Consider the following 127,312-nt stretch of genomic DNA (forward strand, 5'->3'; position numbering starts at 1 on the left):
TGCTACTTCAACAAATTTTTAAGTTTTTCAAGTTTTCCCAGTCTTGCAGACCTCCTAGTGCCAGCAGGAAACTCACCGTCTCCTAAACTTCCTTGTGTAATTGTTGACCATTGCAAACGGCTAGGCTTATCATCATTAAAGTCACTTAGAATTTGTTCAAAAACTCACTTTAGGTCTTGCATATGTTTTTTCATAATCCACTTTTTATTTTCATCCATGAAACTCATATTGTGCAACATGTTATTTGAAGTGTTAGTTATACCAAGCAATGCTAGTACTGATGAGAGGTCTTCAATAATATACTATTTTAGATACCCAAAGCCAAGTTTACTATGTTTGAAAAGTAGTATGTGAGACTCACCTATTGTAAAAAAATAACTGTCAAGAACTTGAAGTTTTTTGATAGCCAAAAATCATAACAAATACCATTAACTATTACCTTATTCCAATCGCCTAGCGGTGAAAGATAGTCCGGTTTAAGATAAGAGCATTTCATAGAGTTTGTTGGAAGGTGAGGGCAGCAATGCTAGAAGGGAGCTATAGATTGAGATCTAACTTACATTTTAGGCATCCAGATAAGTAAGATCCTTAGTTGTATAGATAGGAAAGCTACTTTTGTTTGAAGACATAGTAGTGAAAAGGGATGTCTATTGATGGTTTTTGGCTTTTAGTATTTTTTTGGCTTCTGTTAATAACTAGGTTGTTCATTTGTGGCATTTACTTAAAGATGCATAAAATTACTGATCAAAATCCTTAGTAGGAAGCTCAAGTGCCCCTTATTGCTACTCTTTTCAAAGCTGCACACTGGTGAAGGTCTTTGGTTTAAAACTCAGTTGCTCATTTTTAACAATTTTTTAGTGATATGCAGAGCCATCTTGACTAAGGAAAATGTCGACACATTTAGTGATGTAAATGAGTGGTAGCATCTTGAGGATGGAGACAATAAACAATACATCTACAAGCTTGAGAATATCCTTGGAGGGATTTTGTGATGTGAAATTTTTCGACAAGGCAACTTTAAATCAGCATAGAATCAGAGTGTAATTATAAGTTTTTTGTATGTTTTTTTCTTTCCAGTATTATTTTTTCTAGTTGAAAATGCAATGTTATAAATCAATTCTTCAGGTGCTTTACCATTTCCTATAAGGACAAGGATTTCAAAGTGGAATGAGAAAGATAAAAGGGAAATGCTAAAATTTGGAACTGGACATAGGAGGAAAAGGAAGCATGAATCCTCTTCCAAAAAATACTAGGTAAAGAATTTTTGTCCCTCAAAACCCACATTTAAAATTTTATGCAAATTTTTGTTATATAGACTTTAGAAGACTAGGGCCGCACAGATTGGAGAAGTTAAAACATTTGAACATGAAGTATAGCCATATTAAGACAAGACATTTGAAATATTAAAATCCTATAAAATCTAAAAATATAGAATATACACTACACCGATTTGATGTTGGAGAACGATAGAAAGAAATAGAATAGACTACATATTGCTCAACATGAGCAAGAATTAGTAATTATTGTTGTTGTCTGAAACTTTTTTATACTGTTGTTTTTGCAAAGAAAGAGGAAACATTGAGTAAAGAAGGAGTGAGAAGAATAGAAAAATAAGGATGGAGGACAAAGAAAAGATATAGTTTTATGTTTATTAAATTACTTATTTTTGGACAAGCTAAAGACTAATTACTATTTGTAGAGAGAGGAGCAAGAAAATGATGGAATAAAGAAGGATAAAAAAGATGAATAAAACAATGAAAAAAATAAGGACAACAAACGAGATGATGAATTTTTAGAAATCTAGAGCTAAAACAAGGTCAATATGTTTTCAATAGATTCTTATATTTGTATTTATGTCAAAGGGTAAGAATTTGAAATTTAAAATTTAAAATTTAATGTATTTTTTCTTTATTGGTTAGGAGTATGAAAAAATAAAGAAAAGGAAGAATCAATTGAATATTTTTGAAGAAAAGTGTCTATTATTGCCTATTTTCAAAGCATAAATTTCTTTTTTTGTTTTCATTCTTTGGTCTTTAAACTTAATATACACTATTTTTGAGATACCATTCGAGTTTGGTTGTCATTTCTATTAGGGCAGACCAAACTTCAATTTTTCACCTATATTCTATGCATCACATTAGATATAATAGTAATGAAACCTTCAAGATTTTCACAGAGTATTTGGAGAATTAATGGAGGTATTACAATGGTAGAAATTCTATGATCAAAGTTAGTATAAAGAAATTAAAAGTATGTTTTATGTTAGTCTTTAGTTTATTAGTTGAATTTGTGCAATTTTCCAAATTTTGCAGCAGAGCAATGCTATGGATTGTGGAGTCTACATAATGCACTCCATGAAGACATTCATAATAAAATCTCTTGACAATTTTATAATGGAGTTTGTAAAGAAAATGGTATGTTGATAATTTTATTTTAGTTTTTGTATTACTCTTTAAATTTGGGTTTTTTGTAGCTTTTCTCTAAGAAAATCATGCTTAGATGCTAAATACAATATGAAATTCTAAAAGCCATTACAAGTTCTACCAATAAGCCAAAGAAGGTGATTAAAGTGTATAGTAGGTATTAGCTCTAGTTTTTAATATCTATAATGTTAACCAAAACTTGGTGTAAAACGGAAAAACTAAGTTGATAAATATATTGTGTAGTATAAACATGAAGAAAAAGAAAAAGAAACTTTGGTGGAGAGAAAAGACCAAAAACAATAAAAAAGAGCTCATTTGTAGCAGGATGAAAATGTGGAGGACAAATAAAAGGTATAAATTTATATTAAAGTATTTATTTGTCTTCTGACAAATTAAAGACTAACCACTATTTGCAAAGAAATGTCCAAAAAGACAATGGAATAAGGAAGGATGAGGAGGAGAAGCAAGACATGATAATTTTATTATTGTCTAAATTAGTTCTTGTTTTTAGCTTTCTATATTGTGTAACACAGAGTATGAATAAAAAAGAAAGAAAAACTTTGGTAGAGGGAGAAGACCAAGAATAGCAAGAAAGAACTTGCATGCAATAAAATGAAAATACGAAGGATAAAGAAAATATAGTTTAATATTAAATTAGTTACTCATCTTTGGACAAGCTAAATACTAACCATTATTTGCAAAGAGATGTCTAGGAAGATGATGGAATAAAGAATGAAACTTTACTTAAAAAATTCTTCTAAAGGAGTAAAAACAAAATGTCAAGGGGAATGATAAGGAGGAGCAAGAAGTTGCTACTGCATGTGAGTAGGAAGAGAAGGATAAAAACATGCATAAACTTGCATATACCCAGACTTTCAAGTTTACAAAATTGCCGCATCTTCGTCCAAAGGATGAAAGGCTGGGGGCGGCAAATTGATGTGCGAATATTCTTCAGTGCAGTTAAAAATGGAGGATGAAGATACGGGTGACAAAGTGAATGACTAAGTAGTCTTTAAGCTAATGAAAAGCTAAATACTAATTGCTAAATGCAAGAAAACACAGAATGCAAAAGAGCAAATGTAACTCAAATGAGTCAAGACATTTTGATGTTCTATCCTAACTTGGATTTTTCCACCCACATGAGCATTTTGAGCTATGTTTGAAAAGTAGTTTGTGAGGCTCATTTGTTATAAAGAGATAACCATTAGGAACTGAGCGCAGACCATAGTTGAGCTCACGAGTTGAGCTCAATTTTCAATTGTAATTATGTACAAATATTATAAACTTTAAAATTTTAAAGTTATGGTGAACCTAATAATTTCATAACTCTCTATATATTAAATAAATAAAAATGTTCTAAAGGACACCTCTTGTTTTAATAATTTAAATATTTACTACATGCAATGATAGGGATGTTTGTTAAAACATAAAATAAAATGTTTGCAAAAAGAGTATTCTTGTGACTTCTTTAAATTTGTACTCTGTGCTTTCTGGCTAGTAAATGTCAAGTTTGTCAGAATTTTAAAATTATTAAATTGGAATTAAGATTCTACATAAGGACATATAACCATTTGAAAAGAAAAAAAAACAACTGTGATGGTCATATGCTCTCACAATACATTATAACATCACACACCGCGAAAGACTACCATGAAATATTTTTTGAGATGGTAAAGATAAAAATAGAGACTCATGAATACTATGGGCAGTATTGCAAAAAGAACCCTTGCACGTATATGAAATGAAAAGTGAAATAATAAAATATTTTTATTAATTATATAAGGTATAATTAGTTTATATTATTGATAGAGAATAAACATTGATAGTGCTGGAAAATTTAATTAGCTCCAAAAGTTTTCTGCAACTTGGCAATAGTAAAGCTTGCTTGGTGTATATGAATATCCACTTTAGGATCTTAGTGCAAGATGTTGATGAAGATGTAGTACATATGCTTGCAAGGAGTATATGCCTTCCCATGTTCCTCGCGTTTCGTAAAGTCTAGACATGTGCAAGAAGGAAAGTCTTGAATGGCAATTGTGTACTCTCCACCTTCTGTTTTGAACTATGTACTCCTTTGCGAACGCAGTGAAGTCCAAGTGCCCAGGCCAGGCCAGGCTAAGGCGATTGGGGGTGGGCTGGTTGCCAGCGAACCGGCCTGCTCCCAATCGCAAAGTCCAAGTGCCTAGGCCAGGCACTCCACGCGGGCTGGCAAAGGCGTTTGGGGGCGGGCCAGCGCCTGCACCAAGTCCTTGCGCCAAGTGCCCGTGCTGGGCATTTGGCGTGAGCCGGCCAAGGGGCTTGGGGGCAAGCCAGCGCCCACGCCAAATGCCAAGGCCAAGTGCCTGTGCCGGGTATTTGGCATGAGCTGGCCTTGGCACTTGGTGGCAGGCCGGTTTGCCGGTTCGCCAGCCCACCCCCAAGCGCCAAGGCCAAGTTCCCGAGCCGGGCACTTGGTGCGTGCCGGCCTTGGTGCTTTAGAGCGAACTAGTTCACTGGCGAATTGGCCCGCCTCCAAGTGCCAAGGCTGGCTCTGGCCAAATTTGGCACTTGGTGGTGGGCCGGTTTGCCGGTTCGCCAGTCCACCCCCAAGCGCCAAGGCCAAGTTCCCGGGCCGGGCACTTGGCGCATGCCAGTCTTGGTGCTTTGGGGCAAACCGGTTCGCCGGCAAACTGGCCCGCCTCCAAGTGTCAAGGCCGGCGTGTGCCAAGTGCCCGGCCCAGGCATTTGGCCCGAGCCAGCCTTGGCGCCAGCTCACCCCCAAGCGCCAAGGCCAAGCGCCCGCGCTGGGCATTTGGCACGCGCCGGCCTTGGTGCTTGGCGCCAGTGCCAAGTGCCAAGGCCAAGCGCCCGTGCCAAGCATTTGGCGCGAGCCAACCTTGGCACTTGGAGTGAACCGGCCCGCCCCCAAGTGCCAAGGCCAAGTTCTCGGGCTGGGCACTTGGCGCAAGCAGGCCAACCGGTGTCTGCACCAAACCCACACCCCAAAGTCCCTACTTCTTATGCATTTTTAATTTATAATGAGTTTTTTTTATTTTCAGAAACAGAAGCAATTACAAAAGGAGAGGGATGTTGGATCAAAGAGAAGACATGAGGAAGATGAGATCTAGGATGACAATCAAGTTGACCTTCAGATAGAGATTTCCACAGCAACAACTCTACCATCTTCGCAACCAAATAGCTCGAGTCCACATGCACCCCCACCACCACCATCGATGCCACCACCACCATCACCACTGCCACCACCTGCACCACCATTGCCACCTCTACCTTCATCACCACCATTACCACCACCGTCATCACCACCATTGCCACCTCTACCTTCATCACCACCATTACCACCACCGTCATCACCACCATTACCACCACCGTCATCACCACCATTGTCATCACCACCATTACCACCACTGTCGTCATCACCACCATTACCACCACCGTCATCACCACCATTACCACCATTGCCGCTATCACCACCATTACCACCACCACTGCCACCATCATCACCACCAACAGTGCAACCATTGTCATCACTACCATTGCTACCACAACCACAAATGCCAGTACTCTTAACATATTCACAAAATATGGCAGAAACTAACTACATTACAGAGCAGTGCTCAAGTGCGCCTAACAGGGGTGTTGGGCCTGAGCCAGGGGCTAGATCTGATAATGGTGCTACTAGAGGTGTAGTTGAAGTTGAAAGAGAAGTGGAGCTACCTAAACACATTATCGACAAGCGCTTCCAAGGGACAGTTTTGAGAACTAAAGAGAAGGCTATTCACATGACTCTAGAGTCTCTCAAGTGGGAAGGCCTGGTAGACATGATCTGAGAAATCCCACTATGTCAATTCACTCAGACAAGCATCGTTTGGTCTACTTCACCGCACTTTGTCAACATGGATATCTATAATCTGTACAAATAGAATGGCCTTGGGACAAACATAGACATGTTCCTTGTTTCAGTCTTCAAGCAAGGAATGACAAATACCCTCTTGGTGTCATTGGAAATTGAGAGGGTTTGGGATGATATTTGGAAAATGAAGTCCAGTGAATTTGATAACATGCTTATGAGCCATTTTGAGACTCAACAATTTGTGGGGAAAATGTTCTACATTATCGACGAGAATCATCGTTGGTGTGCGTGGGTGAAGTGCATCAATGAATGCTTCCAAGATGATTCTGTCTATCACATCAATGTTCCGGTTGGACATGTACACGTGAGAGGATCTCTAGATGTGGCAATGCTTGTGATAGCTTGCCATAAAATTAATGTGTAAGTACCTCTCCCTCTTCAATCACTTTTAACAATTTGTGTTTTACAGGCTGGGATAGTTTGCAATGCAGAAACAAAGCCTAGTACATGATATCGAGCAAATCCAGTTTCTTGCCAATCTTGACAAGGATGCAGTTTGCAGCCACTATAGTGATGATTTAGCATCACTAATTTGGCATCAATGAGGTCGTCAAGATGCCAATAGATGGTACAAGAATCCAGTGGCTTTTATGACAACTGTGTGGAGTAAAGTATGTTCTTCCAAGTATACTTCTTATTATAGAATGTTTGTGTTGTCTTCAGCCATCGGTGAAGGTTAAGCAAGATGCATATGCACAGTCACATCGAGCTGAAAATGATCAAGAACTCTCGGAGCATTTAGCTGCAATTGACAAGAAAATCAACAGCATAAAGAAGACAAAGATAAGGAAATTACTTAGTGTGGCTGACCCTCGACACCCAAAGGAGTGGTTTGATATTATAACAGAGATTGCTTGTCATGAAAGTAAGTATTGTTTGTGTTTACATGAAGGTTACTCACAAAAGTTACTTCTTAGTGGGCAAGACTCCAGATGAGATTATTTACAACATCTCAAAGTCAAAGCTTACATATGAAGAATAGATACATGTTCTGAACAACCTCAATAGCAAACTTAGGGAAGGAGAAAAAGGTTTGGATAGTATGATGGAGATTGTGATGAGGAGGACCATCTATATTTCACAAACTGTATATAAAGGGGAGATGTTTCTAGCGCCTTTCATAGGGGATGATCCTGAGCAACTTCCATTTAAGGACTTCATGACCACTGAGCTTACAAAACTCGGAGAGGACTGGCTGCCAAAGAAGGCCACAAGCACGACTCCATTTGATAAACAACTTGGCCAACCTTACTTCATGTGTCAAGTGGCTTTCAGGTAACATACAATTTCTCAACTATACTCAATTTGTTTATATTCTATCATAGGTATCTCCAATATAGAGGCGTTCCTCTCGAAACACCGGTATGCACACGACTCCTGAGGCATGGTGTGAGAGATGGAGGCATGTACCCAACAACAATGAAGTTTCCAGCAGCAATAAAACAAGCTTGTCTTTGGGAATTGGAGATGCCAGATTATGCACCAACCCACCAAAAGGCTGTAAGAGGCAACAATGAAGACGTGCCAGATGACGAAGATGATGGCCATGAGAATGTCGACACTGTTGGTGCCAATGGCGAGGAGAGTGAAGATGGCGGTGAGAACAAGATTCCTCGAGACGAAGCCGAGAAAGAGAACTAGAACGTCCAAGAAGTTCTACCTCGACGAAAGCATGCAAATCCACATATGGAGGAATTAGTCAATAGTGATGATGATTGTCCAAAACATCCCCATAACTAAGGAACTTCTCAAGGTATATTTCTTTTAATTCTCTAGTTCCTCAAAATGGTTGTAGCAAAAACTGTCGGGAGTAACTTCATTCCAGCTCATCTTGATGCTTGAGAAGAGGACCTGAAGGAACTTACATCTACCACACGCCACATGACGGTATGTAAATTTTTCTTAAGTTCACATCTTAGATTTGCCCTATTTCTCTAGTGGCATTCTGTGGTGAATTTGGGATCTTTATTGGCTCCTACAGTTCATTGATGGCATCTTTTGAGGAGGATGCTGAGAATATGGCTATCCGGCAAAAGTGGGAGCGCTTTTGTCAGAAGATCCATAGGCGACTTTATCCTCATATAGTTGAAGATGGTGCTCATAAATTTGAGACTAAATTTAATGACCGTGAGATGTCAAAGACGGATGAGGATATATGTCTTTAAATGGTAGCTGGAGCTATATTTAATAAAAGTTAAAATAACCTAGGGAATTGCGAGGTGTACTCAAAAGATGAATTGGTGTTCTCATCATATAGAAAAATAGTTTTAATGTGCAAAAGTATCCGACGTAGAACAAAGGATAATCAAATGTCAGAGTAATACTTACAAAGACGGTTCTTGTGAATAGGATCTGAATACAAAAAGTTGTATTCAAGTGTGGTGGCACCTCAAAGTAGCCAAAAAATTAGGACCTTACAAGACATCAGATTAACAAAGTTCAAAAATTGAATGATTTAGTAGAGTTAAGTGATGATCCCTAAAGCTTGGAGAAATTCTATTTAGATGGAAGTGTGTTGTGCCCTTCAAAGGATTAGAAGGATCATAAGATCTAAATATGAGAACAATAGGTATCTCATTGATGGCAAAACATGCCATACTAAAATCATGAAAAGATGTTTACAAAAAAAAGAAACTTTATTAAAGAGTTGTGTGTGAACACTATGTTGAAATAATAATCGATAGTTGGTATAAGAAACAAGTATGATTATTGTAGTGAGAACTTAGACACAAGTGGAAAGTGTCATAAGGGTAAACTTATAGAGCCAATAGTATAGAGACACCAAATGTCCTAGGGTGTTATGCCTTAAAGTCAAGTTGGTTGGTTCATAAAAACCCCTTACCAAAGGAATTCCAATAGAAATAAGATAGATATAGCCTAAGCACCTTTGGGTGTATGTTGTGGGATTGGACATATGGAGCACTTAGATTAAGTGTAAAGGCTGAGTGGCATAGATGTTATTCATGAGGCTAGCATATCCCAAATCTAGAATAAAACTTATAGAGGTTGTGAGCAAAATTCCTCCAAGTGGTTAAAAGTGTGGTTAAGTGGCTAAAATAGAATGGAAAATTTAATCGCTTACAATAGGTACATTCCCCAATGTCCCATAAGGACTAAAACAACATTGAGAGTGCACTCTCAGAGATACTAGCAAAACTACGAGTATGAATATCTTATGGGCTGTCTGCCTCTTAGATGACTCCACCATGTAACTTGAAGCCATTGCTATGCTCTGTGACATGCAAGACTACCATAAAGTGCTCCACCACCAACAGGCCTCCAGTGCCAAAATAACATTTGATTGCAATGTGACTCCAACTCGTAGATACAGGCAAGGTGTGAACGTCCTCTAACTTATAGTCAAAACATACTACCCTCTTTCCCACATGAGACAAGTGCACTAGCCCATCTTCAAAAGAATCTTAGCCCTACTATAAGGACTAGAGAAATGTTATGAACCTCCTCTAGATCTAGCATTGGAGAGGAAACGTGTGGATCCCCCATGCGTGCAACATTGAATCATCTTCAGCGGCCACTAGCCCTAAATGTGGTAGTAATCCCTACCACTAGATCCAAAAATCCTCCCTTGCCGATCATCCTCAAAGTGAGACACTATATATAGTCTTCCAAAGAGAATCTAGAAAGCTGAGAACTTTTCCAAGTCCTAACTACTCCAAGTCACCCTTAAGGTGACATCCAACTCCACCAATCCTTAACCATTACTATATCCATTGTGTGTCAAGTTTTCTAAGACCATAGTGACCCACCACTACGCCAAGGAACCCTAGCCCTAGAATAGGGGAACCCTAACCCTAGCTACTATCTAGGAACCCTAACCTTAGCCAGTACCCAAGAACCCTAATTCTAGAGCACAGACTAAGGTCATCCAAATCTCCCAGATCCTAGATTAGATTAAAGTGCTATTGCTAGAAGTGCGTCTTGCCACTCCTTAGATACCAACCGTGAAGTCAAATCTAGTAAAAGAGTGAAAACTAAGCCATGGGAGTGAAAAGAGAATGAAACAAGCCTGTTCTTTGCCATAACTGCTCTAGCGAAGCTAGTGGAGGCAAATGCAAAGCATTTGATCCTACATTGCTTGATGCAACAATCAAAAGATAAAAACAAAAAACTAATGGTTAAGAATATGCCCTAGAAATTGTTGGAATGAATCTAAATGATAAGTTAAGCAAGGAACCACTATGTAATGAATGCTAATAGATTGTGGGAAAGAAAATATGTGTAAGCTCCTAAATTTAGTCTTCCCAAAAAGTCACCCAACCTAATGCTATTCAAATCGAAGGATACTTAACCCTAAGTATCACAAAACCCTAAATCAATTGGAAAAACAAGTGCACACTTATTCATGGGCCCTTTCCCTTTATATTTAAACCTCTATGAATGTCATTTATGCTTCATTGCAAGTTCATGCCCTCATGAACAAACATTGAAAATTGCAGCTTTCTCGAGAGCCTTACTCTTGGGACACTCTACCCCTCAGGTTGAGCCCAGCCAAAGTAAATTGGACTTTCTAAATGTTAATTTCAACATTCGGTGTAATTCTTCTCAACAGAGTCAAACTTAAGACCTCTCTGATAAACAAACTAAACCTACCAAATGTCAATCTCAATATATAGTGTACTTCCCCTTAACAAAGTTAGACCTAAGACCTTTTTAATGCTTAACCCTAAGGATCCCGAGGGGGTAATAGTGGGTTAGGTATGGCCAACCACCTTGAGGCATAGTCTAGCTCCCACTTGCATGCCTATCTTTATTTTGCGTCTGGATTAGGTTTAATCTTAAGTTCCATACCATATTAACTGGTGTACCTATATCCTCGCATTATGCTACCGCTATATTGAAATAACACCAAATTCCATCTGGCTCTATTTTGCGTGTTGGTCCTAGTATTAAGAAGTTAGATACTCTAAAATAGTTCTAAGTCACTTCATACTTCTATCCCTTTATTTAAGGAATCAATCCATGCTTTATTTCCTTTACTCCTTACCTAGACTCTAGGATCTAGTTTGGCCAAGAAAGGTTAGTGTGACCCAGGAAGGTTACACCCACATGGTGAGTGATGATATAACCACTGAGGATTTTAAGGCTAAAGTGAATATGGACAGATAAATAGGGTAGCTTGGTGAAGTGTTCAAGAGCTAATTTTAATTCCCTCAAAAGATTGAATGATCAATGTTCCCAATCCAAATGTGGGTGGCACTACCTACTTGGATATTTGGCATGGCTCAATAGAACTTCGCTCTAGCCACATGGCTAGGGCATCTAAGGGCAAAAAGTGGGGGGAGTATCCACAAGGCTCATGTTCTTATGTAGTGACCAAAGATATGGTCATGTGGCAAGGAAGTCTCAAATGTCAATAGAACTTAGTGTTAAGCCTTTGAGCTTTGACCTAATGGTGGTATTGACAAGTATAGCCGTGGATAGAAAGGGAGTTAGTAGGGATTGTATAAGGGATATTGGGGAAGGGTGTTCTTCATATCTCTGGACATCCTAAGAATGCTAAAGTGTAGTTTTGGAATGACCACTTATGGATGTATAGCACAGTCTTTAGGAAATAAGACTATAGTATGGGTGGTCTTGGACTACCCACAAAGCAAAAGTGAATGGATATGGCCTTAGCATAATGGGTTGATATGTCAGTGGTACCTTTTGGTGTTTATCATGGGATTAGACATATAAAGCACTTGGACCAAGTGCAAAAATTGAATGGCATAAATGCTATTTATAGGGCTAACATATCCTAAATCTAGAATAAGACTTATAGAGGCTGTGAGCAAAACTCCTCCAAATAGTCAAAGGTGTGGTTAAGTGACTAAAGTAGAATGGAAAATTTAATCACTTACAATAAATACATTCCCCAATGTCCCATAAGGACTAAAACAATAGTGAGAGTGCACTCTCAAAGATACTAACAAAACTACGTGTATGAATATCTTGTGCTACCTATGGGCTATATGCCTCCTAGATGACTCCATCATGTAACTTGAAGCCATTGCTATGCTCTATGATATGCAAGACTGCCACAGAGCGCTCCACCACCAACAGGCCTCCAGTGCCAAAACAACATTTGATTGGAATGTGACTCCAACTCGTAGATACAAGCAAGGTGTGAATGTCCTCCAACTTATAATCAAAGCATGCTACCCTCCTTCCCACACGAGACAAGTGTGCTAGCCCATCTTCAAAAGAGTCTTAGCCCTACTATAAGGACTAGAGAAATGTTATGAACCTCCTCTAGACCTAGCATTGGAGAGGAAACGTGTGGATCCCCTATGCGTGCAACATTGAATCATCTCCAGCGGCCACTAGCCCTAAATGTGGTAGTAATCCCTACCACTAGATCTAAAAATCCTCCCTTGCCAATCATCCTCAAAGTGAGACACTATGTATAGTCTTTCAAAGAGAATCTAAAAAGTTGAGAACTTTTCTAAGTCCCAACTACTCCAAGTCACCCTTAAGGTGACATCCAGCTCCACCAATCCTTAACCATTACCATATCCATTGTGTGTCAAGCCTTGTGAGACCATGCGCCAAGGAACCCTAGCCCTAGAATAGGGGAACCCTAACCCTAGTTGCTAGCAACTAGGAACCCTAACCTTAGCCAATACCCAAGAACCCTAATTCCAAAGCTCGATCCCAGATTAGATTAAAGTGTTGCTGCTAGGAGTGTGTGTTGCCACTCCCTAATACCAACTGTGAAGTCAAATCTAATGAGAGTGAAAACCAAGCCGTGGGAGTAAAAAGAGAACAAAACAAGCCTATCCTTTGCCAAAACTGCTAGTGAACGACTAGTGATGTTGGCAACATCCCTCTTCCTTGCCTCAATCACTCCTAAAACTCAATCCCCCCTTAGAACCAAAAGCCCCAAATTTGCAAAACTTACAAACCCTAGTTATTGTTGCAATTAAAGTGAGTGAGATTTCCAAATATGTGGTAGATCTTGCTATGCCATTGTAGGAGGATGTGAAGCTCCACTCATGCAAGTCCTCTATCAAAGGAATTAAAGAAACTCCCAGCTGTTTTGGAGAAATTGAAATCCAAATGTATAAATGCTTTTTTCCAGAGAAGAGAGGAAGACAAGAAAGGAAGAGAGTCGTGTGTGATGTTGCTGTGACATGTGTGTTGCTGCTATTGTCCTCTGCACTCCCTCCCTCACTCCTCCTCACACTCTTTCTAATGCCTTTTTGCTCACTCTCAAAACTTAAAACTTTTAATCTATCTGTGTTTTAATACTTATATTCGAATCCCAACCTACTAGGGCATAGTGATGGTTTAGAATATGAAGACAATCATTTTTCGGTGATTATGAACTCTCAATGAGGACACTGACTTAGGCACATTGTTAAGTGGGGGATGCCTTAGAGTCATCATGCACAGTTGAAGTGTTTAGTGTGAAAACTCAACATATCTAACTAAAATATTTTGGTGCAAATGGCATTGAAAACATGGTGAATGAGATGAGAGCACCCAATCTCAATTGATATAGACCTTTGGCTGAATGTGGGGGATGCTCTTGGGGTTGTGGTCAACAACTTAAAGGTCTAATAAATTTAGTATATATTAGTATACATGTTAATATGTCAACATGAAATCACTAGGTGATCCTATGACTAAATAAGGATAAACTCTTTATTAGGCTAAAGAATAAAGTGTTGATTTGAATTGTTGGTAATGGTGTAACTTGGCCAAAATAACTAAATGGGAAAGACAACTAAGTGAAATGAGCTCAAGGGTATTATAAGTCCAAGAAAAATAATCTCTAAGGACCTAAAGGAGGGTTGTAATATTAGGTCGGGGATAAAGCTCATAATAGAAAATATTAAAGACACTTACTCAGGGTGAACACCCTTTGGATTTGGCAAAAGCAAAGCATTTATTATAGAACTGAAAGGATACCTTAAAAATGGAGGTAATGATCCTATATTGCTTGGTGTAACAATCAAAGGATAAAATAAAAAAACTAATGGTTGAGAATACACCCTAGAAATTGTTAGAATGAATCTAAATGATAAGTTAAGCAAAGAACCACCATGTAATGGATGCTAATAGATTGTGAGAAAGAAAATATGTGTAAGCTCCTAAATTTAATCTTCCCAGAAAGTCATCTAACCCAATATTATTCAAACCTAAGGATGCTTAACCCTAAATATCCCAAAACCCTAAATCAATTGGAAAAATAGGTGCACACTTATTCATGGTATTTAAACCCCTATAAATGTCATTTCCTTTGGTTACTTACAATCCATTATGTTTCATTGCAAATTCATGCCCTTACAAGTTTATGCCCTCATGAACAAAGTTAAAAGTTGTAGCTCTCCCGAGAGCCTTGCTCTCGGGACAGCCTATCCCTCAAGTTGAGCCCACCCAAAGCAAATTGGACTTACCAAATGTCAATCTTAACATGTGGTGTAATTCTTCTCAATAAAGTTGGACCTAAAACTTCTATGATAGGCAAATTAAACCTACTAAATGTCAATCTTCACATATAGTGTATCTCCCCTCAGCAGAGTCAGACTTGAGACCTCTTTATTGTTTAACCCCAAGGATCCCAAAACCCTTAACCAATTGAAAAAGGTGGTACATTGTTTTCATAGTTTATTTCTTTTTATATTTAAACCCCATAGATCATCTCTTAAGTTGTTCTCTTTGGTTGCTTACAAAATGCTCCAATTTAGCAAAGTTGAAAACTCCAAAAAATAAAGTGGCAAGATATCTAAATGATAGGGCCATTGACAGCCCTAGCACGAATTAGGGATAAGTGGAATTTAGTGTCTAGTGTGGCAAAAAATAAAAGAGAGAATGATAATGCCCTCAAGTAAAGAACTTCCTAAAATGAGGAAACACCTAGGAAATTGACTCAAAAAATCATTATTAAAGTTCCAAAGTATAATAGCTATATTGATAGAGGTTGAAACTCCTCTAGAATGAATAGTAAGATTGAGATAGAAAAGGTGTTTCTAATAGGTTTATTAAGAACTAAATGAACAAAGAGAAAAGACCACTATATATGATATAATATGAGACACAAATCCTTAAGCCCCAAAGTGGAGCAAAAAGGGTGCCATATGCTAGTGGTCGAAACAGAAGTCCACCCAAGAATACAAAATGTGACACAAGAATTGCAAGATGGGGCATTTGTAGCACTTTTCCTACTTGCCACCCCAGGGAACCTCAATGCAACAAAGTCCAAACTGGAGATTTCAACATGGCAGCAGGAGCGGCCATCAACTGGAACAAGTCAGTAGGAGTGAACTGGGGAAAGCCAGGCATCGAGGCCTGGGGGTAGGAGACAGGCTTCTAGTGGCTTTGCCCAAGCGAAGACACCCAGTACCTTGGCATCTAGGATGGGGTCCAATATAGTGCAGCCACACAAGATGATACGCTACTTAGGAGGATCTAGATTAGAAATGGGCCCCAAGGAAACTTGGGCTCCTAGCACGGATCATAGTAGTCAAGAGCGTGACCTCCCTAGCATCTAATACCACCTCTCGATCTAGCCAGTGCTGAAGACCACACTACAAAAGGTGAGACAGATGGTGCGAACCTATGTATGGCATGGAACATGGCTATAGGGTAGACCATGGCCTAGGTGGCTTGGTAGTCTACAGCACGGCCGTCTATCCTAGGGGGGCTGGGGATCATCAACCCTAGTGACATGGTGAAGGTGTTGAGATACAAGAATTTTCTCATGGGCCTGCAATTGTGGAGACAACCGTGGCGACTCATGTTCCGGCAGAGCCTCCTAGCAATGCCCCAAACACAATGCAGCCAAACCTTGGGAGGAGGACCTACGGTGGCTCTTTGTAGAAGGACCAACTTAGGTAGTGAAAAGGGGCAACCTCATCCAAAGCATGCATAGACTATGGAGAGCCTTTCCACTGGAGCAAACACTGCCAAGTAGGGCTGAGGAGTGGCTCAACCAGCCCCTATTTTTCAATGCACTGTTCCAAGTGGGAGGTGTGATATTGGGATGAGAGACACACCACACAATCTGGAGGAAAATGCATGCAAATGGCTTCCAAACCATGAAACAACTAGCGGGAATGATCGATAGGGATTGGTGGTAAACAGCAAGGAGGACACAAGTTTTTGGACTGTGGAAGCGGCACAACATCCTACTGGATGTTATGCAACTCTTTCGAGTTGTGACACAAAAGCAGGGACGAAGTGGCCAAGAAGATGCCTTAAGGCAGGAGACTTTGTGGCAATCCAACAGCAAACAGAGTGGGCGGAGCAGAATGCAGTGCGCTATCTATTGGGGACGTGGACTCGAGCATTCACTGCACCTACACCAGCATGGGAAGAAGGGGACGTCAAGGTGTGGTTCATTGCCTCACTAGAGCACAACATAAGATGGCCCTTTTGTGTCACAAGAGGAGATGCACTTCTCCCGATGGGTGAGAAGCAAGTGATGGTGGAGTCGGAGGGCCTGCTGGAGGGCAACGGATCACTAATATGGTGGTGATAGCAACTACTAGAATATCTGGATTGGGACCCTACTACATGGCAGCGAGGGGCAGGAAGATTTTTCTCCTATGAGGCCAAGGAAGCACGTAATGGACTATTGACATCTCGAGAGGAGGCAAGAGAGGAGATTCCAAAGTTGTGGTAGAAGTGGATAGCACAAGGGGTTGACGCATAACACGATTCACTTCTAGAAGCTGCTCGTGCAATAGAAAGTGAAAGTCACCTCATGGTTGGTAGCTAACAATGGGCTTCTAGTTGGACAGTGTTTTCAGGATGACGCAAGTCGCAGGTGTAGGGATTGTGGCGAAATCGAGACAGTTATGCATGCATTGTGGGAGTGTGATACTGCAAAGGAGGTGTGGCACTAGATCATCAAGGTAGAGAAGGAGTTGGGAGTTACACAAGACTTTGAGGCCTGAAATGGGGATGCGCTCCACTGATTCAAGGGAGCAAGGGGTCTTGCCCAGGGCTTAGCTCTGCAACACATCAGGTGCTGAGGACAACACGGCTGGGGGATTCAGGTCTATTGAGATGTGATTGGGGCAAAGATAGGAGTCCCGGTGTGAGAGGCTCTTGGCCATGCTCGATGGGCAGTATGGCGTGTGATGGGAGTCCAGGCCCTATGGGAAGCACGTAATCAGGCTCACTTTGACGGGACACAAGTCAGGGTATCATAGGTAATGGTAGAGTGGTGGAGACATACATTAGCAACAATATGACTTCACCATACTATCCTCCAAGATAGGGGGAAGCTAGAGAGGCTAGAAAAATGGCAAAAAGTATGGCTGGTATGTTTCAGTGAAGGCAACCACAAAGAAGTTCATTGGAGATGGTGCCCCCTAGAGTCGATCTTGCGGTCAGCATGAAGAGGGGACTTGGATCTGGACGTGATACGATGGAGGTGACTGCAGCCGCTTCTACTTCAGGTTTAGGGTCATTTTGGATAAGGGAGCTTTCCACTAGGTAGCGTGAGCTTCAAGCAGCATGCCCAATTTTTGTATTAGTCCCTATAGGACATTGGGGAATGTACATACATGTTTCATTGAAGCAGAAGCCCAACAAGCGTAACATGTTTGGACTAAAGGCTCTGATTTAGAAAGTCTAGAGTGAGAGTAGAACTTAGAATGAAGTGCTCAAGGGATAAGCATGAAGCAATCAGTAAATGGGTCTCTAAAAAGGGACACAAGAAGGATGGACACATTGTGAGTGTCATGACACATGAAATGTCATGAATGAGTTCAAGATGGACCCAAAATGGAGTCCAAGATGGACCTGAGATGGAGTCTGAGATGGACGCGAGATGGAGTCTAAGGTCGAGTTCAAGATGGACCTGAGATGGAGTCCAAGGTTGAGAAAGAGACTGAGATCGAAACTGAGACCAAGACCGAGACCGAGTCTAAGGGTGAAAGCCCAAAGTGATCATCTCCCAAACCCTAGAGGGTTTGGTGAGCTCTAAAAGTATAGTAGGCGAGAGACTTTAGTGGAGCCAGTTTGGCCAGGAAAAGCTAATGTGACCAAGGAAAGTTATACCCACGTTTTGACTAATGATAGAGTCTAAGGCTAGAGTGAATACGGACAGACAAGCGGGGTATTTTAGTGAAGTGTTCAAGAGCCGGCTCTAACTCCCCTGGGAGATTGAATAGTCGATACTCCCAATCCAAGTGTGGGTGGCACTACTTACTTGGATACCTATTAAAACCTCACTTTAGCCATATGGCTAGGGCACCCAAATGCAGAAGGTGGGGAGAGTACCCCATGAGGCTTGCATAAAGCTATGGTGTTTCGAAATGTCATCCCAAAGTCCCAAATTATGGAAAAGAAGACAAACAATCCTCTAGCGTAGTGAGCAAAGATACAGTCATATAATAAATAAGTCCTAAAGGACAATGGGACTTAGTGGTCAGGCCTTTGGGCCTTGACCCAGTGGCAGTGTTGGCAAGCACAGCTGTGGATGAAGAGGGACTTCGTAGGGACGGTGTAAGCAACCAAAGAGAATGATAGGTCCAGTTCTTGTTGGGTTTGAATAGTACTGAGTTGGGTAACCTCCCAGGAAGTCTAAATTCAGGAGTTTACATTTGGTATTAGAAGGGTTTCGGGAAGTCCAAATTCAGGAGCTTATATTTGGTATCAGAGGGGTCTCGGGTCTGACTCTGTTGGCTGGCTAGAGAATCACACCACATGTTGATTGACATCTGGCAGGTTTAGTGTGCTCTGGCTGGGCTCAATCCGAGGGGTAGGGTGTCAAGAGAGCAGGGCTCTCGGGAGAGATGCGGTTCTCAACTTCCATTCATGAGGGCGTGAACTTGTAAGGAAGCATAGTGAATTGTAAACAACCAAAGAGAATAATTTGAGAAACGATCCATAGGGTTTAAATATAAAGGGAAAGGGCCCATGAATAAGAGTGCACCCTCTTTTCCAATTGGTTAAGGGTTTTGGGATATTTAGGGTTAAGCATCCTTGGGTTTGAATACACCTCCCAAGAAGTCCAAATTCAAGAGTTTACATTTGGTATTAGAGAGGTTTTGGGAAGTCCAAGTTCAGGAGCTTACATTTAGTATCAGAGGGGTCTCGAGTTTGACTCTATTGGTTGGCTAGGGAATCACACCACATGTTGATTGACATCTGGCAGGTCCAGTGTGCTCCGGCTGGGCTTGATCCAAGGGGTAGGGTGTCAAAAGAGCAGGGCTCTCAGGAGAGCTGTAGCTCTCAGCTTCCATTCATGAGGGCGTGAACTTGTAGGAAAGCATAGTAGATTGTAAACAACCAAACAAAACAATTTGAGAAACGATCCATGGGGTTTAAATATAAAGGGAAAGGGCCCATGAATAAGATTGCACCCCCTTTTCCAATTGGTTAAGGGTCTTGGCATATTTGGGGTTAAGCGTCTTTGGGTTTGAATAGTACTGGGTTGGGTGACCTCCCAGGATGTTCAAATTCAGGAGTTTACATTTGGTATTAAAGGGATTTCGGGAAGTCTAAATTCAGGAGCTTACATTTAGTATTAGAGGGGTCTCAAGTTTAACTCTATTGGTTGGCTAGAGAATCACACCACATGTTGATTGACATCTGGCAGATTTAGTGTGCTTCAGCTGGGCTCGATCTGAGGGGTAGGGTGTCAAGAGAGCAGGGCTCTCGAGAGAGTTGCGGGTCTCAGCTTCCATTTATGAGGGTGTGAACTTGCAAAGAAGCATAGTGGATTGTAAACAACCAAACAGAACAATTTGAGAAACGATCCATGGGGTTTAAATATAAAGGGAAAGGGCCCATGAATAAGAGTGCACCCTCTTTTCCAATTGGTTAAGGGTTTTGGGATATTTGGGGTTAAGCATCGTAGGTTTAAATAGTATTGGGCTAGATGACTTCCCAAGAAGTCCAAAGTCAAGAGCTTACAGACGGAAGAAGGGATATTAGGAAGGGTGTTCCTCATGTTTCTAGGCATCCTAAAGGTGCTAAGGGGTAGTCAAAGGATGACCACTTATGGACAGATGGCCTAGTCTTTGAGAGATGGGATGATGATGCAGGTGGTCTTGGACTATCAATATAATAAGGGTGAATGAGCATGGTCTTAGTGTAACAGGCTGATATTTTGGTGGTACCTTTGGGTGTCGGTCATGGGATCAGACATGTGGAGCACTTGGACCAAGTCCAAAAATTAGTCATTTACACATAACTTGGACTCAGATTTGGTCTCGGATTCAAACTCAAACTCAGACTTGATGTTAGTCTAGGTCTCATTCTTGGCCTCAATCTTAGGCGTAATTTCAGTCTCCATCTCGAATTCAACCTTGGGCTCCATCTCAGACTCCATCTTGTACTCCTTCTTAGACTCTTTTTGAACTCCATTTAGACTCTATCTCGGACTTGGTTCTCACACTCTGTGTGTCATAACACTTATTATATATTAGTCCTTCTGGTGTCCCTTTCTAGAGAATCATTCATCAATCACTTTGTACTCATTCCTTAAGCACTTTGTTTAGAGTTCCACTCCAGCTCTCGACTTTCCAAGTTTAAACTTTTGATCCAAACTTGTTACACTCATTGGATTTCCGCTTTAACCACTATTATGTGGCACACTTTCAACTCCACTTTGGGGCTTAGGGATTTATGTTTCACAACTTTACCACCCATTAACAAAGTTTGATGTTCTCATAAAATAATAAACCATTCTATAAAGCAATCCTATCATGGATTACTATTTTCATCCTTAGTACCAAGCTAATATTCATCAATGGTTCAACACTAAAGACTCACCATGCTTTGCTTATCCTCTAAAGAACATAATTTTTAGCATAACAAGTTGATATGCCAATGGTACCTTTGAGGTGTCTATCATGAGACTGGACACATGAAGCACTTAAACCAAATGCAAAGATTGAGTGGTATATATGCCATTCACGGGGCTAGCATGTCCCCAAATTAGAAATAAAATTTATGAAGGTTGTGAGTGAGACTCTTCCAAGTGGTCAAAGATATAGTTAATTGACTAAAGTAGAATGAAAAAAATTAGTTATTTATACTTGAGAGTTTAGCTCCATCCATTCATTCAGTGGCCCAAGTCCCTGAAACTTGAATTCCACTCTATTGCCCATGGACACGTGATGTATGTTAGATAGAGGGTTAGGTTTCATAATTATCCTATAGTAAAACACTATAGGATAAAGGGTGAAAACCACATGCCTATATAGCATTTTATAAATAACAAGCTTTATAGAATATAAAATAAAACATTTCATATGATTGTGTATTACAATATAAATAAATAAATAAATAAACTGAATTAAATAGTAATTAACTACTAAAAAATGGCATATAGGCTCAATCCCATTTTACTGAATAAGTACTTTAATGAAATAAATCATGATTTATCTTTTTTTAGAGCAATTGCACTGATTTGTTTTCATCCATAATAATTCATGAGAGTTTTGTAGATGTAAATATGAGAACTATCACCTAAGATTAAAAAAATTCTTAATTTATCCCACTAGACACTACATGCAATTAATTTTACACCCGCAACACACTAGTAATAACCTTGGGTATTTATCACACATTAATTACTCCATTTTGATTTTTTTTACACTCAATGGATAGATCTATTTGTAACCTTCTTTCTTACTCCTTATATATGTGATTCAGCCAGGGATTAAGCAATTTTCATCAATTCTCTTTTTTGTGCTTATCTTGAGAGAAATTTATAAGTAGTCTTACACACATTTGGTTATAAGTAGTGGAAATGGATCTTTAGTTTCATTTTAATGGAGGAATTATTAAAATCTTTGTAATGCATTATGTATCAAGATATTATGCATTCCACACTATAAGATCTATATTTTTTTGACGAGAGTATATTGTTGTCACACTTTATGAATTTATGAATGACTTTCTTTGAGTTTTTCTTGAAATTTCTTTTGATAAAAGTGTTGTAGAGCTATTCAAGTTTCTTTTACATTTTATTTCATCTAATTCTATATTCTTTGTTAAGAGATTTGGTGACAGTTTTTGAGAGGTGTTTTACATTTCTTTCTTGTGTTAACATTTGTATTAATTAGGCCAAAAGTTCTTTATTTTATTTTTGTGATCACAACTTCCATCCATATTTCCATGAAGAAGTAGTGGCTCTTAAGCTTGTAGAGGGTGAATTCTAATCCACAAAGATCCAACCATGGCCACCAAACATTGTTCATGCATGGGAGGAAGTTCCAAGGCTATGGCAAAAATGGATGGCATAAGGAGTTGATGTAGAGCAAATGGTGGACAACATGATTCACTTCTGGAAGTTACATGTGCAAAAGAAAGTGAAGGTCACCTCATGGTTGGTAGCTAACAATAGTCTCTTGGTCAGACAATGCTTTCAGGATGATGTGAGTTGTAAGTGTAAGGAGTGTGGCAAGATCAAGATGGTCATGCATGCATTATGGGAGTGTGATATTGCAAAGGAAGTATAACAACAAATTGTTAAGGCAATGAAGGAATTGGGAGTTACATAGGAGTTTGAGGCCTACAATAGAGATATTCTCCACTGGTTTGAGAGAGTGAGAGGTCTTGCCTAGGGCCCAGCCCTACAACACATTATGTGCAGAGGACGACACAACTAAGGGTCCAAGTCTGCTAAGACATGATTGAGGTGGAGGAGTTCCTGTATGGGAAGCTCTTGGCCATGCTCAATGGGTGGTATGGCATATGGCAAAGGTCTAGGCCTTATGGAAAGCATGTAATCAAGCTTACTTTGATGGGATACAGTTAGGGTATCATAGGTGATGGTGGAATGGTGGAGAGTTACATTATCAGCAGTATGGCTCCACCATGTTATCTTCCAAAACAAGGGGAAGCCAAAGTGGATAGAGGAGTGGTAGAGAACATAACTACCATATTTCAGTAATGGTGCTTAGAAAGAGGTTTGGTGGAAATGGCACCCCCTAGAATTGATCTTGCAGTTTGCATGAAGGGCTTGGACCTAAATACGGTATGACGATAGCCACTTCTACTTTAAATTTAACTAAATACCATGAGTTTAAGGTGGCATATTTAGTTTTTGTATTAGTCCCTATGGGACATGAGGAATGTATATAACATTGTTCATGACCCTAAACTTTAAACTTTAAATTCAGCTTGGCTTTCCTCTTCATTATGACTTTTAGTGACTACAGTATTTTTTTATAATCTAAAACTGCATCCTCAACATGCATTCAAACCCAAGTTGAAATAATGCATGATCTCTAAAGGCATGCTACCAAAAACATAGAGTGGGCTGCTCCCCCAATTGATCAATATGAGGGAACAAAGATCTCAAGCTTGACAACAATGTCTCCACACTCCTCCACAAATGCAAGAAATCCAAATCACTCAATACATCCATGCTCACATCCTGGCCAGCAGCAAACGTTCCTAGGAAACCTCCTGGTCCAGATGTTGCTCCATTGCAAGAACGTCTTCTGGGCCGTCGGATTTGGCGCCTTAGTTGTGGATCGCCTTGCCCGCTTGGAAAGGCAACGCAATTCAGGCCTCACTCCCTCGAGAATCATGGCGTAATAGATCTGCCTATTGATGCCCACTATTGGCAAACTGCCCTGATCGTCGCCAACAATCTCGTCACCAAATGTGATCAGATCAACAAGGCTAGAGGCGTGTTTCACTGGATCAAGAACAAGAATCCAGTCTCTTGGAATGCGATGATCAGAGCATCCTATGCCTGACAAGATCATGCTCATTCTCGCAGCGAAAACGTGTGCTAACTTGGGTGATCTCGATCGAGGCCAGGAGATCATGCCAGAGCCGTGGAGCTGGGATTGGAATCGGAGCTCCTGAAAGCTCCTGGTGGCCAACAGTGTGATCGGTATGGTATCATTGGTATGTATGGGAAGTGCTACTGCGTGGGCGATGCCAAGCGCTTGTCCGCTTGTCTGATGGATTGGAGGGGACGTGATCTCCTGGAACTCGATCATCGCGGCTGCCGGCCCTAGGTAGGGTTTAAGATTTGGGTAGAAGGAGCGAGCGCGCGAGGAGCTGAAATGGTTGTGGGGGAGAGCAGACCGCCGAAGCTGGTGCGCGAGGGAGATCTTCGACCTTGCCAGGATCTAGTCTCCTGGAACGCCGTGATCGCGGCCTTTGTCCCCGGTGTCTGGCCAGCTAGATTCTCACCAGGATGAAGCTCGAGGGCAATCGATCCAGCAGCGGGCCGCTGGAAGAGGGGCGGGCCATGGCCGGGGATGATTGGATTAGATCCAGTCAGGGATGATCGAGACAATGCCTGCCGGCTGCTGGCGAGATCCATGGCGATGCCGAGCGCGCTGCTCGAGCAATGGAAAAGATCGTGGCTCCGCCATTGCTCCTCAAATGGAATATACTTTGATCGAAACTAGATACCATTTTATTTGAGTAGTAGGGTTCCAAGCCAGGTGAAAATTCCATGGGGAGCGATGATCGAGACGCCGATCGCCCGCCTCCACTCATCGATGATGCGGACGAGGAGGAGGATGCTACGGCGCCAGTGCCAGCGATTGATTGTAAGCTTGATGATGCTGGTGAAGATGATGGTGCTGATCGAGCGATTGGGAGCTGCGCATCGGTGGATTCCGCCGATCGTCCGCCCCCATTTCGCGAGGATGATGGGGAGGAGAAGATTCCATCGGGGTTTGAGATTGTGGAGGAGCTCTCTCCCTCTCCATCTCCACCTCCATCTCCACCGCCAGGGAAGATCGATGAGGGGTTTTCTTCTCCTCTAAGAGGGAAATTCAATGGTTTGGAAAGGAAGCGTTCCTGTTTCACCAAGTATGTCGCTCAAACCACAAGTCCATCCGATGGAGATGATGTGAGATGGTACTTCTGCAAGACACCTCTTGGTATTCATGGTACGTTCTTTCATCTCTTCGTGCTGTTCTTTTTTTGATCACTGCTCTTTCAATGCAGAGGCGGCTGCGTCAGTGCCATCGACTGAGATCGTCGGCAAGGGTGAATTTTTCCGGTTTAGTGTCCGCGATTCCTTGTCTCTGGAAGAAAGCTATCTCGAGGTGATTGTGTTTTTTCAGTCTAGTTCTTTGAGCTTAGTTTTCCTTCCGCTTTTGCCAGAGAGAAGAGGAGCTAGTGGCTTTGTGGTGGAAAGAATACGCCGAGTGTAGCGAAGGTCCATCGAAATCCAAGAGGCATGATCCAGAGGCTTTCCAAAGACACTCTTCGGATTTCTACGAGGAAGCTGTCGGCGTCCCTGTGAAAGGTGGACTCTACGAAGTAAGTGAAAACCATCCAGCGAGAATCTCAAAAGCTCTTGCTCTCTAACAGGTTGATCTGGATTCGAGGCGATGTTTCCCAGTCTACTGGGGTGGCGAGCATCGCCGAGTATTGCGAGGGCATTGGTTTGCTCAACGAGGGAGTCTCGACTGGCTTCCACTGCGGGAGGACATAGCTGAACAGTTGGAATTCGGGTATCGCAGTAAGGTCCGTTATTTCATTTCAAGCTGAGATGAGAAAGTTGCTGACATGTTTGATTCTCAGATATGGCTGAGACGCTCGTTTCAGCCTTCTGGCCAGTTTGCTGCTCGTTTGGATTTTCACGGTGCTACTCAGGTATCCGCTGTGCTTTCCGGCTTACGAGGTTTCGATGATGCCGCTGTTGCAGGGACTTCACGCACTTTTTACGGGCGAGGAGGACAGTTGGGAGGCCTGGTTGAACGTGGATGCGTCCGGAATCACGTCCGTGCTTGGCCTTAAAGGCACCGGATGCAAGCTGAGGCGAGGATTTATACTCTCGGGCTCACAGCTTTCCCAGGCAAGTCACTTTTCCGCAAGCCGCAAAACAGCGATGAGTCTCTAGTCTTCGGCTTTGGGCAGGATGAGCTTCGGCAGAAAAAAGAGGAGGAGATGGACGATTATTGCTCTGAGGTGACCAGTGGTTCTTTCTTTTTGGTTCTTTTCTGAGCTTCAATGCACAGGTTCCTGTACAACACCTTGTGTTCATGGTCCACGGAATAGGCCAAAGGCTGGAGAAGGCCAATTTGGTTGATGATGTTGGTACATTTCGACGCACAGCTGCGATGCTAGCCGAGAAGCATCTCACGAAATATCAGCGACACTCGCAGCGTGTTCTTTTCATCCCATGCCAGGTGCCATCACCGTAATTTCACAAGCTTTTTTTAATGTGCCTTTGCAGTGGAGAAGACATCTCAAGCTGGGAGGTGAAGCAGCTGTCGAAAATTGCACCTTAGAAGGTGTAAGAGCGCTACGTACGATGATCGGCGCCACTGTGCACGATGTGTTGTATTATATGAGCCCGATTTACTGCCAAGACATTATCGATTCGGTAAGTAGTATTTCCTTCACATCTTTTGTGGTGTTCTTACTAATGGATACTTTCAGGTGTCTTCCTCTCTAAACAGATTACACGAGAAGTTTATGCGACGTAATCCTGGATATAATGGCAAGGTGCGAGTCTTGATTTTTTTTTTTTTTTTGCGTGATGGTTTACATTGTATTTCTTGCTAGATATCGATCTATGGACACTCGCTTGGAAGCGTTCTTTCATATGATATTCTATGCCACCAGGAATCCCTGACGTCGATGTTTCCTATTCAAGAGATAAACTTGAGTGTTACTAATGCCGACGCAGAGAATGAACGTCCACCGGAGTCAGAGCAACCCAGTCACTCTTCGGATCATGATTCAAGAGACAGCAGCAAGGAAGGATCAGACGCTAGTACGACTACAGAAGCTGAGACTGAGAGTGACACGGAGACGGAGAGAGTCAAGGCGTTACGTTCAGAGGTATGATCTCCTGTGGCGTTTCTATATGATTTAGCTCGTGCTTGCAGGTTGAGATCTTGAGAAAGGAACTTAAGTCACTGGGAACAAACTCAGCATTGGGAACGAAACAAGGAGAGCGAGCTCCTTCTCGAAAATACCATACTCCTCAAATTCGATACACAAAACTTTTGTTTCAGGTACACCATGGTGGCTTGATTCTTCACTGTTGATAAGTTTCTTTCTCGCAGGTGGACACGTTTTTCGCTGTTGGATCGCCACTGGGATTGTTTCTCAGCCTCCGGAATGTACGCCTTGGATCGGGTATGTGTGTGATTTATGGAGTTTGCAACGTAGATTGAATGCGTTTGTGTAGGAACGGGTCATGAGTACTGGGAAGATGAAGGCATTGAAGAAGAAATGCCAGCATGCAGGCAAATGATGAACATATTTCACCCGTATGATCCTGTCGCTTACAGGTATCAATATACTTCTGTGTTAGCAGCGTTTACATCTATCCTTTCTTCGTGATTACAGAGTGGAACCTCTGATATCGAAGGATTTCGTCGACAAGAAGCCGGAGTTTATTCCATACCACAAAGGAGGCAAGCGTCTACATATTGGGATGCAGGTAATCATCGTGCTTTCTAAGTTTGAGCTCAAGGAAGTTCTTGGCAGGAATTTGGAGAAGACCTGGGCGCTCGCTCACGCGCTTTTGTGAGCTCCATTGCTTCGGTTGGGGTATGGTTTTGTGTCACAGCTTCTTTCGAGCGACACTAATATTGAGCGTTTCTTCAGAGTCGCGTCGCAAGTGCGTTTGTAAGCTCAGATAGAAAATGTATGCTTCTTGTGTCATTGGCGTTTGCTTAACGCAGTTATGAATGATCTTGCAGTAGACGAGGAGAGTCCCACTAAAGAGGAGAGAAGCTACGGTAGTATGGTGATGGAAAGGCTGTCTGGAAGTCCCAATGGTAGAGTCGACTTCATGCTACAGGTAAGTCTTACTCTCTACTATCACGTCATTGACAAAGGTCTTGCGTGGATAACAGGATTCAACATTCGAGCACCAGTACATATCAGCGATTAGTTCACACACGTAAGCTCCTTTTGATTTCTTGTCCTTCCTTGCTTTGCTTATAAGCATTGGCTTCTTCTCACAGGAACTACTGGCACGATCTAGACACCGCGCTCTTCATAGTCAGGCACCTGTATCAGCACATCCCCGAGGAGTCTCCAGCAGAAGAGGAAGCCAAGAACAGGCTTTTGAGTGACTTTGGTGGCTACATCGAGAACGACGATGTGTCCTTCACTTTCTCCAGCAAGGAAGGAATAGCTGCTGAAATGGCTGCCGCAGAGAAAGCTGCTAGGGTCTATCGTGTTGAGGTTTGATACTTAAACCTTGTAATTGGATCGTTTGTGATAGACTACTGCCATCTTAAGAGCTTAAAATTTGGAGAGGGCCGCGCGTACGCGAGCCCTCAACTTCCACAAATTACGACGTCCACTCCTCCACTTTGGGAAGATGGTAGGCCGGCCAAGCCGATGTGCAATGGGAAGGCCGAACCTAGGCCATTGGCCTTAATGATCACCAATAGACCCCGTCCAGGTAAGTATGGATCTCTTCCCCAGGCCCTACTTTATATACTGCTCTTGTGCTCTCATTCGACGCCCCGGCATGTGGGATAGGGCAAGGAATCGGTGCAGCATATCCTTTGGTCAAGGCTCGAATCCCAGCGACTCATTAAATAACGAAAGTACTAAAACTTTTTGTTTTAACTCATGAGAGTTTCTGGAATGGAAAAGCTCAAGAGCACTACAAGCGCATGCAGCATGAGAATGAGAGGGATTGAGACTCGAGACTACAAGCATTATCTAGAGATTTTGCTTCGCTTGGAAGTACTTGAGGAATGGATTTGTCTCGCTCCAATGTTGTCACAGTGTTTTCCTTGCGGCAGGAAGGTTACTTTTGTCGGCTTTTGTCTCGGGGAGCACACCATTAAACGCTCAGAGAACTCAGCCCGGATTTCTCGGCAAGATGAGCTTTGATCCAATCAGCTGCGAAGTTGCAAGAGTTGCTGGAGTTTAAGAGTGTTTTCTAGAAATTTGACAGATTGGAGATCACAAACAGCTGCCCAGTGATTGAGTACTTCTCTTCAATGCCTGAATCTAGGGTACTGACCTGTGCTGACAATGCAACCCTGGAGTTTTTGCAAGAGAGTAAATGCTCGATGATGATCTTTTTCCTTGTTATTGTTAGGAAACTTGGAGCTCTTCCTAAGAACACTTCGCAAGAAATTGGGTGCCTTGATGAGCAACTTCTGTACGGAAATTACTCTGTCCGTGAGCAGGGAACATTCCGCGCCATGCCCGCCCGCAATTCATGTGAAAATTAGAGATACGTTAAGAAGCTACTAATGATTGTTTTGCACGGGAATCTGTTGGCCGGATATCTGGCTAGAATAAAGAAATATATTGGCAAGGTCACAATGTTGGCAAGGCCCAGCTAAATTTTTCTTTTTCAGAGTGCGAAGAGCTCACAGATGGAGTCAAAGAAATCGATATCTATTTCGATCGATTGAACTGGGCCCAGTCTTCAGCACAGCCTGGATTCTCCCGAGACGTGGCATGTCCACGTGGTCATGAGTCATGTCCCTTGAGTCCTGTAAAAAGAGTCGAACACAATGAACGAGCTCGTGAGTGTTGTGTCCACCCCTTTTCACATCACAACATGGTATTGGATTATTAAATTTGGTATGCATTCTTGCCCAAATGTTCTGGGGACGATCCTACACTGCTTTCCTGCATAGCAAGTTTCCACGCCCTCCAGCTATGCCTCTGCCCAAAGCTCCTCCAGTGAGACCTGAAGAGCTGATGAACACTTACTTCAAGGGCGTGTGTGTAGGCAAAACAGCCAAAAATGTGGAGATGATCGTAACCAGTTGTGTGATCAGTCCAAAGCTCATAAGGAGTGGTCTTCCCAGGCAGGGCACGTGTCGGTGACCGGTTTCGAACATAAACAGCCATGTTAACTGCTCACTCCAGAAAGCAGCCGGCATTCCTAGCAGCATACAGTGCGCAGCTTCTGTGATGGTGCGATTCACCCTCTCGGCAACACCATTCTGGGCATGTGCATCAGGGACAGCAAACTAGTGCTGGATTCCTGCTTTAGCACAAAACGTCTCAAATTCTCCAAAGACGAATTCTCCTTCATGATCACAACAGAGCACATGAATCAAAAAACCATGAAGATTTTCTACCAAAGCCTTGTATTGGCAGAAGCAGAAGAACACCTCTGACTTGTGAGCCAGCAGGTACACGTTCAGGTACCACGTGTAATCATCTAGGAAGGTGACTCATTCTCGACTCTCATTCTCGAGCAAGTTCTGTTCTTGAGTTAGTACACTCCGAAGTTTGTTTGATTATGGTTGGAGGCAAACGTTACGTACTCACCTTCCTGATGATTACACAAGGTACCTGATTGTGTTCACAAGTCAAAGGTGTTCTCCTGCTTCTGCCATAACAAGGCTTTGGTAGAAAATCTTTACAGCTGTTTAGTTCATATGATCCACTGCAATCATGGAGGAGAATTCGTCTCTGGAGAATTCAAGACGTTTTGTGTTGAAGCTGGGATCCAGTGCCAGTTTGCTGTCCATGATGCACATGCCTAGAATGTGCTGCCGAGAGGGTGAATTGCACCATTATAGAAGCTGCGCGCTGTATGCTGCTTCATGAGGGAACGCCAGCTGCTTTCTGGGGTGAGGCAGTTAAGACGGCTGTTTATGTTCTAAACCGGTTGCCGATACGTGCCCTGCCTCCTTATAAGCTTTGGATTGGTCATGCACCTGGTTACGATCACCTCCGCATTTTTGGCTGTGTTGCCTAGGCGCACAAGCAACGCCGAAAGCTGGAGTCAAAGGCTGAGCCATCCATTTTTTGATGCTGGGAACGCGACCAGATCTCGTCTATGCTGTTGGGATGGTTTCCCAGTTCCTCGAGAACCCTGGACCTGCACATTGGCAAGCTGTGAAGCGGATTTTCCGCTACGTTCAAGGTACCTTGCATTTGCACTTCACTATGGCGACAGGAACTTCATGGGTTCTCGGATGCGGACTGGGCGGGCGACCAGGACTCAAGGCGCTCCACCTCCGGGTATGCATTCTTGCTCCATGGGGCTGCTGTGTCCTGGAGCAGTAAGCGCCAGCCGCTGGTGGTCGAGAGAGGCAGAGTACGTTGCCCTAACCGCTTGGTTGACCCAGAGATTCCTGCTTGCACCGGCCGGATAGCTCTTGCACTGGCCGCCAATCCTCGCTTCCATTCTCGGAACACATCGAGATTCGTTTCCACTACGTGTGGGAACAAGTCCAAAATGGAAAGTTGTCGCTGGAATATTGCCCCACCGAGGCAATGGTGGCTGATATACTCACGAAGGCTTTGGCTCGAGACTCCTTTGAAAGCCATCGCGCTGCACTGGGAGTCTGCTCTCCTCTTGTTTGGGCTGCGTGGGAGGGGTAGTCCATCCTCTCAGCTGATCGAGCCAGAATGGGAGTGTCTAGATGTCAGCTGAAGTGGCATGTCCACGTGGTCATAAGTCATGTCGGAACGAGCTCATGAGCGTTCTTTCCACCCACATCACAACACTCCTCGCCGCTGTACCTACATGCAAGAGCATGGAGCCGCTGCTGGATGTCATAGGGAGGGAGTGAGAAGCTCCAGCTGATCGATCGCAAAGTCCTTTTGAAGTAAGTCTTTGTTTCTTTACCTCTCTCATTCCTTTTCCTTTTGATCCTCATGTACCCAGTTCATTTCTAGGACAGAAAAATCGTAATGGTGGTGATGCGCTATGCCATGAATACAATGACGTGATCCAGTCTTCTTATCTAGCCTTCAAGAAATCCTTTTGAGCACCAATGCTGACCTCTTCAGCAACGACGTAAGTGAGTATGTTACCTGGGAAATATCACTACTCATACAAATTGCAGGTCAAGTACAGATAGTTGAGATTGCATCTGAGATGCTTCCTCTATCCATGCAGGTCAATGCATTTCCCAACTTCCTGAAAGCTTGTCTAAAATGGTTCCGTCCCAGGAATGTTGCTTCTAATTAACTCTTGCAAGAGTGGACAATGTATGTCAATCTTTTGTATTCCCGGTCGATTCTAGTGCTTTCAGCTTTGATCCTTTCTTCTTCTTTTGCCAGAGAGAAGAGGAGCTAGTCGCTTTATGGTGGAAAGAATATGCAGAGAGGCTTCCACTGATTGAGCTTTTGCGTGACAAGTGAGTTTCTAAGGTCGGGATGAAAATGTATGCTTCTTGTGTCCTTGGAGTTATGCAGTTCTTGCAGGGGAATCCCACTAAAGAGGAGAGAAGCTAGGATGATATGGTAGCAGAAAGGCTGTCTGGAAGTCCCGACGGTAGAGTTGACTTCATGCTACAGGTAAGTTCTACTCTTTGCTATTACGTCATTGACAAAGTTCTCCCGTGGATCAAAGGATTCAACACTCAGCACCAGTACATAACAGTGACACACGTAAACTCCTTGTTGTTCTTCCTTGATTTGCTTATAAGCATTGGCTTCTTCTCACAGGAACTACTGGCACGATCTAGACACCGCACTCTTCATAGTCAGGCACCTGTATCAGCAAATCCCTGAGGAGTCGCCAAGCAAAGTTGGAGCAGATAAGGGACTAAGAACAGGCTTTTGAGTGAATTCGGGGGCTATATCGAGAATGGCAATATGTCCCTCACTTTGTCCAGCACGTTACTTTAGGAAGGCCGATCCAAGTGAGATCTGATTGTGAGAATGTGGGCTTCTTTTAATAGAATAAGGATAATACCTTCTTTAAGCAAGAGTTTATGTAGTGGAAGACCAAAAGGAGTAATAGAATTTAGGAATTCAATAAAAAAATCAATATCAACAAAGTCAACACTTTCTAAGTATGTATGTTACCAGATAAAGAAGAGATTATAGCATTATTAATGGGATAAATATCATCATTAAGTAGGGTGAGTATGACTCTATTAAATGCAACATAGGGGTCTGAAATATCTTGTAAAGATGGAAAAACAAAATCAACAATAGAAGACATTATTACTTGTGTGTAAAGTAATATAATAGATTCTGAAAAATTGGGTAAATTCATGTAATTATTACCATTTCCAATTTGAAGAAGCCAATCAGCCCATATAGAATTGTTTTCAATTAGTCTCATATTCTTTTTTAGTGGAAGTGTTCTAAAACATTTTCATAACCTATTCATTTTTCTGAATTTGAAACAATTTGTACTTGATGACTATGTGGAATAATTGGTAGTGTTTGTCTAAAGTCACCGCTTGTAATAATAATAATTCTTCCAAAAAGTAAATCATTTTTTTAATATCTTGTAATGCTAAATTAATGGCAAAAAATGCACATTGTGAACCATACTAATTTCATCCCATATTAACACATGTGCGTTTTTAATTTTCTGGCCTACCTCACTATTAACTATAATAGCAAAAGTAGAAGTTTTATTTATTGGAACAAGAAGTTTAAAAGTTATATACAATGTCTAACCATTATGCAATAAAGTGTTTGCAATACCTATTTAGGCCATACTAATTACATTTTATTTAAAAGTTGACATAAGTGTTAAGGAGAAAAGTTTTACTAATACCACCAAGACCATTGATGAAAATATATCAATTTTTCTCGATTGGGTTGTTAATCATGCTGAGGATATCATTGTATATAATCTATTGTTCATCATTAAATTGAAGTAAATTTTGTTCTACAGAATGAATGAATTGTGTCAAATTAATATGATTATCTGTATCAAAATTTGTAAAACATAAAGACAATTTATAGTCTTGATTGGATTTTCCATATAGATTGAATTTCCTATTTATATCATATAAAGCACGCTCATAACAAACTAATGGATCTATTAGCACAAAATCTTCAAAATAAGAGTTTTTGAATGTTTCCCATAAGGAATAAGAATTTTTTGGACTACAAAAGACACATAAAAAAGTAAACTATTGTCTTAATTATGGTGGCATTTTGAAAGAGCAAACATCTTCTAAACATTTTTCCCATTTTGTATCGTCTGCTAAAAGTCCCATAGCAGATGTAGTCAATTGAAATGTTTTGAAATAAGTATTATGACTTATTTTTAGATCATTAAAAGAAGTAGCCCCTCTTTTATAAAACAATATAAAACGTAAATGATAAAGTTCAATAGTAGATGGGGAAACAGAATACACAAGTGAGATAACATTTTGTTGATATCTAATTTGCCACTGGTAAGTGCGTTTTTTAAATATATAATGTAGAGGAATTTCAAGATACATATACTGCCTTGCATTTATATCATATCTATTTAATTCAAACCATTTTGTTAATATAATACCATTTTGAGCAGCTCTTTGAAGTTCAATTTGCTCATTACCTTCAATGAAATAGACATTTCAAAAATTCTCTAAATGAACAGGAAGACAAGCTAAAAGTGTTGAACAGTTATGCATTTTAAATTGAAAAAGTCTCCATATAACATATAGAGTAGAAATATAATAGGTATTTAGAAAATTTGAAATTTCACCTCAGTTTAAACTATTATCATATTGTTGAGTTATTGAATGGATTTCAATCATAGCCTTTGTAAACATATTGAAATAAATATTTAATATGTTTTATAGTTGCACATATTTCAATATTTATATGAGATTTATATTTTTTATGAAAGTACTTGTTATAAGGTACAATCCATATGACAACCATTTTTAAAAACTGTACATTTATTGTTTGGTCTATAATAATCTGAATATCCATTAAATGAAAATGTTGTTTCATAATTAATTTTTTAATTAAGGACCATTACCCCTTAAAGTGTTAGTGTTAGCAGCCATTGATGCAAATGCAAAGGCACTATTATAGTGTCTAATATTAGTTCTAAAATTAGAGTTTTTGTTTTACTTGTAAAGCATAAGTAAAGTATTTGGCAAAGGTAATACAGGTGGCAATATCACTTGACCATGTTAACAACATATAACAATGTTCTCATCTTTAAAATGTGATGCATTACAAAAAACACAAGTAGATGATAAAAGACTAATTTCAAAAGTTGAAATTTTTGAATCTTTGTAAATAGTGTGACTTGCTAGTGTCATTTGTGAAGGTGGTGATGGTGTAGTGGATATTGCTTGATATATATGTATTTCATTTTGATCTGATGTTTATCAGAATTGTTGGTATCGAAATTCTTATCAAAATTATTGGCTTTTCTTATAGTTATAAGAAAATGACAAAGGCAAAGCATAATTTGAAATTTTCAAGTACAAAGCTAGAAAACTATAGCTTATACAAGTTTGTGTTTGTAAACAAACTCGAATTTGCAAGAGAAATATGTAACAGTGTTTAGTATGTGGTGGAGGCTAAGATATAAACAAACACGAAGTTGTTGTGTGCTTGGTTCTGTGTGCCTATCTAGGGTCTTTCAATTGCTTGCTAAAAAAGGGTGTGCTACAAACTAAGAAGAAAAATTTATTTTATGTTGAGTTGTTGTGATTCTTGGCAATGCCCTCAAGCCCAAAACCTAATCATGAGATTTAGGGTTATGTGAAACAAGAGCTAAAAAAGTGTGACGGATTGGATTTAACCCTTTTGGGCAATCGGCATCGCAAGGCATCGAAGTTTGTTGCTGCCTTAGCTACAGCAGTAGCGGTGTTAAATTGGTTGCCATAGCTCAAGAATCTCTAATGCCACTACAGAGTGACAGTAAGAAAGCTTGGCTATGAAAATTAAATGAAAATCAGTAAGCAGTGGTCAATCATAGTGGAGCTCTTGCAGTACAGTGTAAGCAATGAAATTTCATCTCTCCAAGTGCTAAGCTGATCTAAGGCATGGAAATCATGATCAGCAGCTATGGATTGACCACAAGAGTGCCATGGATTTCAATCCCCCTCTAGTTGCCAAGAGATCTCCGGTGACAAAAGTTTCCTTGTAGTCTATGCTAGATTTTCGAGAGCATCAAGCACTCCAGCAGCAGCAGCAGCACCAGCAGCATAGGATCAGGCCAGGCACACAGGTGAAGGGAAAATCTGAGTCGAAAGGGATGGATTTCTTGAGTTGATTTCTTCATGATGACAAAGAAATGAAGGATCTCATACTTTCACCAGGTTTGGGACTTTGCCGAAAAAGCATGGCTGCTTTCCTAGCTGTGTTCTCCAGTTCAAATGGTTTCCTAGCAAAAATTCCTTGTTCTCGATGGATTTCTTGATGATGGGCTCTCTGCATTGCTTCCTAAAAAGCTGGAGATGATTTTGAGAAGTATAACCTGGTTATAGTTTTTCTTTGGCTGCTTGATCCCTGATCTTTCTACAGCCCTCTTGTTCGAGCAATGTTGCTGCCGGCCCGAGCCTAGTACCTGGAGGAGTGCAAAATGCCCTTGCATTCATCACCAAAATGGTTAAAAAGAAAAAGAGAGAAAGATACCTGGTCACCACGTCTAGAACTCTTCCAAACTGGCACACTGTCACCTTCCAAACTGGCACACTATCACCTGACCGATCCTGCTCCAGTCACCAGATCTTCCTCGTGGCCTTGAGCTGCTGCTGCTGCTTGAGCAATCATGATGCCTAGATAGATGCAGCCATAGTCAACACATTTGCATGCAACATGTGTCACCAGGCCTTCCTCTCCTGCCACATGCAATTTGGCCACCTCCCATTGGCCAGGAGCAAACATCAGTGCAATTATTCACTAACACACCCTCCATTGGACAGACAGTTGCGATTGGCTGGATCTGGCGGCCTAAAAAGTTCGGCAACTCCTCCTTATTATGATAGATTCTTGTTAATTTTCTTATTGGCGCTCTTATTTTTCACCTTTTTTTATTTTTGAATTTTTCTGTGGGCCATATATAATTAATTATATATCTCTAACTCAATTCTCCCCTTCCTCATAAATTCCTTAGTTTCCCATGTAATGTCCTTTTAACTACTAAACCTTTAGTTGATGGAAACAGCTCCAGCCCTGGATCAGAGACAATCTCCAACCCATCATCACCACCCTTCTATGGCACCCAGAAAGATGCCACGACTATTCAACGGGCGAGTGTAACCATGGTCCTGAAATCCCTAAAGACCCCAACCTAATTATCTAGGATCTATGGCTTACACTGAGGAGCTCTTGGACTTGGCGCTATCTGAGAAGCTGCTTGGTATTGATTGGCATACAGGGTTGAAGATGGAAATATCAAACACCTCTGTCCCCAAGATAGGCATACCTTCATTACTTACTGCTCTTATCATCACAAGCTAGATTCTACAAATTGGGTTCTATGTGGTGGAATGCGCAGGAGTGGCCTTTCGTATCATTTTGTGATCTCGAGGTAAATGATATATTTTTTTGTATAACATTTTTTTTTTTTTTTCTTAGTATTAAGATATAAAATGGATCATAAAGGGCAAGGACTGGACTTTCAAGATTGCATCAATTGTAAAAAGTAAATCCTATTCACCATAACAGTGGTGAAAGGAGTTGTAGAGCGCCTTGATTGTCTTATGAAGAAGAACCGTAATCCATCCCTGCCAAAGAACAAAAAGAATTAAGCAAAAAGCATAGGTTGGTGTTTCCTTCAAAACGTTCGCCAGCATCACGTAAGGCAAGTGCTTCCCCAGACTTTTGGAGTGAGTCGTCTCCAAAACATTCTCCGCTCCCTCGACTCCGGAGCTAATGCCATCCGAGTGTGTGATGCAAGCTCCAACGAAGGATATCCAGCCGATAGCTCCAGGCCTGAGAGGCACCGAATTCAGCAACTCGTGAGCCTCCGTTAACTTCCCAACTCTTCCCAGGATGTCAGCCACGCAGCAGTAGTGCTCCCTTCCGGCGATAAGGAAGTTTAGGGCTCTTGGTTTGTCGTTGCAAAGGCTGCGATATTTCGAGCGATTGACCGCGCGTCTAGCGATTTCTGGGAGCTGCCGATGGCTTTGGAGGCTGTCTTTAGCAAATGCTTTTCTGGAGCTGGGATTTCTCATGGATGTGGAAATTTCTTTCTAGGAGCTGAGCTCGAGCTCCAGGTCGTGTTTCACAGGAAGGAAATTGGCAGTAACAGGTGTGTGAGACACGTTTTCGACAGCGACAGTGCTCATTCGTTCTAGCTTTGCATGTTTGCAGGCGCTCAATGTGGTACCTCCTCCAGTACGCAGGAGTACCCAAGAAATGCTGGTTCCTCTAAGATACGCTGCTCGTCAAATGATCCTCCCTCAGCTTGGCCAGGCAGAGCAATGGTGGATGGAGCTAGGAAAAAATCCTGGGATGGACCAAAGCCCATTTCACTTCTTGGATCCACGGGCTCCATCGGCACACAGGTTAGAATCCCTGTTTTCCTTCGTTTTCTATGCAAGCGATGAGGATGCTAACGTGGTGTTGTGCCAGACACTTGACATCGTCTTGGAAAACCCCGACAGATTCGAAGTTGTTGGCCTGGCTGCTGGCTCAAACGTTACACTTGTTGCTGATCAGGTAAACTACGAATTGGTCAGCCGTCGTATCTGTTTTATACGAGCTTACACTGCCAATCAACAGGTCAGGAGATTCAAACCAAGCATGGTTGGGATTCGAGACAGAATTGAAAGAAGCCATTGCTGATCTTGACGAAAAGCCAGAGATTGTCGTTGGGACGAAGGAATTGTACAGGTACTTCGATTTTCTCAGTTGTTCTTTCTCTTTCTTTTTTTTCTCTTGTGTTTGCTTTTTTTGCCCTTCAGATAGCGTGTCATCCAGAGGCAGTAGAAGTTGTGGCAGGAATCGTTGGTTGTGCTGGCCTCAAGGTAAGCGTACATCAAGCACTTAGGCATGTACAATAATATTCTTTGCAGCCTACAGTAGCAGCAATAGCAGCTGGAAAGGATATTGCTCTAGCCAACAAGGAAACTCTCATAGCCGGCGGTCCATATGTTCTACCTCTTGCAAAGAAACACGGAATCAACATCCTACCTGCGGACTCAGAACATTCCGCAATTTTCCAGGTGATGTATTTTCTTTCCTCCAACAGTGCTTGTTTCTAACATTCAACCATGCGTATTTCAGTGCATTCAGGGGCTTCCAGAGGGCGGAATGCGTAGGATTTCTCTCACAGCATCTGGTGGAGCGTTCAGGTTCGTTATACTTTACCAATCCAAACTGAACTTCTCTTTAAAAATCAGGGACTGGCCAGTGGAAAGGCTCAAGGACGTCAAACCAGCAGATGCGCTGAAGCATCCAAACTGGAGTATGGGAAAGAAAATTACAGTGGATTCGGCAACCTTGATGAACAAGGTATAAAAAACATTTTTATAAGCTGATATTTTGTCTGCTGAACTAACATCTTCTGCTGGCAGGGACTTGAGGTCATTGAAGCTCACTATTTGTTTGGAGCTGACTATGATGACATTGACATTGTTATCCATCCCCAATCGATTATACCCTCCATAATCAAGACACAGGTAATATTAGTTGAATGCTGCGTCAACACACAACTATTAAATACAGGATTCCTCCATTCTGGTGCAATTGGGGCGCCCTGACATGCGACTACCTATTCGTTACACGGCCGGATAGGATTCCATGCTCAGAAATCACCTGGCCAAGGCTTGATTTTGTCAAGTAAGCTTCAGATTTTATCACCTTGTCGTTTGGAAACATTTATTCACACCGGAGCTTTGAAACAGGACTGGATTGCTAACGTTCAAAGCTCCCGACCGAGCAAAGGATCCATCCATGGACATATCCTACACAGCTGGAAGAATGGGAGGAACCATGACAGGAGTCATGAGTGCGGCCAACGAGAAAGCAGTGGAGCTCTTCCTAGACGAGAAGTAAGCAAAATAGTTGGTTTCCAAGGATTCTTTTCTCATGATTGGTTATTTCGACATCATCAGATTGATCGAGAAGACTTGCAAAACGCACGAGTGAGTTTTGTCAAGGAGCCAAGCCTGGATGTTATCCTCGCATCCGACCGATGGGCCCGGATTTACGCTGTGGAAGTCGCAGCACAGGCCCCTCCGGTATGAGAATATATATACACTTCGGTTCTTTGAACTAAAAGCTCTTGTTGCTTGCGGTTCTCGATCGACTTCACTCGTAAAACGTTTCTTCCATCTTCGTAGTCAGGGACAGGGTCCAAGAATGTACGCTGGAGGTCTCAAAGTCGGTGGATCTTTCTCGTTATCACGCGAGGAAGAATGGTGAGTCGTAACCATGAGCACCAGCAGCAGCAGGATGATCGCAATGAGCGCGCACTTCCGGGAGCTCCTCTGGCATAATGGCTGCGAGTTCCCTGTCGACGTAGTTGGCCGCCATGTGATCATATCTCAATGAGCTTCCACCAGCACAGCCATGTCAAGGAAAATCTTCTTGATCTCCTTTCCCTCTCCCGGATCTCCTCATACTGGATCAAACACCGGTCTCGACTCTTGATGGTCTTGTGCTGCACCGTCCAATAGACAAGATCTGACAGACAAACTTGAACATGTCACTCGCCTCTCAAACTTGATCATCCACATCTACAGTAAATGTGGCATTCAGGAGAAAAACTCATGTATGCCCGAAGTTCATCCACATCTGCTTCATGCCCGTGCGACGCTTTCTCGTTAGCTGTCATTGAGCTGTGACTAGGAAGACCATGGATGTATTTCCTTAGCCATGCTCTCGAGGCCTGTGACAAAATAAACACCGTGCTCAGTGCACTTTCGTGAGTTGGATTTCAATTTAAACAACAAGCATTAACATGCTATTGCATCAAAAGTCATGCAGAAGAAATGGGCGGTAGCTGCAGAAGTACACGATCTTCAGCCCAAACTGCATTGAAGGTGGTAGCCTCCAAATCACCAAGCTCTGGAGCGCGGTTGCACACAACAACATTTGGAATACCAAATCCAGAATCAGCATGCATGGTGTGGTAATGCCACTGCCTCTCCTCCAAGTCGTAGACCACAATGAAGCGACCAGAGTCTACATCCGGATAGCTCATATTCCCCTGAGATATGCAAGCGTAGCGACCACCTGCCGTAAACCAAAACAAGTCACCACCTACTCTGTCAACCCCATCCTGGTATATGGGATGTGCAGCAACCTTTTGCCACCCTTCTTCCACCCTGCCAGCTGAAGACCTGAAACTCTTCAAAAGGTATGCAAGACATCATGTAGAAGCTGCCCTCGTGCCAGTGGACACCCTTAGGACGAACATTATCTGGCGCCGCCGGCAAGCGCTTGTATGATCGATTCTTGGGGTTGTACTAGACGGATGGAATGTACGTATTTCCAATCTCCCTCACCTCTTGAGCGTCCATTAACTCAAGCTCGACGTCTTTTTCCCCTCCAACATCTAACAGAGGCTGCCAGCTCCCGGTGGAGGAGACGTAGAGAAAGCAACCGTGGCTTCCTTCGTAACGTAGAGCTGATCATGATATCTGTCGAGCAGCAAAGAGAATGGACCCATTTCGTGGCAGGAAGGGGCCAAGCGTAGCCCATGGCTTCCAATTAACTGCTCCGGGATCATGAGACGCATCACACGGGCTCCATGCTAATGTGCAATCGTCTGTGCCATTGTCGCTGTGAACGAGGACCCAGGTCTTTGAATCATCCATCTCCTCTATCCACTTTAACCGCTGAACCTTTAGCCGATGGAAACAGCTCCAGCCCTGGATCAGAGACAATCTCCGACTCACCATCATCACCACCCTTCCCTGGCGCCCAGAAAGATGCAACTCGACGAGCCATGGAACCTAATTATCTAGGGTTCATCTGGATCTATGGCTTTACACTCTCACGCGCGAGGAGCTCTTGGACTTGGCGCAATCCGAGAAGCATACGCCCAGGGTTGAAGATGGAGATATCAAGCATCTCCGTCCCCAAGATAGGCGTACCTTCATCACTTACTGCTCTTGATTCAGAAGCCTTGTGGTACGAACTGGCCGCATATTGCAACCAGTATTGTGCACTTCACTTGTTGGTTGCAATGTGCCGCCAGTTCATTTTTCGTCTCTCACAGCTGCTTACAGCTACTATAGTAAAGGCTTTCAATTTTGACGATTGATACAAGGAGTGGTATATAGACCACAGATCCCAAGAGAACAATGTTCACGTGCTCGAAGCAATGGCTTTTCTCGCCGAATTTTTTCCAAATGGCATCCGGCCATACAAAGGTATGGCAGTTAGGACAACAGTGCAGCATTTTGCAGATGAAAGAATACACCACCCCTTGGCTGGTGTGGTTTACCACAAGGACGGCTGCTTTTGCTCTACCCACCATAGATGTTTGGTGGATGAGAAGATGATGAAGGCTCACAAAGCTAAGGAGATTCCAGGATACCATGTATATTACACTGCTACTTTGAGAGGTATGTTTTATGTTTTTTATTGCTCTCTATTTATTCAGCATTGAATTCCTGGGATATTTGGAAGGCATGAAAGGATATCGCCTTTATTCTCTCAAGCGCAAGACTTTGCTGGGAAGACGGGATGTGCTCTTTGATGAGAGCAAGCTGTACAAGGATCACGCAGAAGTTTCTGCTCCTACTTTCATGGAACTCCAGCTGGTGGACACAGTTCACATGACTACAGCTCCTTCTCAAGTCCCGTTGCTGCCTCTTGCTTCTGCTGGTGGTAACGTGGTGGTTCCTCCAGCACTGCCACCACGCCCTCTAGCTACACCTCTGCCAGAAACCACTTCTGTCTTCAAGAGCCTGGGGTGTGTTCCTCTTGCAGTGGAAGGAAACGTGTACCTGTACAAGTGTGGTGACGATTTTCTCCTGGTTGCTGTGTACGTTGACGACTGCATTCTCGGTGCAAAAACCCGCCACCTGCTGGACGAGATGAAAAAGAAGCTGAGTGAAGAATTTGAGATGTCTGACCCGGGCGAGCTTCGCCATTTCCTTGGCATCCAAATTATACGCAATCGAGGAGCACGCACCTTGAGCTTGACACAAGCTCACTATGCAAGGGAGATCTTGGAACGCTTCAATATGCTGGACCGCTCTCCCGTGGCCACACCTCTTGAGGTCAATCACAAACTCAGCCGTGACATGGCCCCTGTCACAGAGGAAGAACGAGAGTACATGGCCACGGTGCCATATCGTAAAGCTGTGGGGAGTATTGTTTATTTGATGCTGGGAACGTGACCAGATCTCGCCTATGCTGTTGGGATGGTCTCCCAGTTCCTCGAGCACCCCGGACTTGCACATTGCCAAGCTGTGAAGCGGATTTTCCGCTACGTTTGAGGTACCTTGCAATTGCAACTTCACTATGGGGCTGCTGTGTCACAGGAACTCCATAGCCGACCGTGTTTTTCTCTCTGTCTAGATTTAACTGGAAAGCATGAGCACAAACACCTTGGAATCATAGGTGGAGGAAGGTAGTGATTTTTACTCGCATTTTCCCAGAGACATTGCACTCTTGGTTGCTTTTCAACACTGTAGAGTGCTCAATAAGTTTAACATTTAAAAATTTTAACTTTTAAGTGAATAATTTTATATTTATAATTTGTAAATATGTCTATCCTCCTAGTATATTCTAATTATTCTACCATCTAAATTATATACATATTTATAATTATATATTTTTATTTGATTAATTAAATTCATAATTTAAGCAAACAAAGCGTTACGCAGCAAATTATTAACTAGGTAATAATGCTAGATACAAATTGACGGGTGAAGATCATTATAAATCGAACAAAAGCCGGCATTTGTTTCTTTGAAATTCTACTGCTACGCAACGTTCCAGAAGCCAAATCAAAGATGCAGCTCCACCTATAATGAAAGAGCAGTGTCACCTCCGTAGTGTGTTCATTTCCAGCAGCCACCATAAAGATTCTTCCGGGTTTTTTTATCAACTCGGGAATTTTAACAGTGCCCAAGCTCAAGGATGCCATTGCCCGCCAGCTGCAACTCTCCTCGTCCAGATACACAAAACAAACCCTGAGGGTTCTAACTTCTGTGTTTCTGTCATGTGTTTCGAGCATGCCAATCACTATCTTCCCTGCAAAATCAAAGTCGTCAGCATATACAAAACAACTCTTTTTCCTTACCTCCACTTGAGATGAGGGACATGTCCACCTCGTACCAAGGTTGCCGTTCAAATCCCAAGGGAAGATTATTCCAGGTTGCCAGAGTTCGAAGGGTGGCCTTAGGGTTCCACACGTTGAACGATTTAAGCCTTCTCACATTGCCCGGTGAAACAGTTAAAAAGTACAAGTGATCGTTCTGGAGCAGCATGCAGTTGTTGGAATAGTTGATGCAATTCATTCTGACACCGCATACGAGGTCTTCATCCTCCTGGACAGGGGTGAGTTCCGTAGAAGATATCCACGCCGCGGCCCTCGAATCGTACAGGTGGAACACCATGACTCCATAGCTGGTCTCTATGGTCACGACTACAACAAACCATGATCCAGAGGGTGGTGCCGATGAGAGAAACCGATGAGAGAAAGCGGCGAGGTTTTTATTAGAATGGAAGAGAGGTTATTTGAAATGACATGGGAGAGAGTGTTTAGGCTTGGCCACCACGGAGACGAAGGACGAGATGGAGGGTCGACTCTTTCTGGATGTTATAATCTGCCAGAGTACGCCCATCCTCGAGCTGCTTCCCGGCAAATATGAGACGCTGCTGGTCCGGAGGAATGCCTTCCTTGTCCTGGATCTTGGTCTTGACATTGTCGATCGTGTCCGAGCTCTCCACCTCCAGAGTGATCGTCTTGCCTGTCAAGGTCTTAACGAAGATCTGCATGCCTCCACGGAGCCGCAAAACAAGATGAAGCGTCGATTCCTTCTGGATGTTGTAGTCGGCTAATGTCCGGCCATCCTCGAGCTGCTTCCCGGCGAAGATAAGTCGCTGCTGGTCCGGTGGAATCCCCTCCTTGTCCTGGATCTTAGTCTTCACGTTGTCAATAGTGTCCGAGCTCTCCACCTCCAGAGTGATCGTCTTCCCTGTGAGTGTCTTGACAAAGATCTGCATCCCTCCACGAAGACGAAGCACAAGGTGGAGGGTCGACTCCTTCTGGATGTTGTAGTCCGCCAAGGTGCGTCCATCCTCGAGCTGCTTACCAGCGAAAATAAGTCGCTGCTGGTCCGGAGGAATTCCTTCCTTGTCCTGGATCTTCGTCTTGACGTTGTCAATAGTGTCCGAGCTCTCCACCTCCAGAGTGATGGTCTTGCCGGTGAGGGTCTTCACGAAGATTTGCATCCCGCCGCGCAGCCTCAGGACGAGATGGAGGGTCGACTCCTTCTGGATGTTGTAGTCCGCTAAGGTCCTGCCGTCCTCTAGCTGCTTACCAGCGAAGATGAGACGCTGCTGGTCCGGAGGAATTCCTTCCTTGTCCTGAATCTTCGTCTTAACATTGTCGATGGTGTCCGAGCTCTCCACCTCGAGGGTGATCGTCTTGCCGGTGAGGGTTTTCACAAAGATCTGCATCGTTGCTGCCGAAATAAGCCTACAGTCGCAAAAAGCCGTGAGAAACGTAGAAATCGAAAGAAAAGATCAGATCCAGCAAGGCAATCACGAAACCCTCGCACACCGACCGGAAATTTCTAGCAGGAAATCATCACCGCCATAGCCATAGCCACTCACCAAGAAACGCAACCACCGCCCACAAATTGTGGCAAACCCTTGCCCTATCCTTTGCTTTATACTCGAGAAGAACGATCATGGCCGTTGAACAGGCGCCCAGGATACAATCAATCGTGACCGTTGAATCTCAGATATTTCTTGTTGCCCGTTGGGGGTTTAGGGTTCTTGATGAGCCCAAAGCGCGCTCTTGCCAAGCTCCGCAATCTCGCGAAGTGGAACAGGTCCCTCGATCCATTCGATTACTACGGTGTCGTGCGCACATCATTCCCGGTGGAGGTCACGGACGAGGAATTGCTCGTGCATTTGCATCGCACGCTGATCGAGGCCAGGGTTGAGGCGGCGCAGCGTCCACGGCCGGAATCACAGTTCTTCTACATCTGGGACACCGCAGCGTACAAGAAGTTCCAGGAAATCCCATCCGAGAGGCATCCGCTCTTCCGCTGGGTGGAGGAGCGGCTAGAACAGGGCAGGATCTACACCACGGCCGAGGAAATGGATCAAGAACAGGGCTGGCTGCCGTGCTCGGTGCGTCCATCGCAGTACGAGGTACGTCGCGTGACCAGGAAATATCTGGGATTCGAGAGCACTCCAGAGGAGCTGGACGTCGGGCTGGCGGATTTGATCCAAGCGCGTGGCATGAAAGAAGATTTCGTGGAGCGGCAAGGCCTGTTCGTGACGGGATCGCGGGTTTTGATCCGAGAGGCTGTGGTCTTGCCCGAGATCTGGATGAGGCTCCTCAAATATTTCGAGGAGAGTTGCTTCTCCAACGAGAGAGTCTTTGATCTTCCACAGCTACGACAGGTTTACGAGTGTGAGGGGAAGCCGGCAGAGATGTCGATCAACGAGCACTTTGGGATGGATTTGAGGAAGGATGTGATGCTCTTCCAGCCCAGCTTCGAGGTCGCGATCGAGAAACTGCCTCACAGCATTCCAGATTGGTGTGACGAGTTTCCAGTGGAGAAGAAATTCTGGGAGCGTCTACCCGACGCGGAAGAACGTCCCTGGGACAGGAAACATGCGTGGTTTAAGCTCCACAAGCCGGACGAGAGGAGGCTGGTCTACTGCTGTGACTTTCGAGCTTACATGAATCTCAACAACGAGTTTGACGATCCGGAGAGCGAGCTGGGAAAATGGACGAGGAAGTGCCTCGAAGGTGGGAAGCTCTACGTGAGAGACTGGATGGTTCCGAGGAGAAAGGGATTGAAGGCCAGGAAGGAGGACGTGGTTGTGGTGAATTCCAGGGGCTGGAAGGTACTCCCTTGGCCGGAGTCATGTCCGGAGTTTGATAACGAGTATCCAGCGCTGTCCAGGGCTGGCTGGCCGGACCTCGACTACTGCTTCATCGTGGATAGATATTTCAAGGAGATTGTGTTCGTGACCGGGGATCCAGCCATTGCAAGCGAGGTGGCGAATCCAACATTGAGAAATTCGCTCTTGAGGAGGAGGAAGCATCACTTACTGCACGATATAAGGCAGGTCTATAGCTGTGGCAGCGAGCCCGCTCCGGTGGATCTCGGCTAGAGACTGGTGAGTAATTTTCGTTTGCTTTCTGCAAAGAAAAAGCTAATCGTCCTTTGACAGCTTGCTCAAAATTGACAGCGAAACAAGTAAGTCTCCTCTCGATATCTTAAGTTCGCTTGGCTAAGTGGTAAACGTGTCCATATGATCCATGCTTTAAGAAGGGAAAGATGTAGACCCGGGCAAGCCGCTGCTCTTTTGAGCTTGAGTAAGGATGACAAGCACGTTTGCCTGGACGATCGTCAAGTAAGCACCGCTGTCGACGAGCTCGACAGATCCGGCAGAAGCTGCTCCTACGACACTTACGCTAGCTTTCTACGGCAGTGTGGTGACAACAGGGCCTTGGAGCAGGGGAAAAAGGTCCACGCTCTCATTTCCCGGGAAAAAGGTCCACGCTCTCATTTCCGCGGGGACAGGTTTTTGGGAAACTTGCTGGTGCAAATGTATGGCAAGTGCCAGAGCTTGGATGATGCTGTCGCGGCTTTCGAGAGCATCGAGCGGAAGAATCTCTTCACGTGGACGATAATGTTCGCGGCGTTTGCCCACAATGGGTATGTTCTACAGGCAAGGGAGCTGTTCGACAAAATGCCGCAAAGAGATCTGGTTTCCTGGACCACGATGGTGGCTGCCTATGCCAGCAATGGTTGCAACGGTGAAGCTCTGGACGTGTTTAAAGCGATGGACTTGGAGGGTGTCCAGGTCGATGGCATTGCAGTTCTGAGTACGTTGGATGCTTGTACTGAACTCGCACACGGTCGGGTGATTCATCAGGCAGTTTCAGGGACGATCCTTGAAGACGACGTGAAAGTTGGAACAGCGCTGGTCACCATGTATGGCAGATGCCACTGCCTGGTAAGTGCTCGGATAGCCTTTTGCGAGATTTTCGAGAAGAACCTGATCTCCTGGAATGCCATGGTTGCAGCATACGCTCAGAATGGATCCCGTAAGCAAGCTCTGCTGGTGTTTCGCTTCATGGATCTGGAAGGAGTTGGGCCCGGCCCCGTGACGTTTACCAGCATTTTGGAGGTATGTGCGAGCTCTTCCGCTCTGGAAGACGGGAGATATATCCACTCCAAAGCAGTCGCATCAGGATGCCACAACGATGTTAAGGTGGCAAGCGCGCTCGTCAACATGTATGGAAAGTGTGGCAGCGTTAACGATGCAAAGCAGATTTTCGACAGCGTTCCTCACAAGAACGTGGTGACATGGTCGGCCATGGTTGCTGCTTATGCTCAGAACGACTGTGGGAAAGAAGCTCTCGAGCTGGGGATTTACATGGATCTGGAGGGCCTGCTACCGAACGAAGTTACTTTCGTCAGCATGGTGGATGCGTGCGCTTGCATCCCGGCGCTGAGACAGGGAAGGCTGCTTCACGAGGGCATCCGCGTGAACTTCAAGGCTCCATTGGTACTCGAGCTTGACAACGCTTTGATCCACATGTATGGACAGTGCGGGGCCCTTGAGGATTCCAGGAAAGTTTTCGACAGCATGGGCCTCCGGGACAGCATCACGTGGAACGCTTTGATAACAGCGTACGCTCAAAATGGAGTCCCTGAGGAGGCCTTGGTTCTGTTCCAGGATATGAAGCTAGATGGAACAAGTCCGTCCGAACTCACCTTCATGAGCGTTCTGTCGGCTTGCAGCCACTCTGGATTGCTCGGGTACGCAAGGCAGTGCTTTGTCTCTATCACCGGTGATTTTTTCATGGCTCCGGTGGCAGGTCACTTTCGGTGTCTGATCAATCTTCTGGGCCGAGCAGGGAGGCTGACCGACGCAGAAGAATTGATGAGCAGCATGCCGTTTGAAGCCAGTGGCTTGGAGCTGGCGAGCTTGCTTCATGGATGCAAGACACAGGGAAGTCTCAGAGGAGGAGCTCGAATCGCAAGAAAAGTCATGGAAGGCGGGGATCCGGTCGGGCCTTCCTCACCTTATGTGTTGCTATCAAGCATCTGGAGAGACAGCGACCAGGAGGAGGAAGAGTTACAGCAGCTATAGGCAGAAAAAGTGCTAGGACAACATCTTAGAGTTGACATTTGATTCAGAACGACGTGGCCGCGAGTTCTTCACAGAAACGAGATAAGTTCTGGAAGGACGAGCCACCGTTCGCGACAGCAGCTCTGGCGACGTCTTTCATCTGCTTGGCTTTTGCCCGAAGCTCGGCTGCAACTTCGTGATCTTCCATGATCTCCCGTATGATCTTCTGGATCTGGACAGATTTTATCACGCCGCCTCTCTTGGCGGCATTAACAGCAGCGGTGGTGTCGATGTCGGTGTCGGTGACTTGATGAAAACGGAGACCGAGCTTCCAGTCCTCGGCCATGAGCTTGCAGTTTAAGTTCTGCTCGGCAGCCCAAGGCCATCCGACCATTGGAACTCCGCTGGCTATGCTCTCCTGGATGGAGTTCCAACCGCAGTGGGTGACGAAGCATCCTACGGCAGCATGCGAGAGAACTTTGAGCTGCGGCGACCAGGCAGTGACGAAGCCGAAGTTTCTGGTTCTCTTCAGGAACGCTGCTTTCCTCTGCTCGACGCCGCTCTCGTCCAATCGTGGAAGAACATCCGGACGAGCGGCCGTGACGAGCTCTGGACGGATCACCCACAGGAACGGCTGCTTCATGGCTTCCAACGCCTCGGCGAGCTCCTCAAACTGATCCACGGACAGTACGGCATTACTTCCGAAAGAAATGTACACTACGGAAGCTGGAGCCTGGCCGTCCAGCCACTCGAGGCACTGCTCGTCTGCCGGTCGCAAAGCTATGGTGGAGCTGGAGCTGTGGAGCAGGGAGAGCGGTCCGACCGACACGAACTTGTGGCCGAGACGCTGCTGCATCGCCTCAAAGACCTGAGGCTCGAGCTCGCTGAAAGAGTCGACGAGGACCCAGGCAGCTTGACGTATCAACGGGGCTCTCTCGACAATCATCTGGATCCATCGCTCGCTGGCCGTGTGGAGATACGTGGGAATGTCAGCCGGGTGAAGTGGAGGGAGGCCGGGGATATAGTCGACGAGGAAGGAGGCTTGGTCGAGCTCTAAGACTGCAGGGAAACAGGACGAGAAAAAGCTTAGAAGTTCCGGAAAATGAATCGCGAGTGATCGATCACCTGGAACGTGGTTCCTGGAGACCATGTCTTGGATGTGGAACTCGAGCGAGGACCAGGCAGCGCAGCCACACCAGAGCGCCACTCTGGGGATTCCAAACTTGTCGGCGACTCGCTGCGTCCAGGGGAGGAAGTAGTCGGAGATGAGGCAGCAAAAGTTGGAGCTGGGGTGGAGCTCGCGGAGGAGCTTTTCGAGTTCGACGTTCATGCTCTCGGCGGCCTCCATGAAGGACACCATGTTTTGCATGCAGTACGCATCGAAGCCGTGCGGGATGGACCAGTGGAAGGGGATGGAAACGAAGCGAAGTTGATCGAAGGATGGAGATGGAGATGGAGAAGTTTGTGTTGCTGCGTGGAGCTTGCGGTGGATGCTATCAATGTTGACAATGGTCACCACAACGCTTGTGGAGCGCGAGATCAAGTGTTTGACGAGATTGAGCATTGGAGAGATGTGGCCTTGTCCTGGAAATGGCATCGCCAGGATGTGAACTTGGGACATTCTTTGGTGCCTCCAATTGCTTGTACGAGTGAATGTGTGAGTGTCTGTGGGTGTGAGGGTGTCCTTCATGCAATATATTCACTTTATTTGAGAACCTTACATGCTGGGTATTTGAGGGAAAACAAGTGTAGGATGAGGACATGATCAAATAGTTGGGCGATGTGAATAGTAGCTCTGTTGGATCGGCTAATAGAGAGTTTGCTCATATTACCATTATCAATTGCAATCTAGAGAGTTTCTCATTTGAGTTTATGGTGTATATTGGATGATATATTTGGGTGATCTATGGCAATTAATTTGTTGTTAGCAGTTAACACCATATGGCACCAGGTACAGGTACAGCAGGATTGGTGAAACACATGTCTTTTCAGGTAAAAGTATGAAAAAGATTTCTGTAAAAGGCACGGGTGTGTGTAAACTTATGAAATCATTTGAGAATATTTTTTTTATGTATGAGCATGCATGTTCATCTTGCCACTTTGATGCCACATCATCATCATCATCATCATCATCTCAGGTTTAAGCACTGTATAAATGTGTGGTTTATAATTGAATTATAATATGACAAGATTCCCTTTGTTAGATTTTGTTGTGAACAAAAATCCATGAGTGAGATCTCTTTGCAAGTAGGCTGTTGTTTTAATTCCTGTGCTATATGGGCGTTTTTATTGCATTTAGTATGGATTTGCAATCAGAGCACTACATCAGATTGTTAGCCAAGGTTTTTTTTTCTTGCATGGGTGTTTTGCCATCCACTTATAGTGCTATTAGCAAGTAACAACAAATGCCTTTAAGGGGTAAAATTATGATTTATATATTAACATTAGAAATATAAACAAGGTTTTCACTAGTGAAGAGTATCTCTCCATGCAAATAAGTCATAATCAACGCAAAAATACAAGCTTCCACCCTAGGTTGTATGATGTGTGTGATGTCACGAGGTTATATGGCCCACGGGAAGAAGCCACAACTCTCATATGGATGTAGACAAACAAACATGCATCCCCATTTTTATGTGTTGCCATATATTGCTCAAGCTTGTGTCCATCAGTCTGATTTGGCTTCCACCTCTACTATTAGAGCCTCCATATTATATCATGTGGTTGGAGCTTCCACCATTTCATGTGGAGCTTTTTCATTGGTGATCTTTTATTACCATTTTACATGAAGACTCTTCCATCATTTTTTGCATTACACTTCTTCATATGAAGGCATATCCTTCATCTCCTTGCATTGCACTTCCTCACATGAAGGCATTATAGTATAATAACTCTACTTACTTCAATGTATCTGAGTAAGAAATAAAAAGCCCAACCAACAATCTGATGTAAGTCAACTCAAAATATGCCCATGTCATACAAGGATAGCACAACACACCAAAACACAAAAGAACAAGAGTTATACTGTGGTGTGCAATGACTTGATCAATGCTTATTCTTGCTCTTCAAGTGCCTATGTTGTGCCTAGATAACACACAAAAGAATAAGACACATGGTTACCTACACACAAAGAGCTCTCACTCAAACCCTAGTCAATGTATGCTCTTACTCTTTGTTACACCTAAGATTGTGGGAAAGCTGTCACTCTTGAAAGAAAAGGTGAAATATGAAAGTGCTAGATTTTGTATGACATCCATTTGTGTGCATTTGTATGACATCCATTAGGTGCAATGTGGATGAGAAAAGAAATGATTCTTACTTTGTATACTCCTTTCCAATATTCCATCTTTATAGAAGTGGCATGCAGAAAATGGCCACCTTTATCCCTTTTCCACAATCCCTAATTATAATTAGCTTGTGTTCTTAAAGGTGATAATATGGAGATTAATATATGGACATTTTAGGGTTCTTGAGTGTTAGGGCTCATGGTCATGGACATCATCACGCAACTCCAGGACCAGGTGAACAAGATCGCCTTCCTCGCCTTCAACAGCGTCGGATCCTTGCAGCGCGATGCAGCGCCGGTCCGCCTCTCGCAAAACTACCCGGATCCACAGGCACTAGCTCCTGGCGCGCCTCCTCTGCCCGGCCAGCAGCAGCAGCAGCAGCAGCAAGCACAGCAATCACAGCAGCCACAACAGCAGCAAGAACAAGCCCCGGAAATGGCATCGACTCTCGTCCAGGCCGCAAAACAGGTTTGGATTTCTCGATTCTTTTTTCTTTCGTTCTTGCTCATTTTTTTTTTCTTTGCTGGCGCTTTTTCTCAGTTTGATGCGCTTGTGGCTGCCTTGCCAATAGCTGAAGGTGGTGAAGAGGCACAGCTCAAGCGAATTGCGGAGCTCCAGGTACTCTGTTGTTTTCTTCATTGATAGCAAAAACAAAGTAAGATCTCCTATTGAGCAGGCAGAAAACGAGGAGATTGGGAAAGAGCTACAGCTGGAGCTGGATCTTGCAGGTTCACTATTGATATTTCTCTCAGCTAAACAAACTAGACACAAAACCTCGTCTTCTTTTTTTTTTTTTTCCTGCGTGTTTGATTGAAAAACACAGAAGAAGAGCTCAAACTAATGAGGGAGCTCTTCCACACAGCTGCGGACGACTGCCTTCGTTTCAAGCAGTTACAATGACAAAAGCTTTCGAGGAGGTGAGTAGAGTTTTCCTATTCACATCAGAAACTCCTGACAATTAACTTACACCACGCTGATCTCCAGGAACATCGCTCTTTGCAGCTCCATTCTGTTCCTGGCAGTTTGATCTCGAGCTCTCGCTCTCGCGGCCTGGAGCCCGACTCTCCTCCTCCTGGCATTTTGAGCTAGCGGCTCCACTACCACCACTCTCCTCGCTCTTGGAATCCAGCTCTTGAACGGCCGTGAAGAGCGAGACTACGCTTTGAGCAATTTCTTCGACCACGGCTGCTTTGACAGCGTTTGATCCCCTTCGCGGCTGCTGCTGCTGCTGCTGCTGATGGTTTTCCTGCTCCTCCATTGGAAACCAGAAATCAGTGACGATTCCTCGAGGACAAACACAACTTATGCATCTCTGTCACGAACCTCCGAAGGCAGCGTGTCTTCTCCTCATAGGGCCAAGTGTTCTTCCATTTTCTTCATCATCTAAAGACGCGTGTTTCCATAGACCGCTTTCTTGTCTGTCACAGCTTGGACGAATTCCAGCTCGCGTCCACTGCTGAGATAATTCTCCTGTGTAGGCCCGTCCCGCAGCTCACGATGATCCCCCTGTCCAGCCCTTCTACATACCGTCCCTTTGAAAAATCTAGAGGCCGACCGCCAGCGTCAGTTACCACTCCCCCGGCTTCCTCCACTATCAACACTCCGGCAGCGTGATCCCAGATCTTCTCCTTGTAACCCGCTCTTGCGAATTTCATGAAGATCTCCGCGTCGCCACGAGCAATTGCTGCATACTTCGCCATACTGTAGACCCGTAACGGACGTTTCCTGCCAGGGAGACAAAAGTTAGTTTTTGCCGCTCGCAGAGAAAGACTTTCGCGTACCTCAGGCCAAGGCTGTCAGCAACTCCTTCCGTGAATGAATGGCTTGAGTTGGCCTTCTCGACAGGCTCGCAGAAAGTAGCTTGCGCTGGATCATCCACCGGAGAGACTGCTACCACTCGGGGAGGATTCAGCAAGAAAGAGCCATCCGAGTTCCAAACCAGGGGCTCCATCCATGCCTGTCCAGCTCCTTTTGCAGAGGTAAGAACACAGCCTTTGTGCCATTTTCCCGGTGGTGGTGGTGCGATCTTACTGGCAAGTCGGTAGTACTTCTGATGATAGTTCAGCCACTGCGGTCTCATCGGATAATTCGGGCAGCCGAGAACTCCCAGGACAACTCTTCCATCTTCGATCATCCCCAGAGCAATGGCATACTGATCCCCACGCACGAATCCAAGAGTTCCATCCACGGGATCCAAGACCCAGCTCCTGCTGGAGCGAACTTCCGAGTTTCCTTTGTTGATAGCTCGGAGCACCTCGATCGTCCCGAGCTTGCGCGATGGAGGAGTGAGACCGACCACCGAGGCTTGGGACAGGCACTCATTCACCACTGCTACGACCCGCTGGAGCGTCTGGATTCCATTCATTCCTTTCAGGCCTTTCGTGTCTTCCTCGGCTATGATCGATACCTCCTCTCCAAAAGCTTGGGAGAGCACCCAGCTAACGACTGCTTGGACTCCCCAGTCTAGAACAAGCAAGAACAGCCAGAGAGAATGAGCTCAAACGAGAAGAATTTTTCGCGCAATGGATTACCTGCGACTGTCACGAGCGATTTATCGTCCTTGGAACCGGCATTCTCTTCTTTCCGGAGAATTCTCTCCTGGACACGCTGCGCGAGCATACAACCCAGCTGCACAGCTCGAGCAGCCACTTCCAGTTCTTGGGCATAAACTCCCCTTGTGATTTTCTTGTCATTACCATCGCGATTGTGTTCTAAGCATTGCGGCCGTGGCTGCGCTCTGGAATCGATATTCCCAGTAGTCTCGCTCGACACAGCGCTCGGTCGCCAGCTCCGCGCCCTGGGACACGCGAGAGATCCTACACTCCAGCCACGCGCATTTCTTGAAATCTCGCGCAAAGAATCGAAATTTCCGAGCATACCTCTGTTAGGCAGTGCCGCCGTGGATCTATCGACTCCCTGGCGGCTCAAATCCACGCCAGGCGCTCGAAGGATCGCCCCCGCTTCCATCGCCCGCCCAGGACGATCTACATTTCCTCCCAAGAGCCCTAAACCCCTGTAAAACCCGCCCTAGGATTAACCCGTGTTTATTTAGCACTAGCCAAAATCCCACTATGGTAATTAATCCAGCATCGTTATTAACGCTTTCTCTGGAGCGCTGTACGAAGTTATCACCGTGGGCGATGCGGGAGTGTGCGCGGCCTGGACACCAACATGGTTGCGCGGAAGAAGTTCTAGACGCATGCTTCCAGCTCGAGAGTGATGCGTTCTTCCATTTGTGTTTGCTCCAACGCTGCTCGAGCGTTTTGCGGCGATTCGCTCCTTCCAGATCCTTCCATCCTACACCGACAAAGGCAAAATGGCCATCGCTGTGAGCTCTCTCCGATCCAGTCGATGGAAGTTCTAAGCCAAGAACAAGACTTAGAGAGGAAGAACTTACATGAACGATGCACGGCTCTGGATGCGGACACTTGATCGGGAGGATGTTTTCTGGGGGCTCAATTGGCTCTTCCAGTGGCAACAGCATTTCATTCTCCGGCTTCCTCTCCTGATGCTGCTGCTGCTGCTCCTGCTGCTCGACAATGAGCTCTTGCTCATTGGAAACATGGTCTTTTCCTGCTGAGTATTCTTCTTCTTCCTGGAGAACAAGAACTTAGAAACGTGGAACAGCATTTCTATTTAAACGATCAATCATACCTCGTGGTGATGATGCCTGTGTCGCAGCCGAGAAAAAAGGCCCATCACTGCAAAAGGCGAAAATACTGTTCTTCCTCGAGGCGAAAAACTCTTTCTTTAAACAGCACAAGTGTAGAGACTTTCTCCAGACAAGTGGGGAACTAGCCAAATCTTTCTAGAATCTACACGAAAAACTGGTGAGCGAAAGAGAAAGATTAAATCAACATGATTTGAGAGCTGCTACCAGTCATTGCTTACCAACGACTTACTTACCACCAGCAAAATCAAACTCGGCAGACAAAACATGCCACGTTCTTCCGGATGAGCTCGAGATTCTTTATAGCCGATCCGTTTCAGAGCACCATATCTTCTACCTTTTTTTTCCCGGCCCCAGAATCTCTACTCAGCGTTGAGCTATCTATCACCACTCTAATCTTGTCCCTGGTAAATCCCTGTGCCTGGAAAGATGATCTGCGAAGAGCTAGACTTCCAGAGAGTTGATCCTGCCGGTAAACACCCCCTATAGCTGTAAGAAGTGCCAAAGTAGCTAGCTTTCACAAGGCACTGTAGCTGCTTCTTCCTGGTGTTCTTCGGTTCTCCACCATGGCTTCCCAGCTCGAAACCTCAACACTTCTCCTTCGTCTTTCCAGCCGATTTCACAGGACTGGAGGCCTATTCCCAGCAGCGGCTCAGAACCATGTAGAGAGATCCACTTCTTCTCGAGCTGCTTGGACTCGGCCGGAGATTTCTCAATCCCCGCTTCTTCATCGGCTATCTCCTTCTTCCTTGTGTCTAGAAATGGATCTAGCTCGGGGTTTTCCAGCCGCGCTGCCGCTGCTGGCATGTAGAGAGAATCCCCTATCAGTGGAGATCCCAAAGCTGAAAATTGTGCACGGAGCTGGAGGAAAAAAATTGTTTCACACGTAAGCAATGACCACGAAAAATATTATTGTCACCTGATGTGTTAGACCCGTGAGCAGCTTCACTCTACATTCGTACGCAAACTTGGACTTTGTCCACCCGCAAGGCTGTACCTGATACTCGGACAGCGCGGCTTCTGATGGCCACGGAACCTGCTTGCATTCGAGGACGTGCATCACGCACAACTGCCATCCCAAGCGTTCGTCTACGGCGAATAAAAGTTAGAGAAAAGCAAAGCCATGACAAAGACTAGAAAAGAGAACTTTTTGCTTACTGTTGCTCATGATACGCGGCGGGTACTTATCAGATCGCATGTAGTGAGCAGTTTTTCCGAGAGGAACTGGAGCTGCTGCCAGCGCCAGATAAAACTTCTCCACTTTATTTTCCTGATGAATGCATAGCTTTTCGAAGTTAGTGCCTTGCTTTAGCTACTGCGAGTTTTATAAAGCCGACCTTGAGAAGCCTGTGGAAGCGTGAGGCAAACTCATTGTTCTTTGCGAGTAGCAGGCTTGAGGAAGAAAGCACACAAGAATATCAGGACAAATGGTATCACTGTCGAAAAAAATTACCAGCCTTCCGTGCAATTGTCCAGCTGATGCGTCGTCACAAGCGGCTGCTCAAGATTCAAGGCTCGTGTAGCAAAAGTCGAGCAAATCTCCTCGACGTTATCCACGCTTCCACCGACCTGTGCATCAAAAGCATGAGCACGGCTGATAAAAACTCGAGAACAAACGTACCGACACACCCGCTGGCTTGTTTAGCACCACAAAAGACTCTTCGTTGGCAATGATCCTTGATCTCCAGTCAACTTCATAGCATCTGGAAAAACGGGAGAAAGAAAACTCTGACAACTCAGTAGAACAACTCTGATGGAACCTCGGGAACCGCTTGGGATGGACGTGGACACGAATGTACGATCCGGGCTCGGCATAGTGATTTGGATCCGTCACCCTTTCAGGCTTTCGTGCTTCCACCAAAGAAACTCTGTCAAGAACCGGCCATTTCTTCGGCGAAGCTTTCTTGAAGAGCTGGACTTGCTGAGGAGTGAGGTTGAGCGGAGGCTTGGGACAGCGCAATGCGTGATGGACAGCGCCAAAGGACATCAAATCGGCCACATATCTACGCAAACCACCCAAGCTTTCAAGCCAAGTTCCTTTCGAAGAAACAAACCGGGAAAGTTTTCGATGCTTACTCTGATGGAAGCTTGAGAACTTCGCTGACGATACTCAGCACGGTTCCTTTTTTCTTGACCAAGAGATGCTCGATTCGTGGGCCAAGTTGTGTAGAAGGGCAAGGAAGCAAGCGCTTATATCCAGTGCCCGGCCTGGAAGAACAAAGAGGAAAATTTGAAAGCTTTACCTAGAGAAAATATGTGCTACGCGTCGTGTGAACAGCAGAAGGAAATGTAGCAAACCTATCCGCAGATGTTACTCCTGGAGTCGTCAAGATCGTCGCAATGGAGGCGGCCTCTTCGTCCGCGATCTTCTGCGCGGAGGGCTTGAGATGATACTTGAGGCCGCGAGATTGCTGCTGGGAGTGGCATTGCGAGAGCGGCGAAGCAAAGGGACGAGCTCGGCGCAGCAATGCCGCGGCCATAAACCTCTCCAAAAACCCTAGCGCATATCTTGCGAATATGCCAGAATTAAAAATTTACTGAGTATTAGATTTCGTGGGTTCGAATCCTGGCAGTATCGGGGTTTTCATTTTCCCGCTTTCGTGTTCTAGGGTTCTTACTCTAGATGATCTCTTCGCAGGAGGGAAAAGATGATCGATTTGGCAGCGCAGGCTCGTGGTTTGGATTATCAAGGCGCGCTACAAAATCCTCCCATGTTTCTTGCGACTAGCATCATCAAATGGAGGGCATACATTTTCGTGGCTTGTCTCATGGAGCTTTCTAGAGAGGTAAGCGCATTGCTATAAGAAAAAACCCCTGGCTTGGTGCCTCTATGAACAGGAAGTCAGGAACTCGCCTACAATCCTGGTTCTGGCTCTTGTGGAACAATTCCAGGCGAGTTTTTGGTGTTCTCTTCTCTTGGATGATCAATACCTGACATTGATGGTTTGGTAGTGGATGCCAGGTCTCCAGTGTAGAAGGTCCCTTCATCCATAGGCTGGATGGATTGTCAAAAAATGTCCCAGGTACTCACTCGTGAGTGGAAATTCGAAGGCGACATGGCCCTTGTCGTTAATTTCTTAAAAGAAGTAAGCTTCGCGGCCCTGGATGATCTTACTGCCATGATTTTCCAAAATGCTACAGGTACTTTGCATCTCTGTGGTTCTCAAAGCTAGAGTTTTATACAGCTATGGTTTCCATGCAAGGGAGCTATAGCCACGTTTTCGAAGATGACTAGCAATAATGCTCCCTTGCTGCAGTGGTTCTTCCTAAGGTGCTATAAAACTCATCTCTTACAGAACTCTCGATCTCACTTTCCTTCTCGCATCTGTTTTGCAGTGTACACTCTGAACCAGCCAGAAAACTCTCACTTCTCGAGGCTTCTCACAAAGTAAGACTAGTTTCTCACTTGCTTTTGTCTTGTCCTCATATTTCTCCTTTTGTCCCTAGCTTATTGACCCTCAGGCGATCAACACCGCTACTCGAAGATGGCTTCCAATGACAACATGAAAAGGCAAGCAACAAATCTTCGGACGTGGCTGTCACGAAAGGATAAAATAGTGGCGGCTCTCGTGATGGTCGGCGCGCTCTGTGCAGCAGTAGCCGTGATGATTTTCGGCAAAATACGCTTCTTTGGAGCTCAGAGCCTCGCGCCAGAGTTTTACAGCGATCTGATCCAGGAAGAAGGCTCTACTTGCTGGGAAACAAACTTCTTTGCGACCACTTATGACCCGTTCTACAAATGGATCGCCAGCACCTCGCTACCATCTGCTTTCAAAGACCTTCCGATCGAGCGTGCTACTCTCGGTTACCAGCGAGCGAGTGTATGGCGAGTTGCCGGGAATATGACACGGCACAACACCAGCTTCTTCTACAACTCGCCGGATCCACACGTTTTGGGAGGGGTCATAGCTCGGAAAAGCAGCAGCTGGATATGGACTATGGTCATCAACTGGGGGATGAGTGTCCGAATCTGCTTCACCACCACCGATCCTCTGCAGAATTCTTGCCTGTGGACGACTCCAATCGTCTGGACTGGAAAAGAAGGCGAGTTTGCACTGCTCATGTCCGCGGTCCCGTTTCGAAGAGCCTCGGCCAACCCGTACCAGGAGAGAAATCCTTATGCCAAGCATGGAAGCTACCTGAGCAACTTTGCTGGGAACGCGAGAACAAGCCAGTGCCTGATGATCAACGACCGGGTCGACAAGGGACGCTACTGGCAGTACATTTACTCCGGCAAGCCATGCAAGAAGTCCACACCGATCGTCTACACGCCGGACATCATCTCGTACCTTGCGTTCCCGAGCCACCAGTGTGCCTGCAATGGCTCGGTTTGCTTCGTGGGACTAAACATCACCGGCAGCTCGACTTCGGACGAAGATCTGCGCGTGAAGCTCAACTCCAGCCGCTGCGAGGATAGCAACTCTTTCTGGGGAGAACCGAGAATAGCCGATGTCCTCGTCTCGATCGTCTACTTCTCGTACAGCTCCCGGTGGGATCTACACTTGGGGATCAACGTGACTTTCAACGTGTCGGAGAAGCTCGAGGCACAGAAGCGTGTGGATGACTGTGTCCACGGGTGGCTGCAGCAGCGGGAAACCAAGCCGGGTGCTCAAGACGGCGCTGCTCTCTTGAGCTTCTGCTCGAGACCAGGCGAAGTTGTTCTCGAGGCGATTAAGAAGAGCGCCAGCGTCTTCGAGAAGTACCAGCAGCGGATCCTCGAGGGAGCGATTCTAGACACTCTGGAAGCCAAAGTGCCAGTGGAAGTCACGGACGACGTGCACTGCGGGATCGAGCGTGGCCAGATCGATCGCGAGACTTGCCTGCTGGGGCTGGACGAGGTGAAGACCAAGCAAGAAGCGGAGCTGCTGCTCAAGAACCTCCAAGCCTTTGCTCGAGTGGCGGACGTGAAACGGGTTGGAGAGCGGGAGTGGAAGAAAGGCTCGTCCAAGAGGTCGGACGTCTCGATCGAGATTGTGACGACGCTGCTGGCACTGCTCCTCACCGTCGCCGGGATGCTGAGCAAGAAGCTCCAGGACGTGGAAGACATGGTGCTCGACTGGGCCGCGGACTTCAAGGACTGGGTGAAGCGGAGGATTGGGATGCACTTCTTTCGAACAGGGATCCGGGGAGTGGTGATTTGCACAGCTGCAATGTGGAGTATGTTTGCTCTCTACAAGAGCATCGGAGATATCCAGACGGAGCCCGAGTTGGCCACCTCGGGGACTGTTCTTCAGAGGTCCAACGAGATCTACTTCCTGGTGACGACCACTTCGAGCATCCAGATCACTCCAAAGTGGATCGTGTTTTGGATGGTGTGCTCATTCGTGGGGCTGCTCTTGGTTGGAGCGCTCCTCTACGTCTATTTCCTCATGTCCTTTGTGGAGCTGGGCTTAGAGGCAGAGGCAAAGCAGTTGGATCGCCAAGAAACTTTTCCATAGCATTGCTTAAGATTATAAATAAACTTTTATAAACTTTTGATAGTAGAGATTATTTACCCTACTATGAAGATGGCTTTGTTATTGGTGATGGAGTATCTGGCGCCTGAGGATCTCCTTAAAATTGACAGAGCTACAGAGGGATATTATCGCCAGGAAGTGGTACAACAGTTGGTGAAATCCGGATGGTTTAGGACAGCTTTGGTAAATCTCAACAAAAGATGTGATTCTCAAACGTTTGAGATGGTGCTGTTTAGCTTGCCGAAGGATGTTTCTGCTACGTATGCAAGGGACGCAAGGGACGTGCTAAAGCAAATGAAGGCCCTTGGGTACAAACGCAACCTTAGGTTGTTTGAGAGAGCAAGAACGGAGTGGAATTTATCACGAGAGATGGCGTTTGATTTGTTCTCGGAGGTGAGAGGCGAGATTGATTTTTTCATGAGAGGCGATGAGGCTGGGGCAACAAGGTTATATGACTACATGCTAAACATGTGTAAAAGCTGTGATGAGGCTCTTGCTTTTGTGAGAGAGGCACGGTCAAAAGGCTTGAAGCTGAACGCAATCAGATTTGCAGCCCGGTTAGTGGGAGAGGATGCCTCACAGATGGCTAGGGCTACGAGTTTAATAGTGGAGGCTGGCGATTCTACTTCGGAGGAGACTATCTACGGGAAGATCATCATAGAGATGGCATCTTCTTCGACAGAAAAGGCTACAAAAGCACTGCAGCAAATGAAGTCTTTTGGGTACAAGCCTTCAGTTGAGCTGTATGACAAGTTGATAACATCTGCTCCATCCCAGTCGTTTCATCTGTTTCTTGCAATGGCGGATGAATGTGAGGTTGCAGCAACACCAAAGTGCTACAGGTTAGTGCTAAAGCATTGCTGCAAAGGGAGTTTTGACAATGCAATGAAGGTGGTGAAGGAAGTAAAGCGAACGAATGCCATGGAAGTTGACGACTTGGATGTCACAGAATGTGTGTTTGAATTAGTGGCGTCTCACCGGGTGCCTGATGCTGTTGCGCTGCTCATGGAATTTGGAAATTACGATGAAAAGGCTGCAATTGTTATGAAGAGTCTGAGGATCAGATATGAAAAATCACACATACAACAGTTTTTTGAGAGCTTGGTTGCATCAGGTGATTACCGGGTCTATCCTTTATGTTGTAAGGAATTCTTCACACCCTTCAGAGTTATGCGCAAGGATAAGTGTTTTGTGCCTATGAGTCTTCTACTCTCGTTTCTGCTGGTGGATAACCCAGACTATGAGACGTGCATGGGGGCAATCCATTGTTTAAAAGCAGCACACATGTTTGGAGAAGCAAAAAGTGTTGCTGCAAAGTTCCTTCGTTGAAATTTATCCTTTATTCTTATAATTGATAATGTTTTAATCTTCAATGAAACATTGGAAGATCATTTGAAACACTTAGAGCTTAGGGATGTTTGAAGAATATGCTTTGAAATTTGACTTGAGATGCCCTACTCTGGAGAGGAGGACGATGGCTGGGGTGGCCCCGAAGTGCTCGGCGCCGGCGCTACGCCCGCTAGGGTTTGGCGATCGATGGCAGCGGAGAGCGCTTGCGGTGCCATCGGCGGCGAGAGCGCGCCGTGCCAATGCGCTGGTTGCGCGATCCAAGTAAGATTCGCTCTAGAGGTCGCATCGCGAGAATGTGGCTGGGGATTTGGCTTGCTTTTCGCTCCAGCGAAAAGATTTGCATTTTCAGCTCCGATGACCGCGTGCCTTTTTGTTTGTCTAGATTTTCGGAAGTGGAAAGCATGAACAAACACTTTGGAATCAAAGGCATTGAGGTTGAGAGTGGTCTGGGCGATCTTCCGAAGGTAGTGCTGTGTAGCTCTGAAGGAAGGTAGTGATTTTTCCTCGCGTTTGGATTTTTTTCTACAACTTTTTCGTTTTTTTTCTTCTTCCAGCACTGCAGAGATTTATCTTTTTGGCGCGTGTATCACCTCGTGGAGAACTGTTTCTGGAGACGAGCTGCTCTTCGTGAGGCCAGATGCGGTCTTTGATGGAACGAAGCCAATCAGGTGACGAGTTTTCAAGCTTCTCGAGCAGTGATTGATGACTTGCGAATTTTTTCTTTTGTAGTGGTGGGATCCCTCATTGTTTTCCTCAGTTTGGACCAGGTGTTATGCAACAGGTGTGTGCATGCTTTTCTTACACTTCGCTTATCTATGGATCGTTTCGATAACAGCATGGTTTCGCGAGAAATGTTCCATGGACATTGTCGACGACTGAAAACTATTCCGGCTGTCCCTCCGTTACTCTGGAGCTCGAGCCCTCCGATTACAGCCGCAACATGTGGGACTGCGACTTCAAAATCGAGTATAAGGTGTCTTTTTCTCCACTGATCTAGAGCATTGGGACTTATGATCTCCCGCTTTCTTTTCAGGTCACACTAGAGCCAGAAGCTCTCAAAACACACATTCATGTAAAAAATGTCGACAACAAAGAGTTCTCGTTCACCACAGCTCTCCACAACTACTTTCACGTAAGCTTCTATCCTACTTGCTTGGCTTGTGGAGGACTAAGTTTAACTTCCAGGCAGCCATTGGTGATGTGTGTATCAAAGGTTTGAAAGGATGTAAAACTCTGAACAAAGACCCCGATCCCAAGAATCCAACACCCGGTGTCGAGAAGAGGTAGTGATATCGCTTTATTCTTTTCGTTTTTGATCACTTCTCTAAGATGTTTTCTTCTCCAGGGACGAAATAACGTTTTCAGGATTCTACGATTGTATGTACTTGAATGCCCCGAGAGAAGTGATACTGGAAAACGGCCTCGGCAATACCATCTCGATCAGAAACAAAGGGTACGTAACTTACGAGTCCCTTTTTTTTTTTCTTGAGCTTGGCCTCTCAAATCTCGCAAACTTCAGGTGGACGGACGCAGTGCTCTGGAATCCATACCTGACTTTGAAGGAATCCTACTTGAACTTCGTCTGCGTCGAGAATGCCAAAGTAAGTTTTTGCTCGATTCGATTCATCCATTTCTTTCGCTCTGGAATTCTGGAATTCGTGTGTGTCTAGCTTGATAAGGTGGTGTTGCAACCTGGAGAAGCGTGGGCAGCGGAGCAATTCTTGAGAGTTTGTAGCGAGTAGAGAGGTTTGTAAATTCGAAGAATTTTTTTTCCGAATCATCGATGTTCTTGGTGGTGTATACTTTGGACTTAGTTTTCTATGGGCTCTTTTAAAAGAGATGGCATTCTTCTCAATAGATTCGTCTTGTGCGCTATGGCGCTTCCATTTTTTAGGTTTGCGCGCGCGCGCCAGGGATCTGTGCGATGTGCCGCTCAAGAAGCGGCGCCACGATCTCATCTGGAAGAAGCAGCGCGTCCGTGTCGCCAAGGCGAGGTATGGATCGATCGATGTGAGTTTTTGCATCATGGCAGCGCAACGATAGCTGAAATCGATCTCTTTCTGGAGCAGGCCAGAGAGCTACTGCTACGATCGCCTCCTCCCTTGCCCTGGCGATGATCTCCCAGTGCGCATCGAGCATCTCTTCGTGGAAAAGAATGGGAATGTGGTGGATTACCTTTGCCAGGCTTTGTCACTGCCATCTCTGTGAGTAGCAAGCATTGTTCTTCGTATCATTGCGTGAGTAACTTTATTCTTTTCTCGCGTTTGTGTAGATATGTGAATGATTTGATCGAGTTTGGAGCTGTCTACCATGCGCTGCGATGCTCCGAGCCGCCCGAGACCGCTCCAAAGGAGCATATGGAGTTTTACAAGAGAGCTCTGGCTATGGATTTGCCTCGCGTGAAAGGAATGTCGGTCCAGGAATCACAAAAGGCTCGAAGAATCGTGAGTAAGCACGAAGAAGTTGAGGCTGGCTCTTACATGCGAGTACACGTCCATCCCCGGCGTTTTCCCAGGCAAGAAACTCTGGCTGGTTGCTTTTTCTCTCTTGTTTATACTCGTGTCTTCTTTGTGGTTAGATGCTATGAAGTGGACTGGAAATCCAGGATCCTGGCCGAGAATGATCTCTTTGTGGTCTTGGACAAACCAGCTGGTGTGTCGGTATGTGATTTTTTTTTCTCATCTAGAATGGATTCGTGAAAGAAAAATCTATGATTTCGTTCAGGTTGGAGGCAGTGTTGATAATCTGGAGGAATCGTGTGTCACTTTTGCATCTCGAGCACTTGGCATGGCGTTTCCTCTGCTCGTTACGCACCAGATTGACAACTGCACTGAAGGATGGTAAAGGTTTGCTTTGCAAACTTATTTAGTTCATTGCTTTCTCTTCTCAAAAAGTTTTTTTTTTGTCCTGCTGGCGTAGTGTCGTTCTTGCCAAGGATAAGGATTTCGTCTCGAACTTCAATCGGCTGCTACGGGTCTGAGATTGAAAACTTTTATCTTTTCTCAATTCCGAGCTTAACAGATTGGAAAAAAACAGACTAGAAAGGTGGACAAACGGTACCTTGTTCTGGCGGCTTCCCCAGTTCCGCTAGGAATCGTGAGCCATTACATGCGACCGGATCATTTCGCTCCTCATCTTTTAAGTCAAGGTATCGTAGTAACCATGCCAGGGACTGCTACTAAGTAATCACCTTTGCAGACAAACGCCAAGGATGGCACTTGTGCTCGATGGAAGTCTTGCAATGCCACCAAGTAGAATGGCCGTCGGAGGCACGACTACGCGAGAATGGTGTCAGCAATTGCGAGTTGGAGCACGATGGTCACGCTTACGAATGCGAAGTAAAACTTCTCACCGGGAAAACACACCAGGTTCTATACAGCTCTCTCTTTTCTTCTCCGACATACATACCAAGCTTTTTAACTCTCAGGTTCGAGCTCAATTCGCTGCTCTAGGAGCTCCCATTCTCGGCGACACGATTTACATCCCAGCTGCGATTGCTCGTCGGCAAAACCGTGCGATCGATCCGGTTCTTCGAGACGATGGCCAGTGGAGCGAAGAGCGAGAAGAGAGATGGATCCTTCACCATGGATCCAGCGCTCCCAAGCTAGCGATCGGCCTCCAGGCATCGTCCATTTCGTGGATTGGCGACACAACCATCGATATCCTCCTGGTGGACGAAGAACCGATTGATCGAGAAAGCTCACAAAGTAACTTTAGTTTCCACGCAAGCAGTCCTTGGTGGAGAGCTACGTAAAACTTTTGCCACGGTAATTAACTGTATGGTAGAATATGAATCCGTCGATTTGATGGAATCTGGGCCGTCGATTCGCGCCAGTGGACAATTGGAGCTTTTTTAGCTCCCTTTAGGGTTTAGAGGGAGGAGGCGATGGCGATGGCGATGGCGGGGTAGCGCGCCGAGAGAAAAGGTACCGGAAATTCGACGCAGAGCTATGGATGCATTCCCGCAATCTCATCATCTCGCGGGAGCCTACGCGAATTCTTCCAGAGCTGCTCCATCCAGCTATTTCGCGCCGCCGATGACGATTCCGGCCGAGCCCTACGCGGGTAATCTCCCCGCGTCGCTGCCTTTGAATTCCCAGCACCTCTCCGCCCTCAAGCAAGAGGCCGAATTGGAGGCCTTGCTAAGCTTCCCGGACGATTCTTCCAATCCGGGCGAGAATTTTCCACTTGGCTCGGAGCGGCCGACTTGGGCGGAGGCGGAGCTTGTTCCAGAGGACGACATCATTGCCACTTGCTGGAATGGCTTTCCCAGCCAGAATGGTGGCCTGCCACAGGTATGAGCTCCTTGTTTTCTCTTGTTTGTGATCGATCGAGAGCTTTGTTCTGTGTAGGAGGCTAGTGACATGCCGCCAAACGCTCTTGGATTTGCGAGCCAGCCATCGACGTCCGCTGGCACTGCTGCCTTGACCACCTCACCGATGCTCAAGCAGCGTTTGAGATGGACTCCGGAGCTACACGAGCGGTTTGTGGATGCTGTGAGCAAGCTCGGTGGCGCTGAAAGTAAGTCCTTTTGATACATCCATCCATCCATCCATTCTCTGATGTGTTTTTTCTTTTCTTTGATGATAGAAGCGACGCCAAAGGCTATCTTGACAGTCATGGACGTGCAGGGGATAAACATTCTCCATGTCAAAAGCCACCTCCAGGTGTGTTTTGTGCATTGAGCTTTCATTCCAAAGCTTCAAGCTTTTGTTTGCAGAAGTATCGCCTCGTAAAGGACATTCCAAATTATGGCGAAGGTAGCTTTCGTCCGGACATGAATAGTTCATGCTATGACTAAACCCGTGTTTGTGCTTGTGTTTCAGCAAAACCAGAGAAGAAGAGAAACACTGCTCCAAACTTTGACGCGTAAGCTCTTGGAGGAAGTTTCTTTCTTTTTAGTACTTGTTCCTTATTTCTTTCTCTGTTGCTTGCTATGGCAGGGCACTGAGGGTGCAAATAGAAGTACAGAAGCAACTACACGCACAGCTGGAGGTAACGTTTTCCCTTTCTTCTTTCCAGTGCAAAACTCCGGGTCCTGTTCTTTCTCCAGCTACAACGACAATTACAGCTCCAAATTGAAGCACAAGCGAAGAACTTGAAGAACATGTTTGAGTTCCAGCAAAAGGTTGAGGTGAACCAGCAGTGCAAGAAGGAGCCAGAGGAGGCTGCTCCAGCAGCGCCGCAGTCGACAGTAACCGAGGCTGCAGCTAGCGTCTCGTCAGACGCCGAGTGCCTTGAACCGGCCTCCAAGAAATCCAAGATTTCGGAGGAGCAAAGGCAAAATTCTATCACCATTGACGACGAGAGATAGAGATTGTATACTAGCGGTTTCGTGTCAATGGCATTGCCTCTAGAAAAGGACACCATGCCTCCGAGAATAACTGTAATCTATTCATTTAATTTTCAGCTATAACTTTCAGAGATCACTCTTGCTGCGCTCTTTGGAAGGTTTGGTACGCTCTTCTGCTTTGGATGCACACTTGACCACTACACAATCTCGGATTGCCGTACCTTAATCTTTAGGCTCTTTGGCTTGCGAAGCTCCAAAGGATACCTGCGAGCGATGGTGTTTAGATCATTTTTATCTCATAAAAATCGATGAGATACAAACCATCTGCGATTGTCCATCTGGAACGCATACATCTCGTTCATAAAAACGCTGTGCAGGCAAAAATCATTAGTTTTTCTGATGACCAACACATGCATTCAAACCTTTATCATAAGTATCAACTACACCGCCAAACAAGATGGCTCGTCTCTTGTGGACAACACGCACAAATATCTCATCTAAATAAACAGCAAGCTGAAAACCAGTTCTAGCTGAAGGCCAGGAAGCTTTGCCACTGCAAAAGAAAATCAGTTTCGTTGTTAAAAAACAAGGAAGAACGATGAGGGACAGAAACAAACCTTACAATTGTCTAAATCCAGCACTTAAAGATCATTGAAGTACCTGTGTCAAAAATTCAATATTAAACATTTACACTGCTGAAACAGCCGACCTTTCTTCCCTCGGCGTGTCATAAAATCCACCAAATGGAATCATTTTATGTTTGTTTATGGTCTTGTCCTTTCCGTTTAATTCCTAAATTAACTCTTACATTACCGCTGGCATATGCACTGCTGGCAAGGTTCATGCTCTCCACTGCCCCTTCGATCCAGGGCAAACTTCCATGGAGGAGGAGCGACGAGAGATCTGCTGTGCCTCTGTCAAGGAGATCAAGGAGGCTCTCGCAGCGAAGCGGGACAACAAGCGGCACTTCAATGCGATTCATTTTTTTTGTGGGCAGATCTCGAGGCTGGAGGCGCTTGACTCATCCAAAGGTGAGTTTGTTGATCAGGTGAGTGCTACCGTCGAGAGTTTTGGAGGCACAGAGGAGGATCTGATTGGTGTGCTCAACTGGTGCATTTCAAATCCGCCCTGTTTAGACAGGGCTCTGGATGTGGGAGATGCTCCTGGTGATGGCAGTTCGTCTGCTGCTGCTGCTGCTGCTGCTGCTCACATTGACATTCTCAAGGCCGCTTTGGTACCACAGCTCGACATCAGATTCATCCACTTCGCTGCCAGGGTCGCTTGTAGGTTGGGCATTCCCAGTGATCGAATGCAAAGGGTGGCAGAGGGCATTGCTCCTCCTCAGCAGGGACAGGATATTGGCCAGATTGAGGTGCAGAGGTTTGCAAAGCTGATGATGACAGAGGAATTCAAAGTCTTCAAAGGGCTAGGTTTCTATTGGGAAGGCAAAGACATCCTCACACCACCTCAGGAGCTTGAGTTGGCCTTTGCTCAGCTCGACTGCTTGACATACCTCTTCTTGCGCAATGTTCGGAACCCAGAGACTCTCGTCCTTAGGAAAGCAGGAAACAACTTGAAACGTCTCGAATTGCTGGCGAACAGGATGACAGTGGAAGGATTTGGGAAATTGAGTAGGGATCTGGCAAGTCAGGAGTGCAAGGTGGAAGAGTTAGCCATCGTTCTGGATGAGGGCATTGCCAAGGAAGGGTGGGAACAGGCATTTCAGAATGGCATTTGCAATAAGCTAGTAGAACTGAGGGCATCGTTTCCAGAGGGGGCAGGTGAAGCACTCTTCAAGGCACTCACTTGTCCAAACTGTTCGCTCCGAAGACTACACCTAGATGAGGAAAGTGATGCTGCAGTGTTGCCATGGGTATGCAAGGCTCTTCAGGAGGGCACCAGCCTGTCAGTTTTAGATTGCCGAAGACAGAGTGAGGACCTGAGCAATGCAACGGGCCTGGGTGAGGCCCTGAGCAGCGCTAAGTGTGGCTTGGAGGAACTCAGCGTTACTCTTTATCCAGGTGATGGTGGTGGATGGTTGGGCAAAGCGCTACAAAATCCCAATTGCAAGCTGATCAAGCTCAACCTTGAACTTGATTGTCCCAACGAGGGAGGAGGAATGGTCTGTGACAGCAGTCTGTGGTCAGCTCTCTCAAGCCCACATTGTAAGCTGCGCCATTTGGAAATAAGTGGTATCTCGGGAAGAGAGTTACCGTTGGAGATTGCCAAGGGCATAGAGAAGAGCCAACTGGAGCATTTGGGTATATGGAGGTGCAAAATCACGAATGGGGAGCTCTTTTGGAAAGCTATCACCAGCTGCAAGTCTCTGAAAGCTTTGTCATGTCACTCGGAACTGCCATGGAGGTGCCTTTTGGGAAGCAGCATTGAAGACTTGGAAATACGTCAGGAAGAAATTGAAAAGCTGGAAGAGCTTTGCCAGTTGCTGGGGGATCCAAAATGCAAGGTGCGCAGATTCAGGGCTCCTTTTCTTAGAAGTGATGCACAGAAAAGACAAATTCTGGCTGCCCTGGAGGAAAACTACCAAAGCCTCGTGGAAGAGCTTGATATAGGCAGTGATTCCGAAGCTTCTGAAGCTTTCAAGCAGAGGTGTTCTGGTCTTTTAGAGCGGAATGCAATCTTCCAGCAGAGTGCATTCAAAGACTTTGGCAACCCGTCAACAGCAAAGCTCTTCTTGTGTGGTGCTAGCAGGGTTGGAAAGACCACAATAAAAAAAAACCTCTGCCGCAGAGTGTCTTGGTTTCCATCATGTCTCCAAAGGCATGCTTCAACAGCAGGCATTGAGCTGCAACCACTTGTCTATGCGACCACCAAACAAAAGCTGCTCATTTGCGACCTGGCTGGACAGGAAGAGTTCCATGCTTTCCACCAGTACTTTCTCAGAGGAAGTGAGAAGGATCTCTTCTTGATCGTATGCAAGGTGGAGGATGACAATTGTGAGGTTTTCAAGCAGAATTTGGTTTACTGGCTGAGGTTCATCGCTTCACATCAATCAGCCTCACCCAAAAGGAAGCCCAGGGTCTTGATTGCCTTGAACTTTTTCACTCCAGAACCCGACTTTGACCCAAAGGAGGTGGTTTCTGCAATAATCTCCGACAAAGGCTATGGGCAAGTACTTGAGTTTGGGACAGATCTTTGTTTTGAGGTGGTGGCCACTCAAGTGAAAGATTTAAGGGGGATAAAAACCATGTTGGGGAGTTGCTTGGAAGAACTGCTGTCAGCCCAGCAACAAATACCACAGGAATGTCTCAAAGCAAAGAGGAAATTGGTACAAGATCCAAGTCACAAGAAGGTCATACCCCTAGATAAAGTTGGCAAAATCCTCTTGCCTCACAGCAGTTCCAAGAATGTTCTCAAATTCGTCTTGCAATTTCTACATGATTCTGGTGATGCAATTTACTTTGGCTTGGGACATGAAGAGGACGACATTGTGTCTCAATTTGTCATCTTAGATGTCCAATGGTTTATCAAGGATGTGGTGCAACTCTTCATACATACTGAGACAAGCAAACTCAAAAGTCAAATGGAAACACACAGAGTTAAACATCAGTTGAAGCAACAATGTGGGAACCAAGACAAAATAGTGGAGTACATTCTTGGAGTGCTCCATGAGATGGGAGTGATATTGCCTTGGGATGATACATGGGATGGGAATTGGCATAACTTGCCCAAAGAGTTGATAATGCCAACACTATTGCAAGAAGAATATTCACCTCCAGAATATTTATTATTGCCATCAGTGCCAATTGACACTCAAAAAAACCACAACTACTGGGGCAGGAGGTTTGAATGCAAAGACAAGGACTTGAAATTGTTTCCTGCAAGTATTTTCACAAAGATCCAAGTTAAACTTCACAAATTAAGCAAGCAAGGTATCAGGCTTGGGAATGGATGGGTGGCTTTGAAAGAAAACCTTATCGAGACAATTGTGAGAGTTGGGGGAGACACAGATAATTGGAAAGATAGGCAATGGGTTGATGTCATCATCTATTACCCAAAAGAGGTAGAGAATGCACCAAGGCCAGATTTGGAAAAAGAAGCTGAAGGATGGATGGAAAAAATTAGAAATTGCATTATTGGGGTATGCATGGAGGATTGCCCATTTTTGGAAATTGAAGAAAATGTGATAAGGCGTGGTTATGTGTGGAAAAGGATACTAAATAAGGTAGGTAAACCAAAATCATGGGATGCAGTTATTTGTCCACTAAAGCAAGTCAAATATGAAGCAAGAGAAAGAGGTTTAGACTACTCCCACACTTGGAATTATTCACATGAAGTAGAGAGTTGGGATGTGATTAGTGATTTGAAGGTCTCAGATGAGAATGCTTTGGCCAAGTTATTGATGCCCAATGAGCAAAAACATGAAGTGGTGAATAAGTTTGTTGAACTTCATGAACTCTTGAAGGACTATAAGGAGGTTGGAGAAGTCACAATTCCCAAGGCATCATCAGATGTTATCGAGTTTCCAAATGTTGAAGACTTAAAACTTGATGCAATCTTTAGATATATTAAGAATCGTTTTGATAAGGTGGATATGAAACTTGATGACATTGAAGTAAGCATTAACAAGCTCAAGAATGAACTCAAGTGTACCATGGAGAAAGTGAATACAATCCATACAACATGTTTGCAGGTATTATTGAAATTGGAGACAGATTGCCCAAAATATCCATATATTCTTGATGAGAATAATAGGTGGAAAAATTACAGTAAAATACTGGGAACACATGTTAAACTTCACTACTTGTGTGAATGGCCTAGAGGAACTTATACTCAGGGAACTAAAGGTCATCAAGTGAAGAGTTCTATAGGTGTTGAATTGGATCTCCCACCAAATTGGCTCAAGAAATTTGCTCCAATACTTAAACATACATTGATCCTATTATTTATTGGGGCCAAAGTTGGAGGATATTTTGTTGGTGTTGGAGAGATAATGAATGCAATGGTGGATGAAATCAAGGGAAGCCTTATAAGCTTTTTGGATGCATGTCTTCTCAAAAGCAAGCTAACTACAAATCCCAAAGCAGAAGATGTGCAAGAAATATTTAAGCTAGTGATAACTAAATTTGAGAAAAAAGAAAAGCAGGAGACAATCATGGAAAAATATTTTGCTCTTCATCCCATAATCCTAGAGGGAAGAAAAATATGGGTTTGCAAAGGTATTTAGTATTTAAGTTTTTTGTTTTATCTAACAAATACTATTCTAAAGCAGATCATTAATCTATATTTTTATAAGGTGGTTTTGCAAAATGAAGGTAAATAAATATGCTTTATATAGTTATTACTATATGTCTTTAATATGATTGGGTTATATTTTGTAGCAGAAGTTGATGAGGTAAGTTTATATTATTGCTCTAAAATATTCTTCATATTTATTCTAATGTTCCAAGTTTATTTCAGTGTTGAATGCTTAATAATCTAAGTGAAGGAAAATCTAGTTAAATGATTTCATATTAACAACATTTCGATATGAAAACTAAAATTGGGAAAAAAAGGTGATCAGAAGACAAATATTTTAATATCTATCTCATAATCTTGGATGATAAAACAATATGAATTTACAAAGGTATTTTACATTGAAACATATCTATATTTTTAATTTTATCTAACAGAGACTATTAGGGCATTTAAAATAAATCATTGATTATATTAATTTTTGAGGCTATTTGACAAGGCAATGATAAATCAAACGTCATCTATATAGTTATAGCTATGGCAAAATGTTATTTTTATTATAATTATGCTACATTTCCTAGTATAAGTTGGATAAGGTATCTTTGCATATTGCTTTAAATTTTTTTTTCATATTTATTTTGATGTTTCAATATTGAATGCTTTAAAAAACATCTACTCAGGTGATTTCATGTTAATTTATGCAAAGCCTTCCTCCACTGGCTCATGATCATCTTTGATCTTGATGGAACAAATGCTTTTTGTTTCTTCTTCAATGCGCGCTGGGCCACAGATTAATTCCATGACTCACTTCTGGTGTTCTCTACTGGAAGATCACTGACAAGTATCACCTGCTAAGGTGATGTGGCCACTGCTCACGCTGGAGTTCACAATCTTGTCTATGGGGACGGAGATTATGTACGGCAATACCATGGCGCCAGATTCTGGATGGGAGCAAGAACTAAACAAGGGGTGAGATAGGGCTATTTGGAAAAGACTTCCAAGTTTCCAAAGCTTACATTCCAGGTAGAAAGATTTCATATCCTCTTTTTGATTGTGTTTACAACATTTTTCTCTATCTCGTCCTAGCTTTTTTTATTTTTTTTCCTGTAGGAACTAACAGAACAGCGACCTCACAAAGTCAGCTTCAAGCTGAAGAAGGCAGAGGCTCCTCGGGTTGTGGAGACACTGTTGAAGAGATTGAATGAGTGTGGGGCAAGTTTTTAGAGGATCGTTCAAAGCTTTTGTGATCTAATCCTTTTTCTTTTTTTCTTCCAGTTGGATGAATATGTACATATGGATGGATTTTTACATGTATATGTAAAAATCATATACAGTGGAGGACAGGAAAGGGAGGTTCTCCCTTGAGCAGCTTTCGAGATCTTTGGCAGAGGCGCTGATCTTTCGTGCCACCGAAAGATGGGCTTCAGGAATCTTACAAGCTATCCAAGAGTACAGGGATGCCGACTTACTGGAGCCAGCTCACTGCTGGAGGGTTGATCTGACGTGAAGTGGTGCTACTGTATGAGATGGTTATGAGGCGAGGTTGAAAGCTCCCACGAGGTGTTTGAACACTTGAAAAGGCCAATGGTAAGTTCCTCGTGTTTAGTAGTTTTGGATGCTTCAGCAATGAAATGGCTGGCAGGCCCCTGACTCAACGCTGGTCACTCCGTGCGGACTAGAAGACGTAGGAGCGTTGAGATTCTACGTCTCCTCCACGGTATTCACAGGGGAAAGAACTTCTGTATGTAGGTTGATCGAATTGTGCGACGAAGGTTGGGGACGTTACTTGGGTTGTCAAGTTTGATAAGTACCAGCGAACTGGTACGTTAAGTTCTTTCTGAGTCATATGCATTATTCTTTTGCATTCCAGACGAAGAGCTGAATTATCACTTGACAACTGCCGTGTTTCAATATAAGGTGGCGTTCTTATCGCTTTGTTTTGGTGGAGTTATTCAGCTTTGCTTCTCTTACAGGATGACATGCCTTATGCGAGTGTATTACGAAACGTGGCTTGATGGTTATGCGGGAAGACCTTTGGTCCTAATGTAGGAGGCACAGCCAACGATAGGCGAAAAATAAGCACGAGTCATCGGCCAGGTGGCCATGTAAAAGTTATCAGCTCTGGAATCTAATTTTGTGGATGCTGCTGTGTGTGCAGTGGCATACAAATATATTCCAGGTTTACTGAGATTGATATATGGTGAAGAAAAACGAGACAGATGCCCACTCAGGCCAGTGTGGAGCCCCTACTGCGACGATCGATGGTCGAGGTCGACTTACAACGCATTGAAAAGGAGCCAGTTCTACACTTAATGGAATGGAATGTGGATCCAAACGCACACGCGTGTACATTCCATCTATGATCGACAAGTCTTTAATAATCCACTCCAAACGGTAGTGTCACTTGCGACAAGACGAGGGTATGTTTACACATTTATACTCATCCATTCATGGTGGTTGCTGTAGAACAGGGTGACATCAGGATCAAAAGCGAGAATCAGGCACACTCAGGTCGGAACGACAGGGATCAAACTCATCAGTAGCAACGGAGAGGTTTGTATTCTGGATTTAAATCGCGTCTCTCAGCAAGCTTTCGATGAACAGCAAATGGAAGGAGAAAAAGCCCGGCGGGTTGGGGTCCACGTCGTCAACAAAACGATGCGGATCAATGTTAAAAACACACAGGCTGGTACGTGCAATGCTTTACAGCCAGAAGTTTTGGCTTTCTTAGCGAAGAATCGTGCAGAATCTGGCAAGGAAAAGGAAAAGTATAATCGGGCCACTAACAAGGTGGAGCATTGCGAATGGAAGATAAGCTAAAATGCATTTATTTTCGTTCTCTTTCTTTCTCCGTGGTATGGGGGACTTCTCTCAGCATATCCCGAGCTGCATATCCAGTGATTCAAAGCAAAGTTCTCACCCTTATACCCCCTTTGATGATAGTCGGGCAATTATCACACCACTATTCTTCCATGTCTTGTGTGTCTCTAGTCGGCCAACCAGAGTATAAAATGCGACCACCACCTTCATTGCAAACTCCCCCCGCTCCCTCTTCCTCTCGCAAAGGAGAGAAGGCTCCGAGTTTTTGAGTGAGCAAAGGGCTCTCACCTCGAGAACTCGACAAACTCTCTCGAATCCAAGCTTGGCTCCTTTGGTTATTCTTCTCTTCGTCCCCTTTCAAGAGTAAGCTTGTTTTGTTTTGCCTCTGTTTTCGTGGTTCTGAGCTTGTGATTCTTTCAGTTTGGTTGCGCCACTCCGACGAAACAAAAACGTTCCATAAGCGTGATTTCCAGAAAGAGTACGTGCCTCGCTTCCATGCTTTAGATGCTCAAATGATTCTTTCATTCCCTTTCGCTCGCATAAATTACTCGTGTTGACAAGAAAAGAGTTGAAGTGTGTGTGAGAGAGAGAGCTGTGTGTGTGTAAGTGTGTAACTTATGACAGCTTCTTTTCATGTAGATTCCCCTGCATTCCCTGTCCTTTTGCTTCCTTTTTTTGTTCCATAGGCCAATGGATCGCTTGCTTCTTCTCTCCTCTTGCACTCTGCTTCGTCAGTTTCACTCGGGAAAACGTATTCTTAAGTAATTGTTCGTTGGCCTCGGCGAGAAACGAAGGCTTTCCCCCTTTTCTCCAGAGATGATCTTAAGACGCTGTTTTCTTGTGAGAATCGGTGCTCCTCCTCCCCAGCACCATGCATTTGATGATTCCACGCCACCATTTGTCTCGTCATATGCTCACTGCCGCTGTTCTTCCTCTGCTTCCAGAGCACAGGCGCCAGAAAACTTTGAAGAGGCATTGTGAACTTGACACCATTTCCTCCAGGTATTTCATCTCTTGTTTGATCGTTTTCTTGACGATGTTCGCCTCAGGTAATCCAAGCTTTCAGGCATGGTGAAGTTCCAGAAGCAGCTGGAGAGCCAGCTCGTCCCAGAGTGGCGGGTGAAGTACTGCGACTACAAGCAGCTCAAGAAAGCTGTCAAGAGAATCAAAAACCAGATCCTACATACCAAGAACCAGCAACACAAGGTGTTCGATCCAAATGTCTTCTCGGTTGACAAGAGCAAGCTTCAAAACTTGCTGCAAAATCCCAGCGCCATTCTGAGCAGCTGCTGCGAACAATCCATATCCTCGGAAACGTCCATGGTTTGTGATGATGTTCTGGACTGTAAAGACAAAACAAAACACTTCAATATGATCAGGTTGTGCACAAGACGAGAACTGGAGATGGCGAGGATTTTTACGAGACGGAGCTGTTCGGAACTCGATCGGATCACGAAAAGAGCTTCTTTTTCGGCCTTGACGATCAGCTCAACAAAGTGGACAAGTTTTTTAGATGCAAGGAAGACGAGTACGATGCTCAAGCACAGCAACTTCACATCCAAATGGAAGAGCTCATCGCTATGCAAGGTTCGTTATAAGCCTCTAATTCTGTAGCACTTAACTTGGAATCGTTTGATCTCTGCCATGTTGTAGATGACGAATCTCAGAGCTTGAAGGGGAGCCCCGGCAACAAAGGAAAGGTTCAGCGAGCAGCCAAGATGCTCCAGACGGCCTTTGTCGAATTTTATCGTGGGCTTCGACTCCTAAGAAACTTCAGGTGAATGACCTCTAGATCCATGTTCTCAAAGTGTTGAAAACTTACTTGGCAGCTCCTTGAACATGATGGCATTCGTCAAGATCCTCAAGAAATTTGACAAGGTACTTATGGAAAATGGCAAATTACTGCAGACTTCTAAAAAGGTTTTTTAAATTCTCAGGTGACTGGACAGAATGCGTCTGGCAGTTATCTGAAGATGGTCGAAAACTCGCATTTTGCAACGTCGGACAAGGTGTGAAGAAATTTTCCTTTGAGGGTCTTGCTGATGGGATTTCATTGCTCCAATGCACTCCAGGTAGTAAAGTTTATGGACCGTGTAGAGAGAGTGTTCACTCTGCACTTTACGAAAGGCAACCGAAAGCAAGCCATGGCATATCTCAGGCCCATACACTCTGCGAGCAATCATGGAAATATAAACTTTATCCTGGGTAAGAGCAGGATATCCATTTCATTCATTCGGATCGTCGTTATTAATTAACCTTCTTCTATTAAAATCTATAGGCCTCTTCAGTGGTTGCTCCTGGAGTCTCCTAGCAGCGTTTGTGTTAATCCTTGTGCTTGGAAACAAGGACGGGATCACAACGAAGTACATACAAGCAGTCTTCCCCGTGTTCAGGTAAACAGTGCCATACTTTTATGAAAAGTTTTGTATGTTTCCGAGTTCTTTTGTTTCTTACAGCACACTTTTCTTGTTCGTGCTACACTTGTACATGTATGGATGGAACATTTACGTCTGGAAGCAGGTTCGCATCAACTACACCTTCATTTTCGAGTTTTCACCCAAGCAGGAGCTCAGACACCAAGACGTGCTTCTCCTCAGCACGGGCTTGACAACTCTTATCATAATCGGAATGATCTTTCATCTCGCAACTTACACAGTTACTCACGTTGATAGCGAAATCATCGCGCTCGTTGTCTTCCTGGTGCCAATACTCTCCATTAGCTTGAATTGTTCGTCAATATTTATGTAACTTGGTTCTTTCCATGGACAGCTCCTCATCCTTCTCTTAATTTGCCCCTTGGATATTTGCTACAAATCGTCACGAGCAGCGTTCCTCAGGTGTACTTGGCGAATTATCTCTTCTCCCTTGTTTAAGGTAAGACATGTTCTAAGATATCTCCTTAGCCACTGTTCGCGTTTTTTACAGGTCGTCTTTGCGGACTTTTTCCTTGCTGATCAACTCACTAGCCAGGTCTGTGTTTAGAAACTAGTAATCCTAGACTTACAAATGTAAATCGCATCAGGTGCCTGCTTTGCGAAACCTTGGGTATATCTCCTGCTACTACGGAGGTGGCTTTTTTAGAACAAGAAACACCGGAGCTTGTACAAAGAGCACATTGTTTAAGTCCTTCCAGTACCTTATCTCGGTGCTTCCATACTGGTGGCGACTAATGCAGGTAATCAATCATAGCGAATACCTTATAGAAGTACCACCATATCCTTTGCTTATTGTATCTCATGTGATAATGTTGCAAACTTTGGCAGTGCTGGAGGAGATGGATGGACGAGCACGACACTGCACACATTGCAAATGGTGGAAAGTATCTCTCGGCGCTAATTGCTGTTGTGGTCCGGCTCACGTACTCTCGAATCAAGTCGGACTTCTGGCTGGGCATCTTCGTGATTTCATCCATCTTTGCGACAGTGTACCAGTTATACTGGGATATTGTGGTGGATTGGGGGCTTCTCCAGCCAAAGTCTTTCAACCCATGGCTGAGAGACCAACTGATTCTCAAGCGCAAGATCACGTACTTCCTTTCCATGGTAACATCTTTCTGTTTTAAGTTTGACCTTATAAGTCCAGGAAATGCAGGCTTTGAACGTGATACTGAGGCTGGCATGGATTTACTCCGTGACTCATCCTCCTGGGACAGAGATTGAGCTCATGATAATAGACTTGTTTTTTGCAGCGCTTGAGGTGATCCGACGAGGGCATTGGAATTTCTACAGGTGAGAATTTTTATGCTGTAGCTTTCTAAAAATTTTGGATGTGTGTCATTTCTGACATTGCTAATATTTCTATTTTCAAATATTCAGATTGGAGAACGAACACCTCAACAATGTTGGCAGATACAGGGCAGTGAGAGCGGTGCCATTGCCCTTCAAACAAATGGATGACACTTTAGCTTAAAACATGCTAACACAATTTTAGTTAGTCAACACCTTGTTGAAAACCAAAAAATAATAAACTCCTTTCTTTTAAAAACATTATATATACATTGTTTTTATTTTTGGTTGCTAGTATGATGATTTAATTAGAATATACTTGAGTACATGCTTTGATTATTATTCATTCAAAAAAACTTTCTGATATTTATTTATGCATACTAGTACTGTGAGTGCCTGGAATATGGAAAGGGAATACAGAAATGTGCATATCAATTAGCCCAAAAACCCTAGCTTATATACAGGAGCAGTGGTCCCGATTGAAACCAATCCGACGGCTACCAAAATCCACTACGCTAATATTAGTATACGGCATCGTAGCCATACACTTGGCCCTCACATCATCCCCTCCTCTCGGAATAATGGAAGGCCGTCAGGGTTCTCTTGTAGATGGGCCGGGATCTGGAGGAACGTCAGGAGGAGGCATCGGCGGATCTGTAGACGGTATTAACTGCTCCTGATCCCTTTGTATGAAGCGTTTTAACCGCTGCACATGCACAATCTCCGGAGGATCGGCCTGCTGAATGTCATGCCGAACCTCATAAACTTGCGGTCCAACTTGCCGCAACACCCGATACGGTCCTTTCCACTGCGCAAGGAGCCCCTTAGACAAACCACGTACTGTAAGATGGGGAAAACGGACTAACACCAAATCATCCACTTTGTACTCCGCAGGTGGACGATGATAGGAGTTGTAGCGCCGTTGTTGTCCCACTTGTATGCGGCCTAAGTGTTCGGCAGACTCTGCTCGGACAAGTGGAAGAATGCTTGTCAAATACTGATCCCATGACCTAACATCAGGAGCTCGTGGCAATCGCGAAGGTAAACCCAGCTTTGTTGGTAATATTGGATCATGACCATATAGAAGTTTATATGGTGAAGCACCAACAGAACTTTGCACCCCTGTGACATAGGCATACCGAAGAGATGGCAAATAACCATCCCAATCCGAATGCTGAAAGTTCACATACTTCGCAATCATCCCTTTGAATGTCCGAACGAGCCGTTCCACCAGACCGTCTGATTGTGGATGATAAGCACTTGTAAAAGTGTGGCGTATCCCCAACCGAGATGTCAAAACATGAAATACCTCAGCCATAAATGCAGGACCATTATCCGAAAGAATCCGCTCTGGACAAGAATGCTGGAACACCACTCGATTGAGGAGGAAGTATCCAACAGCAGTTGCAAAGGCGCTAGCAAGAGCACCAACTTCCACCCAACGAGTCAAGTAGTCAGAAGCAATAATAACATACTCATTGCCAGTAGTCGATCGTGGAAAAGGTCCCATAAGATCAAACGCCACCAACTCAAACGGACGGGAAACTGCAAATGACTCCAACCGTCCTTCTGCAGCACAAGGGGGAGTATTACGAGCTTGGCACCAAACGCAGCTACGCACATACCAGATAATATCACGTCGCATCTCCGGCCAATAGAAAGACCTGCGCAGCTTCTCGGTGACACGACGGTGTCCCATATGCCCACCTAGAACAGGAGAATCATGGTAGGCATGGAGAAACCGCGGAATAAACACCGAAGGCACCACCAACCGTAAATGATCATCAGGATCCGTCCCCACAAAATAAAGAAGGCCATCTTCAAGGCGATATTGAGAATGTAAATGCCGGAAAGGCAAGTCATCAGCAAGTGATGCAGGATTCTCAAACCCATCTCGAAGCCTTCGAATCCACGGCTCAATCTTTTGAGCCTCATGAACCTCATCAAGAGAAGGTAGATCTTGCTCTGCGCCCTGTGGACACTGAACGTCAAGGACAGCAACCGCCGACGGTACAGAATCCTCATCTAGAAAATCCACAGATGCTGGAACAACAGGTTCGTCAGAAACATGAGAAGTGAGTGGAGAAGGAAGAGGAGCTCGAGAAAGGGCATCAGCATCAGCCATAGAACTCCCTGGGCGATGAACAACATCGAAATCATATATTTGAAGCTTCAAAGCCCATCGAGCCGTACGACCAACCAGGTTCTTCCGCTTCAATAATGAAGTAACAGCAGCATGGTCACCTTCAAGTAATGTCCGAGAACCATGTAGATATGCATGAAGTTTCTCGAAACCCCAGACTGCTGCTAAACACTCCTTCTCCGTCGTGGAGTAGTTCATCTCCGCTGGTTGTAATGTACGGCTTATGTATGCAATAGGATGGCGCTGACCAGGCACACTCGAGCTCTTTTGCATCAACACACCTCCAAGACCAATGTCAGAAGCATCCACGCGCAAAATAAAAGGTCGAGTGTAGTCAGGATATGCCAAAACCGGAGGAGTCATCAATAGCTCTTTGAGATCCACGAACGCCCGCTCACAATCCGAAGACCAGATGAAAGATGACGTTGATGACTTCAGCAACGCTCGCAATGGTGTAGTGCAATTGGAAAGATGATCCACAAAACGACTGAGATACTGCACCTTACCCAAAAAGCGCTGCACATCATTCACACATTTCGGAGTAGGGAACTTTAAAACAGCCACAAGTTTGTTAGGATCAACTTGCAAACCCTCACGAGAAACACGGTACCCAAGATAAGTTGTGTCCTTGGACCCAAACACGCACTTTGACCGCTTCAGCTTTAAACCAACATCACGTAGCCGATCCAACACTTTACAAACATCACGAACGTGCTCCTCCCACGTCCCCTCCGAGTGGATCAAGACATCATCAATGAAGTCAGCAGTCACTTCCGGCATATCGCAAAGAACCTCGTCCATCATCCGCTGGAAAGTTGCGGGAGCATTGTTCAAACCAAACGGCATCACCAAGAACTCGTACAAACCAAATGATGTACGAAAAGCAGTCTTAGGAATATCTTCTTCGGCCATCGGTACTTGCCAATACCCAGAAGCAAGATCTAGCTTGGTGAACCAACGACTTCGCCCCAGACGATCTAAGAGATCAGCAGTGTGAGGAAGAGGATACACATCTGGGATCGTCACTTCGTTTAACGGGCGATAGTCGATGTAGAAACGAATACTCCCATTAGGCTTCATCACAAGATGAGGTTCACATGCCCAAGGACTCCGTGACTTCCGAATAACACCCTTCTCCAGCATTTCCTTGACGTTGGCTCGTAAAATCTTGATCTCCTTAGGTGACCGACGACGAACAGAAACCTTGATTGGACGAGCATCCCCGGTTGGAATCGGATGACATGTGGCAATCTTGGCCCCAGACAATAGGTCAAATTCAAAGAGATCAGAATACTCCTTCATGAGCCGGTCAACTGCTGCAACACAAAGATCGTCGGAGGGATCGGAAAAGGGAAAAGCAGAACAAGATGGAAACACAGAAGGAAAGAGTGGGGGAACAAAAGTAATGGAAGCAGAGGTAGAAATAGAGGGACAAAGAGGTATGGAAGTGAGAGGAATGGATGAAACATAAGGAAGTATGAGACAAGGGGGAGAAGCCTCAAAGTCACACTTGGCATGATTGCGCTGCAACCAATCCATACCAAGAATGAGGTCAAAAGCTTGACTCGGCACCACCCGCAACGACTGCAACTCAAGCTCGAGATCGCCCACACGCACAACCAGGTCCACCTTGTCCCGTGCACATGCATGTGTACGGCCGTTGCCATAAAGAATGAAAACTGGTTCCGCCGCACGACGCAAGTGTAGACGACAACGTGTGGTAACAGGTCGAGCAATAGAAGATAAACTCGAACCTGTATCAACCAACACGGAGAGAATAATAGGAGACCTCTTGTTATAAAAACGAGCTTGGAAAGTAAACATGGGATGAACCGGTGCCGAGTGAACCCCTTGATGATACTCCCGAAAGAAAGATGGAGGGGTCACTGATTTATTCGCGTAAGGTCCCTCCATTACTCACGCGACTCCTCGTTTCCCGGATGCATCTCGGTGTCCAGACCTTCCACTGCAGCAGCACCCACGGGACGTTGCTGACGCCAAGGTCTCCACCCAGGAAATGGAGGTCGCCAATCCGGAAAACGACGGCAACGCCGATAAGTATGACCAACTTCATCACACGCCCAGCAGCGAACATCACGGCCACGACCACGTCCTCGCGCTTGTCCTTGGACTCGAGCAGCAGCAGCATCAACCTCCATTAGAACAGGACCATCACCCATAGGAAGGGGAGCGGAAGGACGTGCAGCGAGAAGTGGAAGAGGCGACGTCTCATAACGTTGTGCCAAGCGAAGAGCATCGTCAAGGGTGGCAGGAGCAAGTGCATGCACAAGTCCGACAAGATCTTGACGAAGTGCTGGCCACAACATTCCTAGCTTGATCCGCTCCGACATATTTGGCTCCGCACGAAGCAAAAGACTTCGGAAACAAACGCCAAATTGCATCACCGACTCAGATGGCCCTTGGCGAAGACGATGCAATTGTTGGAAAGCATCATCACAATCATCAGCATGGCCGAAGGCGCGTTTGAAGACGTCCGGGAGAACACTCCAATCCCCACGAGTGGCTGCGCTCAAACCATTGTACCACTGCAATGCCGTCCCTTGGAGACACGTGGGAAACTCACGCAAACGTCGAGCATCATCCCAAGAATGATATGTGGCAATCACCGTGAAGTGATCAAACCAATGGTACACATCATCCCCAGGATTCCCGCGAAAGAACTCCGGCCGAACGCGAGGATTAGCACCAAGAGCAAGAGGAGTTGTACCACGTGCCGTGAACGCCGCCATCAACTGAGTTTGGTTGTTCAATTGCAAGCGCATAGCATCAAGCAATTGTACCAACTGCTGCTCTAGAGTCAAAGGAGGAGATTGCGGATCTGCCATGAAGATGAGCGAAAAAGAAAGAGCAAAAGAAGAGAGATGACAAAAAGCTAGAAGGAAATGGTAGATCTAGACAACGCAAAAAGCTAGATCTAAACCAAAAGAAAGGAAATGGAAAAAGCTAGATCTAGACGATGCAAAAGCTAGATCTAAACCAAAATCCCAAATCTAAGCACTCCTCAGGGACAATCAAAGTTGCCCCTCATCTCCACCAATGTGAGTGCTTGGTATATGGAAAGGGAATACAGAAATGTGCATATCAATTAGCCCAAAAACCCTAGCTTATATACAGGAGCGAGTGGTCCGGATTGAAACCAATCCGACGGCTACCAAAATCCACTACGCTAATATTACGGTATTGTAGCCGTACACTTGGCCCTCACAGTACATATTTTGCAATTACCAATTCTTTAAAAGAAAAAAAATATTAGCTATATTTTTAAAACTAATTATAATTATTGTGTCAAAGAACTAATAGCAATAAATATTAGTTAATATGATTTGGATGAAAATACCATTGTAATAAAGTTTTCAGACATTTTATTTTAATGCCATTTATTCAGACAAATTTAAATATATAATTATATTTGTCATGAGCTTATTACTTTTTGTACAATTTGTAGATATTTAAAATTTTTAAAAGAAAAAATTTAATTAACAAAATTTTAACAAATAATAAATTTATAAAATAATTTGCTGCACATTCCATACAGTAATTCTTGGTTTGCTTAATAGTAATGTTATTCCTATTTATTAATCCAATTGATCATGGATGTTTATAATTTATAAACATAAGATTAATTTTATTGCATTAAATGGCAGAATAAACTAGAATATACTAAGAAGTGTTTAGGAAAACTTATACATTATAAACATGTTTATAAATATTAATACGAAATTAATCTATATAAATAACAACTGTTAGATGGTAAAATATCCCAAAATATTCAAGCATATTTTAGGTATATACAAATTATTTTTTATATAAAATAATAATAATAGAAATTATGTAATGTTAGGAAAAGTGTTTAACATTATTTAAGAAACAAGCACAAATGGATACACCAGAGGAATGAATGAATGATTTCACTGCAAACCAAACAATTGGTTGCTAAGCATAACAATATATATGGTACTTCCTAGAGTAATGGCGCACAAACTAGCCTCTCGAGGAAAAGTTTCGTGACAAGATTTAACTTCCGTACGTGGAGATTCACAAATCTCAATCAGTCACACCACACGTATACGAGGCTCCCGGTGCCTCGGCGTTGGGAAAAACGGCTTAAATTTACTGACACATTCACTCGATCGAACGAAGCAAGCAACGGACGGACCGAGCAAAGAAGAAGATAGAAAAGAGAGAAACAAGGAAAAATGTCAGTTGCCGCTAGGATCTTGGATTCCACCGCTGAAGATATCTACGCCAGCAGCAAGATGAAGAAATCTGAGGTAGAGTTGTGGAAATCAATCGTTTTCTAGATCTCAAAGCACTGAGCAATCGATTCTCCAGAGTGTCGTGCTCAAGGTCCAGATCAACTGTAACTGCTGTGCTCGCAAGGTGAAAAAGGCGATCGGTCAAGTGGAAGGTAACCAAGCAAAGCTTCCATTTTTGTCTTCCTTTGTGTGGATCGCCCACCCATTGATCAAACTCTCCAATGCACCAGGAGTGGAATCCATCACTGTGGATCTCACACAAAAGAAGGTGACGGTCACTGGCAGCTTCGACTCGAACAAAGTCGTCAAGCAAATCGCCAAAAAGACTGGCAAGAACGTCGAGCTGGCCGGTGCCAAAGACAGTAGCGGCGCCGCCAGAGGGTCGGATCACAAGGCGGTGGGCGGCGGCGGCAACAAGGTGAAATCTTCTGGCCAGCAAGAACAGCGCGAAAGTGCTACGACATTTCCAGTCGGGGATTCCTTCTTCTTCAGTGATGACAATCCAAATGGTTGCTCTATCATGTGAATGTTGAGGTGTTCCTAAAGTTCCTCAAGGTTAATCCTTTGTGAAACTACCATATCCGGAATCAATAGTTTGTCAAAAATATGACATTGAAGATGAAAGGACGCTTACAAACGCTAGAAGAAAGTCCTGCAAAAGAATCAAGCTCTTGCAAGATCTCGCAAATCACAAGTAAATATAAAAGGTGGTTCCGTTGCCGGGAATTGAACCCGGGTCTCTCGGGTGAGAGCCGAGTATCCTGACCGACTAGACTACAACGGAATCTCGTTAGATTTTTCTCTGGTTGGATTAATAATATAGAGTTTCCCATAATCTGTTGACCAGATTTGAAATCTTTGACTGGATGGACTGAAACGAGTAAGAGAACAAAGCTAGTAGTTGACCAACCCTGACAATCTTCGCGGTCCACGATTCGAAGTCAATAATGGATATGTGTCGCACTACCAGTCAGCGCTGGTCCTCGTTTTAGAATGAACCAAAAAACGGGTTTGGGTATACGTTGATTCGGCATTGATATGGAAAAGATGGCGGGCATTGAATTCTCCTTCTTTCTTGGTGATTATTAAGGAGGAGCTGTGAAGCAATCGCTGGCTATGGAGGACATCTGGCTCGCGCTAATAAAATCCCTCCCCAAGAGAAGTGAAATATCAGAAAAAGAGAGATGTCCACCATAGCCGGCATGAATGACACTCTATGAATCTCAAACCCACAAACCAATCAAATTTTCTCAAATCCTAAAACCATGGCCCTGGAAGAACTTGGAAGAACTCTCGCAGGAAGTTGGAACGAATCAATGCAACCCGTTTGATATACCGTCGTCGAAACGAACATCCCATGCATCGTGTTCTTGGATCCACGATCCGTGCCTAATGGTGGTGGACGCCATTGGTTCCGTTGGACACGATCACCCCATTCTCCCTGGCTGGATGATCACGATGATTCTCTCCGGCCGCGGAGGATGGATGATCCGGGGCTGGAGCTCTATAATCGCTCGTCACGAGCGATCCATCCTTGGCATACGCTTGACCCGTACTGGTATCCACGATCAATCCATCCACTGTCTGGAAGTAGAGCTTCTCCCGGCGCGGGATATCTTCCATGTCAGTTGGAACTTCCAGTGGATACTCATCGATGCAATCCAGCCAGGGATTCATCGACTTGGGTCGATCGATATCGCGGATCGCTCGCCACACGGCGCTGTTACACTTGAATCCCGATCCAACCCCGAGCTGCCACAGGCGATCGCCATACCTCACCCTCCCCTTGGCCTCGAGATACGCGAGCTCGTACCACACGCAGCTGCTCGAGGTGTTCCCGAATCGATGGAGCGTCATCCGGCACGCCTCCATCTTCTCCTCACCCAGCCGCAAGCTCTTCTCGAGCTCGTCCACCACCGCGCGGCCGCCGGCGTGGAGCAGGAAGTGATCGAAGGCGAGCTTGAAGTCCGGGATGTATGGCTTGCGATCGAGCTTGAAGACGCTGCGCGCGATCACGTTGGCCGCGAAGTGGAGCTGCTCGCCGATTGGAAGAACGAGCGGGCCGAGCTTGGTGAGATTCTTCTTGAGCGCGTCGGCGGCGGCGACCATGATGTGCTTGGTGAGCGTGATCCCAAGAACGCCATCGCTGTCGGCCTCCTGGGTGATGCATCCGTACGCCTTGTCGTCGCCGCCGTTGTGGATGCGTACGGTATGAAGGAGCTCGTACTTGCCAGCGGCGGCGCCGCCGGGGGAGTGGCAGGGGTGGTTGCTCAGGAGGATGGCGGCGCCGCCGACGCGGAAGAGACAGTTCGTGACGAGCATGGGGCGATTGTTGCCCAGGTAGAGGTTGTGGGTGATGTTCTCGGTGCTCACCACCAGCGCGTACGTGTTTGGATGCATCCCCAGGAGATCCTTGGCGAGGTCGATCGCTATGATGCCAGCACTGCAGCCCATCCCGCCCAGGTTGAAGCTCCGGATGTCGGTACCCATCTTGTAGTGATTGACGATCATCGAGGAGAGGCTGGGAGTGGGATTGAAGCAGCTGCTGTTGACGACCAGGATGCCAATGTCCTTGGATTTGATTCCGGTTTTGGCCAGGAGCTCGTCCACCGCACCGAAGATGACGAGCTCCGCCTCGGCGCGGGCTTGCTTCCAGCTAAGATCCGCGTTGGGGTGGTGGAACATCGCGGGCGGCGCGTAAGTCTCGTCGCCCACTCCGGATTTGAGATAGACCTTCTTGAAGAATTCCATGGTTTTCTCGGTGTAGACGCCCAGCCGCTTGGCGAACCATTCCGAGAGCTCCGCCGAGCACTTGAGCTTGTCGTCGGGCTTGTAGCACGCGAAGTCGACGATGTAGACGCCGGTTCTCTTCTTCTTGCGCGTCACCAGGAGCCACAGCGCCGCGATCCATCCGAGCGAGAAAATGGTGGCGACGGAGGTGATTCCCAGGAGCTTGGAGCTCTTGACCGCGGCCTGGATGGAGAGGAGGTCGTGGGCGATTGCGTCGCGGTGGTGGGCGATGGTGGAGAGATCCAGGTGGCCTGAGGCGATGGCGGAGACGAGGAGGAGGAGCGTGGCTTGCGCCGCCGCGTGGAGTGTGAAGACATAGCGGGAGAGGAAGAGAGAGATGGATCTGTGGAGAGGTGGTGGTGGCGATGGTGATGCTGTTCTTCTCTTTGCTGGCACTGCTGCTGCTGGGTCATCACTGAAAGTTCCTCCGGATCCCATCTTCTCTCTTCTTCTCTCTAGTGAAAGTGAATCTATCGATCTGAAGTTCAAAGCTTGCAAGATTCACAAGCTTTCAAATCATGCTCGATCTTCTTCCAACTTAGAAAAAGGAATGACGTACGTACCTGAGACGAATATTTCTTACAAACTACTCGAGAGAAACTAGCTAGAACAGCCGGGGAGTGGAAGAACTTGTGGGCGCAAGCGATTCCACGAGGATTCCAGCACCAGCAGCACCAGCATTGCCAGCGCCAAGAGGAACGAGGAAAAAAAGAGAAAAAAACGAAGAGAGGCAAGTTTGCGCGAGAGGAGAGGAGGAGGAACAAACGCAAACGCCGCAGGACCGAGCGAGCGAGATGCCTCAACTAAAACCAGTTTAAATACTAGGACTTAGAAAGAAAACCTCGCTCGCTCGCGGCTATGGAGGAACGAGGAGGACGCCGTTTCGAATCTTTGTCGTCTCGATCGATCGACAGCTTTTCACTCCCTCTTTTTACCAGCCAGCGATCCATCTTTCCCGGCTAAGCGCTCTTTCTTTCTAAGACGATACGGCCCTGGCCGCATTGAAATCCACCTGGTCGGTGCCAGGGAAGAAATTAATTCCTCCAAGCGGAGAAGAGCGTTCTCTTTCCCACACTATAGTTTGCTCGCTCGCTACTGCCGCGCTGATACACTGTTCTTCCTCCTGGCTGGCCTCCTCTTTGCATTATCCAGGATTGCTTAGAAACTTAAAACGATGGAAAGCTCTCTCTCTTTCTCGGCGATGGATGGATCATGCGGCCACAATAACTACTTGAACATCCACCCGCCAGCCCATTTCCAGCCCCAAAAGCTTTTAAAGGGAAGACGACGTAACGAGAACCATAGCCATGCCACAATGGCCAAAAACTCTTTTTCTTCCCCCTTGTTCTTGGTGGTGGCAGCATTGATTGGGAAAAAGAGAGAAAAAAAAAGGTGGAAAACTCTTTGTTCTAACTTCTAACATGGACATTCCCTCTATTATTAGGTCAAGTACCACGCAAAAAGGTGGCGCGGTGATTATAAAGTCCCATCCACCAACAACTCAGCACCACACACAGTCCAGTGGTGGAACTTAAATGAGTCCACATGTTGGTTGAATGTCCCAACCATTTACATCACGCGAGAGTGAGGTCAACGCCATCCATCCACGTCTCGGGGTTGGATCATCAAAGTTGCCACCAAGTTACGCTCCAAATCGTGATCTCTCTCGCCTGGCAAGGAATCCCAGCGACCAATCAATCCTGTCCATCGATCGAGCTAAAGAAGAAACGATGCGGAGCGGGAGAGAGAGACGCTCAAACCGCTCGCATTCATTGCTTTTTGGCGGAAGAGAGGCTCCGAGAGAGCGAGCACCACATCGATTCTCTCACGCTTCTCTCGGATCTCCTCCGATCTGATCTCTTGTAGCTTCCTGTGTATAGTAGAAAAATAGTTTTTCTTTCGGAAAGTTGGTCTCTTTCGATTTTTACCGGTGTTAGTAGCTCGGCTCCGGATTAGCGCCAGTGCTCTTGCATCTTGACGTCGTCTTGCTTCATCATCCTGCCGTAGTCTTCGTGGTTGTACTCGCAGTTACCGCGGCCTCCAAAGGACGTGTCCAGCTTCTCCATGTCAAACACGTCCTCGAGCAGCTTGACGCTGTCGGGATCCTTGCTGTAGACGAACTTGACTTTCTTGTAAGTCTTGGGATCCAAGAATGGCTTGACTAGCTGCAACGCAAAGCAACAGCCACGAGTTATTGACCATGCAAGCGGAAAAGAAGAAGGGAACTCGAAACTTACAGCCCAGAATGCCTCGAAGATCCGGGGGGGATTGTAAAGAATCGCCACGCCCAGCCTCTCGGGATAGTGGTTCTGCAAAACATTAGCGGTCTCGCGAGCGGCACTGAGGGGAACGGAGTTAGAGACGCTCCAACCGTGGAAGTCAATGAGCCACACCATTTGTTCCTGGTCGGGTGGCAAGTTCAGAACAGCATTCTCCAGACAGTACACCAGCTGCCGTATCTGACCATTTTGATCCTTGGTGTTCTGTGCCATCGAGAGAAAAGCCAAAAACAAGGTGAGGAGAAAAGCTGCCAGATCTTAACTCTCGACCAACAGAAAGAAGTAAAGGAGTACCTGTCTCGCAGGCCGCATTATAAGAATCGCTCTCCCGTAGTTGTCCACGAAATTGGCTCTATACACCTTGCCTGTCTCGGATTCAATGGCTATGTCCTCCTGGAAAACGAAAATTCATCGATCAACATCAGCAACGAGGACAGAGAGAAAAGAAAGAAAAAGAAAACCAACAAGCAGAAGAAAAGCTTGCCATGGATTTAAGATCTCACCCAGCGGATGCTTTCTGGCTTGAAAGTCGCCCTCCACTTTAAAGAATCTTTAAGCATTTTCTCGGCCTTCTTTAGATTCCAGTTCCGGGCTCGCAGGTAGCGCTTGAGGCACGCGTCGGTGCAGTAGCGCTGCGATTTGTCGGTGAGAGAACCCAGCGCCGACCGCAGGCTATCCACCTGGAAGAAGGAGACGGTGATCGGAAGTAGAGAGGCTATGGAATCACTTCCGCAAGCTAGAGCTAGAGTAAGAGATAGAGATTATTACCTTTGCTTGCTCTTCCTCCGGAGAGGCTGGGTCGTCGCCCTTGCTCCGATTCCTCCAGATTGACGAGCGAGGCGATGGATGCTGCGGCGGCTGCTCCGATCCCTCGCGATCCGGCTCTCCATTCCTCTTTTTCTTGCTCGCCATCGCTGTGGAGTAAAACCCTAGCGCCAAGAACAGGAAGCTTGGATCTGTGCGTGGTGAGTGCTGGCTATACCCTTGCTTGACTTCAGCAGGTCTACAACACGTGGCACGTATCTTCCACGTGGCGCGTTTCCATTCGCCGAAAGTGGAAGAGCCCTAATTTTTTGAATTTTATTTGCTCTAGGGTTCGTGACGCTTTTGGAGGAATGGCTGTGCCGAGGGCGCAGCTCGAGGCGTGGCTGATCGACACGGCCAGTCCCGATGATGCATTGAGATCCTCTGCTACTGCCGCCATCGCGAGCGCCGAGGCCGTCACTGGATTTGCCGAGTGCCTTCTCGCGATTTCCGCAGGTAAAATCCCTTGCATTGTCTCAGCTCCTCTCTTTCTGAATCGCTTTCGCGCAGATCAGAATGGGACGCAGGCGATTGCCGCCGCGACGTATTTCAAGAATTTTTTGCGAGCGCATTGGGCCCAGAAGGAAAAGATCCGTGGCGCCGAGCGTAAAAATCTGAGAGAACAACTCTTGGAAGTGCTTTTGCGAGTGGATTCTATTGTTCTCAATCTATTGACAGAAGCTGTAAGTTCTTAAGTTTATCGGATCGGAGAGATGTTCTTCTGACATGGTTTTTTTTTTCCAGTTTCGAATTGTTGCTTCTCATGATTTTTCGGGCCAGGAGAAGTCATGGCAAGAGCTCGTTCCAGCGTTGCACAATGCGGTCAAGAACAGTGATCTTGTTGCTGATGTATCCACTGCTCCTCCTTACAAAACTCTGAATGCTCTTCTTGCAATTCAGGCCATCACCAAGCCATTCCAGGTGCGTATGAGAGAGGTCTCCTTTTAACGTTCTAATTGCAAAGCTATTGTTATCAGATGTGATTCGGGACTTTTGTATTGCAGTACTTTCTCGATCCTACTGTTGCGAGAGAACCTGTTCCGCCGCTTCTGGAACTCATCTCGAGGGATTTGCTTGTGCCGCTTCACGGGTTTTTCCACCACCTTGTTGAACAGGTAAAAGTGCGCGTGCACTGAAAGTTCTTTTAACTCTTGCTCTGATATGAAGGCCTTAAAGTCAAAAGAGAAAGGATTTGCGCCACATGACAACGTCTTGCTTGTGATTGCAAAGACTTTTCATCTCGCTGTAAGATCGCTCTCTCTCCAAGTTTTTCCATGTGTATCTTTGCTTTACAGATAGGATCCCATATGCCAGCAAGTGTACTTTCCTGCCTCAAAATTTGGATCGGAGATGTTCTCGCGCTGCTGGACATTGTCAATGTCGATCAAACCATGGACCTTTCGGAACAATCTTCTAGACTGAAGGTTTGGAAGCGTTGCTTACAGATATGCTGTACACTGGTTGCACGACATCGAAAACACACCGAACAGTATGTTGACAGTTTCTTTCGCTATTCTGAGGAACTGATTGGATGCCCGACTCAGATTCTTATCAGCCATTTCCGCTGCATCGCTAAAGATTGTAAGCAGCCACACAACAGGAAAGGTATTTGTATGCGCATTCGAAGACAATAGTAAACAAGTGTCTCATACAGGATATTCATGTTGCGCAAGAGCGGATTATATCCTTGGCGTTTGATTTGCTGGCGAACATCCTAGAAACTGGGCCTGTAGGCTTTTCTGCTCTCGCATTTTGTAGCTTGACTCGCAAATGGTTTGTCAGGGATGGCGACTTTTGTCCCCACAATTTTCTTCTCTGTTGGAGAAATCTATAGTTTCGGCTCTGGTGCTGAGACAAAAGGTACAATGCAAGTTGATCTGTCTCACCGTTTACTTTAAAAATTTCTGTAGGACGTTGCTGATTGGAACGATGATGAAGATGAATACTTGCGGAAAAATCTCCCCTCTGACCTGGTAAAACTTCTCAGCTGTCAATTTTCATACCGTAACTTGTGATATTTAGGACGAGTCGTGTGGTTGGAGGGACGATTTACTGACACCAAGGAGGAGTGCTTTGAATCTTCTTGGGGTTATTGCCACGTCAAAGGCAGGTATTCTTGCGGGACCTGTGGATTTTTGACATATGCCTGTGAAAGAAGCAGGGACCTGCTGGTGCTGGGAAGACACCAAACAAACGCAAGAAAGGGAAAAACAAGGATGGGACAGCAGGAGAATTACTAGTCATGCCATATCTGTCTCGATATCCTCTACCAACTGACGGCACGTGTTTTGAATCAACTGTAAGGTAGTACGCGCTACGTCCTAAAGGAGGTTGTAAACTGTGACTATCACTGTTTTGCAGCTACTTCGGAGTTTTGCTCGCATATGGCGCCCTTCAGCAGGTATGACTTTCTTATCTCTTACTCTCAGATTGTCTTAGTCTGTCCTATCGTTTGGCAGTTTTTTAAGTCGCAGTCGGCCGAGTATCTGAAAATGATACTCCTTTCAAGAGTTTTTCCTATATATTCTTTGACGCCTCCGTCACCTTTCCTGCTAGCAAATGCGAACTGGCTACTTGGGGAATTGGCAACTTGCTTGCCTGAGGTTTGAGCAACTCAAGGCGTTGACTAAGCTCTTCTGTGTTTCATTAGGATCTGAAGCAGCCAGTGTTTGACTCCCTGATATCCGCGATGCTGGCTGAGAATGTTGGAGGTGTGTCCTGGAGACCTGTACGTGCGTCTGCTGCTGCTGCTCTCGCAGCTCTTCTTGAGGTCTTTTACGAAAAAATTCGTGATCGTCAATTTAACAAGGAAAAAAAAATTCTCAGGAGGATTACAAGCCAGTGAAATGGTTTCCGTTGCTGCAAGCGATCGTTTCTTCTGTCAAATCTGGTGCCGATGATGCCAGGCATGCGCTACAGCTACTGACGACTACTGTTGAGACTGGAGAAGAGGATGCTGCTGTACATGTGCCGTACCTTGTTGTGTCGATCAAAGACGAACTTCTGAGGCATCTCCCTGCTCCTCCTGACTTACAGGTTAGCCTCATTGCTTTTAATGTCTCTTATGCTTCCACTTGTGGTGTAGGTAGTGGAGCTTGGCTTCTCTTCAATGGCTGCATTAGCGCATTGTTGGGACTCTGCAGAACCAGGTGTCAGTAAGAAAGATGAGGAGCCTATAAAGAACTGGAGAGAAGGCTGCATAACGTTAAGAAATACATTTGCGCAGCTTTTGCAACGTGCGTGGATCTGTTCGCCCGAGGTATACTTGGTCGTGGGATGTTATAGTTCTTACGTTTAAAAGTACGATGCAGAATGACGCGGAGCAAGTAAAGACACCTCCGTCGTGCTTAAATGACGCGTCGGTAATTCTCGGATGCCTCGTCAAGCATACATCGGATTCTAGCGATATGACGAGGCTTAAGATTGAGCGCCTGGTGCAAGTCTGGGCCGATTCTATAGCTGATTGGAATGCGTGGGACGAAGAAGAAGACTTGGCAGTTTTTGATGCCATGGAGGAGATTATCGCTTTCAACGTAAAGCTCTCTACTGCTCGTTGTTTTCTCAATTGCGTACTAAAATCCTTTAAACTTTGACAGGCAAGATGTCCACTGCAGCAGTTTTGTGTCGCAGAAACGCCGTTACCTCCAGCCCCTCCAGTGCCGCCTCGTTCCATTCTGGAAGGAATGGCTGCTTTCGTAAGCTCGGGGATGGAATCTGCATACGCTGCTGCTACATGGCGGGCTTGCAGACTTTCCCATACTCTGCTACATTCGACGTCGGTGTCTTTCGAGGGCGAGGCTGCAGTGAAGCTGTTGGTGTGTCGATTCACCGAGGCGGCATTCGGACGGCTAACAGAGCTTTCGAGTTTCAACGTCCCATTGGCAAAGCCTCTCATTCTTGTCATTTCATCGTGCTACGTCGGGCTGCCGGACATAGTTGAGAAAGTTTTGTCAGTGGCTGGAAAAACGAAGGATGTCACAGAGCCTTTCCTGCAATGGGCCGAAGCTATGGCAACACTGGCAGATATAGACGCTGATCCTGGCCTTGTTCTTGAAACTGAGCTCAAGCTTGGAGGTAGGTATCAACGACTGATCATATTAGGCCTTACATTTTCTTGACGTTAATGCAGTTATGTGCCTGCTGAAACTTGTCGATCGCTTGGCCAACAACGGGACAACGGAGAAGATCGCCGGCAAGTGCCTTGAGTCACTACTAGATGCTGCGGTACGCCTTAAAGAAGCTCAACAGACGAATAAAGCAGAAGGCGAGGAAGACGGTAACGAAGACGACGATACCAATGACAACTCAGAAGAGTACTCGGAGGTGATGAACCTAAACTTAATGTTCTCTACGTAACTCAAATCTGTCGGTTCGCTTTCGTTAGGAGGTGAGCGACGAGGAAGACGAAGAGGAGGAGCGCGAGGAAACAGAGGACGAGTTTCTGGAACGCTATGCCGAGACTGCGCGAGAGCTGGAGGAAGAAGCTATAGAAGATGCCGAAGGTGGAACGGAAGAAGACGGTCAAGACATCGAGCTAGGTGCGTGTCATCAAAAGATAATTTCTTGGTGATCCTGAGCGGCTTTGACTTTGCAGGAGTTTTGGCATTGGCGGATGCGGAGAAGTCCCTGGCCTTGTGCATCCAAAGCCGTGGAGGACTTGTGATGGAACAGGCTCTTGATCCCGACCTGGTTTGCAAGTTTGTGCAAGCGTTCCCGCATTTAAGCTGCTTGTTCCCGCTCACTAGGTGCAGCGAAACGGGATAGCCGTAAGTATCTCACGTCTTTGTTCTCATTTTTAAGAATGAATGACTTGTGTTCATTCCAGTCCTCGTCACTAGGTATCTGATCGCCATTGAAATTGGATACACAAGAGGTTGCGTGTAAAATCCCTGTTTGTCTATTTCTTTGTTCTTTTCTTTTCCAGAAATCTCAAGCACAGAAAGCGTGGCCTTCCTAGATTGATGGCTGACTATCTGAGCGAGTCTTTTTGTTGGGACTCTCTTCCTCGGTTGTGGGAAATCGTCCTAAAATTCAATATTAAAACAAACTAAAACGTTAATGTAAAATACCCATACTTAATTGTCATGCACATATAAACCATTTTCAGAAAGTATGGAAGATGTTACCTTTCTACTTTTTATACCCAAGATAGATAACTCAAAGATTCAACATCTATGGGATTGGAATTATAGTAAAATAAAATTTGGAGTAATTTATTCTTACGGGCTAAAAGTTTGCTTTGTCTGTCACCCCATCCTTGGTTTTCTCTCACAGACTTCTTTGTTTCATCGGCAATCCTCTTTGCTAAAGATCACTGAATTGCTACTAGTAAAGGCCTATGAGGACTAGCTATATCTAGAGGTTTCATAAAATGCATTGCTTTCAAACATTGAATGTTAACAAAATATTTTATGAATGAATTTCTTACTACAATAATAAATAAAAACGTTTACATTTCTTGAGACCTAGTAATCTCATTTCTATTTCTCAATTATTATTTATACAACTTTGATTAGCATTAATATGAGCTTTTGAAATCAAGAAGGGTGGTTATCCACAAGAAATAATTTACCATTTTTGTGTTTATTTAGAGCTATACGTTTAAAAATATCACTCTAAAAATAAACAGTTGTTTATCTTTAAATAATAAATAATTCTAATTGCTATAAAATAAATAAAAATTGGATGTTGACTTAGTATACATCTACAATCTCCATATGTATAAGGTATCTTATTTATCGCAACGGAAAAATAATAATAAATACTTTATATTTAACTCTACATGTTTTAAAGATCCAGAGGGAACAGTCTTATAATATATTCACATTTATCATATACTAATCCTGGATTTTACCATAGTGGTAGTTGATAAGCTATTTGCCAATATTTGGCAATTTTCTATTATATATAAACTCAATTTCTATTAATGATAAGTTAGATAAATTAATAGCAAGCACTAATTAGGTAAGATTATAAAATAAACATATTTCATCAGCACAAGCCAATCCAATGGTTTAATAATAGTATACCGAACACCTGTGGATATTTTATTTTTAATAAAAGAAAAATAAAAAATATTATTCACAATTAAAATAAAAAAGAATATCTTTTAGTTCTGTATTTTAGACTCAAAAATCATTCCAAATAAGTTTTTTCAAGCCAGGGATATCATCTGTTGTTTGGTAGACAAAAGGTACAGCATTCCCATGTTGATGTTTCTCTCAGCGTTTGTTTTTAAATGCCGGGACACTGGACAATCAAATTCTCCCCTCTCTAACTTGGGTTGATGATGTTTCCTGTAGAAACTTGTTCTTGTGTATTCATGCTCTAAAATATTGTGCAAGACAACAGGGAACTCCTGGTGCTGACAACACGAAGACAAGAATAAGGATGCTTGAGGGACAGCAGGAGCATCGCTTCTTGTCACGGTGCTTGCTTCTTCAAATCATGTAAACAATGCTAGCTATTTGGACCTTTTCTTTCTCATGTTCTCATGTTTTTTTTTCTTGTCTTGGCAGTTTTTCCAAATCTGAGAACAAATCTGTCATCTTTCCATGTTATGGTCAACTTGAGTGAGCTATATCTTTATTCCATTTCAACGTTCCAAGCCAGCAGCAATGTATAAAGCGTCTCAGAGCAGCTCGGAGCTCTTTTTGAGATCTGTTACAGTGTGCCTTCATTATCTAGTCATCCTTCTAACGAGCAAACAAGCTTCTCTCAGGAGCCGGACATATGGTTTGCCGAGACAGGAGAAGAGGACGCGGTTTGTTGTACATGTCCCATGCACGAACTCTCCTCCTGAATCGCAGGTTACCACGGCACGGCTCACATACGTGTCTCTTAGTTCTCTCCGTGTGACGCATTGGCAGTGGAGCTTTGGCATCTCGTCAGTGGCTGCATTTTCGTGGTTTTGGGACTCCACACAGAAGCAGGCCGAAAGGAAGACCGAGGTGTAGACTTTTCATTCAGTATCTCACTTTTTTAAAGCGCCGAAACCAGCGATGGTGTGAAGAGTATCGAGCGGTGCCATAGTTTTCAGGCCGTGGAAGTGTACTGACGAGCTCGGAGATATTTCTCTCGTCTCGTGCTGCATTCTTCCGGGGTACGTGTCTTTTGAGAAAGGGGCTGCAGCAGTGAAGATGCTGGTGTGTCGATTCGCAGAAGCGGCATTCGGACGGATAGCAGAGCTTTCGAGTTTTCAACATCTCATTGGCGAAGCCTCTCATTCTTGTCATTCCATCTTGCTACGTTGATGGAACAAGTTTTGTCAGACTCGGGCGTGCCTTCCTGCGGTGGGCCGAAAGCCATGTCGACAAGGCTGGCAGACAGCGACACTGATCCTAAGCTCGGAGGAAGAGCATTAAGACCAGTGATCAGATCGGGCTTTAACGCTTCTCTTTTCCTCACGCATGTTTGATGCAGTTATGTGCTTTTGCAGAAACCTGTCGATCGCTCGGCCAACAAACAGGACACCGGAAAAGATTGCTGTGCGCGTTGCTCTAGATGCTGCAGTACGCATTTAAGAAGGTGCTCAAGGCGAACATACAAAACTTACGGAACTAAAGCTTTGTTCGTGTCGGTTTCAGGAGGGAAGACGAGGAGGACGAACCATTGACGAAAGGAAGTTTCCGGCCGAGACTGCGAGAAAGCTGGGCGAAGAAGCCCAAGGTGGAAACTGACGAACGAATCTGATGGTCACGCCAGCGTTTCCTGAAAGGTTTTTCATTCGTTGTCCTTGTGTTTGATGGTGATCGGCCCTTTTGACTTTGCAGGAGGCTAAGTTTCTCTCAGAGCTGTGGACGACGATTCGTGGTGGTAAGTTTGAAAGTTTGTGGGAACGTCCCAGGTACGTTTCGAAATTCTCACTCTAGTCTCGGCTTTGTTTGAAGATTCTTAGTTGGTTTTCGTCTCTCTCTCTCTCGAGTTTCATAGCTTGTTTTTCACTCCTCTCGCTTGAGTTTCATAGCTGGTTTTCATTTCTCTCTCGAGTCTCTTGACTTTGTTTCTTCTTGGCTCCGAGAATGATTGACTTCTCACTTTGGTGGACTTACAATGCAGTCATGTGGCCACGGCCTGACTTCCAGCAAAGTTTGCAAACCCGGGACGGCCTGGACGCCACATAAAAGGTAGCTTAGCTTTCCTCCTCTCCTTTTTTTTTTCTCATGCACACTTTTTATATTTTTTTCTTCGCCTCAGGACCACTGTCGCCAGATGCATTGCGTATGCCGCGAGAAATCCCTCGAGCAAGACAGTGAATTGCCCCCTCGCTTCACTCGGAGAGCTTTTGCGCCTGTTTAAGTGGATAGATTCCAACTCTTTGCTCGCACACATTCCAAGCGAGGCGAGATTTTATGCTACGAGACGCGATATTCCACCCAAGGATTTGAACGAGCGTGAAGAAAAAAGGGAAGAACACCCAACGAAAAACAAAGAACAACTTACAAAGCATTTTGTGGTCCCCTTGAAAGTTTTTACTCTCGCCACTTGGTATTTGTAAAAGCTGGAAGCTTTTTAGGTGGTGACGTAGTGGCTTGCCACGTGCCCCACTGGGCAATTGCCGCGTGGCAAGCTAGCTTGCTTTGGTATCATTGGGCGTCATTCTCCGGTTCTAGAGGAATATAAGTAGCTGCAAATTTGAAATTTTAATTGTGTAAAGGTTGTAAAGGTTCGAATTGATTGATTGATTGATCGATCCATGTGGTTAATGCTCCTCGACTAAATGAATTAAAATTAATTAATCTAGCCGCACTAGCTTTTAACTAATTGGACGATCGCCAGGCCCATTCGTGTTGATGATGATAGCAAACATTATAAAAACCATGCAAAAACCTCGATCATCGATACCTTGATTCTTTTGTTACAACGACAACATTGGGGCATATTAAAAAGCGTAGAAAACTCTAGCAAAGTCGCCGATATTTTTTGCAAGCCAACAAACTCTTCCTCTCTCCTAGAATGTTTGTGTGCTACTGTATCGATACGGGTCAAATTATACACTCCAATTGGTAGGTATTTGTACATATCTGCGCAGACTATTTAGGACTATTCAAAGCCATTTCTTGTTATCTTAAAGGCGAAAAAATTTGGCCCTTTTTACTTGATTCTCTGATCTATCTTAAGACCTTGTAGTTCATCCATAGCATAGTGGCAAGGAAAAAAATTTGACTCGCTCTCAATCCAGAGCCCCAGAGCCCACTACACAGGATCTCTCCAATCTGTGATTGATGCCACCATGCTTAGATCATAGCCAGGGACCCATCTTGGGTTTTCTCCAATTTTTCTGATCGATCTTCTCTAGCAGTAAGCGCGAGAGGAGAGGGAGAGAGGGAGAGAGAGAGAGAGATAGAGCTGTTTAGTTACAAGCCAAAGATCCTAGCATGTAGCTTACAGCAAATAGGATGGACGAAAGGAATGGATTTGTGGCTCGATTGTGGAGGAGCTCCAAGCGTGACGTTGGTATTTGGGTTCTTGTGGCACGGCGGCGAGCGAGATCAGCAAATCAGATTCCAAGCCGGCATTGCTCGATACTTGCATTGTTTCCTTTGCTCCTCCCTCTTTTTTACTAGCAAGATCATCGCTAGCGACACACACACGCCCAACTATTTCTTTCTCGTCCCCTCTCTCTCATTTCCTCCCCTGCTTCTTTTTTTTCCTTCGTGTCTTGGTGGTCGGCTTGCTTCGCTGCCTTAAAGAATCCCACTCGATCGACACGGAGTTTGGAGCGATTTCGTCGCAGGGAATCTCGATCGTTTCAGGGAGAAGGAAAAAAATTGGTTTTTTAGTGTCTAGGTAGCGTGAGAAAGAAACGAAAAGAGGAAAAATGGGGAAAATTGGGTCGTTTTTTCGGTAGAAGAAGCTCACGACTTTTGGAAGAAAAAAAATGGCTCAAAGAACAAATGCGAAGGGTCCGGAGGTAAGCGAGTTTGAGAATTTTTTCTTCCTTGCGAGAGAGATTTAAAAGATCAAATATTTTTTTTTCTTTCTTCGCAGTTTTTCTGGCCCCGACAAGTTCTTCGCAAGCTGCTCAAGTTGAAGCCCGCGTCGGACGGGTTCAATGCGGACGATCACGACGAAGACGACGACGACGACGACATGGAAAGCAGCGGCGATGGCACCTTGTCGTCCGGTATTCTTTCAAAACTTTGATAATGCTAAGCTTTCCATAAACTTTTGCTCGTGTTCTTCCGCAGATTCGAGTGAGCACGAGGTGGAGCTCAAGCCTGCAAATCGAACGCGAAGTTTGCCCCCGCTGTATCCAACGACAGGTCTCGAGAAAAATCTGTTTTTCCGCAACTTAGATATGGATCTTTTTAGTACTTCTTGTTTTTTCTTTCAGATCGACCGAAGCAAACACCGTCTCCAACTGTGGCTCTTGCGCGAGGACAGTCCGAGACGCTGTGGACGCAGCTTGTCGACACTCTCGACTACCGGTATGTCTCTCCAAATTCGATTTTGTGAGAAGCTCTTGCTCACCAGTCGCGAATTCTTTGTCCAGGATACATGTTGGGAGCTGGAATGTAGCTGGGAAGTCTCCAAACCCCGACTTAGATCTTCGAAAGTGGCTGGACGTCGATCAACCCGTGGATATGTACGTGATCGGGTAAGCCAAACTCGCTCTCGAGCTCTTTCGATCTTTAGAACTCAACAGTTTTCTGCTCTGATAGATTTCAAGAGGTCGTTCCTTTGAATGCCGGCAACGTCCTGGTAGCCGCCGACAACAGCCCCGTGGCAAAGTGGGAGTCGCTCATCCGCAAGACTCTCAATGGCGATCGGCGAAGAACAAAGAGCTGTCCAGCCTCTCCAGCCGCTGTTCATCCCGGCGACGACACCATCGAAACTTTCTCCTCGCTGCTCTCATCATCGTCGTCGTCATCGGAAGAACAATCTCGCCAGTGCGGTGCATCGCCAACTATTTCCTCCTCGTCTTCTTCCGGAGACTCCGATGGAAGACAAAAGAGCAAACTTTCAACTCGAGGAGGAGGAGGAGGATTCCACCGGAGGAGCCGGAGTGCCTCGGACCATAACTTTCTCAACACCTGGACACCGAGTATCCCGCGCTCTAGCTCCGACGCCACACTCATCAAGTTTGCGGATTTGCCGTGTCCAAGCCACGACGCGATCTCCCCGACCATCTCGGCTTGTCTCTCGGACAACACGACGATGGCTTCTCCCGGAAACTCGGAGAACTACGTCCGGATCGTGAGCAAGCAAATGGTGGGAGTGTATGTCAGCATATGGATCCGCAAGAACCTTCGCAGGCACGTCCACGGACTCAAAGTTTGCTGCGTTGGCTGTGGACTCATGGGATACTGTGGAAACAAAGTAAGCGTTTCCAAGTTCTTCTTTTTTTGTTCCTGATCATCTTTTGGATTTTTTGTTCTTGATCTTGCGGGTATTTTCTTCTCTTCTCAGGGCTCCGTTGCTGTCAGTATGTTGCTCCACCAGACGAGCTTTTGCTTCGTTTGCACGCATTTGACATCGGGTGACAGGGAAGGTGACGAGCTACGACGAAATGGCGACGTTGCCGAGATTCTCCGGCGGACGGCGTTTAATCGATCCAGCAAGGCCGGCTCGTCTAGCTCGGATCTTCCCGAGACAATCCTCCAGCACGAGTAAGCTTCATAGAGTTTTTGTGTTCTTCGAGAGCTCTAAAGTTTCGTTTTTCTTCGGCACAGTCGTGTGGTTTGGCTGGGCGACTTGAACTATCGTCTTGCGCTCAGTGATTCCGAGACGCGAGCTTTGGTTGCGAGAGGTGACTGGCAAAGATTGCTCGCTAGAGACCAGGTAACGTTTTCTGTCATCTTTTCTCTTTCTTTCTTCTTTCTCCTTGCGAGTGTTCTCTGCTGATCGAGTGTTCTTCCATCTTTTCCAGCTTAAGATGGAGCAAACTGCCGGTCGTGTCTTCGATGGCTGGCAAGAAGGAGGGATCTACTTTGCCCCCACTTACAAGTACGTGAAGAACACGGACTGCTACTTTGGAGTGAACTCTAAACCCGGAGAGAAGCGTCGAACACCATCTTGGTCAGTGTGATCTTGGTAGATGATTCAAGCTTTTGGATCTAAGTTGTGGAACGCACAGGTGTGACAGGATACTGTATCGCGGCCGCGGCCTCAAGCAAATTAGCTACGCTCGAGCCGAGCACCAGTTCTCAGATCACAGGCCTGTCAAGTCCGCGTTCCTGGCCGAGGTGGAAGTTTTCAGCAATCGCAAGATGAAAACGGTGGCTAGGGTCACCAAATCCTCGCAGCTCAAATCCTGCAACGAAGAGGTATGGAAATGAAAACCATTTCATTTCATTCTTTTTTCCTTTCTTTCTTGGTATCTGTTTAAAAATCCAATCAAAGATTGTCACCTTGGTCTAGTTCGGACGTTCAGCAGCCTTAGGATTTGGATCCCAACGCTACGGCCTCGAAAAGTCTCGTAAACAACACGAACAAATATCATTTTGCCTCGAAGTCTCGTGAAGAAAAAATCTATTAAAACTTTCTTTTTGTACATCGATATGGAGTTAAAAGTGTATGAAAAATGTAAAGCTTTCTCTTGAGACAAAAATCTTCGATATAAATTAATGTAAAGCTGCATATAGTTTTTGTTTTTGTGACATCATGGGAATCAAAGATCACGATGGATATATAATCGCAATCACAATCTCGGTAGCTGACTTTAAAAAATACACGAGAAAGATGAATCCTATTTTTATTGTTCTTGGAAGAACCAGGCTTAACTTTGTCAAATCTTTGACTGCTTTTCGCTAAAATCGCGATGGAAGTACACACCCACGAGGCGACGAAAGTGGCCACTGACTTTGGAGCAGCTCCAAAGTTCGCCATCAAAATCTCGGTAGCTTACCTTCTTCTCGAAAGAATAAAGCTTGTGAATCCCTGTTGATCCGGACTATGGGAACCACAAGGAAACATCGCAAGCATACCAACCAAGCCAAGCATAGCTAGAAAACCATTAATCTATCCAACCTTTATAATAAGAATCACACTACCTCTATCATTGAGGGAGCTTGCCGTGGAGGTATTGAAGCAACGCTTTTGTTCCGCGCTCGAGGATGCCTCGCCGAATGCTGCAGGGAATCCAAGATCACTAAAAAGCCTCTGTATCGCGAGAGCTACCTTCTCAATGGATTCCCGTCCACTTTAAGCTTGCGTAATGTGGGTTCCAGATATCCCTGATGACCCGGACAATGAGAAGCAAAGAAAAAGAGAACTTTGCGGGAAAAGCATACCAGTTGAGGAGGAAGAGTAGACAGGTTGTTGTCCGTCAAGTCCAGTTCTTCGAGCGTACTCATCTCACCGAATTCCTGCATCAAGCAATAGCACGCAAAACATAAAAGAACTTAAGAGACTTGCCTGAGGTAGCACGCTAATATTGTTCTGGCTCAAGTCCAAAATTCGTAAGCTAGACATCCGGGGCAAATCCCAAGGGATGGCTGCCATTTGAGTTCTCCTGTGCAGACGCCAAAGTTAGTTTTAGAGAGAGTCTAAAAGCATGTATACGTTTACTCACATCAGTCGCAGTTCTTGGAGGCCAGTCATTAGAGACAAGCACGGAGGTGGTAGAAGCTGTGCAACCACGCCACTTAAATCCAGGAGTTGTAGATTGGACACGGCCGAGAATGCACCTGGTGGAAGCTAAACACACGCAGGTTAATACAGAAAGTTGGAGCTTGTTTGAAAACCCCGTACCGCAACTATAGGATTTCGAGCAAGATTTAGATGCTTGAGGTTTGGTAGAGAGGCGAAAACGCTTCCTGGCCACTCTTGGATCTTATTGTCTGCAAGAATGAGAGCCTGTGACGCGATAACTTGGTGAGACAAGAAACTGCTTTCTCGAAATGCTGATTACCTCCATCGAAGTGCACATCGACATTTCTGGCGGCAGCTCTTGGATGCAGTTCTTAGCAAGATCAAGTTGGACAAGGTCGCATGACTCCCACACTGCAGGAGGAACATGGTCCAAATTTTTGTCGGAAAGAGACAAGGCCTGAAATAAAGTTCAGTCTGTTGTCTTTGAAAGTATTAATTGGAAAGAGTTTGGTACCACACTTTTGAAGAAACTGCCACTCGTGCTGCTTGGACAACCTGCTCCTGGATGTTCATGCCAAATATATTGCCTGACGAGGCAGCTTCTGGTTTTGATTCTGCAAATCAGAAGCTGGAGTTGAAAAGTCTTGTTCCAGCCTCATAAATTACCATCTTCAGCTGTGGAACGATCACGCAAGTACTTAAGTAGAGCAGGAGTACTTCCAGTAACCAAGGAACTGCACTCATTAAAAAGAAAGTGCAATCAGTACTTTGGCATAGGTCAAAGATCTTACGTTCTTAACGTTCGCAAGGGATTTCCTGTAAGCACAAGCTTTCTCAACGATCCCATGAAGCCTGTAGGAACCGAAGTGTCAAAAACGCAATCAGGAACTTCAGCTTTTACTAACCGAGCTCAGGAGGCAATCCGCTTAGATTGTTGTTAGAAAGGTCGAGCACAGAAAGCCGCATGGAACAAGCAGAAACTGGGAACTCAGAGAGCTGAGAGACAATGTTTAGTGGAAACATCACACAAGGAGCCACACAAGGACTGGAAACATCACCTGATTACCATGCAGATCAAATGTGAGCAATGACTGGAGGTTCCCAATCTCGTTTGGAAGAGAAGAAAGCAAGTTATCTCTGAACAACAATAAAATGTATATATACTTTTTAGACACATGTAAAGAAAGGTACATACCCAAAATACGCCTCCACCAGCATACTGCAATTTACCAAAGAAGATGGTATCGACTTGATCTCTATGCGGAATTTTGTCAGTAAGCTAATCACATTTGAAAATAGAGCACATACTATTCTGATGTAAGTCGAGACGTAGAAGTCGAGTGAGATTACCAATTTCTTCTGGTAGCTCAGTTATAGCATTCTTTCCTGCAGTTTAATTCCACTAGAAATAAGATGATGCCGAAACGGGCGGAAGAATGTACCTGCATTAAGCTCAGTCAGATTACCGAGCGAGTGGAACAAGCTTGAAGGAAAACCGGTGATTTTGTTTCCCTACAAGCAAGTCACAAAAGTGGGATCACCGGATTCAACGAGAAAGTAGAAAAGTAAGAAAGAATCACTTTTACCTCGATACTGAGGCTAATCAGTCGAGAACAGGAAGCCAGTTGATCTGGCAGAAATGTGAGGCCATTGTTGGACAACTGGAAACAAACACTCGCGCTAGAAAAAAGCACAAATTTTTCACATCTTCACCTTTAGCTCTGCAAGATCAACACACAGTCCAATCGTGGAAGCAAGCTCCTTAATTTGGTTGTTGGACGCGAGAAACCTGCCAAAAAACAAATAAAATAAGGACCCACACGATTCGTGTCGATCGTGTTCGTATTTCTGTAGCTTACTTCACGAGAGATGCTAGATTTCCAATCTCCACCGGAAGTTCCAAAATCGCATTGTGAGAAACATCGAGCGTCTTCAATGAAGTCAGCCTGAGAAGAAAGAATCAGCAGACGAGAAAAGTCAAGCCACTAAAACTCTTACATGCCAATGCTTTCAGGAAGAGATTCCAGTTCATTGTAGCTGATGTTGAGGACCACGACAGAGACGAGATTCCCGAGCTCCTGGGAAAGAAGCTTGATCTTGTTGTGAGCAAGAACAAGCCTGTGAAGATCTACAAGCTTGAGAAGACAAACCAGCAAAACGGTTTATAAAAAGTCCAATGCGAAACCATACCTCCCACCACTTTTCATCCTGCCCAACACACTCCAGGAGCTTGTAGACTTGCGGAGGCACTTCCCTGGAATCACCCACATTACCAGTTAGTGTCGCAAGTAAAGGATTGAATGCGCGTACCTCAGATTCCTGTTGGAGAGGTCGAGAGAACCGGATGCTCGAGCCATCTTGAGAAGGCGTTCCATTCTCTCCTCACCTCTCTACCTAGGGCTCACACTCAATTTCTTCTTCTTGGCTGTTCCAAGCACTTCCCATCCAGTTTATAAGACATGGATGGGTACAGGCTGTTTGGTTACTTGTTTTCTTCAAAATCCAACCAGTCCAAGTTGGCGATTTGCTTCGTCTCCACATCCCGTGCTTGTTTCAGCGTCTCTTCGTATGAGCCGGTCTTGGACCTCCGGACATCGTCTAAAAATTTCGATTTGTCCCTCCTCCAGTCTTTGAAAGCGTCGTCAGCTTCTGTGAACACTTTCTGGAACAAGCGAGAGGAAGAATGAAGAGAGCAATAACGAGAAATGAAACATCTTACCTCCTTGTCTGCGATAATCGATCCCTTCTCGCGCTCCAAGAGTGAAGTGCTGATCAGAAGTTGTTTGAGAATATCGAACAAAAAAAGGAAAGAAAATCACACCTTAAGATGACTTTGTCCGGAACTCGAGGTCTCAGTACTACTGCCTTGATGCGATCCCCTTCCGCAAAAATGTCGGCCACGCGAGCAATTCTTCGATGGGATATGTTCGATATATGGAGCAATGCGCTGAAAGAAAAAAAAAAAAAGACGATTCAAGCCGGTTCGATACATAGACAAACTACCTTAAATCTGTTTCATCAATGCTGACAACAACTCCATAAGCTTCAACCTTCTTGACAACACCTTCAACTAGTGAGTCCGGGGGTGCAAGCTGTTGTACCTGAAAAAATAGCAGAACAGTACCCATTAAGTGGACTCTATTCAGAGAAACTGAAGATACCCACCCATGCTGCGCGTTCGTTCACAAGTATTCTCGCTTTTGCTTCCTCTACCTCAATAATCATCACAAGCAAAGTTCTTCCCACCTATACGCAACAGAAAGCACTTCAGTTTCTTACGTGAAGTGAAACTGTATCCAGCTTACATAGTCTTTCAGCTGTGTGATATCCCGAGGCGAGTTCTGGATCATATCTTTTGGAAGGAAAGCTGTCAACCCCTGCAATAGTTTGGTCGGCCACCAAAATCGGGTAAATGCTCCAAACGAAGTACCTCAATCCGACAGATCAGCCCACCGAGATTGTACGATTCAATCCGGACTTCTATACTTTCTTCAGCGCTGTGAATCTGACTAAAAGAAAGCAGGAAATGAAATTCCACCATGATCAAAATATGAACTGCTAGAATAAAGAGAAGAATACTCACATCTCTCACTCGTTGCCAAGCGATCGGTCGAGAAAAGTTCCGCATAGATAGCAAAGCTGTGCCGCTCAAAGTCTTCCCGATTATCAAAAGCTGCACAATCGTCCCAGGCTCCACCATGAGATCGCCACCAGCGGAAGCATCCAATGCCTCGTCATCTTTCACGAGACAAGCCCGACCACTTGTTGGTGGAACAAATCTCTCCGAATAACCATCAGAATTATCGTCGTCAATCCTCCACATTCGATCTTCCAGCTTGAACCTCTCGAAAGGAACAAGATCCCGCGCAAACATCATTCCCAGCGATTGAGCTCCTATGTCCACTTCCAATTTGCTGCTGTTCCCGGACACTACCATCCCCACAACAACATCCCCGAGCTTTGGCTCGTAGTAATCCACCGAAATATCCTCCACAGGAGCTGGAATCGGCGCCTTCTCCTCGAAATCTTCCTTCTCCTCGCCAGCGCTGCTGTTCTTGCCTACTGGAGGAACCGGTACCTTAATCTCTGCTCGAATCGGCTTCTGTGGACTCGGAATCGATCTGACACTGCTTTCACCCTGCATTGCCCGGGCGCTCATCCTAGAACTCCTTGCCGGCGCGCAAAACCCTGGGCGCCATAGCGCTTGCTTCTCCATCGCTTCCAAAAACCCTAGGGAAAGAGGAGGGAGAATCTTTTATTTATTTGTTTAAAACTCACAAGAATCAAGGAAGAGTCTTGTTGGACGAATCATCCAGCCAAGTTTAAAGTGAACGATACATATGGATGAGCTTCCACTTCTCCTCCCACGATTCCAGCCACGCCACCACCATCTTCGTCAGATTTCCAAAAGCCACTGCGCGATCAAACACGCTCGAATGTCACAAACCAAGAAAAAAATCCATTTTTTTCTTTACCTGTTGGGAGCATTACACAGTCCTTCGAGCATTGATCGGACTTTCTTCTCGTTTCTCTGGCTAGGAGCCATCACTGCGGCCTGTGAATCGAGAAAAAATGGTTTTTTGTATAGACAAATCTTTGGTGGTATGGATGGATCTTACCAGGAACTTTGGAGGAAGGCCGTATCTCAAAATACTCTCGGCAAAGATCCGGATGGCACATATGTGCATCCACGCACTGAAAACCTGCGACGAGGGATGAAAATTGTTTTTCAGATCACGAAAGATAAAAAGAGAAAATGATCACACACCTCTCCGTAACTAGCACAGCACCACTGTTGGAGGGAGCTTCGTAGGCTGTCGAGTTCGCGGCTCAGCTTATCTTGTTCTTGCCTTCTTTGTTGTTGTCCCTCTGGATCAAACTCGATATCTCTAACCTGATAGAATCTAAAGGCCGTCAGTGAAGAAGAAATGGACTTTTTACCTGGAAGCCTCTCTCTCGTGCAGCTGATTTGAAGTTGTCTGCTACCTTGCGAAAGAGGATCACGGTGTACAGAGCATACTCGTTGTCCTCGTGTAGCTTCGCAGATGATCGAGGAACCTGAAACGTTTTGATCAAAATCTTGCGGTTAGAGCGCGCTGTCTTACCACAAAGTCAGTGAGACTTTCGTAGCTCTTTAGCCATTCGTTTTGCGAAAACTTTGAGACTACCACCACTAAAGTCACCAGGTGCTCCGTGCTGATAACGTCGGACGGCTTCACCAGGTTGGAGATGTCACGCGCGGCCATGCTACAAAGAACCAAAAACTCAGTTTTTCCAGCACGAATGACCGCGACAGACCTTCCAGTTTGCCTGCGATTGATAGCACTGAGTTGTGTTTTCACATTCGTGTACTCTGCTACTCTAATCTGCAAGAAAATTCACAACACCAACTTGAGCAAATCACACACAAAAAAAAACTCACTTTTAAGTCGTCTTCGTGCTTGGAAACGTTGTCTTGGATCATATCGGCAGTCTCTCTGAGAGGATTCATGAGTGGATACTTCGCCTCGTCCCACGTAAATCTGTCAGTAGTCACGACAAACGCTTTAGAATTCCGAGCACTAGGATGAGAAAGAAGAAAAACAAATCGTTCTCTCTACTTGGTAATGTAAGTGTCAACTGGTACCCCATCGACTGTAAGAGCGCTCGCTTCCACTCCAGCGTGATGATCCAAATCCTCGATCTGGCGACGAATCTTGTGTGTCACTCCCTCCACCACGCCATTGATCTACATTTTTTTTTCCCAGTAGCCCTTGAGAATGAATCCATCGAAATAATTGAGCTATGAGTACCTTGACAAGATCATCGCTGAGAACCATGAGCGCATCGAGCGTCCCGATCCGCAATTCAGGGATATTGAACTGCGACGAATGGGAGTGAGGAAGAAGGAAGAAGAGATTTGGGGAAATACCTTGTAAGTCGGTGTGTCGAAGGCGACTCTGGAGATCCCTTGCTGCAATGCGGCCCATGTCGCAGCTGCCGATTCGAGCACCGGGAGCGAGACGAGGCAGTAGCGCGTCACGGCCAATGCCATCGAGCGATCGATGCCGCGCGAGAGCGAAGAGGGAGAACAGAGATCCCAAAAACTTTAGAACCCTAATTAGGGTTTTGTGGCTTGTGTGCGTCTGATGCGTTGCGTTGATGCGATGTCGGCCGTGTCGGCCATGGCGATGGATCATCGTGTGATCGCTCCAGCCCCTGGATCCCCAGCATTTCAATGCAAGCTGCGAAAATCTCCATCTCCATCGCCAGCGCCATGGAAATGCAGGGTTTTGGCTTCCTCCTCGAGCGAGCGCCAGTTTCTTCAGAGAAAGCGGCCGATCTACGTCCCTAGCAGGATCGATGATCCCAGCTACGTCCGGATCTTCGACACGACGCTCAGGGACGGCGAGCAATCCCCCGGCGCGACGCTGACGAGCAAGGAGAAGCTCGACATTGCGCGGCAGCTTGCCAAGCTGGGCGTGGACATCATCGAGGCGGGATTCCCAATCGCGTCGCCCGACGATCTCCTGGCGGTCAAGGGGATCGCGCTCGACGTTGGCAACAGGGTGGACGATGACGGGTATGTTCCAGTGATTTGTGGGCTCTCTCGATGCAACAAGGCGGACATAGCTGCCGCCTGGGAGGCTGTGAGCCATGCTCTCCGGCCTCGAATCCACACCTTCATCGCGACTAGCGAGATCCACATGAAGCACAAGCTTCGCAAATCACCGGACGAGGTCGTCCAAATCGCCACTGACATGGTTGGATACGCCAAGAGCCTTGGCTGCCAGGACATCGAGTTTAGTCCCGAGGATGCTGGAAGGTATGCATGGAGATTTTTTTTCCTTGCTTGTTCTTGATCTTCTGACACGAAAAAACAAATTTTGTTTGTTTTTCTAGGTCCGATCCCGAGTTTTTGTATAGAATTCTCGCGGAAGTTATCAAGGCTGGAGCCACCACTCTCAACATTCCGGATACTGTTGGCTACACGCTACCTTCGGAGTTTGGAAGGTTGATAGCAATGATCAAGGAAAACACGCCGGGAAGCCAGAATGTTGTCATTTCTACCCACTGTCAAAACGATCTTGGACTCGCGACTGCCAACACTCTTGCTGTAAGTGTTCCTCATAAGAAGAAACTTTTCTTGCTTTCGTAGTTTTTTGTTTCTCGCAGCTTGAGATTCTCGGGTCTGATCTTTCGAGCAGGGTGCTTATGCAGGTGCCAGGCAATTGGAAGTAACAATCAACGGTATTGGAGAGAGAGCAGGCAACGCGTCGCTTGAAGAGGTTTGCCATCTTAAAGTCTGCCTGGGTTTACCCGTTACTCATTACTTCGTCGTAGGTAGTCATGGCTATTAGATGCCGCGGAGACGAGCAGCTCAATGGTCTCCACACGGGCATCAAACCCAAGCATATTGCTGTCACAAGTCGCATGGTGAGTTTTACTTCAGTTTCTTCTGTAACGTGGCTTTCTCTCTGGTTGCGCGTTTCAGGTGTCTGACTATACAGGAATGACCGTTCAACCTCACAAGGCCATTGTTGGGGCCAACGCATTTGCTCACGAAAGCGGAATCCACCAGGTTAAATCTACATACTGTAATGGAAGAGGTCTCACGTAATTGTCTCTTGGCAGGATGGGATGCTAAAGTTTAAAGGAACTTATGAGATCATGTGTCCGGAAGACATTGGACTTGTTCGTGCTGATGAAGCCGGTATCGTCCTTGGAAAGCACAGGTAACAGCTATGGTTTTTGCTGCTTGTTTGTCCTGACGGCGAGCTTTTTATCTTTAGTGGTCGGCATGCGTTAAAAACTCGGTTGTCCCAGGTATGACTGCCCGTTTTAGCATCAGTTGCCATAGTCTAATTCTACGAGCTGATAGCTGGGATACGAGCTAGAATCCAAGAAGCTGGATGACGTTTTTAAACGTTTCAAGGCTGTGGCAGACAAAAAGAAGGTAATGTTGTACTTTGCGATGTTTTCCGGCTTCTAAGTGCTGTGCTGTGCTTTTAGTCCTTATCGGATGTTGACCTGGAAGCTTTGTTATCGGACGAAGTTTTTCAACCAGAAGTTGTGTGGGCTCTTTTGGACCTCCAGGTTTGCTGCTTTTGCTGTTGCTTCGGCTCACTGTTTGAATACCTTTCTTGAAACAACAGGTCGTGTGTGGAACCCTGGGATTATCAACAGCGACCGTGAAGTTATCTGGTCCAGATAACATTCAACGTGTTGGTACGTCCATTGGAACGGGGCCTGTGGATGCAGCATACAAGGCAGTTGATTCAATCGTTCAGGTAATCAAATTTCCTTGAGGAAACTTTTGCATTGCACTGAACAATCTTACAGATTCCAGTAACTCTTTTGGAGTATTCCATGAACGCTGTTACTGAAGGAATCGATGCAATCGCCAACACAAGAGTCGTGATACGTGCCGAGAACTCGACTCCAGTAACGCACGCCCAAAGCACAGAGCCTGTTCAGAGGTCTTTCAGGTGAGAATCCATGAAGTTGCTACATCTTCATTCTTACGATTCAACCTTCTGCCTGCTCAGTGGATCCGGTGCATCCGAAGACGTGACAGTCTCAAGCGTCCGAGCTTACGTGAGTGCTCTTAACAAAGTGATTGGATTTTCCAAAGCAGTCCCTAGTTCCGAGTCGTCGGTTTCAGCTACTCAGGCTACCACAGTTGCGACAAAGTAGAGATAACTTATCCCAACGGTAGCTGTACAGTTTTGCAAGATTTAATCCAGGGATATAGCTATGGAGCTAGCGTCTGGCTATGTCGCCTTGAGCAGGAGTGCCGGGTTTGTCACTAGCAGCAGCTCTTGCCACTTTCCGGCACTGGTCAGCAGCAGCTTCTCGGGGATTTTCAGCCACAGCTCCAGCTCGAGTAGCGTTCGCTGTAGGAGGAATGTGGTGGAAATTCTAGAGCAGAGGGGACTTGTCGAGTCGATTGCTGGCGAGAGCTTGAAGAAGGCATGCGACGAGAAACCCATCAAGGTGTACTGCGGCTTCGACCCCACAGCGGAGAGCTTGCACCTGGGAAACTTGCTGGGAATTGTGGTACTCGAGTGGTTCCAGCGGTGTGGTCACGAGACCGTGGCTCTTTTAGGTGGTGCGACTGGAAGAATAGGCGACCCATCGGGAAAGAGTGCTGAGAGACCTGTCATGGATGAAGCTACGATCGAGAAGAACACGCAGGGAATCCAAGCTCTTCTCACGGAGATCTTGCAGCAAAAGGCTGTTGTGCTCAACAATTACGACTGGTGGAAGGAGTTTAGCTTGCTCGAGTTCTTGCGGGATGTTGGAAAGTTTGCTCGGGTTGGAACGATGGTTGCAAAGGAGAGTGTGAAGAGAAGGCTGGCCTTGGAAGAAGGTATCAGCTTCACGGAGTTTACGTATCAGCTACTGCAAGGCTACGACTTCGTTCATCTCTACAAAAGCAATGGCGTTTCGGTCCAGATCGGTGGCAGCGATCAGTGGGGGAATATAACTGCTGGAATCGACTTGGTACGCAAGCTCTTGCAACGAGACGATGCCTACGGCCTCACTTTTCCACTTCTCGTCAAGAGCGATGGAACCAAGTTCGGAAAATCGGAAGGTGGCGCGGTGTGGCTCTCGTCGAAGTTCCTGTCGCCGTATCACTTCTACCAGCACCTCTTTGCGACACCCGACTCGGACGTGATCAAGATGCTGAGAATGCTCACGTTTGTGGAGCTGGAGGAGATCGAGGCGCTGGAGAAATCCATGTCCGAGCCGGGGTACGTCGCCAACACTGCTCAGAGAAGGCTGGCGGAAGAAGTGACGAGGTTCGTGCATGGAGAAGATGGCTTGGAGGAGGCTCTGAAAGTCACACAGGCACTGGCTCCTGGAAGCACCACGACGCTGGACTGGACAGCGATCGAGGCCATCTCCAAAGACGTACCGTCGTGCACGCTCGACTCGTCCATCGTCGTCGGCCCCGTGGTGGATCTGTGCGTCAGCTGCGGCCTCGCTCCGAGCAAAGCTGTTGCTCGTCGCCTCATCAAACAAGGTGGCATCTACATGAACAACGCGAAGGTGGACGACGAGAGATTGCTCGTGGCGGAGTCGGATATCATCGATGGCAAGATGCTGCTACTTTCGGCAGGAAAGAAGAACAAGATGGTCGTCCGGATTGGTTAAGATCCTCGCGAAGTCAGTCACAAGAACGAGATGGTTGTCTAGATTTTTCAAGCTCCTCGTAGTCGGCGGTCGTCTCGATCGGTTAAGTTCTTCGTGAGGCCAGTCACGGGAGAGCGAGCTTGTCGAGTCGATGGTCGTCCAAGTTTCTCGCTAAGGTCAGTACTTTGAGATGGTTGTCTAAGCTCCCCGCTCGCGTAATCGGCCACAGGGAAAGGACGGACTAAGAACAAGATGGTGGTTAAGTTCTTTGCGAAGCCAGTCACGGGAGAGCGAGTTTCTGAGGATCCAGTGCAAGTGTTTGCGCAAGTTTCTCTCATAGTCGGTACTTTGAGATGGTTGACTAGATTTTTCATCTGGGAAAGGAAGTACGAAGAACAAGATGATCGTCTCGATCGGTTAAGTTCAGTCACGGGAGAGCGATCCCGTCAGGATTCGGTTACAGGAAAAGCAAGTTTTTGCGCAAGTTTTCTCTCAAAGTCAGTACTTCGGTGAACAGGAAACGAGGAGATTGTCCGTTCAGTCTCGAGAAGATGGTCGTTAAGTAATCATCAGGGAGGAGGAAAGTTACAAACAAGCGAACAACACGGCATCGGTTAAGCTACTCGCAAAGTCAGTCTGGATCTGGATCGCGAGAGAAGCGACACGGACTGTGGATCAGTTAAGTTATCCTCGCAGCGAAGTCATCAAGAAGAGGAAGACAAGGAGGAAGAGCCAAGAACAGAGGGAAAGCAAAAACAATGCCGTGAAACTTCCACAGGTGCTAGGCCTGGATTGGGCGCTGCGTCTCGGCCACATGGTTGGCTGCCTGTCCGGAGCAAACGAGCGAGCACTACATGTGTGCCTGTGGCTGTGGTCAGAGCGCCAAGCTTATTCAGCGGAGCAAACAAAACAGCACAAGCACGCTCGCTGCTTCCTTCGTCTCCTCTCCATTTAAGTAAGCTTTTCTTTCTTCTCCACTTCGCATTCTTTTCTAGTTTCTCTAAGTGCTCGCCTTTCCAGGGGCTCGATCGAGAATGCCAAGCGTAAGGAGATCTACTACTACCACCTCGCTCTCGCACTCTCGCTCGCACAGAGTTCGTTGCTTCTGTTCGAATTTTTTCCGTTTGGAAAAATCCCAGCCGGGTGAAGTGCACCGACGAGAAAGTGCTCGCCATCGCCCAGATTTGAGCGTACGTAAAACCATCATCAACGCGGTTAAGATCGCGACTAAGACCTACAACCACGAGCGAGGAGCACACTTACATCTCCAAAAAGTAAGCTTTTAATCTTTGTTTCACGCTAGACGAGCTCCTGGCTATGGAGGATGAGAGAGAGATCTCCAAAAAGAAAGCTTTTGTTTCGATGATTCCCTCTAAACGAGCTTTTGGCTATGGAGGATGGCTTTTAGCAACAGAGAGATCTCCAAAAAGAAAGCTTTGTTTCGATGATTCCCTCTGAACGAGCTTTTGGCTATGCAGAGATCTCCAAAGCTTTGCTTGGAGCTCTTGGCTATGGAGGATGGCTATGGAGATTAAATCGAGAACAATACATTATACAAACACTAAGCACAGGAAAAAGCGTTTCGTGTGTGGTTTATAACTTGACACTCTCCATTCTTCCCAAAAGTTGGCGGGACGATCTTGGCGATGGTTTTTTTTTTAAATCTATGCCTCTCTCGATCTCGTCAAGCTCCGAAGTACCAGATCGGCTCGTCCGTGATGATCTCGTGCGAAGCTCCCCGGCACAGCATTCTCGAGTTGTCCATGGCCAGATTCAAGCTCGCCGCTGGGACGTAGGCCTGCACGGCGTTGTGAAGCACCAGATTCTCTCCCAGTACGTGATGATGGTGGTGGTGGTGCGATGGCGGTGGAGGAGGAGGAGGAGCCTCGAATTGTGGCTGCTGCTGCTGGTAGTGCTGGCGATTGTGCTGCTGCTGCTGCTGCTGTTGATGGTGCTGTTGATGGTGATGGTGCTGGTGATGATTCGCAACTCCGCTAAACAACTTGTGATCCATCCGATGCTCGTGATGATGATGCTGCTGCTGCTGCAGACCGCGTCCCGGATCCAAAACCGTCACTCTACTGTGACTGTTGCTCGCGGCGGCGGCGGCGTTGTTACTGCCAAGAGCAAATCCCAGGCCGCTAAAACCATGATCCATGCCGCTGCCACCGCCACCATCGCCAAAGTGATGATCGCCGAGCTTGTGGTCGATGGCTTCCACCAGCTGCTGGAGCTGGAGCCCCGCGGTGCTGCCACCGTAAATCCCCAGTAGCAGCTCGTGAAGTGGCTGGCTGCTATTGCTGGCGGTGGTGGCTGTGCCAGTGGTGGTGATGGTGGTGGCGGGGGTGGTGGTGCCATTGCTGGACGCAAGCAGTGCTGCTTGGGCCTGTGGAGGATGCGAGAGATCCTCGGCTGACAGGATCGCGGATTGAAACAAGCCGGCTTTGTTGTCTTGCTGCTGCCCCGCGATTAAGGCGCTTGTCGTCGCCGCCGACGCCGCCGCCACCGAGGCTGGCGCTTGACTGCCAAAGCCATGGATGTGATTCTGGTGCTGACTCCCATTCCCGGCGTGGATCACACTGACACACTTCGCTTCCGGCCTGTGCGGGCAGCTGCTCTGGTGGATGTTCCTCAAGCTCCTGTCCCCAAACGCGAACTTGAGGTCGTGATGGCGGCAGTCCTCGTACTGGCAAAGGAACGCTCGGTTCACGTTGTCTCCTCCCAGATTACTGCTCAGACTCCCTACCAGCCTCGGGATCCTCCGCTTGTTCCAGCTCTCGTCCTGCTGATGATCCACCACCATGTGATTGTGATGCTGCTGCTGCGACATGATCTTACTCTCCTGCTGCTGCTGGTGAAGAACAACGTCCGCAAGCTCCCCATTCACCACACTCACGTTGGCCGTGGTGGCAGTGGCAGCACCGGATCCCCCACGACCACCACTCGATCCAACGAAAGCTGGCGGCCCATTGACCTCGGCTGGATCATCCTCGCACGAGACAACGTTGAGCGAGCCATCGAATCCATCCACGTCGTACTCGCTCGTACTGCTCAGCGCCAGACCGTTGCTCCCTTCACTGTTGTTGCCGCCAGTGGCGGCCTGCTGGATCTGCGAGCCGGAGATCACCATCCCGTTGCTCATCACAATCACCTGGCTATGGTGGTGGTGGTGGTTCTGCTGCTGCTGCTGCTGCCCGATCAAATTCCCCGAGCACTGCCTCGCCAGCGCCTCCTCCTGGTTGAGCACCGAGATCCACGTCGCGCTCTCCTTGGCAGTCATCTTGTCTTGCAAGCACTTGGACTGCCTCACGAGCTTCCTGATCTTCCCGATATCTGGGGACATGTGTCGGATCACCGCAGTGAGAACTCCAACCTTCCACACCTTCTTGAGATCATGGGGCTTCTTATACGGCGGCGGCCCCTGCCCCTTTGGAAGCCCAAGCTCGGGCCACCACTCCTCGTCGCCGCTCGGCCACCACGGCGGCGCCACCCCTTTCTCCAGCGGGTACCTCCGCTGGGGTGGATCGCAGTGCTGCATTAGCGCCGAGAGAAGCGATCCGAGGGTGGTGTCCTGGAGCTCCTGGAGAGTGTGTGGCGTCGGGGCGGCGGCGGAGAGCTGGCCAGCGCCTCCGCCGGATCTGGAGCAGATGCCGTGCTCCGCCTCGTACTTGGCGATGGCGGCGGGGCCGTTCCGATCGAAGCGGACCTTCTCCTTCCACCACGCGCGGATGTTGTCGCTGGCGCCGCTCACTGGCTTGCCCTTCTCGGGGATGATGCCATAGACGAATCCTTGGGCTTTGCAGACCTCCATCATCTTGAGCATGTACTTGAGGATCCCGTCCTGGGCTCGCGACATCTTCTTCCGCCGGGCTTGCTCCTGGGATTGCTTGTGCTTGGGGAGATTGCCCAGATTCTGGTGCTGCGCTGCTGGGCCGTCGTGATGCTGCTGCTGCTGCTGCCCATGGCTGCTGTGATTCGAGTGATTCGAGGAGAATGCGTTGTTGACCCTGGCCTTTTGCTTGTCCTTGATCCGCTTGAGCCGCAGCCGATCGTTCCAAATCCTCTTCTCCAGCTCGTCCACGTCCATGTCGTCGTCGCTGAAATCCTCGTGATCCTGGACGACCGCCTCGCCCAGGCCTCCATCGTTGTCTCCCACAAGATCCACGTCCAGGCCATAGCAGAGATCCGGGTCGCCGCCGTGGAGCTCCATCTTGCGGATCGATCGGAGTGGAAATATTTCGAGCAAGCGCTTCCGAGAGGAGGGAATATTTCGGAGCGATTACCTCCAATTCGCCATGGAAAGCCGAGGATCGAATGGGAAAAGCGAGGAAGATCACGGGATGCAGAGAGAAAGAAGGAAAAAGCTCGATTCAACGCGAGCCCCTTGTGTGATTACCTAGCTCCATCGATGCCCCGTCGACGCGCGCTGCGCTCGCCGATCGCGCCCGTGACACAGTGGCGCAGCGCCTTCAAATTCGACACATTGCCCGGGCAAGCGTCACAATCCCAATGCCGCCACCGCTGCGAGGCGCTGCCAACACGATCAACGAGAATCGATGCCCTAGCGCATCAAGATCCCCGCTTTGCTCGGCGAGAGAGAGAGGAGCAATGGCGCAGCGCTCCTCGCCATAGCCAACTACTAGCTAATAGCTATCCATCCAAATGCCGTACAATTCCCCCCAGGTCGGGTTTATGACATGGAAGTCCACTGGCTTTTTGACACGTGGCACAGCTACATCTGGATATACAATCCAGCCACCGTGGACGCCCTTTTCAGCCCTTCGGGCTTACGGCCAATTTAGGTATCTGCCTCAAATTTAGCTAACCGGTTTGTTGCCAGATTTAGCAGCTCCCCGAATTTAAATCACTTTTGTCCAAGCTGCCAGTTTGTCGGAATCCAGTTTGGGTCATAAAATGGACCACTGGCGGACGCCGGGCTCGAACCCGGACCAGCGGATGCCGCGCCGCGCCGGAGTCGAGCCACGAACCGGCGGTCTCGTCGCCGGACTCGAACCCGCCACCGTACGCTCTACGCCTCCACCGCTACCATACGCCTCTCTCTAGTTTATTATACGCCTCCAATCCTTGGTAGTGCTTCCTCATGATCACCTCTACGTGACAACCAACCCGGCGTAGAGTACGTGGGGTACGACGTTTGAAACTCCATTCATTGGGCTTTGTTAAAGAGAATAAAAGAGAGAACGCCACTGTAGCTAAACCTAGAAATCAAAAACTAAACTACATCGTGCCATTATTGGTTTGACTCTATGGCTTAGATGCAACACCTTTTACTCGGGCGGTGCCCTAACCCTAGCGAATAATAAAATATTCGCTGCGGAGAATATTCCGGAATCTGGTCCACACGATAGCGAGGAGTGACAAGAGGTTTTGGGGCCCCCCCAAAATGCTTATTTTTAATGTTCGCTGGGAGTCCATGTTCCCTCTTTAGCTCCCCATGTGTGGCCTTTGTTTTTGTTGCCAGCAAAAGAAACACACAGAAAGTTTGAAGAAGAGAGAGAGCACAAAAATCTGAGAGGAGAGAAAGAAATGGCACCGGCTTTGATTGACTTTGCCCCGCTCCATTTCTTTGATCCCTCCATCTCCATCTCGTCCTTTTTCTTGTTCTACTCGGACTCGGACGATTTGATCCATGTCATGTTTCGCTCGAAGTCGATGGATCACTGCCCGATCACTCCACCACTTCTTGTCGACTGGAAAAGTCTTTAAATTCCTCTCGCTGACACGGCATTAGCCTGAGATCAAGGCCGCGGATCATCCAGCAAAGTCTAAGCTTTTTGCCAAGGATGTGACAAGCTAACGTGTTGTCCAGAGCGCTTACAGGTTCCATTGTTTTTTCCATGACAATTCTTTTTCCTCCGGCGACCGGCACGAAAGTCGTCCGAAGCAACCCAAACTGGAAACAAGATACATGCCCAGTTTCTCGGACAGATTTCCTCAAGCCCGGCAGCACACGGAAGACGAAGAAATTCGTTAAAAAATCCACGAGCAAGGAGAGAGAGAGAGAGAGAGACATAAAGAACTTTGCCAAGCCCAAAGTCGTTGATGTTAAGCTAGGCCATGCTTGAAGCGCGTGATGATGATCATGAAAGTTCCTGTCGAGATGCTCGGTGGATTCTCCGTGTCTCCAGCTAGAGACTTATCGATCAATCCACAGTGTGCGGCAGCCGTCGTTTCGCTCGATCGCTCCCTCGTTTGCAAAAGCTCGGACTTGACGATCCTTCTCTTTCTGCCATGGATTCCTCCATGAAGAGACCACCGAACCAAGTTGCGAGAGTGAGGTTAAGCTGTAGTGATCTTACGGACATCCTCTTTTTGGATTGATTCCTTTTTTACTCCGTGTATCGTATCGACACTGTTGTAGAAGAAACAAACGAGTTTTGGAGGTAGCAACTTCCCTTCCATTTGATTGATACATGAAGAACAAGACATCGCTTGCAAGTGGAAGATCACACGGGAGATGTTTGGAGTCAAACTGGAACTTTCGTGATTGTTACGAGCACCTCCCCTGAATCCAGCACCACACTATCTATCTGGTAATGTTTCAAAACGAGTAAACTAATCAGTGTTTGTTGGGAATGAATGTTTGTGCTGCTTGGCCACTTGCACTGCGGCGGCAGCAGAGGAGGATGTTTTGCGGGAACTATACCTGACTAAATCGAAGTACTTTAATTGCAATTTGCAAGATCACAAGTACTAGTCCTGAAGAAAAACAGCAAGATGTGCTTATAATCAAGGCATTCTTGCAACGCAAGTGGAAATTCACTATGTTTACCTGGGCTTTCTGAGGATGCTTCATCTGAATCGCATAGTGTCACCCTGCCGTATGAAAAAGACAAGAGAAAAATTCTTACTCACTAGAGTTTGGCAATTTTACTCTAGCTACTACAATTTTTCCATTGTTGATACTCACTGTAGCTTCATTTAACTCCACACTTTTTTATTTGATTAGAGATGTAAAGTTTTGTGTTATGTTCTAGAATTTTGTCTATAGTTACAAAACCACAAGTTTATCCATAAATGGATTGATATTACTATAAACAATTAAAAAGAACAACTTGAAAGACAATTAATAAGGTTCAAATATAGAGGAAAAGGGCTCATGAATAAAAATACATTTTATTTTCCAAGCATTTTTCCAATTAATTAAAGGTCTTGGGATATTTGGGGTTAAGTGTCTTTGGGTTAGGTGACTTCCCGGGAATTTCAAATTCAAAAGTTTATAATTACTTCAATGCAAAAGTATAATTTCAACTTCTCTCTCTTCCTTTCAACTTTTTTTCTTTGCTTTTCAATATGTAGTGAGTGAAATGCTTTCACTCGTAAGTTTTTCATAGGTGAGTGAATAAAACTTGATTAACTTTTATAATCTACTTTTCCAAAGTTACATTTAAGATGGCCAAGTGAGCAGTGTGATGTGCTCTTACAACCAAGTGAATAGTTTCTTAACTTGTGCTAATCAAAGTTTGCTCACAGATATAATACAAAATAAGTGGGGATGCAATAAATTTATTCATTTCTCTTCTCTAGAAAAATCATTCTTTTACTTCTTGTTAAATATATAGTTTTTGATTGTGATGTTCTTCACTTTTTTTGAAGGGTATACTCCCTTAGCCAAAGATGCAATTGTTGATTCCATGTTATAGGTAAAAATTTGATAATTAGAATTGTTGCAGATTTCAATATTAATTTTGGGACCAACTTCTAAAGTTTTACCAAGATTATTTTAAATTAATAAGTTCAAAACTCTTTCTTGACAATCATGAGAAGTCAACACTTCAAATTGGAAATATCACCAAGGTTAACTTTAACCATATAATATCCAATCTCATTACAACCAAAATGTGGCTTAGATTATTCAATGGCAATCTAAACACTTAACCATATTCATCACTTGGAAATGCAATGATAAATATCAACAGTTTGCTTTAGATATTGCTTTCCAAGGAATTGTTCTCCTAAAAAACAATGGCTTACTACTTTTATTCACAATCTTGAAAATTGTGGCTCGTATAGGAAACTATATAAATACAACATACATGATACTTGGAAACTACAAATGTGAAAGATAAGTTTTTTCTCAAAACTCTTTAGATATTATTTATGGTTTTTTTGGAGAAATGTCATACAAGTATGTATCACCTTTGCAAAACATGCAAATCTACAATAATAACATTCTCTATTTATAGTACTTATTTCGAGAATGTAGTCTCAACTCATTTCCAACATTTCAAATGCAACCACTTATCTTATTATTCTTGTGATCACTACTTTTTGTTGATATCTTGGCTTTCAAGGACAATTTATGAATCTCAAGTGTTATTTGGTTTGGATATTTTCGTTAGTCCAAAAGTGCTACTCTCACTCTTATTACTTTTGGAGCATAAAATCCAAGTATTCCTTCTCTTGCTTTTTTTTCTTTGTAATACAAACATTGAATCTAAAATTAAGTGGTCACTTGGTAAATACTTAGTACCACAAGGCATCCATAAATGTTTCCATATTGGATATGAAAATGAAATACAATCCATTGTTGATATTTAAGGAGAAACTATCAATTTTACACAAGGTTACTAACAACTTTGGTGATATGGTAAGCAACTTTTTGCAAGTGAGATTTTTAGAGTGTAAGTTTTGTAAATGATACACAGATGAAAATAATTATAAGAAAAGTTACAATTTTTTGATACCCCTGGCAACGGTCAGGTGGATTCGTTTCGTGTTTGGATTGTTTTACTCAACTTACTTGTACAAGCACCAACAAAGCTCTCCTTCAAAAGCAAAAAAAAGGAAACTCATGAGATTGTCCAACTGTAAAGAGTAACAAAGATTAATCCAATCACTTACAAAATGAAGTATAAATTTATAATAACATTTTGCCCAATCTCGACAAAACCATTAATAAATCAAAGCTTTAGCCAAATGTTCATCTTTGCTTGATAATCTAGCTCCACTCAACCAATATATAAAGCCCTAAGTTGGATAATGTATTTTTTATCAAGCTGGTCCTCTTTAATAAGTTCCATATATAAATAATATAGTGATTTACCCTTTCTTCTTTTGTAAGTTATTGTCTAAAAAGAGTTTATTTTAAATTCACTTAAATCTTTCTCTTGAGAAATTACTTAGCTTGGCATAAAATCTTAGCAACCCAATACTAAATACTAGTCCAAAAATTTGAGAAAAACATATAAACCAGTATAGTAATGATAATTTGAAGCTTTTTCTTGCCAATTTACAAGGTATAATAAATGATTGAGATGTTGGTTCTCTAGACAAGGATGAGATAAAGATTGGGAGTGATCTTAGGCAAACATCTCTAAGCCAAACTTCTTCATTTGGCTCATAAACTTGGTTGAGTTTGCAAAGGTTTCGATAAAGTTTATTTTTGAATTTTTGCATGTCATAAATGCTTATCAAGGCAATGTAAATAGGAGTATACTATAATTATGGCTTGTCATTTTTGTTATGGTGGTTGTGATTGCAACTATCACCATGCTTTCGACATCTTTATAAATGATTAATTTTTTTTTACTTTAGGATCATCTAAAGGAGTCTCACTTATAATTTCTATAGGCCCTGATATTAATTTGGGTGTTTCCTAACTTTAAGATGTGTTTTTGTAACCACATCAACTTTGTACTTGGTCTAAATGCTCTATGTGTCTAGTTCCACTTTTGGATACCCAAATGGTTAGATAACTTTTTATGAAGTCCAAATTTAAAAACTTATATTGGTATTAGAAAAGTGTAAGGTGTGACTCTATTAGTTGATTAAAAAAATCACACCACATGTTAAGATTGATATTTAATAGGTTTAGTTTACTCTAATTTTAACTCGAGGGGTAAGGTGTTAAAAGAGTAAGGCTCTTAGAAGAGCCCTACTCTTGCAAAAAAACATGATGGATTATAAACAACCAAAGATAATAACTTAAAAAATTATTAATATTATTTTAAATATAGAAATGTACTCTTTGTTCCAATTAGTTATAAGTATTAGGTTATTTGAGATTAAGCATCTTTAAATAGTATTGGGTTAGATGACCTTCTAGAAAGCCCAAATTCAGGAGATTATAGTGCCATAAATAATATAAGTTAATATTTGTAAAGAAACTAGCAAGAAAGAAAACAATTTAAAATTAAACAACCTTTTAAAAATGAAATATTTACTATAATGTTCAAAAAAAGTATTTAGAAAGCATTTTTATTAGAGCTACTCTCAAGTAATACTTGATGTGTTGCAAATGATTTCATAGTAAAAAATATCTTTATACTTCATTTTTAAAATAATAATTAGTGGTGTTTAATACATATTTTGTATTTTCTAAACAATATCTACAGACACTCAAAAAATTTTGCTATTAAATTATTGTCATTTAAGCACTTGCTTACAATAGTGAAAGCACAATACAGTGTTTGGTTTTTTAGGATGGCATATATATGTAATTGAGGAGAGTAAATAAATTTCTATATAGAGTTTAGTAAGTAAATGGAATTGTGAACAATGACAATTTTGATAAGTCCTTAAAGTGTAGTTTATACCATATTTTAGCTAAACAATAATTTAAAGAATAAGTTGAAGTTGGTAAAGATAATATAAAGTTATCTCCTACTTAGTTTTGAAATGCATTACCTCAAAAGGTTTATTAATATTAATTAACTTCATTCCTAGAATTATTTTACCAAAGATGCCAAAATAAAAAATGCCGCTAACATGAAATTATCTGAGTAGTTTTTCTTTAAAGCATTCAATACTGAAATATCAGAATAAATATAAAAATTATTTTAGAGCAATATACAAAGATACCTCATCAACTTATATCAGGAAATGTAGCATAATCATAGTAAAACTAACATTCTGCCATAGCTATAACAATATAGAGGACATTTGATTTATCATTGCCTTGCCAAATAGTCTCAAAAATCAATATAATATTTAATTTATTTTAAATGCCCTACATAGTTATTGTTAAATAAAACCAAAATCTTAGATATATTTCAATATAAAATACCTTTGAAAATCCATACTATTTTATAATCCAAAGTTATAGGATGGATATTAAAATATTTGGCCATAATTGTCTTTTGGTCAATTTCTTTCACAATTTTAGTTTTTATATTGAAATATCATTAATATGAAATCATTTGATTAGTTTTTCCTTCACTTGGATTATTAAAAATTCAACACTGAAATAAATTTGAAACATTAGGATAAATATGAAAGAATATTTTAGAGCAATAATGCAAACTTACTTCATCAACTTTTCTTAAAAAAAAATACCCCAATCATTCCAAAGACATATAGTAATAATTATATAAAGTATGTTCATCTATCTTCATATTTCCAAACTACCTCGTAAAAATATATATTGATGATCTACTTTAAAATGGTGTTTGTTAAATAAAACTAAAAACATAAATGTTAAATACC

The 127,312-nt window shown here is 45.1% G+C and overlaps 25 protein-coding genes, 2 long non-coding RNA genes, 2 other non-coding genes and 1 pseudogene across 47 annotated transcripts; 15 read left to right on the top strand and 15 right to left on the bottom strand.

Moving 5' to 3' along the window:
• The first annotated feature begins 24,302 nt into the window (after nt 1-24,302).
• On the top strand, nt 24,303-28,540 carry LOC9647355 (phospholipase SGR2). The gene is made up of 20 exons (XM_024684902.1): nt 24,303-25,166; nt 25,225-25,325; nt 25,384-25,542; nt 25,594-25,749; nt 25,807-25,878; nt 25,931-26,080; nt 26,143-26,193; nt 26,244-26,414; nt 26,462-26,611; nt 26,668-26,733; nt 26,794-27,072; nt 27,120-27,248; nt 27,300-27,372; nt 27,425-27,527; nt 27,586-27,679; nt 27,727-27,789; nt 27,847-27,886; nt 27,942-28,042; nt 28,098-28,144; nt 28,209-28,540. Exons 1-20 carry the CDS (start codon nt 24,725-24,727, stop codon nt 28,435-28,437), a joined length of 2,676 nt encoding a protein of 891 aa, XP_024540670.1. The 5' UTR covers nt 24,303-24,724; the 3' UTR covers nt 28,438-28,540.
• LOC112349907 lies at nt 28,502-28,662 on the bottom strand. The gene has a single exon (XR_002993555.1). It is a non-coding gene; the product is annotated as a U1 spliceosomal RNA (small nuclear RNA).
• A 7,461-nt stretch (nt 28,663-36,123) lies between these two features.
• On the bottom strand, nt 36,124-36,578 carry LOC112349812. The gene is made up of 2 exons (XR_002993534.1): nt 36,517-36,578; nt 36,124-36,448 (listed from the first exon to the last, which is right to left on the bottom strand). It is a non-coding gene; the product is annotated as an uncharacterized LOC112349812 (long non-coding RNA).
• A 613-nt stretch (nt 36,579-37,191) lies between these two features.
• LOC9646867 lies at nt 37,192-40,152 on the top strand (annotated as a pseudogene).
• Nucleotides 40,153-43,684: 3,532 nt separating this feature from the next.
• LOC9646868 lies at nt 43,685-44,444 on the bottom strand. The gene is made up of 2 exons (XM_002980106.2): nt 44,093-44,444; nt 43,685-44,043 (listed from the first exon to the last, which is right to left on the bottom strand). The coding sequence occupies exons 1-2, from the start codon at nt 44,406-44,408 to the stop codon at nt 43,685-43,687; spliced, it is 675 nt and encodes a 224-aa protein (XP_002980152.1). The 5' UTR covers nt 44,409-44,444.
• Nucleotides 44,445-44,484: 40 nt separating this feature from the next.
• On the bottom strand, nt 44,485-45,687 carry LOC9647356 (polyubiquitin). Its single transcript, XM_024684916.1, has 2 exons — nt 45,631-45,687; nt 44,485-45,493 (listed from the first exon to the last, which is right to left on the bottom strand). Exon 2 carries the CDS (start codon nt 45,472-45,474, stop codon nt 44,554-44,556), a length of 921 nt encoding a protein of 306 aa, XP_024540684.1. The 5' UTR covers nt 45,475-45,493; nt 45,631-45,687; the 3' UTR covers nt 44,485-44,553.
• A 1,361-nt stretch (nt 45,688-47,048) lies between these two features.
• Nucleotides 47,049-49,157, top strand: LOC112349807 (pentatricopeptide repeat-containing protein At2g13600-like). Of its 2 annotated transcripts, XM_024684908.1 has the most exons (3): nt 47,049-47,157; nt 47,212-48,809; nt 48,869-49,063. In XM_024684908.1, the coding sequence occupies exons 2-3, from the start codon at nt 47,293-47,295 to the stop codon at nt 48,951-48,953; spliced, it is 1,602 nt and encodes a 533-aa protein (XP_024540676.1). In that variant the 5' UTR covers nt 47,049-47,157; nt 47,212-47,292; the 3' UTR covers nt 48,954-49,063. The 2 variants fall into 2 exon arrangements, with proteins under 2 accessions (XP_024540676.1, XP_024540675.1); XM_024684907.1 differs by having other exon boundaries at nt 47,212-49,157.
• LOC9646869 (UDP-glycosyltransferase 84B1) lies at nt 49,082-50,975 on the bottom strand. Its single transcript, XM_024684909.1, has one exon. The coding sequence runs from the start codon at nt 50,810-50,812 to the stop codon at nt 49,187-49,189; it is 1,626 nt and encodes a 541-aa protein (XP_024540677.1). The 5' UTR covers nt 50,813-50,975; the 3' UTR covers nt 49,082-49,186.
• A 1,274-nt stretch (nt 50,976-52,249) lies between these two features.
• On the top strand, nt 52,250-53,502 carry LOC9647358 (mediator of RNA polymerase II transcription subunit 21). Its single transcript, XM_024684917.1, has 5 exons — nt 52,250-52,877; nt 52,950-53,027; nt 53,086-53,137; nt 53,233-53,326; nt 53,394-53,502. The coding sequence occupies exons 1-4, from the start codon at nt 52,608-52,610 to the stop codon at nt 53,307-53,309; spliced, it is 477 nt and encodes a 158-aa protein (XP_024540685.1). The 5' UTR covers nt 52,250-52,607; the 3' UTR covers nt 53,310-53,326; nt 53,394-53,502.
• On the bottom strand, nt 53,317-58,574 carry LOC9647359 (PAP-specific phosphatase HAL2-like). Of its 5 annotated transcripts, none has more exons than XR_002993529.1 (12): nt 58,378-58,574; nt 58,156-58,287; nt 57,840-58,082; nt 57,701-57,782; nt 57,533-57,648; nt 57,417-57,471; nt 57,238-57,349; nt 56,999-57,168; nt 56,316-56,940; nt 56,064-56,224; nt 55,807-56,004; nt 55,438-55,706 (listed from the first exon to the last, which is right to left on the bottom strand). XR_002993529.1 is itself a non-coding variant. In XM_024684910.1 (6 exons), exons 3-6 carry the CDS (start codon nt 55,374-55,376, stop codon nt 53,831-53,833), a joined length of 1,359 nt encoding a protein of 452 aa, XP_024540678.1. In that variant the 5' UTR covers nt 55,377-55,706; nt 55,807-56,004; nt 56,064-56,575; the 3' UTR covers nt 53,317-53,830. The 5 variants fall into 5 exon arrangements, 1 of the variants encoding a protein (XP_024540678.1); XR_002993530.1 differs by having other exon boundaries at nt 56,064-56,236; XR_002993528.1 differs by having other exon boundaries at nt 55,440-55,706; nt 56,064-56,940.
• Nucleotides 55,488-56,108, bottom strand: LOC112349879. The gene is made up of 3 exons (XM_024685059.1): nt 56,064-56,108; nt 55,807-56,004; nt 55,488-55,706 (listed from the first exon to the last, which is right to left on the bottom strand). The coding sequence occupies exons 1-3, from the start codon at nt 56,106-56,108 to the stop codon at nt 55,488-55,490; spliced, it is 462 nt and encodes a 153-aa protein (XP_024540827.1).
• A 736-nt stretch (nt 58,575-59,310) lies between the features above and the next one.
• On the top strand, nt 59,311-61,564 carry LOC9647360. Its single transcript, XM_002979981.2, has 3 exons — nt 59,311-59,350; nt 59,416-59,467; nt 59,527-61,564. The coding sequence occupies exon 3, from the start codon at nt 59,565-59,567 to the stop codon at nt 61,515-61,517; it is 1,953 nt and encodes a 650-aa protein (XP_002980027.1). The 5' UTR covers nt 59,311-59,350; nt 59,416-59,467; nt 59,527-59,564; the 3' UTR covers nt 61,518-61,564.
• A 1,424-nt stretch (nt 61,565-62,988) lies between these two features.
• On the top strand, nt 62,989-64,662 carry LOC112349809 (putative glucose-6-phosphate 1-epimerase). The gene is made up of 10 exons (XM_024684914.1): nt 62,989-63,146; nt 63,268-63,375; nt 63,440-63,553; nt 63,615-63,666; nt 63,721-63,858; nt 63,919-64,017; nt 64,071-64,168; nt 64,231-64,338; nt 64,405-64,486; nt 64,556-64,662. The coding sequence occupies exons 1-10, from the start codon at nt 63,010-63,012 to the stop codon at nt 64,625-64,627; spliced, it is 1,008 nt and encodes a 335-aa protein (XP_024540682.1). The 5' UTR covers nt 62,989-63,009; the 3' UTR covers nt 64,628-64,662.
• LOC9646871 (RNA pseudouridine synthase 6, chloroplastic) lies at nt 64,644-66,697 on the top strand. 3 transcript variants are annotated; one of them, XM_024684913.1, is made up of 9 exons: nt 64,644-64,879; nt 64,955-65,089; nt 65,158-65,400; nt 65,464-65,545; nt 65,610-65,725; nt 65,805-65,859; nt 65,907-66,033; nt 66,084-66,253; nt 66,313-66,697. In XM_024684913.1, the coding sequence occupies exons 1-9, from the start codon at nt 64,725-64,727 to the stop codon at nt 66,637-66,639; spliced, it is 1,410 nt and encodes a 469-aa protein (XP_024540681.1). In that variant the 5' UTR covers nt 64,644-64,724; the 3' UTR covers nt 66,640-66,697. The 3 variants fall into 3 exon arrangements, with proteins under 3 accessions (XP_024540681.1, XP_024540679.1, XP_024540680.1); XM_024684911.1 differs by having other exon boundaries at nt 64,663-64,879; nt 65,922-66,033; XM_024684912.1 differs by having other exon boundaries at nt 64,725-64,895.
• Nucleotides 66,698-66,713: 16 nt separating this feature from the next.
• On the top strand, nt 66,714-68,314 carry LOC112349810 (protein PHOSPHATE STARVATION RESPONSE 1-like). Its single transcript, XM_024684915.1, has 7 exons — nt 66,714-67,180; nt 67,238-67,406; nt 67,476-67,552; nt 67,606-67,645; nt 67,712-67,754; nt 67,829-67,880; nt 67,939-68,314. Exons 1-7 carry the CDS (start codon nt 66,836-66,838, stop codon nt 68,197-68,199), a joined length of 987 nt encoding a protein of 328 aa, XP_024540683.1. The 5' UTR covers nt 66,714-66,835; the 3' UTR covers nt 68,200-68,314.
• An 85-nt stretch (nt 68,315-68,399) lies between these two features.
• On the bottom strand, nt 68,400-68,656 carry LOC112349811. The gene is made up of 3 exons (XR_002993533.1): nt 68,601-68,656; nt 68,500-68,547; nt 68,400-68,442 (listed from the first exon to the last, which is right to left on the bottom strand). It is a non-coding gene; the product is annotated as an uncharacterized LOC112349811 (long non-coding RNA).
• Nucleotides 68,657-69,028: 372 nt separating this feature from the next.
• LOC9646872 lies at nt 69,029-73,874 on the top strand. Its single transcript, XM_002979983.2, has 4 exons — nt 69,029-73,355; nt 73,409-73,531; nt 73,597-73,762; nt 73,819-73,874. The coding sequence occupies exons 1-2, from the start codon at nt 69,059-69,061 to the stop codon at nt 73,414-73,416; spliced, it is 4,305 nt and encodes a 1,434-aa protein (XP_002980029.1). The 5' UTR covers nt 69,029-69,058; the 3' UTR covers nt 73,417-73,531; nt 73,597-73,762; nt 73,819-73,874.
• A 237-nt stretch (nt 73,875-74,111) lies between these two features.
• LOC9646873 (phosphate transporter PHO1-1) lies at nt 74,112-80,180 on the top strand. Of its 4 annotated transcripts, XM_024684906.1 has the most exons (27): nt 74,112-74,394; nt 74,482-74,578; nt 74,647-74,958; nt 75,014-75,192; nt 75,242-75,288; nt 75,345-75,468; nt 75,530-75,550; nt 75,603-75,791; nt 75,843-75,924; nt 75,976-76,060; nt 76,118-76,554; nt 76,612-76,669; nt 77,136-77,193; nt 77,241-77,514; nt 77,571-77,778; nt 77,845-77,968; nt 78,021-78,069; nt 78,129-78,200; nt 78,264-78,396; nt 78,470-78,584; nt 78,648-78,891; nt 78,961-79,065; nt 79,117-79,161; nt 79,214-79,366; nt 79,455-79,733; nt 79,783-79,919; nt 80,007-80,180. In XM_024684906.1, exons 14-27 carry the CDS (start codon nt 77,260-77,262, stop codon nt 80,098-80,100), a joined length of 2,013 nt encoding a protein of 670 aa, XP_024540674.1. In that variant the 5' UTR covers nt 74,112-74,394; nt 74,482-74,578; nt 74,647-74,958; nt 75,014-75,192; nt 75,242-75,288; nt 75,345-75,468; nt 75,530-75,550; nt 75,603-75,791; nt 75,843-75,924; nt 75,976-76,060; nt 76,118-76,554; nt 76,612-76,669; nt 77,136-77,193; nt 77,241-77,259; the 3' UTR covers nt 80,101-80,180. The 4 variants fall into 4 exon arrangements, with proteins under 4 accessions (XP_024540674.1, XP_024540672.1, XP_024540671.1 ...); XM_024684904.1 differs by having other exon boundaries at nt 75,530-75,791; nt 75,838-75,924; XM_024684903.1 differs by having other exon boundaries at nt 75,530-75,791.
• A 6,150-nt stretch (nt 80,181-86,330) lies between these two features.
• LOC9646874 (copper transport protein ATX1) lies at nt 86,331-86,960 on the top strand. The gene is made up of 3 exons (XM_002979985.2): nt 86,331-86,351; nt 86,413-86,488; nt 86,567-86,960. Exons 1-3 carry the CDS (start codon nt 86,337-86,339, stop codon nt 86,860-86,862), a joined length of 387 nt encoding a protein of 128 aa, XP_002980031.2. The 5' UTR covers nt 86,331-86,336; the 3' UTR covers nt 86,863-86,960.
• An 87-nt stretch (nt 86,961-87,047) lies between these two features.
• TRNAE-CUC lies at nt 87,048-87,120 on the bottom strand. Its single transcript has one exon. It is a non-coding gene; the product is annotated as a tRNA-Glu (tRNA).
• A 249-nt stretch (nt 87,121-87,369) lies between these two features.
• Nucleotides 87,370-90,325, bottom strand: LOC9646875 (3-ketoacyl-CoA synthase 11). Its single transcript, XM_002980111.2, has one exon. It carries the CDS (start codon nt 89,562-89,564, stop codon nt 87,726-87,728), a length of 1,839 nt encoding a protein of 612 aa, XP_002980157.2. The 5' UTR covers nt 89,565-90,325; the 3' UTR covers nt 87,370-87,725.
• A 518-nt stretch (nt 90,326-90,843) lies between these two features.
• LOC9647361 (phosphatidylinositol transfer protein 3) lies at nt 90,844-92,349 on the bottom strand. Of its 2 annotated transcripts, XM_024685006.1 has the most exons (6): nt 92,174-92,349; nt 91,909-92,085; nt 91,700-91,798; nt 91,364-91,609; nt 91,055-91,291; nt 90,844-90,996 (listed from the first exon to the last, which is right to left on the bottom strand). In XM_024685006.1, the coding sequence occupies exons 1-5, from the start codon at nt 92,315-92,317 to the stop codon at nt 91,079-91,081; spliced, it is 879 nt and encodes a 292-aa protein (XP_024540774.1). In that variant the 5' UTR covers nt 92,318-92,349; the 3' UTR covers nt 90,844-90,996; nt 91,055-91,078. The 2 variants fall into 2 exon arrangements, with proteins under 2 accessions (XP_024540774.1, XP_024540773.1); XM_024685005.1 differs by having other exon boundaries at nt 90,844-91,291.
• Nucleotides 92,260-97,292, top strand: LOC9647362. 2 transcript variants are annotated; one of them, XM_024685004.1, is made up of 24 exons: nt 92,260-92,370; nt 92,499-92,665; nt 92,720-92,892; nt 92,954-93,130; nt 93,214-93,324; nt 93,377-93,454; nt 93,505-93,698; nt 93,754-93,814; nt 93,864-93,938; nt 93,992-94,069; nt 94,120-94,182; nt 94,232-94,315; nt 94,371-94,513; nt 94,571-94,610; nt 94,669-94,812; nt 94,860-94,979; nt 95,036-95,245; nt 95,295-95,468; nt 95,521-95,742; nt 95,806-96,283; nt 96,339-96,532; nt 96,594-96,747; nt 96,804-96,975; nt 97,035-97,292. In XM_024685004.1, exons 2-23 carry the CDS (start codon nt 92,521-92,523, stop codon nt 96,971-96,973), a joined length of 3,288 nt encoding a protein of 1,095 aa, XP_024540772.1. In that variant the 5' UTR covers nt 92,260-92,370; nt 92,499-92,520; the 3' UTR covers nt 96,974-96,975; nt 97,035-97,292. The 2 variants fall into 2 exon arrangements, with proteins under 2 accessions (XP_024540772.1, XP_024540771.1); XM_024685003.1 differs by having other exon boundaries at nt 96,804-97,288.
• Nucleotides 97,293-101,318: 4,026 nt separating this feature from the next.
• Nucleotides 101,319-104,806, top strand: LOC9646877 (type I inositol polyphosphate 5-phosphatase 8). Of its 2 annotated transcripts, none has more exons than XM_002979988.2 (11): nt 101,319-102,122; nt 102,200-102,335; nt 102,400-102,474; nt 102,546-102,639; nt 102,705-102,809; nt 102,874-103,531; nt 103,622-103,821; nt 103,885-103,993; nt 104,082-104,230; nt 104,289-104,478; nt 104,573-104,806. In XM_002979988.2, the coding sequence occupies exons 1-11, from the start codon at nt 102,090-102,092 to the stop codon at nt 104,672-104,674; spliced, it is 1,851 nt and encodes a 616-aa protein (XP_002980034.2). In that variant the 5' UTR covers nt 101,319-102,089; the 3' UTR covers nt 104,675-104,806. The 2 variants fall into 2 exon arrangements, with proteins under 2 accessions (XP_002980034.2, XP_024540651.1); XM_024684883.1 differs by having other exon boundaries at nt 104,555-104,663.
• An 83-nt stretch (nt 104,807-104,889) lies between these two features.
• Nucleotides 104,890-108,231, bottom strand: LOC9646878 (plant intracellular Ras-group-related LRR protein 6). 4 transcript variants are annotated; one of them, XM_024684886.1, is made up of 22 exons: nt 108,056-108,231; nt 107,936-107,999; nt 107,744-107,880; nt 107,605-107,691; nt 107,459-107,534; nt 107,332-107,406; nt 107,188-107,257; nt 107,054-107,131; nt 106,941-107,001; nt 106,804-106,882; nt 106,651-106,741; nt 106,537-106,597; nt 106,412-106,479; nt 106,265-106,359; nt 106,065-106,202; nt 105,905-106,009; nt 105,726-105,850; nt 105,569-105,665; nt 105,445-105,519; nt 105,332-105,387; nt 105,205-105,282; nt 104,890-105,104 (listed from the first exon to the last, which is right to left on the bottom strand). In XM_024684886.1, the coding sequence occupies exons 1-21, from the start codon at nt 108,118-108,120 to the stop codon at nt 105,210-105,212; spliced, it is 1,776 nt and encodes a 591-aa protein (XP_024540654.1). In that variant the 5' UTR covers nt 108,121-108,231; the 3' UTR covers nt 104,890-105,104; nt 105,205-105,209. The 4 variants fall into 4 exon arrangements, with proteins under 4 accessions (XP_024540654.1, XP_024540653.1, XP_024540652.1 ...); XM_024684885.1 differs by having other exon boundaries at nt 104,890-105,156; XM_024684884.1 differs by having other exon boundaries at nt 104,892-105,282.
• Nucleotides 108,157-109,969, bottom strand: LOC112349802 (30S ribosomal protein S1 homolog A-like). Of its 2 annotated transcripts, XM_024684891.1 has the most exons (9): nt 109,329-109,969; nt 109,176-109,250; nt 109,051-109,122; nt 108,911-108,991; nt 108,810-108,846; nt 108,749-108,755; nt 108,567-108,692; nt 108,465-108,513; nt 108,157-108,407 (listed from the first exon to the last, which is right to left on the bottom strand). In XM_024684891.1, exons 1-9 carry the CDS (start codon nt 109,959-109,961, stop codon nt 108,228-108,230), a joined length of 1,260 nt encoding a protein of 419 aa, XP_024540659.1. In that variant the 5' UTR covers nt 109,962-109,969; the 3' UTR covers nt 108,157-108,227. The 2 variants fall into 2 exon arrangements, with proteins under 2 accessions (XP_024540659.1, XP_024540658.1); XM_024684890.1 differs by having other exon boundaries at nt 108,749-108,846.
• An 11-nt stretch (nt 109,970-109,980) lies between these two features.
• Nucleotides 109,981-111,847, bottom strand: LOC9647363 (V-type proton ATPase subunit C). The gene is made up of 11 exons (XM_002980114.2): nt 111,657-111,847; nt 111,538-111,606; nt 111,346-111,473; nt 111,168-111,267; nt 111,044-111,111; nt 110,851-110,992; nt 110,687-110,803; nt 110,514-110,639; nt 110,365-110,448; nt 110,221-110,300; nt 109,981-110,159 (listed from the first exon to the last, which is right to left on the bottom strand). Exons 1-11 carry the CDS (start codon nt 111,777-111,779, stop codon nt 110,054-110,056), a joined length of 1,143 nt encoding a protein of 380 aa, XP_002980160.1. The 5' UTR covers nt 111,780-111,847; the 3' UTR covers nt 109,981-110,053.
• Nucleotides 111,848-111,859: 12 nt separating this feature from the next.
• LOC9647364 (2-isopropylmalate synthase A) lies at nt 111,860-114,501 on the top strand. Its single transcript, XM_002979989.2, has 12 exons — nt 111,860-112,550; nt 112,628-112,841; nt 112,933-113,013; nt 113,069-113,161; nt 113,220-113,306; nt 113,360-113,460; nt 113,518-113,551; nt 113,607-113,681; nt 113,738-113,821; nt 113,881-114,015; nt 114,068-114,213; nt 114,274-114,501. The coding sequence occupies exons 1-12, from the start codon at nt 111,874-111,876 to the stop codon at nt 114,419-114,421; spliced, it is 1,875 nt and encodes a 624-aa protein (XP_002980035.2). The 5' UTR covers nt 111,860-111,873; the 3' UTR covers nt 114,422-114,501.
• On the top strand, nt 114,452-116,796 carry LOC9646879 (tyrosine--tRNA ligase, chloroplastic/mitochondrial). Of its 2 annotated transcripts, XM_024684889.1 has the most exons (2): nt 114,452-115,873; nt 115,960-116,796. In XM_024684889.1, exons 1-2 carry the CDS (start codon nt 114,482-114,484, stop codon nt 115,969-115,971), a joined length of 1,404 nt encoding a protein of 467 aa, XP_024540657.1. In that variant the 5' UTR covers nt 114,452-114,481; the 3' UTR covers nt 115,972-116,796. The 2 variants fall into 2 exon arrangements, with proteins under 2 accessions (XP_024540657.1, XP_002980036.1); XM_002979990.2 differs by having other exon boundaries at nt 114,452-116,796.
• A 594-nt stretch (nt 116,797-117,390) lies between these two features.
• Nucleotides 117,391-120,533, bottom strand: LOC112349801. The gene has a single exon (XM_024684882.1). The coding sequence runs from the start codon at nt 120,072-120,074 to the stop codon at nt 117,549-117,551; it is 2,526 nt and encodes an 841-aa protein (XP_024540650.1). The 5' UTR covers nt 120,075-120,533; the 3' UTR covers nt 117,391-117,548.
• Nucleotides 120,534-127,312: the final 6,779 nt, after the last annotated feature.

The sequence above is a fragment of the Selaginella moellendorffii genome, unplaced genomic scaffold (assembly GCF_000143415.4).
Source record: "Selaginella moellendorffii unplaced genomic scaffold, v1.0 SELMOscaffold_43, whole genome shotgun sequence".
NCBI lineage: Eukaryota > Viridiplantae > Streptophyta > Lycopodiopsida > Selaginellales > Selaginellaceae > Selaginella > Selaginella moellendorffii.

Bases quoted from the DNA above. Each gene is read 5' to 3' on its own strand.
- LOC9647355 (XM_024684902.1), top strand. From the start codon at position 24,725: ATGGGGAGCGATGATCGAGACGCCGATCGCCCGCCTCCACTCATCGAT. The intron at 27,790-27,846 runs GTATGGTTTTGT...GCGTTTCTTCAG, and splicing joins GCTCCATTGCTTCGGTTGGG to AGTCGCGTCGCAAGTGCGTT. The intron at 28,145-28,208 runs GTAAGCTCCTTT...TTCTTCTCACAG, and splicing joins TCAGCGATTAGTTCACACAC to GAACTACTGGCACGATCTAG.
- LOC9646868 (XM_002980106.2), bottom strand. From the start codon at position 44,408: ATGGTGTTCCACCTGTACGATTCGAGGGCCGCGGCGTGGATATCTTCT. The intron at 44,044-44,092 runs GTAAGGAAAAAG...TTGATTTTGCAG, and splicing joins GTCCCTCATCTCAAGTGGAG to GGAAGATAGTGATTGGCATG.
- LOC9647356 (XM_024684916.1), bottom strand. From the start codon at position 45,474: ATGCAGATCTTTGTGAAAACCCTCACCGGCAAGACGATCACCCTCGAG.
- LOC112349807 (XM_024684907.1), top strand. From the start codon at position 47,293: ATGATCCATGCTTTAAGAAGGGAAAGATGTAGACCCGGGCAAGCCGCT.
- LOC9646869 (XM_024684909.1), bottom strand. From the start codon at position 50,812: ATGAAGGACACCCTCACACCCACAGACACTCACACATTCACTCGTACA.
- LOC9647358 (XM_024684917.1), top strand. From the start codon at position 52,608: ATGGTCATGGACATCATCACGCAACTCCAGGACCAGGTGAACAAGATC. The intron at 52,878-52,949 runs GTTTGGATTTCT...GCTTTTTCTCAG, and splicing joins TCGTCCAGGCCGCAAAACAG to TTTGATGCGCTTGTGGCTGC. The intron at 53,028-53,085 runs GTACTCTGTTGT...CCTATTGAGCAG, and splicing joins AGCGAATTGCGGAGCTCCAG to GCAGAAAACGAGGAGATTGG.
- LOC9647359 (XM_024684910.1), bottom strand. From the start codon at position 55,376: ATGGAAGCGGGGGCGATCCTTCGAGCGCCTGGCGTGGATTTGAGCCGC. The intron at 55,226-55,288 runs GTATGCTCGGAA...GCTGGAGTGTAG, and splicing joins GGCGGCACTGCCTAACAGAG to GATCTCTCGCGTGTCCCAGG. The intron at 54,135-54,190 runs GTACGCGAAAGT...TCTCCCTGGCAG, and splicing joins GCTGACAGCCTTGGCCTGAG to GAAACGTCCGTTACGGGTCT.
- LOC112349879 (XM_024685059.1), bottom strand. From the start codon at position 56,108: ATGGGCCTTTTTTCTCGGCTGCGACACAGGCATCATCACCACGAG. The intron at 56,005-56,063 runs GTATGATTGATC...CTTGTTCTCCAG, and splicing joins ACAGGCATCATCACCACGAG to GAAGAAGAAGAATACTCAGC. The intron at 55,707-55,806 runs GTAAGTTCTTCC...TTGTCGGTGTAG, and splicing joins CAGAGCCGTGCATCGTTCAT to GATGGAAGGATCTGGAAGGA.
- LOC9647360 (XM_002979981.2), top strand. From the start codon at position 59,565: ATGGCTTCCAATGACAACATGAAAAGGCAAGCAACAAATCTTCGGACG.
- LOC112349809 (XM_024684914.1), top strand. From the start codon at position 63,010: ATGGCTGGGGTGGCCCCGAAGTGCTCGGCGCCGGCGCTACGCCCGCTA. The intron at 63,147-63,267 runs GTAAGATTCGCT...TTGTTTGTCTAG, and splicing joins GCGCTGGTTGCGCGATCCAA to ATTTTCGGAAGTGGAAAGCA. The intron at 64,339-64,404 runs GTACGTAACTTA...CGCAAACTTCAG, and splicing joins ATCTCGATCAGAAACAAAGG to GTGGACGGACGCAGTGCTCT.
- LOC9646871 (XM_024684913.1), top strand. From the start codon at position 64,725: ATGGCATTCTTCTCAATAGATTCGTCTTGTGCGCTATGGCGCTTCCAT. The intron at 64,880-64,954 runs GTATGGATCGAT...TTTCTGGAGCAG, and splicing joins GTCCGTGTCGCCAAGGCGAG to GCCAGAGAGCTACTGCTACG. The intron at 65,860-65,906 runs GTCTGAGATTGA...CGAGCTTAACAG, and splicing joins ACTTCAATCGGCTGCTACGG to ATTGGAAAAAAACAGACTAG.
- LOC112349810 (XM_024684915.1), top strand. From the start codon at position 66,836: ATGGATGCATTCCCGCAATCTCATCATCTCGCGGGAGCCTACGCGAAT. The intron at 67,407-67,475 runs GTAAGTCCTTTT...CTTTGATGATAG, and splicing joins CAAGCTCGGTGGCGCTGAAA to AAGCGACGCCAAAGGCTATC. The intron at 67,553-67,605 runs GTGTGTTTTGTG...TTTTGTTTGCAG, and splicing joins ATGTCAAAAGCCACCTCCAG to AAGTATCGCCTCGTAAAGGA.
- LOC9646872 (XM_002979983.2), top strand. From the start codon at position 69,059: ATGGAGGAGGAGCGACGAGAGATCTGCTGTGCCTCTGTCAAGGAGATC.
- LOC9646873 (XM_024684904.1), top strand. From the start codon at position 77,260: ATGGTGAAGTTCCAGAAGCAGCTGGAGAGCCAGCTCGTCCCAGAGTGG. The intron at 78,585-78,647 runs GTAAACAGTGCC...TGTTTCTTACAG, and splicing joins GCAGTCTTCCCCGTGTTCAG to CACACTTTTCTTGTTCGTGC. The intron at 78,892-78,960 runs GTGCCAATACTC...TTCCATGGACAG, and splicing joins TCGCGCTCGTTGTCTTCCTG to CTCCTCATCCTTCTCTTAAT.
- LOC9646874 (XM_002979985.2), top strand. The intron at 86,489-86,566 runs GTAACCAAGCAA...CCAATGCACCAG, and splicing joins GGCGATCGGTCAAGTGGAAG to GAGTGGAATCCATCACTGTG.
- LOC9646875 (XM_002980111.2), bottom strand. From the start codon at position 89,564: ATGGGATCCGGAGGAACTTTCAGTGATGACCCAGCAGCAGCAGTGCCA.
- LOC9647361 (XM_024685006.1), bottom strand. From the start codon at position 92,317: ATGGCGAGCAAGAAAAAGAGGAATGGAGAGCCGGATCGCGAGGGATCG. The intron at 92,086-92,173 runs GTAATAATCTCT...TCCTTCTTCCAG, and splicing joins CGGAGGAAGAGCAAGCAAAG to GTGGATAGCCTGCGGTCGGC. The intron at 91,292-91,363 runs GTAAGTTTCGAG...TTTGCGTTGCAG, and splicing joins TCTTCGAGGCATTCTGGGCT to CTAGTCAAGCCATTCTTGGA.
- LOC9647362 (XM_024685004.1), top strand. From the start codon at position 92,521: ATGGCTGTGCCGAGGGCGCAGCTCGAGGCGTGGCTGATCGACACGGCC. The intron at 94,070-94,119 runs GTACAATGCAAG...AAATTTCTGTAG, and splicing joins CTCTGGTGCTGAGACAAAAG to GACGTTGCTGATTGGAACGA. The intron at 94,183-94,231 runs GTAAAACTTCTC...TGTGATATTTAG, and splicing joins AAAATCTCCCCTCTGACCTG to GACGAGTCGTGTGGTTGGAG.
- LOC9646877 (XM_002979988.2), top strand. From the start codon at position 102,090: ATGGCTCAAAGAACAAATGCGAAGGGTCCGGAG. The intron at 102,810-102,873 runs GTAAGCCAAACT...CTGCTCTGATAG, and splicing joins GTGGATATGTACGTGATCGG to ATTTCAAGAGGTCGTTCCTT. The intron at 104,479-104,572 runs GTATGGAAATGA...ACCTTGGTCTAG, and splicing joins TCAAATCCTGCAACGAAGAG to TTCGGACGTTCAGCAGCCTT.
- LOC9646878 (XM_024684886.1), bottom strand. From the start codon at position 108,120: ATGGAACGCCTTCTCAAGATGGCTCGAGCATCCGGTTCTCTCGACCTC. The intron at 107,692-107,743 runs GTAAGAGTTTTA...CTTTCTTCTCAG, and splicing joins CTTCCTGAAAGCATTGGCAT to GCTGACTTCATTGAAGACGC. The intron at 105,851-105,904 runs GTACGGGGTTTT...GCGTGTGTTTAG, and splicing joins CTCGAAATCCTATAGTTGCG to CTTCCACCAGGTGCATTCTC.
- LOC112349802 (XM_024684890.1), bottom strand. From the start codon at position 109,961: ATGGAGAAGCAAGCGCTATGGCGCCCAGGGTTTTGCGCGCCGGCAAGG. The intron at 108,992-109,050 runs GTAAGCTGGATA...TGTTGCGTATAG, and splicing joins TCACACAGCTGAAAGACTAT to GTGGGAAGAACTTTGCTTGT. The intron at 108,847-108,910 runs GTGGGTATCTTC...CTATTTTTTCAG, and splicing joins TGAACGAACGCGCAGCATGG to GTACAACAGCTTGCACCCCC.
- LOC9647363 (XM_002980114.2), bottom strand. From the start codon at position 111,779: ATGGCATTGGCCGTGACGCGCTACTGCCTCGTCTCGCTCCCGGTGCTC. The intron at 111,474-111,537 runs GTACTCATAGCT...AAAAAAATGTAG, and splicing joins TCAGCGATGATCTTGTCAAG to ATCAATGGCGTGGTGGAGGG. The intron at 110,449-110,513 runs GTGTGTGATCAT...CCCTCGTCGCAG, and splicing joins GCTGTGCTAGTTACGGAGAG to GTTTTCAGTGCGTGGATGCA.
- LOC9647364 (XM_002979989.2), top strand. From the start codon at position 111,874: ATGCGTTGCGTTGATGCGATGTCGGCCGTGTCGGCCATGGCGATGGAT. The intron at 112,551-112,627 runs GTATGCATGGAG...TTGTTTTTCTAG, and splicing joins AGTCCCGAGGATGCTGGAAG to GTCCGATCCCGAGTTTTTGT. The intron at 114,214-114,273 runs GTGAGAATCCAT...CTGCCTGCTCAG, and splicing joins CCTGTTCAGAGGTCTTTCAG to TGGATCCGGTGCATCCGAAG.
- LOC9646879 (XM_002979990.2), top strand. From the start codon at position 114,482: ATGGAGCTAGCGTCTGGCTATGTCGCCTTGAGCAGGAGTGCCGGGTTT.
- LOC112349801 (XM_024684882.1), bottom strand. From the start codon at position 120,074: ATGGAGCTCCACGGCGGCGACCCGGATCTCTGCTATGGCCTGGACGTG.